Source organism: Erpetoichthys calabaricus, chromosome 6, assembly GCF_900747795.2.
Source record: "Erpetoichthys calabaricus chromosome 6, fErpCal1.3, whole genome shotgun sequence".
In the NCBI taxonomy this organism is placed as follows: domain Eukaryota; kingdom Metazoa; phylum Chordata; class Cladistia; order Polypteriformes; family Polypteridae; genus Erpetoichthys; species Erpetoichthys calabaricus.
This window is the reverse complement of record NC_041399.2, coordinates 109,826,942-109,964,441: the sequence shown is the minus strand read 5'-3', so window position 1 is coordinate 109,964,441 and position 137,500 is coordinate 109,826,942. Positions and strand designations below refer to the sequence as shown.

Here is a 137,500-nt window from a genome sequence, read left to right as displayed (position 1 = left end):
TAATGTTTGACTAAAATCTACAGCGAGTAAAACGACATTACCTCCTATTTTTTTTTTTACGATCTCTGAGATCTTGCTTTTTTTGGTTCAAGGTTTCATAAGCTCTTTTATGTTCTATGGTGTACTTATCCCAAACCATCATCTTTGAATGTTGCAAGACTTTCGCCTTGTATGTAGATCGGGGTAATTACATTCATTGCATTCCTAGTCTGAATCACAATCTGATTGTATGGGTGGTTACCTGGCACTGTAGGGTTGCCTTTAAAATACGGAATCGTCCCGTATTTGAGAATGAAATTGCACGTCCCGTTTTGAATCAATACGGGACGGGATTTATCCCGTATTTTTTTTATCATTTTTTTTAAAGCAGCGTCTCATGCAAATCATCCCACACGCATTTTATGAAGATGCCTCCTTTCGTAGTTTTGATTGGGTAATACTTGACGTCATCGTTAGTTTGATTGGTCTTTTTAACTGTCCAGTGAGGTGGGCGGGTCTTTTAAGTACAGTCTGCAAAGTGTTGGCACTGGGATGTGGCACCCGCTGCAGTATGCGTCCCTTATTTTTTTGTATTAAAAGTGGTAACCCTATGTGGCAGGTAACAGTTATGTTTGGTCATGAAGTCGTATAAAATCCGCCACGTGCCCTCTTTTAAGTGTGAGAAGCAGATATATATAGCCAAATTCTCGCGCTTCGTTGCGGCGAAGTACTGCTTTTAATTTTTTAAGAAAAGAAAACCTTTTTAAACGGATCGAAAATACAGTATACCAATAACAATTTGTTAAGGATCTGTTTTTTTTCTGAACCTCGCTTTTCACAGCTGTCGCGCTACGGCGTGTGTTTCGTTTATTTGACAGTATGTAGATCGTGGTAATTACATTCATGGCATTCGTTTTCTGAATCGCAATCTGACTGTATGGGTGGTTACCTGCCAGGTAACGCTTGTGGTTGGTCAGCAAGTCGCCTTACATCCGCCACGTGCCCTCTTTCTGTTCCCAGAAGCTGATCATAGAATGGTTTTAATAGTTTACTTTCAAATAATGCAAAGAGTATGCGACACGTGTTTCTCCTTAATTCTGGGCTCATCAGGCATACACACTCACTTCATCCCCTCTCAGGAATCGAATCTCTATCGTCAGCGCCAGAGTTGAAGCCCCTAACGTTGCGGTCAGCAAGTCGGCTAACATCCGCCATGTGCCGTCTTTCAGTTGCGAGAAGCAGATCATAGAATGGTTGAAACTGTTGCCCCTAATGTTGCGCTACGGCGTGTGGTTCGTTTATACCTCGTGTCTTCGCATTAAACTTTTATCTCGCGAATATGTTATTGCAATCCGCAGCGGGAGCGTTTCTATAAACTTAATTTAAACTTACGTTTTACACCGTGCTTTGTTTCCCTTATGAACATGCTTGTATGCTTCACTCGCTGGCTTCTTATTGTTTCGCTCCCTTCTCAATTGTTTAATGAATTTTTTGTTCTTCGCTGTTTGCGGCTCTTCCTTCATTTCTCCCTACTGAGTTCTTTTATCTCGCAAATATGTTATTGCAATCCGCAACGGGAGCGTTTCAATAAACTTAATTTAAACTTACGTTTTACACCGTGCTTTGTTTCCCTCATGAAGATGCTTGTATGCTTCACTCGCTCCCTTCTCAATTGTTTAATTAATTTTTTGTTCTTCGCTGTTTGCGGCTCTTCCTTCATTTCTCCTTACTCAGTTCACAGTCTTTTCACGTGATTACGTGGGAGGCGTGATGACGTGACACTCAACTCCGCCTCCCACGGCCATCAAGCTGCCGTCCATTACAGTATATTGTCAAAAATGAGGTTCCAGTTATGACGCGTTGAATTTCGAAATGAAACCTGCCTAACTTTTGTAAGTAAGCTGTAAGGAATCAGACTGCCAAATTTTAGCCTTCCACCTACACGGGAAGTTGGACAATTAGTGATGAGTGAGTCAGTCAGTCAGTGAGTCAGTGAGGGCTTTGCCTTTTATTAATTAGTATAGATTACATTAAGTGTATGCAAAGAGTCAATATTTGCAGTCTTTGCCCTTCTTTTTCAAGACCTCTGAGATGTCGTCCTGGCATGCTGTCCATCAACTTCTGGGCCAAATCCTGACTGATGGCAGCCCATTCTTGCATAATCAATGATTGGAGTTTGTTGTAATTTGTAGGTTTTTGTTTGTCCACCCGGTCTCTTGAGGATTGACCACAAGTTCTCAATGAGATTAAGGTCTGGAGTGTTTCCTGACCATGAACCCAAAATTTCAATGTTTTGCTCCCCGAGCCACTTAGTTATCACTTTTTCCTTATGGCACGGTGCTCCATCATGCTGGAAAAGGCTTTGTTCATCACCAAACTGTTCTCACAGTGCCTGTGTGCTTGTATTTTAACATCTGTTTGTGCATCGCAGTAACATAAGCCGCATACCTGTATGGTTCAGTCACAAATACATGCAATACCAAAACAGTGCTGACTTCTTTGCTCTTGCAGCAAGCGTTAGATTTAAAAGTTTAAAGGCAGATGGGTTTTCCTCAGGGGTTTGTAATTACTGGCCCTCAGTTTTGCAGAAAGGCTCATCTTTCATTGATTTTAATAAAATGAATTGCTTTGCCATTCTGCTTAGTTTACGGACTTGATAATTAGCTGAATGCTTATAATTATCCCCTGGAGTTCTTAGTAGCGGAGTGTAGTATTTGCACATGTCTAGATTCGAACTCAATTTCTTAGAGCTGCAACTGATAATTAATTTATTATATTAAGGGAAAGTAACCCTTTTCCAAGCTTTGTCAGCCTGTGGCCTTCTCAGATGGACAACCAGTTTGGACTAGAAGTAAACTTGGGGGTCACAGATGTGTAGGAACTTACTTGTGAAGAATAAATATGTTCACCTAAGAAATCCAGGGGGCAGTCCTCGACTTTGAGCCAGAAATGATTTTATTTCCCAGATTGGAGTTTTAGCACTACATTCCTCCAAGATAGAAGACATAAACCATATTTTAGCTGGGTGCTATGGAATAAGCCCTCACTTCCCTAAGTAGCTATGCTAGACAGAGCTCACCAGACAAATTAACATACAAAGCCATGCTGATCAATTGCTTGTCACCAAAGCATTCCGAGAGACTTATATTAGTGTAAGTACAAGTTTCATTCCTGTGTGACTGTATTGCAGCACATTACTGTTTTAGAGTTGCATGTCCCTGTATAATGATAAGCTGTAATACACTGTAGATGTCTAGTTATGCAACAATCCATTCTACATATGTATGTTCTTTTATCATTCACCTCTGATACGTGGATATAAACAGTTACATTTACATGCAAAGTTTGAACACCCCCAGTCAATTTACATATTTTATTGACATTTTAAGTTAAAAAATGGTAAATACAACAAACTAAAATAATGTGAATGTAAAGTTGCAATTTATTTGATGAACTAAAAAGAAAGGAAAAAAATGAAAGAATAAATGTGGCATTTGAAAAGGTTTGGCACCCTACTTAGTCAGTAATTAGTAGCAGCGCCTTTGCCAAAAATCACAGCTTGCTATTTGATTTTGCAGCCAGTGTGGAAAAAACTTTCCTTCATTTTCAAAGAAGTCATTCACTGAGAGCAGATGAAAATGCAGAACGATTTTTTATTTGCACAAATGTCTCGGTCCATGGAGTGAGCAATCAATAATGCAATTCATTCTCTTTTATACTTTTCTATTAACATTACCTTATCTGAAACATCACGTCAGGTGACTGTTAACATGCAGAATTCTGTCATCTTAACCAATCGACTACAGCCACCAGTAACTTCTTATACATGTCAATTCTTCCATTAGTCTAAACATCGCTTCATTAATAGGGTTGTCTTATGGGTTTTCCCATTGATCTTATCACTGCTTTATAATAGGGGTGTTTGGGCTTTCTCGCTAGTTTGTTCTCACTTTTTAAGGGAGTGTTTATTACTCATTTACTTCATTTTAACCTTAGTTACTACTTTTTGGCTCGTCTAAGATGAGGCAAAAGCATCACGCGCCCAAGATTTATACCACATTTATTTAACCCTTTAGATACCTTCAGTCCTTTTCCTTATGTTTTAATAATTCATTGTTGCAGCATCATTTAAGTATGTATTTATAATAGATTGTAAAAGATTATGTATTAACTAAAGATTCCATACCAGCAATTAGTCCTTGAATTCTTATTTTGGACATTTTTGCCCATTCCTCCAGTGATCAGATATTCTTGAGCTGCCTTGTGTGTACAGCACTACTGATCAATTTTCAATGATTTTCAGTTCTGGGAATTGTGAGGGCCATTCTGAAACCTTTACTTTTTGTTCTTGAGGTACTTTATAATAGATTTTGAAGTGTCTTTTGGATCGTCTTGATGTGGAAGCCATCTTTTTTCTGCTGCAGTTTTTCTCAAAGATTTGTTGATATTTAGTGGAATCTATTCTTCTCAGGACTTGCACATTGTTTCCTGTGCTACTAACTACCACACAACCCCAAAGCACAGTAGATCCGTTCTTGTACTTAACAGTTGTCAAGGTGTACTTATCTTCACATGAGTCTTTTTTTTCTTCACACAAATCTTTTGTATTGGCCAAAGAGTTTGATTTTAATTTCATCTGTCCAGAGCACTTGGTTCCAAAATGTCTTCATTTTATGCAGATGCTGTTGGGCAAACTTATAAAATTTTTTGCAATGAGATTGAAGGTGAGGTTTCTTTCTGATAGATCTTCCTTGATGGTCATGTCCGTGTAAGTAACACTGCACAGTAGAGTTGTGCCCCACCACTCCTTTCTCAGCTGAACCTGCTTATAGATCCCTGGTAGTCATATGGGTTTTTTTTTGCCTTCCTACTCAGTATATAGGTGATTCTATCTGTCAATTTCTTGGTATTCCAGATCTTGTTTTGACCTCCATTATTTCCCTTAACTGACATTTCAGAATTAAGAAGTTGCAAACCAGATGCACATATTTTTAGTAGCCTTTCTTTGCTTTGTAAGTATTTGTTAATTTATTTTGCTGATCTTCAATAGTCAGTTTCTTAGAAGAGCCCATGGTTGTTGAGTATTGTGCAACATTCGAAGAGTCATTGAATTTATTCGGCACTGGAATTGTCATCAGCTGACAGCTCCTAATGATAATTTTTGACTCCTAACAAGCGATACCAGGACAGACTAGCGACTTAATGAGTTCTTAGATATTCCAGCGGAAAGGCTGCCCAAACTTTATGAATGCCACATGTACTCTTCGACTACTTTTAGATTTTTTTCAATTCATCGGATAGATTGAAAGTGTTCATTAACATTTTCCAAAAAATGCAGCTTTTAAACTTTTTTGCTGTTTAGTTGTTAGTTTAGTTTAGTATTTTTTTATTATTCAACAAAATGTGTAAGGCAGCTAGGTGTGTTCAGACTTTTGCATGGAACTATAGGTTGCCTTCCAGACTCCTAAACTCAAATGTGCCTGTCATGTCTGCACATTTTGTTGGTGTCCACATGAGTTTTGTCTGGGAAATCTACTTTCCAGCCAAAATCCCAGGACATGTTAGGCTACTTGGCAGCAGTACAGTGACCTGGAATGTGTGTGTGGGTGTGTGTGAACATGAGTGTGCTCTCTGATGCTCCTACCTTATGCTTGACGCCGCTGGGATAGGCTCCTCTTTATTTAAATAAGTGACTTTAGAATAACTCTCCTATTGGTATATCAATAGCATGTATTATTTTAACAAAAATGTGTTTAAGTTACCATGATTAGACAGAAAGTTATATTCACTGAAAATAATGAGGAAAATGCCTGGGCCTTACCAACAAGCTGTACCTAAAGGTAAACTTTTACATTATTTGTCTGGGATTTCTTTTTAATTTACACATCTGTATAATTTCTTATCTGAAAATATTTTACCTAAATAGTATAAGGCAACATCTGCACAGTGATACTCTTGCCGTTTCAAAGTTACAAACATAAAGCCTTTAAACAAACACCTCATATTCTGTAATAGGGACAAGCCACAATTTGTTTTGGTCTCAATTTAAGAGAGAAATGGATCATTTTTACTTTCATTGGGGATGTAGATCTATGAAACTGTTACATTTCAGACAGGGTTCCTCCCCTGCTGGGGTTCAATTTCTTGTTTGATGTCTTTTTAAGGCCTTGATTTATGTTAATTTGCTGTATTTCCCATGCCTGGGTTATTTTCCTTGCGTTTTATTCCCCAAGAGGTCGTGCCGCCTGCCCATCTCATTAAGGGATTGCCATCAGAGTTATAAAGGCAGAGACTACCCACAGTGCCTTGTGGTTTTTCTGAATGCGCTTGTGGTGTGGTCAGTTCTCTTGTGATTATTCTTGTGATTTTTTCTGGGTTTTTTGAACCTTTGCTCTGTATTTTTCACTTTGTCTCTTAGAGTCTGTATTATGAATTTCTTCACTATTCATACTGCCTTATTTCTAAGGAAACTCTTAGGCATTTGTGCTCCTCAGAGCTGATTTGTGCGCTTAGGAGCATTTTTGTTTAAATCTTTGATTCTAAGTGTCCGTCTCTGTTACTAGATTGGGTTTTCAAAGGTGTTTCCCCCTCTAGTGGCCATTTTAGAACTGTTCAGGACTTGAGAATATAATAGAAACATTTCTATTTTGATAAGACATCTGTTTGACTCAAAGCAAAAACTTTGGAAATTTGATACAAGGGAAAAGGTGAAAATCATTTCACATTATTTCTTAACTGAAATATGTGGCATGAATAAGCCGGAAGAAATAAATAAATATGGTGCAGCAGCATAATTTTTTTTTGTTTTGACAGGAAGAACCAAACCATATAAAATGTTACCCTGATTCTAAGGGGTCATCAGGTTTGGTCCTGTGGAGGGGATGCAATGGCTGCTGGTTTTTGTTTCAACCCAGTTCTTTAATTAGATGCCAATTCATTCTGTAGAACCTGTTCTTAATCAAGCAATAATTATTTGCTTCTTTTCAGTTACCTTGCTTGTTCAGATTTATTCCTCTTTATTATTTCTTTGAGGTTTAAACAGCTGCATTTGCTCTTTTTATTTCTTTTTTTTCATAACCAGCTGTCAATTAACATGATATGCAAATGTGAAGGGAGGCAGCAGCTCACCATCTAGCTTTGTCCTATCAACACCAGTGGGTGTTCATTATGATTTTTGTTTGTTTGTTAATACAATATTAGGAAATAAATGGAACAGAAATGATCAAAATATTGAGAATTAATAATCTGCTCTTAGCCTCAAACTATCTAAATGGTACTCTTAAAAACATGGAATGAGGACTATAGGAAGAGTAAAAGAACAATCTGGCAAGTTCTGGTATCAACAAAGGCTGGAATAAGATTAAGAATTTGGGTTAAGAGAGAAATCTGCAGCCACTGCTATTCTCTGGGACCAAATCTGTGGACCCCTGGCCTATGAAATGATCTGTAAAAGTTTTCTTCGCCCCCAGGGCCTAATGGAACATGAGCCAGTCCTCACACTAACTTGCTCCAATAGCCAAATACACTCCAAGTGTAAAAAGACATAAGCTAAAGTCATGCAGGAGATTCAAATAAGAAAACAATAATGTTCATGGAAACTCAGAGAAGAACCATCATAAATGTATTTTTCACTATTTAAAGAGCTTCTGTAAAGCCAAAATTCCCTCCAGAGGACAAGTAAAGTTCTATCTAGTCTAATCTAAGCACAGTGTTGTGGAGTATTAAGAAATGTCAAAAATAAAGCTAACATTAATTGCTGTAACTTCACCCCAGAGATGGGACCAAGTCCTACATGCACAAGTCTCAATTAAGGGTCCCTTCAAATTTCTAAGCAAGTCTTAAATTATAAGCATTACGTTAAAGTAAGTCAAATCAAGATTTAATCAAGCAAGTCAAGTCAAAGTTGAGAAGACATGAGTAAAAAAGTGCTTACCGCTATCTGCAGTTATGATAATGTCTGATGTATACCAATGTTCTGGGTGAGAATAGACTTTCTCTGAGAAAATTGTTCTTAAAAAGACGTAACATCCTGAAATAGTCAAGGAACCCACAAGGAGCCAGCAGGGCAACCCCACATAAGGTTAGTACCACAAAAGTATTATTGCTGGCAAGAAAAGAAATGTTGATCAATCCAGTCAATACAAAACAACAAAATTGTTTCTAGCTTCAGGTAGTTCCATCCACTTCTGCATCTTTGGTCAGACTGAGACGTGATACTCTGGGCCCACCCCCTTTTATTTGATCCTAATTGGAAGGTGTGGGTCCTTTTCTGGGCTCCTTGGGCGGCATTAGTACTGCGGTCTGAAGAGAGAGAACAGGTAGCGACAGTGCCTCTTCTCACTTTGGAGTGCCATTGCTTCCCTTACTTGAGTCCTGAAGGTGATCCCCACTCATGCATGTGTGACAAGCAATTGATTTGTAAATGATTAGTTTACTTTAAAGTAATTGGCATTTGTAGTGACAATTTCCCAGTTTCCTCATATGTGCGCTGTGTCAAAAACACACTTTATTGAAAAAAAATACATTTTTGAAAGATTATGCTACTTCCAAGTAATGCAGCTAAACAGTCTACTCTCATTTTAAAATAACATCTTTACATAATTTTGTATATTTATAAATTAAGAAAATATTTTAACAATCCCCTATCATTAACCATACATTGCACTTGAGGAATTAAGTTTGACAGGATTGTCACTTATTTGTGACTGATGTGATCACATTCTCACCCATCCACGACTAAACACCTGCTCAACAAGATAACTGGATGCTGGCAATGCCAGTATTCTCCTAGTGAAGAGGAGTCAGTTAGACTTTTCTGACCATCACAAACATCCAAGCTGAACTTAAGCACTACAACTTTCACCTTTATTTGTGTTTTATATTACAATGCTAACAGTCTTTGCTTAGGTTATATTCTTCATTCAAAGAAGAAGTGGGCTATATTTGCTGTAGGTCTGGTCAACCTGGATTGCCTGCTCTTCGATCATGTCTAGGAGACAAAAATATATAGAAATTTCAATGGTAGTTATAAAAAATGTTAAATAAAACAATACAGTTCCTAATATCTGTCTAGGAACAAGCAACAATTTTCCTATATACCTTTGACAGTGCTTACCTTGTGTAATGTTTGTTTTTAGAAGGCAATAATTTCCCATTTCCCATAATACAAATCAAAGCTGCCACCTTACAAGGGTCAAGAGTGTGAGCTCCCCACACTGGCATGCAGACAACAAGTTAGAATTGAAGCAATCTTAACTCTGATATACAGTATCTTAGTTTATGCATCTAAACATCTTAGCCATCTAAACATCATCTCATATATGTTGTTCATGACTCAGCATACTGTAACATCTCAGGCCTTCTGGAAGAACTTGTGAGCTACAGAAGACTGCTGCAAAGCTGGCCAAAGCAACATCCTTACTTAGACACTTAGACATCATTTACTGTATACTAAAATACTTACAATCCCTCTGCAGTATCCTTTTGTGCATTTTGGTGACATCACAGATCCTCATTTGGATCGACATTACACAGAGGTGGGAAAAACAAGCAGCCTCTGTGCTGCACTTGCACTCTATGTGGTGAGTGGGTGACTTGAATCAGCTCAGGAAAGCGCACATTGGGGTCAGCAAATGTGTGGGGTTGACATGCAGTTGAGGAGATAGGCTGAAGTGGCACATTAATTAGAACAATGACATATCAATTACTGTATTTGAGGCCAATTTTCTAGCAAGCATAACTATCTTTATCAATATTAGAAAAAATAAAATTTAAAAGATGTTGTTGAGATGGTGATTTTTTTACCTGCTGATCCAGCAGACGGCCATTCCTATTTTTGTGGTGAAGCCTGCAGTAAATTGAGAATAGCCAAAATTGATAATCCCCTGTGCTGATCCCTCTATTGCTGCTGCCCTCCACCACACTGATTACTCCTGATAACTTATGTGGGTATGGAGCATGAAAAGTAATTAATGGAATATAAATTAAAGGAATGCAATTTGAAAAATAATAATTGTGGCAATATAACATGAGACTGTGCAAAGTTGTTTATTTTAAGTCCAAGTGAAGTTTCAGATCATCAATAAGCAAGTCTAAGTCAAGTCTTTTTTTAAACATTGTTAACCATACTGGAGTCTCCCACCTCTGCTTCACATGCTAGCACAAGCGTGCAGAGTGTTATGATTTCTGCCTCAAAGAAGCACAAAACGGATGCACTGCAGGCCTCCAAAGATACACAAAAATGTCAAACCAATCCTAGTTCTGCTCTGGGCGAACAAAGAGGCTCCACCCAAGCAGCCTTTGACCTATACAAATCCAACTTTTAAAGTTCAAAAATACCCAGAAATACTATTAAGATTGGTGGATCACCACTGCCATTGACATCCAAAGAAAAATTTGCCTTGGGAGTTGTTGTGGCTCTCTGTGCCTGCACTTGGTGATTAATGCTTAGAACAAAGTAGCTTGTACTGTTGTATTGCATTCATATGGTGGCAATGATAGATTGGCCATTTAGCTCTGTGAAGATGATTACTTGAGTTCTGTTTTGTGTGTTGTACATCCCAAGATTTGTTCCATTTTTTGTCCTACAAGGTGTGAAGATACAAAAGAGCAGAGGAGTCTTCAGTTTAAGTTGAAAGACCACCCTATTTAATATCAAAGTCCAAAAAAGAGAATTGAAAATAGCGCTCAAAAACAGAAAAAAGACATAAACACTCCCTCACTAACCGATATGGCTTCTCAAAAGAGACTGCTCTGTTGAGTAAATCAGGACACTGTTCCTAGTCTGACGTCATTCCTTCCAGGAATGACATTTCTTCCAGGAATTATCATTCCTTCCAGTTGATATTTATAGTGCGTGACCAGAAGGGGTGGGGCTTGGCTTCTGGGCAGGGCTCATTTGTCCTCAATGGGTGGTTTCAGAGGAAGAAAGAGATAATACAGTTAGCGTGGGTGCCCCCTCTCACCTGGGGAGTGGTATTGCAAGCTTCACATGCGTGACAAAGGCTTTTTTGGGAGTTTTTTCTTGTCTTCTTAGAGAGTCAAGGCTGGGAGGCTGTAACAAAACAGGGCCTGTTAAAGCCCATTGAGACATTCCTTGTGTGATTTTGGGCTATACAACAAAGAAATTGTTGCTGTGGATGATTTTAAAGGGCATTCTTTATGGTAAGCATTTCAGTTCATGATATTATATTCCAATATTATTAACCAAGAGTTCATTCTTATGCTCAGGAATATTAGTTAGGTGAACACATCATCCATGTCCAAGTAAATACACAGGTAACATGCTTGTCGTGAGCCAAGTTTTCACATTTTTCATGTATTTTTCACTGTATCATGAACTGTTATAGCAATAAGAGTGGCTCACCAAATACTGTACCAGGAAAATCAGTGTACCTTATCAAGTGCAAGGTTTGACATTTACATGTTATAAAAGGGTCAACTGAAGACTTTAAATTTGCCTGAATTAACTCCTTGATCGTTCAGTGCCCTTGGAAGCCAGGTTCATAAAAATGTCCACTCAAAGCGAAACCCCCATATTATAGTCCTGCATAATATAAAGCATCTAAAACACGAATGACCTACTTGTTTAACACTTCATGGACTCAATGGCGTGTATGTTTAAATGTACAGAAGTAAGCACAACAATTTTACTCACTTTCGAAAACCAGTTACATTTCTGTCTGCAGTGGAATGGGCATGTACTGTGTTAAAACACGTAATGAATAGATATAATGGTTAGCAAAGCAAAATTTTAAAAGAATGTTACTTATCAACTGAAAAAGCATTTTGGTGATGAGAGGAGAGGATGCTCGAGGGGCAGCTATACTCTACTCATCCACTTTCTTTGTAAACATTTTTCATTTAATAAGGGGACAAATAATCAAAAGCTCAAAACTTTTAAACAGCGAGAGCACAAAACACAGCCCTGAGATGCGACACCCCTTAGCGCACTTTTTTCTGGATGGGCGAGCTCAATTTAGTTTTGCCGGTACACACATGCTTTTTTATATATTTTTTTGGAAGTAGATTAAGAATATGAGGTTTTCAATGTGGATAGTGAACTTTGGATGCATAAATAACAGTAATTTTCAGACAGAGAGGTTACAAAAAGCATAGGATTGGTGTACAGTTAACTAGTAAAAGCCCACAATGAAAAGTACAAAAACAGTTGAAAACTCAGTATCATTTATAGTTTTGCCACGATAATTCTACTTCAAATCTATTAATGCAAAGACATCAATACTGATTTAAAAAAAAAAAAATCTCACTTGGTTTTCCTGGGGGCTTGCATCCCCCATTCAGACACCCAGGGCCATTGCTCTAAAAGGCAAGACTTAAAGGTGCACAAACCTAAGAAAATAAATCCAATAACAGAACATTGAATGAAAGTACAGCAAAGACAAAACCCGTAACAAAATATATAAAAGACAACAAAAATATTGTATTTATAAAAGAAAAAACTTTACTTGAACCAGTGACAAAACCCTGGCTAAACCAAAACACAGCACGGTGGAGGACCTGCAAGTGGCTGCTTATAAAATACAACCAAACCTTGTATTGGGAGTTATCCTGGCAAGAATTATGGAGGGGAGCGGGTGTGTGCTGGAACTGGAACCACAGGTAAGAGTACTAAAGCACCTGAGAAATACCTGAAGCTATAAACCTCACAAAGCCCATTACTGCAGTGTATCATTTAGTTGCTTCTGATTTTTCCTTGAGCTACTTAACTGTCTTAGCGGCTGATCAAAGTGTAATGTATGCTTAGTTTCTGCCAGTCAAACTGTAGAACAAGTAGCTGCACAGTCATCAGACTTAAATTACTTTATATTTACAGACTACTTGACTTTACAAGGATATTTAGGACCAACTGTCTGTTAAAAAAATTATTCAGCATTGTAACAAGATGCAACTTTTTCCTGATGTTTAGTGTTTCAGTTCTACTTAAATTATAAATTAGACATTCACATTTTGAAAAGAGCAATTTTGCAGAGGCTCTTAGTGTTCACATCATGTCATCACTCCTACAAATTCTGCCAAAAACATTTAAAGGATATTAACAATGACAACAACAACAACAACATTTATTTATGTAGCACATTTTCATACAAATGATGTAGCTCAAAGTGCTTTACAGGATGAAGAAAGAGAAAAAAGACAAAATATATTAAAAAATAAAATTAGGCAATATTAATTAACATAAAATAAAAGTAAGGTCCGATGGCCAGGAAGGACAGAAAAAACTAAAAAAAAACACTCCAAATGGCTAGAGAGAAAATAAAATCTGCAGGGGTTCCGAGGCCATGAGACCACCCAGCCCCCTCTAGGCATTCTACCTAACATAGATGACCTCAATCAGTCCTCATGGTATTCAGGGTTCACATGGTAGGACTTGATGATGACGGTCATGTGGACGTCTGGTCTTTAATCCATCAATGTGTAGGGACATCACGGTGCTTTGATTAGGTGGTGGTGGCGCAGATCGCCACCACAGAAAACCGGAAAAGGAACAGCAGAGAAAGTAGGGGTTAGTATGGATTATGGAGCCACCATGAATGATAATGATAATTAAATGCATATGAGAACACAAAAGCATGAACTAATTTCTCAGCATCTTGCAAGGTTATAAGAGGTCTAACTTAGTAACTTTTGCTATATTTCATAAGTGAAAAAATGCTGTCTTAGTAATCTGATTAATATGTGATTTAAAATTCAGGTCAGAGTCAATAGTTAACCCTAAATTCTTTACCTCTGTCTTGACTTTTAATCCTAATGGATCAAATGTATTTCTAATACCCTCATTATATCCATTTTTGCCAATCACTAAATTTCCTTTTTCTCTTTATTTAGTTTGAGAACATTGCTACTCATCCATTCAGAAACACAATTAAGACATTGTGTCAGTGAATCAAGAGTGTTGGGGTCGTCCGGCACTATTGATAGATACAGTTGTGTGTCATCAGCATAGCTGTGGTAGCTTACGTTATGCCCCAATAATTCTTCACCAGTAATTGTTCAATTTTATAGAATTTGGGAGAAAGTTAAACCTGAGGTTCTAGGTCTGGGCTCCCTCTATGGAATTGAGGTGGGTTTTCATCAAGGGGTGTTAGTCCCCTATTTTAAAATCCTCTTTTTAGCGGGATCTTGAAACTAAGGTAGAAAAGTGTGAAAGCATCCCTGGTGCCTGTCAATTTAAGGGAATATCAGATTTGAAAAATCATAGGGATGCCCAGGGGTTTTGTGACCAATAGGTGCTAAAGCATTTGGAAGCACTCACAAGAAATGTTCAGAAATAAAACCCTGCGGGGAAAAGTTAACTGAACTTGTCATTGAGTGCAAGTGCAGTCATAGGGCAAGTGGAGCACTGCTAGTAAGTAAACACGTAAGCTCCCTCATCCCTCACAGACAGAAAAGCAAGTATAGTATCAGTATATCTAGGATGAAGAGGGGCCATAGAGTTTTGTTATTTTGTTCATTCATCCATGTTCTCTTTAACTGAGGCCAGTTTATTCCTTAAGTATGTTTTGTATTTACATTTAAAGCCCAGGGCAGCAAGGGGTGCCTGAGCCATCATTTTATAAAATGTTTTTGTTTTGACTAATTACCTGCATGAAGCATAACCTTGAGGAGGCATCTAGCATGTTGACTTCATAGTGTCGTAATGTCAGAACAGTTTGGCAGACAACGCTAGAAAGAGCATATCTGAAGGAAGCACTTGGGTCCCTGCAGCGCCCGCTGAATGGCATTAGCTTGTAACTGCCACCATGTCATGGCAACAGATGGCCATGCAGACTTTTTGGCACAAATAAATGTTTATGCTTTTTTGTTGTATGTAATTATTTTTAATTTAATTCTGCATTTTAGTTAAGAAAAAGGTTTATGTGACAATTAAAGGTAATCAACTGGCACCACTGAAGAATTATAGAGAGAGTTTAATAATCCTGCCAAAATACAAATCATTGATGCCACAGGTTGCTGGTTTTTGTTTGAGTGCGTCACATGGCTGCAATTGGCATATACCTTTTAAACAAACCATTTATTTTAATGTTTTAGTGACTCTTCAAGAGGCAGATTTGCCAGTGTGGTATCAAGGTAGCCTTTTTGTATATAAGCTGCCAAGCTTATATACATAAGAAAGGTTACTAAATTCTCATTCAGTGCTACTTCCTCAAATGTAATATTTTTGTGCTTACCTACAAAATAAGCTATAAAATGTATTAAATTATTCCAAGCTGTTATGTTACAGTCAGGTTCTATGTGTATTTTCCTTTTTATTATTGTCTTTTTTATTTTTGAGGTATTTTCAAGTACCTGTGTAATTTCTGTTATGTTTGTTTCTTATTGAGCATTTATGTATTGTGCCTTTAAGTGTTCTCTTATTCCTTTTGTTGAGTCGGTGGAACTCTAAGAGGCGGGGCCATCCTGATGTCACTGCTGAAGGACCGCCCTTAGCCTTTATATTCTGAGGTTGGTGATTCAGTAGTTCAGTAACATCCAGAGAACGCACAATGTAAGTATTATCTCATTCTGGATTTTTTTGTTGCTGTTTTTTTTTTTTTTTAATCTTGGATTGTGATTTTGGACTTTTTCACTTTCGATTCCCTTTTTAGGTAAATCCTTATTGCCTTATGTTTAGCTTTGCCATTTTTTGTGTTTCTTTACTTTTATATATAAATTCTTGCATTTATAAAGATTTACTTATTGGAATTGTCTTATCAAGACAGAAACATGCCAGGCATTTTGTATATTTTTATGAATATTCCTGTTCACCTTTTGGGCCTGCACAGGCCAAACGTTGCCTATAAAGTTTGCCATCAGCTGCCTGGGTTGAGGCCTCTCTTAGGCAGGCTAATGGAGGACGTTACCTGATGTGGGGAGTCTTTTGGAGGCTTCACACCCCTTTTTGCTAATAACAACATATGTTCTGTCGCCCTACTTACGCAACCCTTTTAAAAGGTAAGAAAAAATCAAATTAAAGTACATACATCACCATATTTTCTTACAATAACACACTGACTTTCATCTGTTTCATAATATAAAGTTTATTCTAAATCTGTTATGGTGTTTGCTTTAAAGTCTGTGCATGCTACAATTGTGATTGACTAAGAAATTCACATCCCCTAGTACTCATTTTTGACAGATGGTCAATTAGAATATTAGAATAACAAAGGATGGACTAAATGTGTAGTCTTTAAACACGAAAAAAGAAAAAAACAGAATATCAAACTAACTGATCACCATAACACAATATGCAAATCAAACTTCACAGTCGAAACACGAATAGCCTTACCTGCTGATTGCCTTAAAGTCCTTTACCTTATCTAACTACCACCGCCTGCAAAGTTTGTTTATTTTTATATATAAAACCTGGAAAAGAGCAGCACTGCGATGACATCTTAAATAGTCACAGAAATGACATTGTCACCATACAGTGCCTCATAAGCATTTCTGATGCCATCACAAAGAGATTTTGTGACTTGTTTAATGTTTGCGACCAGGAGAGAGACATAACAAAGCCACATTTCAGCACTTGGTAAAAAGCCCTACTTGTGTCTGTTACCAAAGCAGTAACAAAAAACAAGTCAAGAAGCAAAGCAAGAGGTCTGACATCAAAATTCTTTTAAACAATCACACACCAACAGACAGAGTTTACTTAGGGCAGCGTTTCTTAATCTGTGGGCCATGGCTGTCCCTGGACAAGACACCACAAAACCAACGCTCCACCCCACCCCGACTCCAGCGACTGCACTTGACTCATAGTAGAAGCATTGCAGAAGAATTGCAGTCGATCCTGGATGACCTCCCCAAGCCCTGCTCTGATGGTTGTGATTGATTCACCAAGGAGGAAAAGCATTGACGATTACACTTGATTCATCTAAATCTTTGCTGATTGCGCAGTACCCTCTCCCTCCCCGCTTTGACGTTCACACTTAGTTTACCTAGAGGGACCACCCCACTCCCTTCACTCAGACGATCGCACTAAATTCATGGAGGTCGTCGTGAACATGTCATGTCACCACAAAGGTTGGGAAACACTGCTATAGGGTATACTATAGAAATTCTAAGAAAGGTGTTCAAATATTCCACCAATAACCCACTGCACATAGCACAAAATAGTTACTCTCAGTGAGGTTTCCAAGCATAAAAACCCTTAAAAATTCCCAAAGTAATGTAAATAAGGCAAAGGAGCGATACAAATGCAAACAAAAAAATAGTAACAGCATCACAAGACTTGTTGCCAGCGACAAGATACAATGGAGAACTCAAAAAAGTAATGTGAAAAATTATTTACAATTCAAGAATGAGGTCCCAAAACTGCAACCTTTAAAAATGACTAATAATTATAAGAACTACATTCATTACTAAGTTAAAGCAATGAACCTTTAGGTAGGGTTTAAATGGAGAGACTGATGGGTTGTCCTGTATAAAAGCTCATTGCTCCACATCTGTGGGGCCTTAGAGCTGAAGGCTCAACCTCCCACTGCAGTTTTTATTATTCTTTCATGTTGCAATCAAAATGTATATTTTTTAATACATTCTGTAAAAGGGAAATTATTTCAAACTTAATGTGAGAAAATCTGAAAATTAATTTTATATTGGACCTAAACTCAACTGGAGGTCATTGTAGAGATGACAGAGAAGGAGTTATATGATCGTATTTCTTAGTTTTAGTAGTGAGCCTTCAAGTTAAACTTATGAATTGAGTAGCCTATGAATTGTAATAGTCAGCTCTAATTGAAATAAAAACATGGATTAAGCTTTTTGTATCCTAGATAGAGAGAAAACTGTTACCCTTATTTCTTATCTGGAAAAGCAAGGTTTGGATAACGCAGTAGTATGTGTGCTAAACAGTAGACAAAGATACAGCATGTCTAAATTGAGCATTTACAGCAAACAGTTAAAATCAACAATCATCAGGGTCACTGTAATTTGTACATTAAATAACTTTGCTGACATATGTTCTATTTTTTTGTTATACTTATGTATGATTAGGCTGGCATTTGCCACTCAGTTCAATGGGATTCATACATTTTTTTAAACAACTGGAGCACTGGCAGATTAAGTGACTTACTTTGGGTCACACAATGAACCAACAGTGGGCTCTGGGACCCTTATGGTTTGAAGTCCAAAGTCTGATTCGCTAGACTATACTGCCCCACTTTTATTTAACAAAATACTCCACCCAGTGCACTTTAATTCGTGTCAAGCCAAAGTGGCTACACCATGCAAAAAAGAGCTATGTTTGTCTTGGAAAATGAAAATACATCGCAATTTTGTTCAGTTTCTTCTTCATTAGGGTTAAATGAATATCAGCTTGAATTTATGAATTCATTCCTACACAACTACTGTATATGAGCTGTAACAAAACGTAGCATTGTTTGGTTAAACAACTCTGTCCTCTGGTGCAGTTTTAAGAATGATTTTTTATATAAAGTGTAAACTTCAGAAAGCCTGGAGCTGTGGTGCAGTGATGTTTGTGTCTTTCAAAGCTGAAAGGTTTCATTTTGTGTGTTTGTTTTTTCTGGCTAATTTTCTTTCAAAGACATGCACATCAGATTACAGGCTTAGATTCCTGTCTTGCTCCCTTTATTGCCAAACAGGATCTTCTCCTGAGCAATTCTCAGTTGAATTAACCACTTTGAAAACAAACAGAATGATGGATAAGTCACATAAATTAATTGGTGTCATGTTTACATTTTTTTGCCTTTTTTTCTAATTTACCATAAAGATTCCATAAGCCGGTCATAACCGTAACCCAGTTAAGCTTGTATGACAACAGTTTAACTTTTCCATATTAAATGTTACATACGTTTAAAACCTCCTACAATATTTTATTAAAAACATTTTGTATCAGTTGCAATGCCATTAGGGGTCACTTGATGGCAACAAAGGCCAATCTTTTCTGTTACAGTATTAAAAATCTGGGTGAAATACTTTGAGCCTCAGTGTGGAGCAGTTCAGTATGAGCAGAACTGCAGTGTGAATGACCTCACAGTGAGCGGATATTACTGACCACTTTGTGTCTTTTAACGTTTGGTAAACCTCCCACTAATATGTGACAAAACTACTTGTTTCTATTTGATTTCCTGAGTGTAGTACTTCCTAATCTTAAGATACATTCAGTTTTACTGTGAAAGGAGCTTTTCTTTCTTTTTTTAAATCTACTTTTGGGGCTTTCCAGTTAACTAAAAGTTTGTTACAGTTGGCCAAATTGTAGTCCATTAACACCAGTGAAGTACAAAGTATTTTCAAAGGATAAGTAAATAATGAAATACAGTGTGTTTAAATGTATCAGATCAATCTTACTATCATTTCCCTAGGAGAGCAAAGTTACCTGGGAATTTTTCAAGTGTGTTGTGGTCATGAGGAATCCCAAGATTCACACCACCTGAAGACGATGATTTATTTTATTTTACGCACACAATCACACACAGACACACTGATAAAGTGCCTCTATGAATCGATAAATAATACAGAAAATAAAGTATATAGGAAGCAAGTAATAAAGGAAAAAAAATTCAACAAACAACGCATGTGCAAAAGCCCTACCCAGGTCTCCTGACAGTGATCTTAATTTACAAACACTACACAAATGTATCCTAGATAGAGAGAAAACTATGATACACTGAGCACAAGGCAAGAAGCAATCAACTCTTACGACACAGTCCAGCGCAACATGGTGAGAATGAATTGAGATGCCAATTGAACAGTTTCCTGAATGTTATGAAAGTTTTGTTCTACAGTGTTCCAGTTGTTGTGTGATGATCTGTAGACATTGGGAGTGCTCGCTGGACGAAGACAATTACCAACTCAAGATGAAATTGCATGAACGAGCAGGCACAGGACAAGCACGGAAATCCCGAATGAGACTGTAATTCAAGGGTAATTGTATTCCAGAGGTGGGGTGAAAAGCATAAAAACGAAAATATCCTGATGATTGTGATTCGTTCGGTGTCTGTTTGGCTCCTTTTTATGGAAACTGCTTAATTATCCTTCTTCCCAGAAACCCCTGAGCAATCTGAATCTACCCAATGGCGTAATACTACCGGCGCTGCTGGGAATTATAGGCAATTTAAGTAGTGCTGCTACAAGCAATATCAATATATATATGTCTTGGAAAGGTATTAAAACAAATAAAAGATCCATTCATGTACACCTACATCATCCTTCTCATTATCCTCACAGATGGTGCAGTGGTAGTGCTGCTGCTTTGCAGTAAGGAGACTGTGGAAGATTGTGGGTTTGCTTCCCGGTTCCTTCCTGTGTGGATAGCACTTTGAGTACTGAGAAAAGCGCTATTTAAATGTAATGAATTATTATTATTATTAGGGTCACTGTGAGAGAAGTCCTGAAGAGTGGAAACACACATTCATGGTTGGAGACTTCAGTGAATAAGCTAAAGCAATGCTGGAGCAGCCCAGAAAGTTTACTGCCAGTTTTTAGATGATCAGTGTGGATGTGATTGGATGAAAATTGAGACCTTCAACATTCAAAGGTCAGTTCATGGTCTTCTAAGCTCTAATATCAAGGAACAAAGCAAAAAAAAAAAAAAACTGCTTATGGCAGCTTGAATCTTTGTTTTCATGGCTAAATGTTATCTCTTCTTTAGATATTACCTTCAGCTGTCATTCCATAAAGCAGAAAAGAAATAAACACTTTTTTAGGGAAAGAAGTCAATGGTGCGATACAATGAATACTGACCCATCCATATATGTTTTACAGTACTGTACTTATAATTGAAGGATGTTTCACCGCTCATGTCAAAAAACAGTATGTTTTTCTTTCCTGGGGCACAGCAGAGCAGACATGGTAACTGTGATCATACAATAGTGTGGTAAGATCTAATGCAGGGGTTCTCAACCTTTTGTCTTGGAGTATCACCTCCAAGAATTTAAAAAAAGTAATATTTTTTTTATAATCTTAAATTTTTAAGTACTGAGCTCTTATTAGGTCTAATTAAAGGTATATTTCTGTGTCCACCTATTTAAAATTTTGTTTGAGGACTTTTAACAAGGCATTACAGATACAGTTTTGTTTGTGTGTGTCTTTACATTTTCCTTACATATGCCTGTTTTCAGCTGTTTACAAGTGCCACTTTGCGTGCCCACTGCTTGTTCTTGTAGCATTGCTGCTGTGTAGTTACTGGAAGCTGCGGTTCTAGCATCACTGCAAGTATTGAAGATGGTGGTGCACTAACCTTGACGTCCAAGTTTCTGGATTGTTCTTTAGAAAAAAAAACAAACTTTGTTAGTCAATTTTCAACCCGATTTTAAGGAATAGGGCTTTTTTTGTTTTTTGATTTTTTGCTCTTCAGATTGGGTTCTGACAATCAGTTGTTCCCCGACTTGTTTTTGACTTAATGAGTATTTTTCATCTTCTGTTTCCGCATTTGGTTGCCTTTTCTATCAAGCAGAACACTAGCAGAAATAAACCTGTTAACCTGAGTTGTACTCTGCTTATTTCCTGATGTAAAGATACATTAAATATTAAAAAGGATACAGTGCCCCACTTTTTATGAGGTTAAAAAAGGACTGGGTAGAGGAGACAAATAGATGGACACTGGTGATAAAAGACTTTTTACCATGGCTACAAAGACATTTTTTGAAAATTAAATATGTTAGGTTGTTTTATTTGGCTTGAATCACTGGAACATTGGAATTCTTATTCGTGATTGCACTCAATATACCAAGCAAGCACAGAGTGCAATATATTTATCAGCCTGTACAACATACAATTCACCTCAGTTTAACAAATACAATTAACATTTGGTAATAAATTAAATGGATTCCTTCAGAATCGGCTTAGATGTTGCTGTAAGGTCAGGTCCAATTGCCAGGTACTTGCTTTAAATGTGGCAGCAGATTTCTCAGAGCTCATCAAATCAAAAAGTCTAAATGTATCCAGCTGTCTTTGCAGATACACAAACATCCTCTTGAAATTATGTATTTTTTTAAGTTGTGATTGGCAAAGCAAGGGAGGGAGGCACAGTTAGACGTACATTTCAACAGAAGGAATTCACAGGAAGATTGCCAAATGTCTAGACTTGATAAAGCTTTTTCAATGAACTTCTTCCCCAGGTTAAATAAACTAATTAAATTTTTAAAGCTTAAATAAATTCTTTAAAACACAATAAAAAGGTTTATCCAGAGATTAAAACCATCTGTTTCACTGCAAATAATGAGAGTGTCCACCCCTACACAGAGTACAGGCAGGTCTCGGGTTACAAATGAGTTCTGTTCTGCTGAGGACCTTCATTACCTGATTCTGTGTGCAGGTTGGAATTTGCAGTGAAAATCCTAGTTAATGAGAAAACAACAAAGATTTTATAGATAAATGGCGTGCACATATCAATAAAATGTTAGTCAAGTAATATTACTGAACTTTAAACCAAAAACATACAAGTAATTTAAACTGACAGTTGGTCTTGGAGATGTCAACATTCAGCTGTTTTTCATAATGATGCAGTATCTTATGGAGGTGGAAAAGAAAAGACATAAAATCAACCACCAACCGACAACTGTGAGACATGTGCCAGCTCTGCTGAGGAATTGCTCAGGGTGTCACCTTCTCCTTTAGTGGCTATACCCCCAGGGATGGCAAGGCTGGGACTCATATTTAGGATCGTGGGAATTACAAGCAGCAGGTTTTACTGCTCAGCTAAATGGCCAGCTGCAAGTTTGTGACAGAGCTTACTGCGCAGCTCCTCGGACCACCAGTTATGATTGAAAGTTGCAATTGGTGACACATCAGAATGAAAGCAGAGAATGATTGGAAATAGTGCAGTGACAAAATACTATGCCTTAGCATTACTGGCGACTACTACTTACTCATCTGGAGCAAAACAAGTTTGCTTCTTTCTAAGTTAAATACGTAAGTCACTAGTTTAAATTTAATTGAAATTCAGTTGTAAATTTAAAATTGTTTGGGGTTTTATGTGTTTGTTTATATCTGCTAAATTGCTGTAAACTGCCTTAACCCGAGACTCACCTGTATATATTGTTTAGTTTGATCATATACTATCTGATAATAACAGTACAAACCAGAAAATGTTTTATGTTTGAAAATGCCATTCATTTATTTTCAAACCTAATTATTCTCATTCAAGGTTATGGTCTGTCAGAGTCTCTCTCAACAGTATTGAGTACACTGCAGAAACCAACCCTATACAGCATGCCAATCAGATGTAGGGTGCCCATATTCATATTTGGCAAGTTGATATTGTCACACATGGGCACTTGGGAAACAATTTAAGGGCTCTGGTGTTTGCTAATGCCTTCTCTCTTCCTCCCTCTGCACAACGGAAGATTGACAGCCATTCCACCTCTGATGTCACTTCCGTTGTCTGACCACCAGGGTCCTCATGCATAACAGCGTGCGTATAATTTACACTAAAGCATGGCATAAGGACAAAAGTGAAAATGTGCGTACGCACAAAAAAATCCAGATTTTTAAATCTGTGCGTTCGCTAACTTCTACGTTCTTCTGCTCCATAAATCCCGGTCAGCATAAAAACTAACACACATGCATGTGCCTGCTGTCCCGCCCCATCTCCTCCCAGATTTACACCTCTTTGAATATGCAAATCAATATAAATAGGCCTTAAGCTCAGCGTTCTGTGAAAAGACAATGGCAAAAACACGGGGAAAATAGAAGAATTTCAGCGAATACCAAGTGGAGGCAAGGAAAAACGTATTATTTGTTGGTTTAAAATGTGTTAAAAACAACAAAATGAAGCTGATCGAGTGACACAGAGTGTCGGAGAAACTCGAAAGCTCAAGGTTCACAAAGTTGCACAGTGCCCGAAATAAAAAAGAAGTTGTCAGATATCAAAGTCGCCGTGAAAAGGTGAGTTGTAGCCCACCGTCTGAGTGTCATATCAAAGCTTATTAGGGTACAGAGAAAAAAAAATAGGCACACAGTGGGAAAAAAGCTCGAAATGTCAACTTTAATCTCGGAATTTCCACTTTAATTGCGTAATTTATTTTGTCATTAAAGTAGAACTACATAAACTTCATCTTTAAATAGTTTAATTTACTACTTTCTCAAATACCATCGTAACTAGAGTAGCACGTTAAATGCTTTGTTTTGTATTTGATCTTCTATGTGCTCTATGTGTGTGAATCACTACATGCTTCTTAAACAGGCTCTCTCTTCCTCCGACTGGACACAGAATCCATTACATTCGTGATATTACAGTTCTTTGAATAATTAAAATACTGAGATGTATACTTGATATCATTTTCATGATGATAGGGGTTAAAGCATGTTATTAAACATGGGAACATGGTGGTGCAGTGATAGTGACGAGCTGGCGCCCTGTCCAGAGACTGCCTCATGTAAGGTGCTTGCTATACCGTGCGCGACCTTCAATTAAATAATTTTTGCAGCAGTACTGTCTCTTTCAAACGCACTATCCCCTAATTCCTGTCCTTACTTTTCTTTCTTCAAATACCCAATCGCCACACAATCAGCTCTGTAATAGACGTTAAGCCATCTGTAAGCTTAGAATGCTGATTCTTCAAAACTTTTAAGGAACATTGAAATATCTTCGTAGTACGTGTTTAATTATTCTATCCATCTATCCTTCCAGTGTCGTGCCAGCCCCAGCAAGAATACAGTGCGAGGCAGGAACAATCCCTGAACGAGGCACCAGATCGTTGCTAGCGCTGCGCCACCTTGTCCTCACATGTTTAATTATTAACAATATAGATTATTTAAATGATGTTAACATTTTATCTGTATAATGCTGCATTTCATCTTAAAAATGATATCATCATCATATGTAAATACGCGCTTTTTAAAGTGGCTCAGGTTGTGCAATATTATAACTGTATCGCAACTTTACAGTGAGGTAATTGTACTAATACATACAAACAGTTCTACAAGGAGCACTTGATGGACTGATTGAGTGCGTTTATAGTTCTTGGGATGAAACTGTTTCTGAATTGTGATGTCTCTACAGGAAAGGCTCTGAAGCGTTTGCTGTTTGAGAGCAGTTCAATAGACTTTGCACATGGCTGAGGCAGCGTGTGCTTGATGCTGTATACCGATAATTCTCTTTCTGATCAGATTGCACACTCAGATACAGTGGGATAAATAATCTGAGTGGTGCAATGAGAGGAACAACGCTAAAGCAGCTATGGTATTTGGAATAGTTTGGTCATTCCGTGGATCATTATATTGTTACAGGTTAATTACAATCAGATGCCTCAAACTAATAAACAATATGCGGTTAATTTTAGTGTATATGATAAAGCCGCGTCAGGGTTGTAGATCTAAAAAAGAAAGGCAAACCACACTGGAACAAAAGCACTGCTTTGACGCTAGGTGCCACCAGTTTGCAAAACTGAGCAGAGAACTTGCGTACGCCAGGGATTTAGCTAACATGAAAATGTGTGTGGCTTTACGGCAAGTTTAGGTTTTATATGTCGTGATCTGAGTGTGGAAATGGGAGTACGCAACATTTTTGTGCGTACGCACAGTTTATACATGAGGCCCCTAGACCCGCCCCTTCTTGCCTGAAAGCTTTACGACCAGCGGTTTGGCCATCTTAGATTTAGTTCTATTCTGAACTCTACATTTATTGAGTATTTTCTTAGTTTATTTTGCAACTAATTATACAGGGTCACCAGGATAGTGCCAAATCTATTCATGTTGTTGTGTCTCCTTTTACAACATATAATAATGATAATCAATTTAAATGTAGTTAAAGTACTTCTAATGTTTTTTCAATATACTTTTAATTGTTTAAACACATGTAATTGTTTAAATTACAACAAATTATGCATTGTTGTAATTACATGTTGTACTTGTTATAATATCTATTTATTTATTGAGCACTGAATTGGCCTGGCGCCAGATAGACTCCAGCAGACCCCCATAACCCTGTTCAGGACTAAGAAGGTTAGAAAATGACTGACTGATTTATTGAGCATCTGTAAAAAGCTACATCTTCCCCTTGAGACAAACAAAATTATATCTATCTATCTATCTATCTATCTATCTATCTATCTATCTATCTATCTATCTATCTATCTATCTATCTATCTATCTATCTATCTATCTATCTATCTATCTATCTATCTATCTATCTATCTATCTATCTATCTATCTATCTATCTATCTATCTATCTATCTATCTACAGTGCATCTGGAAAGTATTCACAGCGCATCACTTTTTCCACATTTTGTTATGTTACAGCCTTATTCCAAAATGGATTAAATTCATTTTTTTCCTCAGAATTCTACACACAACACCCCATAATGACAACATGAAAAAAGTTTACTTGAGATTTTTGCAAATTTATTGAAAATAAAAAAATTGAGAAAGCACATGTACATAAGTATTCACAGCCTTTGCCATGAAGCTCGAAATTGAGCTCAGGTGCATCCTGTTTCCCCTGATCATCCTTGAGATGTTTCTGCAGCTTCATCGGAGTCCACCTGTGGTAAATTCAGTTGATTGGACATGATTTGGAAAGGCACACACCTGTCTATATAAGGTCCCACAGTTGACGGTTCATGTCAGAGCATAAACCAAGCATGAAGTCAAAGGAATTGTCTGTAGACCTCCTAGACAGGATTGTCTCGAGGCACAAATCTGGGGAAGGTCACAGAAAAATTTCTGCTGCTTTGAATGTTCCAATGAGCACAGTGGCCTCCATCATCCGTAAGTGGAAGAAGTTTGAAACCACCAGGACTCTTCCTAGAGCTGGCCGGCCATCTAAACTGAGCGATCGGGGGAGAAGGGCCTTAGTCAGGGAGGTGACCAAGAACCCGATGGTCACTCTGTCAGTGCTCCAGAGGTCCTCTGTGGAGAGAAGAGAAACTTACAGAAAGACAACCATCTCTGCAGCAATCCACCAATCAGGACTCTCGGACCATGAGAAAGAAAATTCTCTGGTCTGATGAGACAAAGATTGAACTCTTTGGTGTGAATGCCAGGCGTCACGTTTGGAGGAAACCTGGCACCATCCCTACAGTGAAGCATGGTGGTGGCAGCATCATGCTGTGGGGATGTTTTTCAGCGGCAGGGACTGGTAGACTAGTCAGGATAAAGGGAAAGATGACTGCAGCAATGTACAGAGACATCCTGGATGAAAACCTGCTCCAGAGCGCTCTTGACCTCAGAGTGAGGTGACAGTTCATCTTTCAGCAGGACAATGACCCTAAGCACACAGCCAAGATATCAAAGGAGTGGCTTCAGGACAACTCTGTGAATGTCCTTGAGTGGCCCAGCCAGAGCCCAGACTTGAATCCGATTGAACATCTCTGGATTGATCTTAAAATGGCTGTGCACCAACGCTTCCCATCGAACCTGATGGAGCTTGAGAGGTGCTGCAAAGAGGAATGTGCGAAACTGGCCAAGGATAGGTGTGCCAAGCTTGTGGCATCATATTCAACAAGACTTCAGGCTGTAACTGCCGCCAAAGGTGCATCGACAAAGTCTTGAGCAAAGACTGTGAATACTTATGTACATGGGATTTCTCAGTTTTTTTATTTTAAATAAATTTGCAAAAACCTCAAGTAAACTTTTTTCATGTTGTTATTATGGGGTGTTGTGTGTAGAATTCTGAGGAAAAAAGTGAATTTAATCCATTTTGGAATAAGGCTGTAACATAACAAAATGTGGAAAAAGTGATGCGCTGTGAATACAGATGCACTCTATCTATCTATCTATCTATCTATCTATCTATCTATCTATCTATCTATCTATCTATCTATCTATCTATCTATCTATCTATCTATCTATCTATCTATCTATCTATCTATCTATCTATCTATCTATTTATCTAAAATGGTGGATACAGCTCCAACATTCCCTATCACTATCCACAAATTCAATCAAAAGCAAAATATCAGCCTGTTGAGTTTCAGAGGTTTGTTTCACTTGATGGCTCTGTGCAGTCAGTGTGAGCGGCTGCCTGTTTTAAACTAACCCCTAATGATTTTAAATAGCAGTGTTGAACAATCTATACAATAAGGCTGTCTGTCTGAAACAATTAGACATTGGAATACCATTAAAACATAAAATCAAACCTGCAAACATCTTAGAAACAGGTGGAAAAATAAGACAAATTCAGAGCAATGTTAGTCAGAAGATGGAGTTTGGCCATAAAAAAAAATCATGATGATATGACAATGCATACACAAAATGGGGTGATGCATGAGGAATATTGGAAATTTAAGCTTTCTCATGGAAAATTTCACATCAATGGAGATAATTTTGTTGCCTAAATATACATATATATATATATATATATATATATATATATATATATTGTGATGAAATAAATGACTCTGGACGTCTCAAAAAAGAATTGGGGAATAACCCCGTATAATTTCCTTTGGGCAGAATGAAAAATAGTGCCAAAAAAATGATAGAAAACAAGAGCATCTGACAAATAAGAAGTGAATACATGGAGTTTTTATAGCAAAATGGTGGCAGGAAATGAGGTATACAGGAAATTACATCATCATGGAGGGCCGGAAGTGACGTCATCATGGTGCGGCAGAAGTGACATCATTGTGGTGGAGCCGGAAGTGGCGTCCTAAATGGGGGCCGGAAGTGACGTCATCGATGGAATACAGTGACAGGATTGTGGGATGGTAGCCATTTTGGGTGACTGGACGTATTGCAGGTAAGTTATGGTTTGTCTTCTGTAATTCTGTTGATGGAGAGAGAGAGGCATTAGTACATACAATCAACCCTTCATCCCTTGTAATATCACTCACCTTAGAGCTTGTTGGCTGCCTCCTAAGCGCACGTGTGTGACAATATATATATAAAATCCAATGTCTGTCTGTCCACATTTCCCGAGTGAACTACTTAACGGATTTAGATCAGGTTTTCTTGTATAATTTGTTTTTAACATTCCGGCTGATTTTGTGATTTCACTCATTGCACTAAATATTATAGTTCGCTTGCAGGAGCGATTTATTTGCGCTAATCCGAGACATAGGCTGCAGGCTGAGGGGAGGGGGAGGCGTGACGTCAGGAATGGGGAGCCGGGTGGGACCCTCCTCACTTATGCTCAAGCCTCCATTCAAATTGCTGTACCTCTGGCCACATTTTGGAGTGGACCTTGACTCCACTTAGCTAGTGATACCTGTTTGTATATTGATTTTTAAAGTTTGTCCTGTTTTAGTACTATGCAGGCAGTATATATGTGTGTATATATATATATATATATATATATATATATATATATATATATATATTGTCACAAACTCAAGACAGAGTCATATAAAGGTTTGGGGCAGCCACCCGTATAATTTGGTATCCTGGCTGCAAAGTTGCTTTCTCAAAATATACAGCACTGATGTGCATACAACCGAGTCCAAAACAAGACTGAGGGAATAGGGAAAAGGTGCAGGCTTTTAAAGGGCGAGACAGGAAGTGAGATCATAAGGATCGGGCTCATGTTCTTCATCCGTTGGTTCGAGCCCCGACGTGACATCACAGGGGCCGGAGCCGGCATGGTCTCCTTCCATTGGCTCGGTCCCGGAAGTGACGTCAAGAGAGCCAGGTGGAGTCTCCCGTGAATGGTCTACAGGAAAAGGAGAAAAAGAGTCAGTGCACTCTGTCACATCCCGGCATGCCTCAGAACTGCCTTTACTCAAACCCTTTAGCTGCCTCCCCCATGCGCACGTGTGTGACAATATATATATATATATATATATTGTGTGCTACAATATATATATTGTAAGGTTTCTAAACTCTTTTGGGACTCTCCCCAAAGGGACGACACTCCGAAAAGTGTCCCGAAGCACGGTCGCCGTGTCTGTGGAGACAGGGCCACCGTGGGCTCCCAATGCTGTAGCAGCTTGCAGCTAAAGCAGATCCGAGCTGATCGCGATCACGGTATAAGCGCTTGCTGTCAATGGGTGATGCAAGGAACATTAAAAATGGAGGGAACAGGATTACTTGGCCACTAACCGGGCCACGACCACACCTGATTGCTGTGACTATATATAGGAGAGAGGTAGATCCCACTACAATAAATAACCGTGTTGTTCATGTTTCAAGCTGAATAAAGCTGGTTTTGGGGTACAACACAGGGACTTACATGTCACTATATATATATATATATATATATATATATATATTAAATAAAGGGCGGCACGGTGGCGCAGTGGGTAGCGCTGCTGCCTCGCAGTTGGGAGATCTGGGGACCTGGGTTCGATTCCCGGGTCCTCCCTGCGTGGAGTTTGCATGTTCTCCCCGTGTCTGCGTGGGTTTCCTCCGGGCGCTCCGGTTTCCTCCCACATTCCAAAGACATGCAGGTTAGGTGGATTGGCGATTCTGAATTGGCCTTAGTGTGTGCTTGGTGTGTGGGTGTGTTTGTGTGTGTCCTGCGGTGGGTTGGCACCCTGCCCAGGATTGGTTCCCTGCCTTGTGCCCTGTGTTGGCTGGGATTGGCTCCAGCAGACCCCCGTGACCCAGTGTTCGGATTCAGCGGGTTGGTAAATGGATGGATGGATATATTAAATAAATTATATAAATATTTATATAGATATATACATATATATATATATATATATATTTATATATATATATATATATATATATATATTATATATATATATATATATATAATATATATATATATATATATATATATATATATATATATATATATAAAATTATATAAATATATATATATATACTACCCATACTGTGGCAGGAGGCTGGGAGCCAGACCCAGCCGGGATGCCTGGAAGGACTGGGAAGCAGTCTGTACATCCCCTGGGCCGCGAGGGGGCAACCGCCCTGGATAAGCAGGGGACTACGGGATGGAGCAAGGAGGCACAAACCTGTGGGGGCCAGTGGCTACCGCCAGGGGGTGCCCCAAGTCTCCTAGAGCCCCGGAGATCTGCACTTCCGCCACACCTGGGAAGGTGGGGGAAGGTCCTTCCAGCGACACCCGGAGTGCTTCCGGGTGCTCATGCGGCACTTCCGCCACACCAGGAAGTGCCGCCAGAAGAATGTCATCAAGCACCTGGAGCACATCCGGGTGAATATAAAAGGGGCCGCCTTCCTACAGTTGGGGAGCTAGAGTCGAAAGCTGGAGGTGGACGAAGCTCCAGTGACGAGCGAAAGAAAGGCGGCCCACGGACATTAAAAGGCCCGAGAAAGGGTGTTGTGGTGCAGGAGCACTGTGTGCGTGCGGGACTTGTGTTTCGGGACACTTGTTTATAAATAGTGTGTGTTTTATGAACTGTCGGTGTCCGTTTGATTGTGGCCGGGCTGAATATCTCACAATACATAAAGTAAAACGTAATAACCAGCTCTGCCAAAAATTACTTTTGACTTGCTCATTTTATGTGAAGTGTCTTTGCATTTCATTGCATTTTACTTTCATGAAACAAATTAAGATAAACTTTAATTGCTTTTTGTTTGAATCAAGTAGTAAATCAAGTAGTAAAGTAGTAGGTTGTGGCGAGCACCCTCTTCTACGCGGTGGTGTGCTGGGGAGGTAGCATTAAGAAGAAAGATGCCTCACGCCTGGACAAACTGGTGAGGAAGGCAGGCTCTTTTGTTGGCATGGAGCTGGACAGTTTGACATCTGTGGCAGAGCGAAGGGTGCTAAGCAGGCTCCTATCAATTATGGAAAATCCACTGCATCCACTAAACAGTGTCATCTCCAGACAGAAGAGCAGCTTCAGCGACAGACTGCTGTCACTGTCCTGCTCCACTGACAGACTGAGGAGATTGTTCCTCCCCCAAACTATGCGACTCTTCAGTTCCACCCGGGGGGGGGGGGGGGGGGGGGGGGGGGGGGGTAAACATTAACATTATACAAAGTTTTTGTCTGTTTTTACCTGCATTATTATCAATCTTTAATTTAATATTGTTTTTTGTATCAGTAAGGTGCTGCTGGAGTATGTGAATTTGCCCTTGGGATTAATAAAGTATCTATCTATCTATCTATCTATCTATCTATCTATCTATCTATCTATCTATCTATCTATCTATCTATCTATCTATCTATCTATCTATCTATCTATCTATCTATCTATCTATCTATCTATCTATCTACCTAAATTTGGTGTACAGCTACACACATTTTCACAGTAACTAAATGCTTGGTGTACACAAGTTCTCCGCTTGGTTTTGCAAACTGGCAGCATCCAGCAGTGCTACTCTTCCAGAGTGGTTTCCCTTTCTTTTTTAGATCCACATCCCTGATGCGGCTTTATAAATACACTGAAATTAACCGCATATTGTTTTTTAGTTTAATGCATCTGATTGTAATTAACCTGTAACAATATAATGATCCACAGAATGGTCAAACTATTCTAAATACCATAGCTGCTTTAGTATTGTTTCTCTCACTACACCTTCTTCTTCTTCTTCTTTCAGCTGCTCCCGTTTGGGGTTGCCACAGCGGATCATCTTTTTCCATATTACTCTCACTGCACCACTTGTTCCAGTAATCCCTCGCTACTTCGTGGTTCACTTTTCGCGGATTCACGACTTCGCGGATTTTATATGTAAGCATATCTAAATATATAACGCGGATTTTTCGCTGCTTCGCGGGTTTCTGCGGACAATGGGTCTTTTTACTTCTGGTACTTGCTTCCTCAGTTGGTTTGCCCAGTTGATTTCATACAAGAGATGCTATTGGCGGATGGCTGAGAAGCTACCTAATCAGAGCACGCAGTTAAGTTCCTGTGTGCTGCTGATTGGCTCAGCGACGGAGTGTTGCATTAACCAGGAAGTCTCATCTCACTCATTCAGCATTAACGTGCTACTGCTTCAGGGGCCGTGTCCAAGCGCCAACAGAAGATGCAAATGATTGCAGAAAAGGTAAAAGTTTTGGATATGTTGAAGGAAGGGAACAGCTACACCGCTGCAGGACACATTACAGCATCAATGAGTCCACGATTCTTTTTATTTAAAAAGGAGGAAAAGCATATAAGTTCTACGGCCGCAGTGTCCTTTAACCAGGACGCAAAACAAATGGCAAGTGGACGTGATAGGGCAGTAGTCTGGATGGAATCTGCTTTAGGAATCTTTGCAACAAGGTCGACGACATCATGACCGCCTACAAGCTGCTACGTGTACTTCGCTATACAGTAAGTGTAAACTTATCTACCAATTTCATATTGCTTAGCAGTTGTCCCTGTTATTAATAGAGTAAAGGGTGGGTTGTAAACAATACAGGGAGGGTTTAAAAACGTCCAAATACACGTTAAATAATTAAATAAATATGGTGTCCCTACTTCGCGGAAATTCAGTTATCGCGGTTGGCCTTGGAACCTATCTCCCGCGATAAGTGAGGGATTACTGTATATTTATATCATTGTATCTGAGTGGGGAATCACAGCCCTACAGCAGCTGTTTGGAAACAGAATTATTGGTATACAGCATCAAGCACATGCTGCCTCAACCATTCGCTATTTGAACTGCTCTCATATGGCAAACGCTTCAGAGCCTTTCCTGTAGGGACATCGCAGTTCAGAAACAGTTTCATCCCAAGAACTATAAATGCACTCAATCAGTCCATGAAGTGCTTCTTGTAGAACTGTTTGTACTTATAAGTACAAATACCTCACTGTAAACTTGCGATACAGTTATAATATTGCACAACCTGTGCCACTTTATAAAGCGCATATTTACATATGATGACAATATCATTTTTAAGATGAAATGCAGCAAAATATGTTTATTATATTATACAGATAAAACTTTAACTTCATTTAAATAATCTATATTGTTAATAATTAAACATGTAAAGACATGGTGCTGCATCGCTAGCAAGGAGCTGGCGCTCTGCTCATGGATTGTTCCTGCCTCACTCTGTATTCTTGCTGGTGCTGGCGCGACACTAGAAGGATAGATGGATAGAAAAATTAAACATGTACTATGAAGATATTTCAATGTTCCTTAAAAGTTTTGAATAATCGGCACTCTAAGCTTACAGATGGCTTAACATCTATTACAGAGCTGATTGTGTGGCAATTGGGTATTTAGAGAAAGAAAAGTAAGGACAGGAATTGGGGTTTAGTACATTTGAAAGAGACAGTACTTCTGCAATAAAGAATTTCATTGAAGGTCGCAAATGGCGCAGCAAGTATCTTGCATGAGGCAGGAACAATCGCTTCGCCACCGTGTTCCCATGTTTAATAACATGTTTTAACTCCTATCATCATGAAAATGATATCAAGTATACATGTCAGTATTTTAATTATTCAGAGAGTTGTAATATCATGCATGTAATGGATTCTGTGTCCTGTTGGAGGAAGAGAAAGCCCGTTTAAGAAGCACGTAGTGATTCACACACATAGAGCACATAGAAGAACACATACAAAACAAAGCATTTAATGTGCTACTTTAGTTACGATGGGATTTGAGAAACTAGTAAATTAAGCGATTTTAAGATGAAGTTTATGATGTTCTTCCTTACTGACAAACTAAATCACGTGATTAAAGTGGAAATTTCGAGATTAAAGTTGACATTTCGTGCATTTTTCACCACTCTCTGTACCTGAATAAGCTTTCATATGAAACTCAGACAGTGGGCTACAACTCGCCTTTTCACGGGGACTTTGATATCTGACAACTTCTTGCTTATTTCGGGAACTGTGCAACTTTGTGAACTTGAGCTTTCAAGTTTCTCCGACACTCTATGTCACTCGATCAACTTCCTTTTGTTGTTTATACCACTGTTTAAACCAATAAATAGTACACTTTTCCTTGCCTCCAATTGGTATTCGCTGAAATTCTTTTATTTCCCCCTGTGCTTTTGCCATTACCTTTTCACAGAACGCTGAGCTTAAGGGCTGTTTATTTGATTTGCATATTCAAAGAGGTGTAATTCCAGAAGGAGTTTGGGGAGTGGCAGCAGGTGTGTGCATGTGCGTTACTTTTCACGTTGACTGGGATTTATGAAGCAGAAGAATGTGGAAGTTGGTGAACGCACAGGTTTATGCTTCTGGATTTTTTTTGTGTGTACGCACATTTCCGCTTTTGTCCTTATGCCATGTTTTAGTGTGCATTCTGCACACGGTGTTATGCACGGGGCCCCTGGTGACTGGGAAGGCCACTGAAGAACAATGAAGTCATTGTCATGTTCACAAAATCAGTTTGAGATGTTTTGTGAAATGGTGCATTAGCATGCTAGAAGAAGCCAATAGAGGATGGGCAAATTGTAGCCATGAAGTGATGTTCATTGTTACCAACAATACTTAAAATAGGTTATGGCATTCAAGTGATGATTGATTGGTGTTCACACACCCAATGTGTGCCAAGAAAATGTTCCCCACACAACACCACCATCACCAGTCTGGGCTGTTGATAGAAGGCAGGTTGGGTACATGGATTCATGCAGTTGTTCTGACAATTTAATTTGTTTTGCCTCAGCAGAAATTGATATTCATCAGACCAGGCTATATTTTTCCAATCTTCTGCTGTCCTGTTTTGGTGTGCCAACTGCAGCCTTAGCTTTTTATTCTTGCCAGCAAGAGTGGAACCTGACATGATCTTCCACTGTCGTAGTCCAACAGCCTCCAGGTTTAATGTGTTGTGCAATCTGAGATACCTTTCTGCTCGCCTCAGCTGTACAGAGTGGTTCGTTTGAGCTACCATAGGCTTTCTGTTAGTTCAAAACACTGTCAATTCTCCTTTGACCTCTCCCATCAACAGGGCATTTCCGTCTACAGGATTTCTGCTTATTGGGCGTTTTCATGTTTTTATCACCATTCTGAGTTACCTCTAGAGACTATTGTGCATTAAAATCCAAGGACATCAGCAATTACATAAACACTTAATCTAGCCCATCTGGTTTGAGTATTCAATCATGCCATGGTTGAAATCACTGATGCCATATTTTTCCCCATTCTAGTGTTTGTTGTGAGCATTAAGTGAAGGTCCTGACCTCTAGCTGCATGATTTTATGCATTGCACTGCTGCCACCTGACTGGCGGATTAGATAATTGTATGAATAAGCAGGTGTACAGGCGTTTCTATTTATTTGCTCAGTGAGTGTATATATATATATATATATATATATATATATATATATATATTGTGAAGGATTGCCGGCTTTTTACTCCGGTCCTCACCTGCAGGCCGCCAGGAGGAGCTCTCCCAGCAGCGTGGACGTGCCCCGAGTTCCAGCAGGACCGCCTGGACTATGTAGTTTTTATACACAGCCCTGCTGGATACCTTGGGGGCCACCGGGAGTCGCTGTAGGGGGGCTCGTGGACTCTTATGCGCCCTATAACCCGGGAGTACGTCACTGTCACGTGACAGGAAGAAACGATGTGCTCCCGGGTTGAAGAAAAGGACTGTTTACCCTGACCCGGAAGGGATAAGGAACTGTGGACGGATTGGACAGGAACACCTCCGGGTCAGGGTGTATAAAAGGACGATGGGAAATTCCAGACATTGAGCTGAGCTGGGTGAAAGGGTGGCAACGCGTCTGGGAGTGTGGAGGATTGATTATTGTGTATTGTTTAGTGATTTATTATTGAGTATTGTGGAGAGGAGGGTGCTTTGTGCACTTTATTATTAAAATAAATATTCATATTTGGACTTTTACCTGGTGTCTGATGTCTAGTCTGAGGGTTCAAGGGGTCACGGAGACCTCTATCTATCACAGTTGACAGTGCAGGTGGAGTAGAGTGTGTCAAAGTAAGTACCAAATATTTGAATTCACTCCCGACTACGCACTCTTGAATGTGATATCATTCTGGCTTGTCTTAAACTTGCCATCCTCTTCAAAAATCTGTTGTTAGATATCCTGAGTACTGATATACAGCACCAAAAGGAGAAATTTTATTTTATACATCACAAATATTTATTGGTAAATATATTAGGTTCCTTCAGCTGATATTTAGTATATGCATCAAATAGCTACATTGTTAAATAAGAACAACAGATTTAAAGTTTTTAACAAACAAAGTTTGAATGCTGCTATTTATTGCAGAAATAAAATTATTGGAGGATTAAATTATTACTTTACCTTACAACAGCACAAATGTTGGATAACAAAAAACATGCAAAATATTCCTTCTTCTCTTTTCTATGTAATCACAAGTTTTACAAATGGCATTAAATTTCAAGTTCATTCAAATCCTTTGTTACGTTTTCTTTGACAGTAATGATTAAATAGGAAACAAAGAGCAGCTATTAAAGTGCTGATTACTGATCCAGGGAGTTTAGATGTGTCATTTATATAGAAAGGCTATGAGAATACAGAACTCATAATTAGCTTTTTATAGGCCACTGATGCCCTTTCAATTCATTTCTCCAGCCTAAAACATTCCCTAAGCAAAAGGATTTCTTACAAAACACGACATTCAGGCATTCTTTCCATGTTTATTTCCACTTTTATCCATTTATATGCTTGTGTGATATTGTGCTTAACTTATTAAAAAACTCAACATATTTGTGTCCAATTCAGAGCAAATGTAGAGTGTGTTTTCTTCCAGAAACAAAAGAAAAGTTTCCATCCTTTATGTTAGCCCAGCTGGCTTTTGATGTCCAATGTCTTGCTTCTTCTTCTTACTCCTGGAATCTCATTTGTTTTTTTTGCTGCAGTTAAATAATAGAATATTGATTTAGTTATTGAAAACAGATATGATCTACAATAAAACTTTACTGGATAGTTTCTAATTTAAAATAACCTGTCTTTGGGAAAAAATAACAGGATATAATTTACAAATTTGTAAATAATGGCGGCAGTTGAGAAGCCATACACTGAGCTACAGCACTGGCACCTTGACATTTATGAAAACTGAAATTTTTCAGTGTTTTTTTTATGTGTCAAGCTATTGAACAGATACATGGAGGAGGAAGAAAACTAACAAAATGGCACAACTATGTAAGACAATTTTCACATGACCAGATAAGAAACAATGAAAATGAAATTTCATATAATTCCTGAATCAGTAGACAACTGGAAAAGCAACAGTTTCAGTTTAAGCTTGCTTCTGTGTATAAATAACGTTGTTTCACAATGTTCAGCTACTAATGTACACTTGTTGCAGATATCCTGATCTTGAAGTTAATATGCAAATGTATTGAACAGCAATGTCAGAAGATTATTACCAATCTATTGTTAATTCAAACCACCTTCTTGCACATGCTTTGTTAGATCACTAACCTTGGAGAAAACTCACTTTTATCTGTTGTTCGTTGTGCAGATGATTATTCATAAACCAACTAGTCTATGTCTGAAATTGTTTAAAAGGTTTAAACTGCAATTTCTTCATAGAAAAACATTCCAAAAACATTCCATTTAAGTCTGTCACTTAATATGTAGAGACATGCATATACAGTATATACTGTGTATATATATACAGTACTGTGCAAACGTTTTAGGCAGATGTGAAAAAATGCTGTAAACAAAGAATGCTTTCAAAAATGGAAGTGTTAATCATTTATTTTCATCAATCAACAAAATGCAGTGAATGAACAAAAGAGAAATGTAAATCAAATCAATATTTGGTGTGACCACCCTTTGCCTTCAAAAGAGCATCGATTCTTTTTGGTACACTTGCGCACAGTTTTTGAAGGAACTCGGCTGGTAGGTTGTTCCAAACATCTTGGAGAACTAACCACAGATCTTCTGTGGATGTAGGCTTCCTCACATCCTTCTGTCTCTTCATGTAATCCCAGACACACTCGATGATGTTGAGATCAGGGCTCTGTGGGGGCCATACCATCACTTCCAGGACTTCTTGTTCTTCTTTACGCTGAAGATAGTTCTTAATGACTTCCTTCTGCTACAGCCAAAATCTTTCAAATTTTGACTCATCAGTCCAGAGCACCTGCTGACATTTTTCTACACCCCAGTTCCTATGTTTTCATACATACTTGAGTCGTTTGGCCTTGTTTCCACGTCAGAGGTATGGCTTTTTGGCTGCAACTCTTCCATGAAGACCACTTCTGGTCAGACTTCTCCGGACAGTAGATGGGTGTACCTGGGTCCCACTGGTTTCTGCCAGTTCTGAGCTGATGGCACAGCTGGACATCTTCCGATTTCGAAGGGTAATAAACTTGATGTGTCTTTCATCTGCTGCACTAAGTTTCCTTGGCCGACCACTGCGTCTACGATCCTCAACATTGCCCGTTTCTTTGTGCTTCTTCAAAAGAGCGTGAACAGCACATCTTGAAACCCCAGTCTGCTTTGAAATCTTTGTCTGGGAGAGACCTTGCTGATGCAGTATAACTTACCTTGTGTCTTGTTGCTGTGCTCAATCTTGCCATGACATGAAACTGTCTTCCACAACCTCACCTTGGTAGCAGAGTTTGGCTGTTCCTCACCCAGTTTTAAGCCTCTTACACAGCTGTTTCTGTCTCTGTTAATGACTGTGTTTCAACCTACGTGTGACATTGATGATCATTACACCTGTTTGGTATAATTGGTTGATCATACACCTGACTAGAATCCTACAAAATCTCTGACTTTGTGCAAGTGTACCTATAAGAATTGATGCTGGTTTGAAGACAAAAGGTAGTAACACCAAATATTGGTTTGATTTAGATTTTTCTTTTGTTCGCTCACTTTGCATTTTGTAAATTGATAACAATAAACAATCATTATTTATATTTCTGAAAGCATTCTTTGTTTACAGCATTTTTTCACACTTGCCTAAAACTTTTGCACAGTACTGCATATATATATATATATATATATATATATATATGAGTTCGATCAGAGGATTACTCGGGCTGTAAAAGTGCTATCAGCGTTATTCTGGGAACGGCTAAGACATGTCTTGCATCAGGCCTGAGTGTTATCCAGGCAAAGGTGCAGATGCATCTTCTCCTAGCCTCATAATGGTGTCTCGTTAGAAACATTTTTCATTAGCCCAGGTGCTTCATGTTCTTGACAGTGATACAAGCAGCAATGATAAAGTAAGTCTGTCTTCAGGCAGTGAAACTGAAATGGACAGTGAAACTGAAAGTGATTCTGATGACTCCAAAAGTGACGCTTGCATCATCTGTACTTGTGCAGTGTGCTATTCAAAAGCTGATCACTGTGGAAAGAGAATCTGGAAGGAATCATGCTACTATTGACCCGACTATGACATTGAATTGTGCATGTTTTACAGTAGAAGGATGAAATTTAATAAAAATGTCATTTTTCAAGCCAAAAAATGCAAAAAAATGTAACACTTAGAAGCTTGAGGAATTAAGGTTTTCAAGTCCAAAAGTATCCAGAATAATAGATTTATGGTTAAATGAGGAAGTATTCTAGGGCAGTGTGCAAGTTTTTAAAATAAAAACAGTGCAGCTCAGGCTTCATGGGTGCAGACGTGTGTAGCTATGGTCGTGTTTGGATATGAGGGCATGATTGGCTCAGCCGGTTTCCTTGTTGATGTTCCGTGGGATGTAATTAAGGCTTAGCACACCTGTGCCCACAGGAGTATAAAGGAGCCCAAAAAAGTCCTAGATGGGAAGAGGAAATTAAAAAAAAAAGAGGACAAAACAAGATATGATGGTTTTGTAGAGTTTACAGTACTGATCTGGTAGAAATAGTTCACCAGTTGGTGGAGGGTGAGGAGAGAGAGCGCTAGACACAAATGGAGGCAAGCACAAGTAGTCAGGAGATTATCAGGCCTAAGATCAGAAGAGTGTCAAAGGAGGCAAGAACAGAGGTGCTGGATGGCTGATCGAGGCAGGAGTCCATGGCCATGAGGAAAGGTAGCTAGGAACCCAGTGTGCTTTAGATTGTTAAAAGCACCAAAGGAGGCAAGCATGGGGGCGCTGGATCACTGACTGAGACAAATGTTCATGACCATGAGGATAGGTGGCCAGCAGCCCAGTGAGCTTTACATTGTTAGAGCACCCAAGTAAGCAAGCATCAATGGCCACAAAGATATAAAAGAGGCTTGATGAATGAACAGATCTCCAACCTTTCTGTGTTTTTACGGACATTGTTGGTTAATTTTGTCCTTCATGATGAACACTCTTTTTATTATGGATTATTTATTGGTTATTTATATAAAGACCTGCTCTGAACTGTGGACACTTTGTTTGAATAAATTGCACAAAGCACTTATGCACCTTGTTGTTGTTGGAATCTTCATTGCAATTGATCACAATTTCATGACAATAACTTGGGCTTAAGGATGGTATTGCCAGCTACAGGCAACCCAGGGATCACAAGAATGGCTGATGGAATAATGCGGAATAGCAGATAAATCAATGCAGGAAAAAGTCATTCATCCAGATCATGAATAAGAATAAGACAATATACCTTACTGTTAGGGATTTACTAGGCTTCATAAACGCCCTTCATAGTGAAATAAACCAAGAAAAATATTTGTTTTGTCCCATAAGAGATTGCTCATTTTGTTCTTCTGAATACAACATACTGTAGTGTTCTTACTAATCTTTCCACAAGACTTTTCTTCTGTGAATTTAAAAAAGGCCAAAAAAGGAGTGGGCAAACTCAGTCCCGGAGTAGCAGCATGGCAGCAGTGTTTCTTCTTTTTGCAGTCAGTCTAACAACCATTCACGTCTTTGTGACTCTGATGGAATTGCTTGGCTAATTATTCACTTTGTTTAACTATTTCTATATTTCGAAGAACTTGACAGGGTTTTTGTCTTTATTCACAGTGATGTGTCAATTTTTTACTGTCTACAAGATCAAAAGTATCAGATTAATTCTACCCAGTTTTAGCTAGATAAAGCTGTATGTGCACTAAAAGGCAGATCACAGCCAATGAGCACACTCAGTGATGAATGACCAGTAGAGTACTAATTAACATGTAAAATACACGATGGTATCAAACTGCCATTCAAACTGATCATATAAAAGGCAAACAAAGAGCTGAACATTATCTAATATCTGCTTAAAGGCTAAAACAAAAATCAAACCTAAATATGAATATGGTTATGTTATGAGTTCATCTCTAGGTGTAACACAGATGCCCTGCTGCCACTGCTATAATGAAAGAAAAGCTTTCTAGCTTTAATGGATGGAATGTTGATTTCAGACTGTTTATACGCTTTATGAGAGCTTTATGAGAGCAGAGTGCAATTGATTGAATTTGCCGTTCATCTCATTAACAATACATGCGTCACTTGTTTCTTTTTATTACAATTAATTTAATATAAATCATAATGTGCTTTGCTTAATATTTATAACTGTTTGAATCTATTGTTTACCATTGCTTGCTGTACGTGTGTTCGTAAAGACACACAATTTTGAGAGTGTAATGAAAATGATTTTATCTAATATCTGATGTTATTTATTTACAATATATCACCAATACTTTTAATATGCTGTATCATTGTCTGTTTTATTTTATGAAATCATGCGCATCATAAACATCTAACTTAGCACAGGCTCCTTTCCTAATGTGTTCAAACAGGCCCTAATAACTCCTCTTCTACAAAGCCCACACTTGACCCATCTCAAGTAGGTAATTACAGAGCAGTGTCTCTCCTATCCTTCTTATTCAAAACATTTGAATGTGGTGTTTCTAACCAAGTCTCTTTCTTCCTCTCACAAAACAAACTATTTGATCCTAATCAGTCAGTCTTCAAGTGGGACCTGTCTACTGAGAAAAATGGAACAATCTCACTGTGTATCCTCAGCGTATGGTGGATAATGAAGTCCAACCCCGGGGTCTCTGGCGATGATTGAACTGAAGTAAATTCGGCGGAATGAAAAACAAACTGGATACAAAAGTGCGATGTGAAAAATAGCAGGTAATGGTGGTTCGTTGTTGTTAATTGAAAACTCTGTCTTTCTCCTTCTTCCTCCCTCTTTTCCCTCCTGATCATTTAAATAGTAAAGAGCTGGATGTAATTGATTGTGAACAGGTGTTTTCCATCTTGAGGCTGTGGTCTCTCTCCCTCATCCGTCCCCTCTCTATTTACTTGGCCAACATTCACTGACGCACACATTATAAACAGCAAACGGGATGATGGAAACAAAACGCACTCAGCACAAACATTGAAAACACTATTACTATGTAGCCCCGCTACACAGTTGCAACAATTCACCCAACTTCTAAAATAAGATGTTACACTTCACAACTAAAATGACATTACACCATGTTAGATTACACTTTGTTCTCTCCCAGTGTCTCAATAAATAAAGACGACTAATAAGACTAATGTATTAAAAGCAAAACAACAAATGAGTCGCCTAAATAATAATTTTTATAAACACACACAGTCGTACTTTGCACAGTATATGTATATGTAAATATAAAGCACCAGCCTTTCCCACCATAACCCAGTTTGTTGAAACATGTATTATAACGCAACAAAGACAAAGTTCTGGTCTCCTTTGTCTTTTTTCATTTTCTGGTTTGAATCATTTAGCATGTTATGTTTATTTATTAAGTAGTCATTATGGCTTATTGTTAGTTTTTGTTCTTCTGATTTTTCTAGACGTATTGACATTTTTGTTCTGTTTAAGGATTTTGAATTTTATTTAACCTGTTGGGACTTTGTTGCTGTGGATTGCCTTTTTAAGCAACTCCTTTTTTGTCTTGTTTGGCTTTTTTGAGCTTTTAATCTGTATTTCCCCTTTTCAGTTATAAAGCCATCCATCCATTATCCAACCCGCTACACCCTAACTACAGGGTCATGGGGGTCTGCTGGAGTCAATCCCAGCCAACACAGGGTGCAAGGCAGGAAACAAACCCCGGACAGGGCGCCAAACCACCGCAGCAGTTAATTAATTTTAAAATATTCATTGTGAGACTCTCTGCTCCAACTGGAGTTCTCTCCCTGGTAAGACACTTTAACGTTTGGGACTATTTGTTATTTTTGTTTTTGTTTGTATTTTAAAGCTTATTTCCATTTGAGGCCTAATTAGGCCTTAAGCCATCCAGCGTGCCTTGGGTAAGATTTGTTCTGTGGGCTTATTTGGAGGTCTGACCTATAGAGTCAGAATCATAACATATATTAATCAGGATGGATATAGATAATGTTAAAGTCTCTGAATATCAACTGTCCATATCTGTAGTTAATGAAAGAGAATGAGAGAGAAGATGACACTATCCCCAGAATTACCAGACTGTAAATGTATACACAAATGTTCCAGAATTAGTTCATAAGACATAAATGGACATTCCAGCACAAAAAGGTAAATGGTGTCCATCACATTTCCTTTCCAATTTACATTTTTATAACAGGCACATTTCTACTCATACATACATTTGTATGTACACAACAACAGCAATAACAATATTTATGAACTGGGGTAATCCTGTATAGCAGCAACCTTCTCTTGGTCTACCTCCACACCAAATGCCTAAATAAGCTGATTTCAGATTGAAGGAAATATCAGTTTGTGTTCAGTATCAGTTGATGTTACTGTATTCTCTAGAAGATTATATCAAAGACCTGGAGATATTGCTATTGACAAGGGGAGGACAATCACATTCTGAATATAAACGCTTGATCACCAGGTATTCTTCAATCCAAGGGAAATGGCCTTGAACTGGAACAAGCCTTCTAGGGTATTCGGAATCCTCCAGTCACTTACTGGGGAGTGTCAACAGGCACTGTGCAAGTAAAGTGTACTGATAATGGTTGCTCCTTTCAGACTTCTTCAGTCCTTGCAGAACTGGTATCATCCATCTTCTTTAATCAATAGCACCACTGCAACAGCTCAACATGATGATGAAATCTCTAAGATCTCTCTAGCAAGGTGTGGTCCTGTATGCTCTATGTTGTAGATCTCATGATTGACCACATGAGTTAGTCCCGACCAGGTGGTCCTCACTGTGAGACATTTGCATTAACCAAGCTCTGTTACCAACATATTCTTCTCTAAGAAAAGCATAAAACTTGCACCTGCTATTATTAGTTAGTATTAAGATGTTCTTTACATGTTTATTTGATACAAGACCCATTTAAAAGGATAACTAAAACTGCACATATGACATTCATATATGAAAAGTAGTCAAGAGATAGTAACATGAGTGTTACTCACATGTCGGCCAATAGCAGAATATGATCCAATAAAGAAAGGGTGCTTTATCTTCCTCCTATGTCTGTCTAAGTCTCTCCTCATCTTTTTGTTCTGTAAATAACAATAAAGAATACATCTAGTAATAAAGGATCTTTTACTATAATGCATGTATATTTTTTGCAGTAATTAATTTTTACATAACATATGGTTAACCCAAGTTATATTTCGAGATACGTCTAAATGAATTTCACATACCATAAAAATGCAGTTTATACAATCTGAAGCTCATTTTCCAGATATCTTGAAATACATTCCTATATATTTCAAAATATCTTGCAATACATTTTTGGTATTTCAAATGGATTTCAAGACATCTGAAATATATTTTCAGATACCACACATTTGACCTCCTTTACATTTTAAGATAAATAAAAATTGATTCTGAGATATTTCGAAATGGCTTAGTTTGTTAATACGACTTCCTGCCTATTTTGAACTACTTAAAATATATCTGAAATGTCCTGAAATAGTGTGGAAGTCTATTTGAGATATCTTGGAAATGGGCACCAGTTGATGACAGGGTTCACTTCTGCACTCACACAGGGCATATCTCCTGTTGCCTATTGGCATAACACCCACGTCTTCATGATGTGGTGGGAAAACTAGAGTACCTGGAATAAAAGCCACACAGACACTTAAAGAACATGCCAGCTCCACACAAATGGTGGCTGAGTGCAAGAGTCAAGGCCAAAATACCTAATGAGGACTTTTAAGTCTTTCAGTAATAAAAATACACCTGGCTCAAATGTTGGAAAATAGTTGCAAAGCATTTTTTTTAATATATAAAAATTGTGTTTCTAGCTAATTTTAATCATTTGATAGTCAGCACAGGCACTTGACCAGCTACATATTTAGGGATCAGTTATTGGTTTTCTGTACAAGCAAGAGTAGATAAAAGCAATTGATTTATGATAGATGTTAATTATAAAAATTATTTTCTTTTGAGAAAAAGTAATAGATAAATAATAAAGGTTATATCATCAAATTAGTTTTTAAACTACAGTTTCAGAAAAATCAAAAAATTGTATCTTTACTAATAAATGCAGAGGGGCTTTGGTACAGTGAAACTGTTCTCTGGGATTAAATACTGCAAAATCTGACAAGGAACATGGCACTCTCGTAAAAATGGACTCTTTTTCAGGATTTTCAGACAAGGACAGACATTAAACTCAACACTACTTCATTAGAGAAACTGGGATACTGATGTTGAAGGGCCAAAAGAGTGTCAAGGTCTCACTGGAAATGTAGGAAAATCAGATTAGTTAATGTATTAATATTAAACTCTAAAATTCAGCATTTACTTCTATAATAAATTGAGGTAACTGGAGTTTTCTTTTCTTTGTTTTTCTGCCATTGTATTTTTATGCATGTTCTCCTATCCAGCACTGCACTGTTTTATCGTACATTATTTTTAAAAGGAGTACACACATTTTTTAAGTCAAAACCTACTCTAAAGCAAAATAAAGTCTTTACACTAAATAAAAAAAAACATATTGTGATGCATTTATTTGTTAAAATAAGATGTTAAATCTACAGTAAATGCACCCTTAACTTAAAGTCTGTGCATTTATTTTAGAAATAAAGCTTGTTGACTTCTGTTGAGTTCATTATATTATCTATAGTAATCTGTCTGTTTCCATAGAAAATTAATTGCAAAAATTGTTTCCAAAAAATCTATTGATGTTAAATTCCATTCATCCATCCATTTTCCAACCCACTGAATCCAAACACAGGGTCACGGGGGTCTGCTGGAGCCAATGCCAGCCAACACAGGGCGCAAGGCAGGGAACCAATCCCGGGCAGGGCTCGGGGTTCCCAGGCGGTCTCCCATCCAAGTACTGGCCGAGCCCGAGCATGTGTAGCTTTCGAGATCAGACGAGATGGGGCGCTTTTACACTGGTGTGGCCGTAAGCTGGTGTTAAATTAAACCTCTCAATTAAAATCATTTAAATTAATTTAATTCTGTTTTTGCATTCTTTATACAGAGTCTACATCTCCAAGATATAGACACTTTCTCCTTCTTCTTTGTCAGTGTTAAAAATAATGCAGATTGCTCATCTTCAGAAATTTTAATCGAAGCGTTACAACAGTGGCGCGTAATAAATGATGAGACCATATCCTGATTTCTCAAGGCAACATTTTACATGAATTAAATTAGTCTTAAAAGTTTAATATATCTTAAAACATATGCATCCCAAAGGAATGCATACCCAAACACTGACTCATTAATATTAATATACATAAATTATAAGATTTAATTTTAGACACTCATGCAAATAATACAATTTTATTTCAAAACAGTGATAAACAAGTGCTTAAAATATTTTGATAGCAAAGGCTTTTTGAATTCAGTAATGCTTAATGTAATTACAATTTAGATAAAATGAGCAATCTTCTAGGATACTAGTTTTAAAGTTCAGAGGTAATGGTGACTAGCACCTCTAAATAAAAATAACCATCTAAAATACAATAAACTGGGTAGGTCGATAAGTCATGTATGTTATAGTGTGGGCGATTTTTTGAAACAAACAAGCAGAAAGGGTTTCAAAATTTTATAGATAGAAAATGTTGTAAAGAAAGCAAGCAGTAAATAAACCTCCTGTGTAGTTTCTGAATTATTCTCTCCTGGTACTTTGAAGCTTGTCCAACGGCATCAAGCACAAGGGAGGACCCAAAACTGTTACACAATGACAATGTACATTCACCTCAGACAATTTGTCTCTCAACAAAACAGCAGACTTCTTGGAGTGCGAGGTGACAAAATTAACCTCAGTGCAGATTAGCGTTCTCTGTTTTCATAAAGTCTGCTGATTTCCAATCTCCAGCACAGCAATTCCAAATGTCTGCCACTTAGCACTCAAGTCAGAGAATGTCATTTAAAATTTTTAAAATGTGTTCATTGGTCATAAAGAGCTGATTGGCATAAGTACATGATTCGTGTAATGATTCAGACAGAAATGTGCTTTTGTTATTTGTGGTTTTATTTTTGTTAATTTTCACAAATTGGTTTTTGGGAGATGATTATATAATTAGGCTGCAGTTTAGGTTTTTGTCAAGGTGATGGTGCCCATCACCAGAGACCATGTCTATGGCCAAGCTACTTATACTTGGCTTTTGACTTTTGCTTGTTTCTGACCTAACCTTAATTTTGTTCTGTTCTTATGGTTGCCAGGCTTTCTGATTCGTGGACATGGACTCTGCTTAGTTCTGAATACTCCCCTAATAAACCTTCATTACCTAATGCTTCACTCAGATATATCTATATGAAGGCATCTTCTGCTTTACAAGGTCAGTCCATTCCTGAAAACTCCTTTGTAAAATAAACTTTTGTAATGTAAAAAGCTAATTTTTAATTTAAATGAAAAATATATGTACTGTACATGTTCTCTATTACATTTTAGGTTCCCTCACCCCAAAAATGCCCTCCATTTATGTTTAAATAATACCAAAATACATGAAAACTAACATTAGTTTAATAATAACATTAATCATCAAAAGAAACATTAAAAATACATTGAAAATTTTTAAATTCTTCTTAGTAAAGCTGTTAACTTACTTTTACTATGTACAATTTCAAATTCTACTGGGCTTTTGATCCTTTTGGAGCTTTTCCACATATTTTACAATCATTTTTAGAGCCGTGATCTTCAGAATAACGGCAGAAGGCATGTGACCAACACACATGATAAGCTGACTGAACCACAGCACATGAACACAGAAGTACACTTACATGCGGCTTGTGGACCTAACTCTGCTGAAATGAAGACATTACTCAAAGAAACATCAACTGTGAAAACGACTGAGACTGTGATTGCACAACATTTGAGCCATGCAGCCGCACTCCATTCCACAGGCTGCAGCGATGTCTACTTGGAATGACTGCAAAGATCATTGAGTGTTAGCTCTAGCAACGATCATCTGAGAATCGTCCCTGACTTGGTCTTCATAACCAAGAAAATATGAGAAAGGGTTTAAAGGACTTTCTATGCATGAATTTTCACAAAGCAACTTTTCTTAATTCAGTAAAAGAATAAGAGAATGACAAAGGACAGCTCACTAAACAAAGACGCTAATTAAAATAAGAATAACACATTGATTATGAAATTCTCTGGAATAAAGCCTACGGTGACAGGACTGAACTTGGGAATTATGGATCTAAAGAGGTTCTTTCTCATTAGGCTGAGTATCTTTTCGTAAGAAAATATTTTTTAGAAGTCACTGGGCACTGGGAAAATTCTGAAGGACTGGAAAATTGGAAATATTATCCTGTTAAATAAAAAGGGTAACCGTGCAGACCCAGACAACTATAGGCCAGTAAGCTTAATGTGCATCATAGTAAAATTAATGGAAGGAATTATTAAGGATAAGATTGAGCAGCACATGGTAAAAACAGGAGTTTTACTGAACAGTCAGCATGAGTTCAGAAGACAGAGGCCATATTTTACCAACATGCAATAATTTTTAGAGGAAGCGACAAAAGGATATAATCAAATTGAAGCTTATGATATTATTTAACTTGACTTTTAGAAAGCATTTGATAAGGTGCGATGTGAGAGGTTGAGCATTAAACTAAAAGAGGTGGGAGTTCAAGGTGATGTTTGTAGATGGGTGCAGAATTGGCTCAGGCACAGGAAGCAGAGGGTGATGGTGCGAGGAATCCTATCTGAATTGGCTGACGTGAAGAGTGGTGTTCCACAAGGGTCCATGCTAGGGCCGCTGCTATTTTTAATATATATGAATGATTTGGATAGGAATTTAAGTGTTAAGCTGTTTAAATTTACAGATGATACCAAGATAGATGGATTGGCAGATATCTGGAATCCATTACATCATTATAGAAGGACTTGGACAGCATACAGGCTTGGGCAGATTTGTTTCAGATGAAATTCAATGTCATTAAATGTAAAGTATTACATGTAGGAAGGTAAAATATTAGGTTTGAATTCTCAATGGGAGGTCTAAAAATTGAAAGTACATCTTATGACAAAGATTTATGAGTCATAGTGGACTTGACAATATTAACTGCCTGGCAGTTTTCAGAAGCCATTAAGAAGGTTAACAGAATATTTGGTTATATTAGGTTATATATCACAATGTGTAGATTACAAATCCAAGGATGTTATTCTCAAGCTTTATAATGCACTGGTGAGGCCTCATCTGGAGTACTGTCTGCAGTTTTGGTTTACAAGCAACAAAAAGGACATAGCAGTGCTAGAAAAGGCCAAGAGAAGAGTGACTAAGCTGATTCCAGGGCTATAGGGGATGAATTAAGAAGAAAGATTAAAAGATCTGAGCCTTTTCAATTTAAGCAAAAGAAGATTTAGAGGAGACATGATTGAAGTATTTAAAATTATGAAGGGAATTAATACAGTGGATCGAGACTGTTATTTTAAAATGAGTTCATCAAGAACATGGGAACAAAATTGGAAACTTGCTAAGGGTAAATTTCACACAAACATTAGGAAGTTTTTCTTTACACAGAGAACCATGGACACATGAATTAAGCTACCAAGTAGTGTGTTAGACAGTAGGACTTTAGGGACTTTTAAAACTAGACTTGATTGTTATTTAGGAGAATTATGTGAATAGGACTGGCGAGCTTTGCTGGGCTGAAAGCCTGTTCTCGTCTAGATTGTTCTAATGTTTTGAGCAATAGACTAAAATCTAATTTTGCCAGTGTCTCTGTAAATTAACAACTGAAACATCAAAGATGTAACAGTAGGAACATGATGACCAAGGTTTTAGTCACAGTGTCGTGATAGCCTGACACTTCATGGTACTGCTTGCCAATGCCCTAATGCACCACTCTGCTTTCCCGCAGGAGCTGCCAAAACTTGGAACTTATTGACTGTACTACCTTTAAAATGAGTACTCATTCTAGTCTTTGCTTTCAAGTTGCATTTGCTTTATTCTGTTAATGATGCGATTGTAAACTGCATTTTGTACTGATGGTATTTCAAAATGACAAGATTAAAAGTATAAATTGGACACTCAATGCCAAAAAAACTGATGCAGTCAGTAACTAAAAATGAACAGCTGACAAAATGGAAATAGTTCAACAGAGGGATATCTTATAGGAGGGAGAAAAATGAACAGGAGAAGGCAGATGACTGTGATTCTCCTCAATTAATGAAGGGTCAGCACCTTTAATACAGGCCTGAAAAATTTTTTTTTTCTTTTTGCGTATAATTTCAATTTCTTAAATATTCTTGCACAATTGTAAAATCTTTTGATTTTTGTAAACTTAATAAATATACTTGCTTTCATACTCACATGATTCTGTCCATAACTTCTGATTTGCCTCTTTTGTTTGACTTTTTCTTCTGAAATCAAGTGTCTCTTGGACTTTTTATTTTCTTTGACCTACAGAAACAAAAATAGAGCTTCTGAAATGATGTACAAGGCTTATAATTTCAAGAACTACAAGATGCACAAGATAAATAACTCAACGAAATACTTCATGGTTTACTTTTAGTGTGTAATATGTCATAAGGTTGACCAAGAATTAACAATTGGAAAAAAGTGTATTAATGTAAATGTCACCTGATACATCATATAAAGATTTCAGATGTAGGCCCATAAGAAGTTGTGGTCCTCCATAGGGTAAACACATACATCTCAGTTTGCACATTTACATTTATGGTAACTGTTGATGGCCAAATACAAATTCACAACTTTGGATTAGAAAGGCTCTCAGAAACCTAAGCTAAAGGATGCTCCTAGTCTTAGCTGAGCAGACAGTGTTTCTGATTACTTTGAGCAGAGTGCTTTATGGTAATATTAGCCAAGTTCTCTGTTTCTCTAAGCCATCACCTTACTGCTCTACTGCCTCCATAGCAATTGATGGCTTGGGAATATTCAATGACATGCTTCATATTAAACCTATTCAATCTGCCTTCTTGGTGGAGCCAAATGATAAATATAAGATGATAATAGTTTATTGGATCTTTACTTTAGAAGGTGAGATAGGTGGTGTGACATTCGGCCCCCACTTTCTTCTTATAATCACTAAACATATTATAGTAGATGCTCTTGCTGATGATTAGTCAATTTATTTAATTTCTTTAAAAAGGACTGAGAATGTTCAAAGTTGCAGTGCCCGTAGATAGCAAATAGTTTCTCCACGTAATTATAAAAATACATCTGATTGAAAATGATCAGAAATGCTGAAAGATTTTCCAACCAAATTTGTATACCTTTAATTTTCTTCAACTATTCATTTAAAATAATTTAGAAAAGGGAACCTTTATTATATTCAGCAAACCAGACTAAACTATATTTTTATATTAATATTTATAAGGTTAAGGACTGTAGTGAAAAAGACTAATTTAAATAGTTCAAAATTCATGGGTCAAATGCACACATACCAGCAGATATCACAGCTCAGACAGTCAAATCATGTACAGAGATACATAAAATATTTACAGACACAGATCTCCTGATGGTAAATTCACAAATCATTACAGTAATATCTTTTGTTCTAAAATTTAATAAAGTGCATAGACAGTTGCAAGCATTTGTAAATATCAACATCCACTCTACCTTCCCACAATGAAACTGATTTCCCCCTTTCAGAAGCTACAGAAAAGTGTTTCTTATGGCCAGGGTAAGTACAGTGCACATATTTCAAATGAGCAATGAGGGATTTGCAAATCCTGTTTTTTTTATTCAATACAAACTACCAGGTCCTTCATCCTGAAAAGAAAATTCTCTTTGACTCACCATGACCTTGGTTATTTCTTTCTATGAACCTGAAGTATATTCCTCTGAACTTCTTTTAATTATCCCAACCCTTTTGTATCTGATTGATCTCAATGCCCACCTGTTACTCCACTTCTTATCCCTACTCGCCTTTTTCTACATCAGGGGCCTCATGTATAATATCTTGCTTGGATTCTAACTAAAATGGAGTATGCCCAAAAAATTGAGTTTTTAAAACCCTTCATATGTATGCCACAGGAAATGTCATGTTCCTTTATACATCTCATATCAACTTTTAATTATGTATTTTAAACTCCCTGTCACCTCCCACATGTAACCATGTATGGCTTAACAAATGTCATTTTTGAATATTCATGACCAATGTACCATATAAATTTGGCCATGTTCCTGAGTGACATCTTTATTTTCAAACCATAGGAGAACACAGAAAATGAAACTTCTGTGAATGTGAACTTGAAGTATTACTGACATTTACTGACAGTTTAAGGAGTGGCCAGGGTGGGCCTAACCATAACCCACCACAGATGCACTATGTACCTAAAAATAAAGTCTCAAATGAAGGATATTTGTTCCTCAATTTTTAATACCTCAGTTAATGTAAATATTTTAATGAACGAATTTGGCTCAGTAGTACTGCTGTCTCATTGTAAGGAGTCTGGGTGTTGCACTCTTGGTGCTCCCTGCATGGAGTTTGCGCAGGATCTGTGTAGGCTTGCTCAGAGTACTCTAGTTTCCTCTCACATTCTAAACACATGCAGGTTAGGTGAACTGGCGATGCTAAATCACACCTTGATGTGTGTTTGTTTTTAATCCGTGATAGGCTGGCACCATGTTCAGAGGTAGTAATTGCCTGTGCACGTTGCTTACTTGCTTGCTTACTGGGTTAGAATATGTACAAATGTACAAATACCATAATCCTTCCTGACAAAAGCAACTCCCAGTTGTACGTCACCAATCTTTAAAACTGAGAAATACTGAGCACAATTTCAATAGCAGGTTAATTCACTGTTTCAGATTTAGCTGGAGAGAGGTTATTTTAACTTGAATATGTTGTATGCAGTATATTCCTCTTTTACAGACCTGAAAGACGCTCCTGGTGACTAAGAGATCCTTGGTAGTCAGCATGAGTGAGTGAAACAGATTGCGTATGGCTGTGGCTTATGCCTGCCTACACCTGGCGTGGCTGTCTGAGCACATGTCCATCTCACATCATACATAATCCTGTTGCAAAATACTTAAAACACAAAAATGTGATGAAGAGGAAATATGCTCCACTTTTCAAATTAGTTAACTCACCTGAATGCGTACATTTTCTAACTTCCTAAAATAAAGTTTACTTTGCCACAGTTGAAATACACAAAGTTAAAAACACATTTTCTGTCAGTTAAATATTTTTAATAGTATTTTTGTCCTTTATCGTGATGATGACTGATTTAAAAGCTGATTTAGACATCCCAGAGGCACCCTCATGGAGTTGTGTGCTGATATAAAGAGACCATCACAAAGAAGTCACATAATCTCTGTTCGATTACAGGTTTTAACAATCAGGTTTAGAAATTAAACATCAGAATGTGATGGACACATCACTAAAATGCACAATGAAACAAGATTTTTTTTTTCACTTCATTGTCCTGCTCTCTGGAGTTGCTAAAATGCCAACATCAAAAATGTCTATGTATTACTTACAAATAGTAAAAACTTTCCATAACTTTAAGTCTATTTCCACACCAAGTTCAGGTTTAATACATTCTAACTTTTGTGTAAGAAATGACTTACACGTATTTTAGATTGTAGGCAAGTTTTATACATGAGGCCCCTAGACTAGAGTGACTACCTATTTTTTGAATCTCTAATCCCAAATCATCTGTTAAAGTTATTCCTCCATTCATCACACACATGATTAATTATCTTAATTAATAATTCTGTTTCTCTTGCTTCACTCCAGTTTGCAAAGATTGTTTTCATTTTCAGGAGGCCAAACATTGACTCTTCTTTTCTAGGATATTATCATCAAAAATCTTGGAACATATTGTATATATTCAACCTAATTAACATCTCTTACAACTGTTTGAATATTTCCACTCAGGATCTTCACTTCACTACAGCGTTAAGGCATCTCATTTTCACTGTAGGTGACTTCCTCCATACTTTTGTCTGCAACACAGTTCCTGAATGTACTTCTAAGGCCATGGATCCATGCAGTGTCTTATGTTTAGAGGCATATCAAACTCTCTACAGCTTTTCTGTGGTGTACAGCAAAGATGAGTGCCTGTCCCACTTAATTTTAATATCTATATATTACCTCTGAGCATTTGATTGACCAGCACTACCTCATGATCCATAATATGCAAAAAATGCCAGGCCTCACAGGTTCAAAACAACTCTTCGTACCACTTAGACATACATCAGTTCACCACTGTCTTCCATGAAATGAATGTATAAATGTCTGCTGTGTTTATAAATGTGAATATAAGCTTATCTGCACTATTTCAGATGAGAACCTCAACTGAAATCAAAAAAGCTTTTCTTGCTTCTTAGAACTTTGTCCCTGCAAATTTTTCCCTGCAGCTACCAGGATGTCTTTCGGCCAACTTAACAACATTTCTAGAGCTTCATCCTTCTTTTCTCCTCCTCTCACATAGATCAATGCAATTCGTTTTTTGTTGGTCTTCCTGCTTAAAGTATTAAGGTATTAAAGCTTGTTAAACAGGCCACTTCTTGAGTTCCTATGTGGATCAATCATAATTAACATCTTACTCTTCAAAACCTTTGGCCATGACTTACAAAGCCAATGATTTCAGTGTTTCCAGTTATCATTATTACTTGTCTTAAACCAAGCTAACAGCCACTTTAAATTCTCTGAGACTGGTCCTTACACCATTCCTTTTTTCCCTTTTTTAGTTTTTATAAAATTACATTACAATAAGTTGGATACAGAGCAGCTGCAAAATACACAGTATATTTTAAATAAAATTTAACACCATCCCCACCCATTGAAGCATCTAAAACAGAGGCACAGCATGCTTATTAAAGGGCAACATTAAACAATTCTTGCCATAGTTAAAGTAGCTTTCTAATTTTTAAAAAGACATTCTTTATTGCCCTGTGATTTTGGGGTGGATTAGGATTTTTCCAATTATATAAAATGTAACTTGGTTTAGTGTTGTGGATTTTAATTTTTATATATATTTTTTTGCCCACAAAAACAAAAATTAACTTAATCTTACAAGGACAGTTAACATCATAGTGCTTTATCTTCCGGAATTGTATCACCTTAAAACAAATATTATGATCAAGATGGACAGGATGAATTTAACACTTAAGGAGGTAATTAACATCAACGCATCTCCTTTTCCTGAAGTGTACCTCACTTTTAAAACATCTGTGCTGCCCCTAGGACAATAATCACAAAATTGGTTTATAGCTTGGGAAAAGAAGGAATTCAGACATACTTAAAAGATCAAAGACTGTAAGCAAAGTTATTCATTATATGGACAGCCAGCCAATCAAATGTGTGTATCATCATATGTTCCAGAGTCCCACATGGAATTTTAAAATAGATATGTCTTGGCTGAGAGTGATGTCAGAAGTGGGCGAGGCAATGTCAGGAGAAGGCGAGAGACGTGTGACCGTTTTCATCTGATCGTCAGCTAAAGCATCTCATGAACGATATCTATTGCTAGATCAAAAGTTGCCCAAGGGCATTCATATTTGGCATCTCTAGCTTCTTTGTGAGCTTTTTCTAAAGAATATATGCTCGTATACTGTATCCAGACTATGGTATTACATTTTCTTTTATACTATCCTCTACTGGTATTATTGTTCTTTAATAAATACTAATTTGCTGTTAACTTTCTATACTTTGTCTGTATATCTGGAGTGATTTAAGTGATAAGGTAAATATTTAGAGCACCTGGAGCAGTAAGGAAATGCCATATGATCCATACTGCTAGGCTTTGTTGGGATGAGGATGAGAGCTCTATCCAATAGTGAACAGTGCATTAAAGTAAGACATCAGTGGTTGATAAATGGCCATAGCCAAGGATGTTGAGACTTTGTATATTTAAATATATTCTTGGAGACCAAAATAATATTTAGGTCTGAGATATATCTAAACCATTGCATGTTGTTTGTGCCAATGATAAGCAAGTCTCTTGGAGTACTAGGTCAGCATTTCTCAACCTTTAAGTATTTGTGACTCGAGTTTTCATAACAGTTTTAATTGCGCCCCCCTAACGTTTTTTTGAAAGGAGCCCACTAATACCAATTTGTTCTTTTTTAATAAATAATATATCGTATATGCATATTTTATTATAAATACTTAACTTTTATCGACATTTATCTAACTCTATATTTATTTTTCTAGTATCAGAATGTAGTTTAAGTTAATTTGTTTTGGTTTCAATAGATGTATTTTTCATATTTTCGATTCTTGTTTTCTTTTTTTCACATCTTCGCGCCCCCCTTTTTGTTACTTCGCACCCCCCCTAGGGGGGCCCGCCCCACAGTTTGACAACCACTGTACTAGGTAATGATGGACTGTGCATGTGTTATTCAAAGATATAAAGTGCGACATCTAGATTGTAATTCTGTTTCAAAATTTATAGATACTTTGAGTAAGTCGAGTGTAATTGTGGAAAACCATTTAGATCAGTTAACATCAAATGTAAACGTGGAAAACAATTTAGATCAGCTAACATCACATTATAATTTGACCTTCAGAGATGCTCTGGACACAGTGGCTCCCCTTAAAACAAAAGTGATCAAAGCATATAGAAACTCTCCCTGGTTTAATGAAAAGACTCAAGCTCTTAAATTAGAGTGTCGAAAACTGGAGCGCAGATGGAGAACAACAAAGCTACATGTCTTTCAAATAGCATGGACAGAGAGTGTTAATAAATATAAAAAAGCTCTCTTTAAAGCTCGCTTAGAATACTATTCTACAATAACAGATATCAATAATAAAAATCCTTGGGTATTATTTAGAACAGTGGCTAAATTAACAAATGGAAATTCAGATCTACATTGCAAAATACCAACTGTTATTAACAGTACAGACTTTATGAACTTCTTCAATGAGAAAATTAAAAATATAAGAACCCATATCTCAGCATCACAGTGCAAACCAAATACTAGCTTAGCAGACCCGGCCTCATATTGCATTCAGCATGTTAGTAATTTTAATCCTGTAACTGAACAAGAAGTCTTAACTTTAATTTCTAAAATGAAGCCCACTACTTGTTCCCTAGATCCAGTGCCAACAAAACTAGTAAAAAGTTCAATGGATGTTCTTGCAGTGCCTATTCTAAACATTATCAGTAGTTCATTATTGCATGGCACAGTACCTGATGCACTAAAAGTGTCAGTCATTAAACCATTACTTAAAAAGTCAGACCTAGACCCACACATACTAAATAATTATAGTCCTATTTCAAATTTACCCTTTCTCTCTAAAATACTAGAAATATTAGTTGCCAGTCAGCTTCAGTCACACCTTATGCATTACAATTTATTTGAGAAATTCCAGTCTGGTTTCCGCACTGGTCATAGTACAGAAACGGCACTAACGCGGGTTGTAAATGGCATTCTGATATCCTCTGATGAAGGAAACTCGACTGTAATTATGTTATATGGTGTCCTGAAGGGCTCAGTACTGGGACCTTTACTATTCTCAATTTACATGCTTCCACTGGGATCTATCATTAGGAAGCATAATGTTAATTTTCACTCGTATGCAGATGACACCCAGTTATACCTTTCATTTAGATCAAATGAAGTTTCTCTGATGTTGTCTTTAATTAGTTGTGTTAGTGAATTAAAGAAGTGGATGGATGAGAACTACTTGTCTTTAAACACAGATAAAACAGAGATGTGAATTGTTGGAGGGAATGACGCTGATCATAACAATATTCTGTCATCATTTAACTCAATTGGAATCACCATTAATTTTACTGAATCAGCCCGCAATCTAGGAGTTATCTTTGACTCTAGCAAGTCATTTAAAGCGCATATTACAAAGCTGTCCAAATCATGTTTCTTCCATCTTAAAAATGTTGGGAAATTAAGGCTCTTTCTAAATAAACAGGATTCTGAGAAATTAATTCATGCATTTATTTCTAGTAGGATTGACTACTGCAATGCAGTGTTCACTGGATGTTCAAACTGTTCTTTATGCAGTCTTCAGTTAATCCAAAATGCTGCTGCAAGAATTATTACAAGAACAAGAAAATACAAGCACATAACTCCAGTTCTTAAATCCTTACACTGGCTCCCGGTTAAGTTTAGAGCAGATTTCAAAATCCTTCTTTTAACATATAAAGCATTAAATGGCCAAGGTCTGGCTTACTTGTCTGAACTTATCATGACGTACAAACCTGAGCACACATTAAGATTTCAAGATGCCGGTCTGCTTATGATTCCAAGAATTAATAAAATAACAGAGGAAGGTCGAGCTTTTAGTTACAGGGCCCCTAAACTGTGGAATGGTCTGCCTGCTACTATAAGAGATGCCCCTTCGGTCTCAACTTTTAAATCCTGGCTGAAGACTCACTACTTCAGTTTAGCATATCCTGACTACAGCTGCTGATTAACTGTACAGACTGCATCTCTGTTGTTAGTCATTAGCACTAAAACATACTGTAAGTAACATGATAGTTATAATTGGATACTAACCCTCACCTATTCTGTTTCTCTTCTCGGTACTCAAATGTGGCACTTGGTGTCACGGCCCACCTGCCAAATTGTTTTGCCTGCCTAAGGTAAAGTCATCCCTGATGGAGGATCGCAGGAATCATGGGAAAGAGGGGTCCTTTCATCAAATTAGTGCTATTTCAGCTATGGAATGGCCAAATGGGGGAGGCAGCTTAATGAATGAGGTCTCCAGTACTCTAAACAAATCCAAATCATATTATGTGATATCATCTACTGTTAAATTCTGCTCCGTACTTCTAAAATTTTTATTTTTATACTGTATTGAGGATTTGTTCTGTTTTGTGTATTGTATTGTATTGACCCCCTTCTTTTTGACTCCCACTGCACGCCCAACCTACCTGGAAAGGGGTCTCTTTTTGAACTGCCTTTCCCAAGGTTTCTTCCATTTTTTCCCTACAAGGGTTTTTTTGGGAGTTTTTTCTTGTCTTCTTAGACAGTCAAGGCTGGGGGGCTGTCAAGAGGCAGGACCTGTTAAAGCCCATTGCGGCACTTCTTGTGTGATTTTTGGCTATACAAAAAATAAATTGTATTGTATTGTATTCATACGGCACTTCTGTGTACTAAAGTCAAATGTCACTAAATGTCACTGTCCTGCTCCACTGACAGACTGAGGAGATCGTTCCTCCCCCACACTATGCAACTCTTCAATTTCACTCGGGGGGGTAAACATTAACATTATACAAAGCTACTGCCTGTTATACCTGCATTTTTATCACTCTTTAATTTAATATTGTTTTTATCAGTATGCTGCTGCTGAAGTATGTGAATTTCCCCTTGGGATTAATAAAGTATCTGTCTAAAGTGGTAGAGAATAATGGGCTGTGTATGCGTCATTCATACAGTACCTTTGTGGTTAGAGTCTGTGTATACAGTATGTGTAGATTAGGTGTGTGTGTGTTAATCTTAAGGTATGAGAGTAGACCAACCCGGTAACGAACCTGGTGAATACACTTATCCCTGAAGAAAATAAGTAAAGGATTACTAGAGAGGAATACCACAATAATACATTTGTGTAAACATTGTAGTATCACAACAGAGTTTTGAGTATGCAATATTTTCCATCTTTTAATGCTCTAAATTTTACATGAAGATGACCAGAAATAACAATGCCTCCAATATTGTTATGACAGCTAGGCAAATATTTATCAACAATATGGTCTGCGTATGGGACAATCTTAAAATATATAAAACAAAGTGAGGTGGGTGTGAGATGACATTGTTTATGATTAGGGTTGTGAGTTTCATTCTTTAACTGAAATTCTGACTGAAAGGTCTCTTTATCCAATTTAACGTTCTAGTTGTAAGATATGTCAGACTTGCTGACCACAGTTGTTGCTGTACCATTTCAGTTTAAATGCCAAAAGTGTGCTTCCTGATGGATTTTGGTGCTAATTAAAGGGTTAACAGGTACGGCTATTTCACTTGCAATCCTTGCCTTTTTTTTCATTCCACATTCTGTCATGGTACATAAAACATAACACATCAGACAGATGTGTTTTTTTCACTTGGTGCATTCCTGTTTTTTCATTGCTGCATTAAATACATTGCACATCTGGGTAATTGCTCAATGCTTCTCAGCTTTCATGTACACACTCCCACCCTTATGACTAAAGGTAAAATTTGATTTTTGAGTGAGACGCAGACTGGTTGCTGGGTACGTCACAAGTTGTAACTGACATCATGGAAGCATGCCACCAACTGCATCATTAAAAGTAGGCAAATAAAGGCTATGGTTAAAAATTGTAGTAAAAGGCACCTAATGTGAAATAGCCTTTTCCCAACAGTGTCTTAAATCATCTGCAGGTGATCTTTTGAAAGTGAGTGATTGAGTGTAGAAATACTGTTGATATCTTCATTATTGTAAAATAGTAATGTTTATACCACTGATACTGCAGACTGATCAGAAAATTCTAAAAGCTATCTTAACAGATTTCTGACGTGCACATCACAGAAAAGAAATAGCTGCTGGAAGATTTTATTTGAGGCATAAATATTTGAAGGATACCACTGTAAAGATCTTCCACATGTTGAATCCTTGCAAGTTAAGGTTCATGTCAAGCACATGAGTTTTTGACTCATGGGTTCCCATGTAGGTAAACACAGGGGGACGACTGAGGGTGTAACAGAGGTACTAACCACTCTACTGTTTCCATCTTTAGAATGGTGCAACATCCACCACACAACTCTTACGTAATTTCCAGGAGAACACTATTGGCTCTGCCTCTTTCACCATCTTGGCCATGTAAGTGACATTTTGACAAAAAGTCAGTGTTCAGTTTAGAACTAGCTGCCTAAGGGGTTGGACTTCACAGCAGCATAACCCTTTGAACTTTGGCTGAAAATTGCACAAATTCTTTGTTCTGGAATAGAATACCTTACTTTTTCATTCTTTAATTTTTGGATATTAAATGGGGCTTCCTTTGGATCCCTAACTCTTTACCTTCTTTTGTTTGATTTCTTTGCTATGGTAAGAATAGATGATTACCATTCATGGGCACAACTGAAATTAGCATCACAGAATTGGAATTTTCAGCAGCGTTGAAAACACTTTAAGTGAATGTTGAATCATTGACATATAAAAAGATACTGTCTGCTTGAACAGGATTTCAATTCTTTAGCTAACCAACCTGGCACAGCTTGATTTCTTTCTGCCTACTTCTGAAGTCTCATAATACATTAATTTGTGACTCAGTAGAAAAACAAAAAAGTTATGAAATGTTATATGCTCCTCTGTTTTAAATCTGTGTAATTTTAATTTCAAAATCTGTGGTGTCTTTGAATTCCAAATGAGTGTAATTACAATTATGTCAACATTGTAAGTGAGTATTTTAAAATGTACACTATACAGAAACATTCTTAAAAAGATACAGAAACTTTAACCTTATATTCACTTTGACAATTTAATTTTCCTGTGAAAGGTATAAAGAAAAGGTGACCATATACAGTCATATGAAAAAGTTTGGGAACCCCTCTCAGCCTGCATAATAATTTAATCTACTTTCAACAAAAAAGATAACCGTGGTATGTCTTTCATTTCCTAGGAACATCTGAGTACTGGGGTGTTTTCCGAACAAAGATTTTTAGTGAAGCAGTATGTAGTTGTATGAAATTAAATCAAATGTGAAAAACTGTCTGTGCACAAATTTGGGCACCCTTGTAATTTTGCTGATTTGAATGCATTTAACTTGCTCAATTCTGATTACTTGCAACACCAGATTGGTTGGATTAGCTTGTTAAGCTTTGAACTTCATAGACAGGTGTGTCCAATCATGAGAAGAGTTATTTAATGTGGTCAATTGCAAGTTGTGCTTCCCTTTGACTCTCCTCTGAAGAGTGACAGCATGGGATCCTCAAAACAACTCTCAAAAGATCTGAAAACAAACATTGTTCAGTATCATGGTTTAGGAGAAGGCTACAAAAAGCTATCTCAGAGGTTTAAACTGTCAGTTTCAACAGTAAGGAATGTAATCAGGAAATGGAAGGCCACAGGCACAGTTGCTGTTAAACCCAGGTGTGGCAGGCCAAGAAAAATACAGGAGCGGTATATGTGCAGGATTATGAGAATGGTTACAGACAACCCACAGATCACCTCCAAAGACCTGCAAGAACATCTTGCTGCAGATGATGTATCTGTACATCATTCTACAATTCAGCACAATTTACACAAAGAATATCTGTATGGCAGGTTGATGAGAAAGAAGCCCTTTTTTCACTCAAGCCACAGAGTTGCTTGTTGTATGCAAATGCTCATTTAGACAAGCCAGATTCATTTTGGAACATAGTGCTTTGGACTGATGAGACAAAAATTGAGTTATTTGGTCATAACAAAAAGCTCTTCGCATGGTGGAAGAAGAACACTGCATTCCAAGAAAAACACCTACTACCTACTGTCAAATTTGGTGGAGGTTCCATCATGCTGTGGGGCTGTGTGGCTAGTTCAGGGACTGGGGCCCTTGTTAAAGTCGAGGGTCAGATGAATTCAATCCAATATCAACAAATTCTTCAGGATAATGTTCAAGCATCAGTCACAATTGAAGTTACGCAGGGGTTGGATTCCAACAAGACAATGACCCAAAACACAGTTCAAAATCTACAAAGGCATTCATGCAGAGGGAGAAATACAATGTTCTGGAATGGCCATCACAGTCCCCTGACTTGAATATCATTGAAAATTTATGGGATGATTGAAGCAGGCTGTCCATGCTCGGCAAGTATCAAATTTAACTGAACTGGAGAGATTTTACATGGAAGAATGGTCAAAAATACCTCCATCCAGAATCCAGACACTCGTCAAAGGCTATATGAGGTGTCTACAGGCTGCTATATTTGCAAAGGAGGTTCAACTAAGTATTGATGTAATATCTCTGTTGTGGTGCCTAAATTTATGCACCTGTCTAATTTTGTTATGATGCATATTGCATATTTTCTGTTAATCCAATAAACTTAATGTCACTGCTGAAATACTACTGTTTCCATAAGGCATGTCATATATTAAAAGGAAGTTGCTACTTTAAAAGCTCAGCCAATGGTAAACAAAAATCCAAAGAATTAAGAGGGGTTCCCAAACAGTTTCATATGACTCTATTAACATCTACTCACTTTCCATCAGGGTCCAGACTTTTAGTATTTAAATGGATCATTACATTTATTGTAATAGTGATTCCTATGTTTTTGAACAGTTGTGAGACAGTTAAAGAAAACTAATGAAATTTAAGCTGATGTACAAAGGCTCAGAATTGGAATAATTTGCTATGAGGGTCAGTCCAATAACGGACTATAGGTATCAGGCCTTCACATGACAATAAACTTGACTTGGCCTTCTCACAATTCCAAAGTCTGATTATGTAGCTCAATTGCAATGCTTTTTGTAGGTGACTCCAGGGGTGAGGTTGACAAAGTAGTGCTTTATGCTCACTTGCAAAGTGGCTACTTAAGAGGGGTTTTGGGAAATGCACAAAAGTACCTTGTACATTGCATATTTGCACCCTAAAGTTGCTGAACAATTGCTACAATTCATTGTTTTCAAGAAATGTAGCATGGTGTGATAGTGCCTTCTTGTCAGCTGTCATTCCCACCCACTTTTTGAAACTCCTGGCCATTCATAAATCACTTTTTTAGAAGCTTGTTCAAAGTATGTTTAAAATTTCACCTCTTATCTTTTGAGTTTTACTGGTTACAAATCTGTTTATATTACCTATTCTAAATGTTCACTCCCAACTATACTGATATGGATTCTTTTATCTTGTATATCTCACTCCACATTCCCAAGCATACATAGTAGCAGAAACATATATAAAAAAAGTGTCAGTTTAGTTTTCATCCACCTAATTGCCATAGGGATTTCGAAACAGTGTGATTGGGTAGTGCAGCAGTCAGTGTTCATACTGCAAATCTCCAGGGACGTCTGGTGGGGATGGGAAAAGTGGATTGTTGTTATTTACTTTACAGCCATGAAGGAATAAATGTATTTATAAAACACAAAAAAACTTGATGAATTCTGCCTGCGTTTCTGGTCAGTTTCATGAAAGTTCATATATGGACTTAGGGTTTAATAACAAATGGTGGTCAGTAAAATGTGTAGTTTTTTATGCAAAAGAAGAAAAGATAACACATTGTGTAATTCATTATATTTTATGCTATGCAGCCTCATAATTTATTTATTCACTTTTTTTTTTGTAAGTAATGAGTAATGTATTTTAGTTACTTTTAAAAGTAATGTTCCCCAACACTGTTTTGGGATGCTGGAATTAAAATGCAATACCTGAAAAAAAAATCCACAGAAATGTGCAAAGAAAGTGCTGACTCATAAAATGCAGTGGTCAGACCATGATTCAAATCCATGAACCCGGAATTGTAAGATATCAGTGGTAGCCCGACAGTTCTTCTCACGCTCGTTCTGTAATGGGCCATGCTTATTTCTGGCCAGTTCACTTATGGGGTTTCATTATGCTGGATACTTTCAATAGATAATTATTTTAGTGGATGTGAAAAGGCATATGATATGGTTGAATATAAAAAAGAAAAATTTTAAATATACTTTGATCTAAAGACTGTACTTACAGGGCGTCCCAAAAGAGAGAGTGATCCACTCCGTGAAGGTTTTGTTTTCTTTTTCTTGTCATTCAGATTTCTCTTACTTCTTTTATCCTGTACATATGGAAATAATTATTAAGGTAACATTCAAAACTTTGTCTTGAATACTGCTCCAAATGTTTAATTAAAGTTTAAATGATTTGTTATTTAGAGATTCCTTTCTACTTTTAACAATTATTGTAAGGTTAATTAGAAGGCATGTGTTTTTCAATCAGTTTTAATAGGGCCAGAAAACAACTTCAGTGTGTGTGATAGGATTTGTTAATTTCTTCCAGAATGATGAATGTTGTTTTCCTAGAACTCCAGCTAGCACAAAAGTTTCTAAGTTCTTCATTCATCTTATTTTAATTAAAAAAAAATGGTTAACTAGGTAAAATGTTGTCTTTCAAACTGCAACAAACAAAAGGCAAGCATGAGAGTGACAATGTAACCCAAACAGGAGTTGCTAATTTAAACCTCACCATCCAATATCAGTTGTAATAAACATTTCCAAAGAAATAAAACCTCAACTGTTTCAGAAAGTAAAACAAGTTTGCCAATTGTCTTATAAAGATAAAATAAATTCTGAATAGAACTTCCTGAACTGACATATTAAGCACAATTCCAAGAAACAGTAACATGTTCATTTAAGCTATTTAATTTTTTCAGCTCGTTCAGCACTTTCTGCACCTTCCAAATGGCTGCCTTGAGCACACAGTGTCAGAAGACACAAAACTCCACTCACCGCATCTTGTTTGGAGGCATAATAATCTCTTTCTGAAATACTTCAAGAGACCGAGCACTAAAGTGGACTGCTGGAGTGATTTATGCTATGTTACCAATTTATTAACACAAGGTCACATTATCTTTACAATATGCATTAGTTTTACCGTTTTCCCTTGTATAATCATTTCTGATTTTTTTTTATCTTTAGGTCCTTTTGCAACGTATTAGAAACAATACCCTTAATCATCCATTAATGACATTGTTTCTACAAACAGTGTGATATATTTCAGATCTGTCATTTAAGATATTTGAATTAATCAAACTTCTTTATGTTGACACATATTTGACTAATAGATTCAGTATCTGTCACCACTTTAGTAAAGCCTGTCATAAACCATCCAGGTTTATTTTATTTAGTCCACTGATTTTTAACATGAAACAAATAATCTGACCCAGTTCCAATAGTGATGAATAAAGCAAACTGAGGCTTTACTGGGGAAACAAAAAAAAAGTATGCCTGCTTTGCTTCTGTGTCCTGCAGAAATCTAGTCAAAGGTCTCTCTGCAAAGGTGAAGCAGCATGTAAAGCATTCTTACTCCCTAAAAGCCTTTATAGTTTCCTCACTGACTACTATTAGATAACATACAATTTGCTTGTTGCATTATTATTGGGGGCAATACAGCGGTCCGGTGACTAGCCGTTGCTCCCGCACAGCTTTAGAAGACTTGATATTCTGTAAATCCAAATATGGTCACAGCCTGTGTAGAACTGAATCATTTTCTTAGTATTTAGTTTTATTCAGATACTGTGTAACACTGACATGTTTTGAAGGCATAAAGTATAATAACAGAGGAAATATTTAACCAAAAATTCACAAAAAAGGAGCTTAAATGTGTTTTGATTGTCAAATGTAAATGTATCCCAGCTCGATCATTTCCCTTTTTCCTTTTGTGGTTCTGTATAAGAATTAAATGAGCATACCATAAAATGTACAACTCAAAAACTATTGCATTATTTAGTTTCTAATTTCAAAGTTTTCTCATTTCTTATTCTTCATTTGAAGTGGTTCAGACAATTAATAGCATAATAAAAACACTAAGTTATTTTACCAATGTGTATGTTTTTCTTTTGTAAGTAATGAGTAATATATCTTAGTTGCTTTTAAAAGTAATGTTCCCCAACACTGTTTTGGGATGCTGGAATTAAAATGCAATACCTGAAAAAAAAATCCACAGAAATGTGCAAAGAAAGTGCTGACTCATAAAATGCAGTGGTCAGGCCATGATTCGAATCCATGACCCTGGAATTGTAAGATACCAGTGGTAGCCTGACAGTTTGTCTGCCTGGGGGGTTGCAAACTGGGAATCCTGAGCTGGTTCGTTGTGAAGTGGGTGCAGCAATGCGCTGTACCAGTGCATGCTCCCCAACTTGACTTGTATATTATTTTGTGCTAGAAAACAGTCACAGTTCAATTCTATAAAAAAAAGTCCACCTTGATAAAAATGGACAACTGCATGTACATTTTTTTCACTTTACTTTTCTTCATTTTGAGAGACAGTTGTCTGATAAACACTGGATTTTAGGTTTGGGTCAGCTTGGACTGCTGTAATTTCAAAACTTGAATTAGACCGTTTTTCTGTCTCCATTCAAAGGTTCATACCCTTGAATCCACATTTTCTAGTAGAGGATTACAAGAAGTTGCAAGGAACTTTCATGGTTTATTTTTCTTGTATTCCATGTTTTATTCTGCATTACCAAATTTAGTGTCCTGTATTCTTTGCATTTCACCTTTGACTGTAGTTTTAGTGATGCCATCAGAATGATTAATGAGTGCAGGAAAACATCAGTGTTGTATTCATGCTACCAAGAACATCTAGCAAATCCTAACTTTATCTCTTGTTGACCTTAGATATCTTCCGCAACAGATTATAATAACTGGTGGTAATTATTGTTAAGTGCATTTAAGACTAAAGCCAGTCATGGGAATCCGGGAAGAAAACACTAAGTTGAAGTTAAAAAATGGATGACATAGTAGGACAACTTAGGTATTAGCTTAGCAAATGGTCTTCAGTGACTGATTTATCTCCACTCGATTCCCAAACAATTCTGGCTACAATAATTGCTATTAAGTTCTTATTTCAGTACATGTTTTAATCATTAATATAAACTGATGCCAAATGTTAAGCTTAAAGGAAAAGAACAGCCATGCCAACAAGTAATCAACAAACAGCAGAGTACAACAGTGGTGTCAAAGCAGGCACAGTGTATTCTTTTCTTTTTTTTTGTATCTTTGCTGTCATTCTCTAACCCCAACCAAATTCTACTCAGATGGTGTTGGTAGCAGTTGGCTGAAGAACACTACAATCTCAAGACTGGACAAACAACCTGATGGAGGGATTCCGGTTCTTTCAGATGCTTGTAGATCAAAGAAGGACATACTAGCTGGCAAAAACTCACAGGTCCATAGATCCATCCTTCCAGGTGTAGACAGGCTTTTTTAACAGATATTTAGATCCCTTAATATGAACAGGAATTTATGAGCTATGCTTTATTTATTGAATACAATGAAAGGACTTACACACTATTTTTCTATATTGTCTCCTGCCACTGTAATACAGTTGTTCCACTGCTCAGGAAGCTTCTTAATCCCCGAAGAGTAGAAGTCTTTTGACTGCATGTTGACCCATTCTTGCACAGCGTCAATAACCTCCTCATTCGGCTTGAATTCCTTTCCTCCTAAAAATTCCTTAAGTGGACCAAAGAGACGATAGTCCCTCTCTGAATGACTTGCACCAATCATACACTCTAGACTGACAGAGACACTCCTCAACAAACTGTTTTTTTAAGTGTCGAACAAATCTGAGATGGAATGACTCCCTCATTTGTCAAAAATTGTATAATAATGCATACCGTAACAGTACTGTGTAGCTCCTTGATTACAACTGACAGGAATAGGGGAAAGAGCAGCTAGCACTACTAATGACAAGTTCATATATGTGCGTGTTTGTCCAATGAGTCAGGTCTACCTTGCACTATTTATAAGAACAGAGCATGAAAATTCCTGTTTATAATTGAACACCCCTCATATATGGAAGCTCCACAATATATTAACTTTAGTTAATGCATTTCTCTTTTTTTAAAATCAGTTTACTCCTTTCTATTTTAACAGGATAAAGTTTCATGACTAAGGTCTGAGGAAGCCTTGGGATTGTTCTGGGATAGTGAATTCAACAATTCATTTGTTTCTTCAGTCATCACATTTTTGTCCAACCAGGCCACTGTAAGATGAAGTGGAATAAGCTGTTCAGAACAGAGATCCACCTCCAGCTAATTTGCAGGAAAAATGAAGCAAACTGGAGTGGACCTGGACAGGCATCCCAGTGTTCTTTTACATGGGCATGCAAAGGGATCTCCAGAGAGGATTTTAACACTGTTCTGTATAAATTATCTTTTAAAAAATCAGATCTGTAGCTATACTTAAGTTTTTTTTTTCAGGTTTTAATGCCACAACGTTTCAGGTGCTGGTAGCATAAATGAAAAATGTTAAGGAAACTGGGGTAAGGGGTACATCAGGAAAGCTTATTTCTGTTCTATATTAAATAGAAAGAAGTTGTGCATTTTAATACATTTTTGTTTACACTGACACCAGGAAGTGCTAACTTGTTTCATGTTGGTTGCATGCATTTAAGGATTTGCACATGTAACACTACTACTTCTTTAGCTACTCCACTTTCAGCTGCTCATTTAGTCCATGTTCTAATAAATTCAAGCTGTTCTAAAGACAAATGTAGAAACATACTGGCTATTAGTTGTTCCTAATAAACTGGCCACTTAGTTATGATGACCTGATAAAACGATTTTGTCAAACTTTGTTTCATAATCTATTTTTCTCACTTTCCTTTTAGCTCCTAAGCAATCTTGGTACTAATTATGACATTAATTTTAGCTGAAATAAATATACTAATTCCTTCAAATGCATACATAAGCATAAAAAAAACATCTTGATGTGACCCTGCATTCACCAATGCACCTGTTTTGTACATCTGCCTTTTATTATTATGTGCTCATGATTAGCTAGAGCCTACACTAAAACACCAAACTGGGCTCTCTTAGTTCTGGTAATAGTCCCCTCATGACGCATCCCACTGGGGCTTCCAGGATGTAAACTCACCTTCTCACCTGTCCACACCATGTGGAGTGTAGAAAAAAATAACAATCTCATAGTCAAACCAAAAGAGAAAAAAATTAGGCCTGTGACTGTGAGGGTGTCTCTTCTTTATAGCAGGCTTGCTCCGTCATGAACTCTGTTACACTGGCACAATGAAGGAACCATCTGAAAGCACACTCTCACATGCAAGTCTGTCTCATGTAGTTAGTCAACCTGATTGTTTGACTTTACTTTGTTGCAGAACTACTGCCAGAGTCTCCAAAGTTAACCAGGCGAACATTGTCCAATATTTTTGTGTAAGAAATTCTTGATTGAAGGCATGGGATTAACATGGAAACTATCACAGAATGCCTTTGTGATCTTTCAGATATAATGTTATTTTCTGTATGTGTATACGTTTGACAGCCGCTCTGTTAACAAAGAACTTTGTCATATATTAGTCAAAATGAATGTATTCTTTGTAAAAAATGTGTTGCTGCACTGTTGCTATCTTCTTTTTATCAAACACTGTCTTGGCATCTGTACTATTGCATACATCTTCTAAACATTTGAAGGCCTTCATTTCAAAACCTTGAAAGGCTGAAGTCTGTCACAAATGAAGTATCAGCATGAAGCACAAAAGTGATATTATAGATTAAATGAATATAGTAATAGTTTATTATTTATTATAGTTTGTTTAACGGAGTCATCAACATGTATGAAATCGCTTTATACAATGGGTTCTACATTTCAAATATGTAAGGTCAGTTCCCATTACTTGTATTACACTTTATACAATAATAATTTATTTATATATTATGGCTATAGGGTAAGCAGCATCCCAATGGGACACTTTCAATGAAGTAGGGTATAGTTATTTTTTAAAATTAGTAGATAGATGGTTGATGAGCTTTTAGCATATTGCTGCACCACTTACAAATTATGGAATGTTGTAATAGAACTTGAAATGTTGGAATCTTTTAATGATTAGTTCTGCATTATGGCAACATATTAAAATTTACGTCACATTTTCTCTGTTTGAATCTTTATAGTTCTGAGGAGGATGCTATACATAAACTGTATACAGCAGTTAAAATTAAAATTAATTCAAAAGAAGTTAATTAGGAGCAAAAACAGGTCACTCATTAAGAAAAGGGTTAGAATGAAAACCTGCAGCCACTGGGGCTCTTTAGGACCGGAGTTGGAGACCTCTGGTATACAGATTGCCACAGATTATATGATTCCCATTACATGATTCCCAATCATAGAATTCTATGTTAATTACTATAAATGAGGTAAATAAATGTTAAACCTGTAATAAAAATGTAATATAAAAATGATCAGAATTACACATATAACACAAGTAAATTGAACATCAACAAGCATAAATAAGAAAGCTAATAAATCAAATATCATATATAGCACAAAGTTTGTGGTGGTAATAGTTCATCTGGTATAGTGGATGAAATAAGCTGTCATTTTATAAATGCAATATGGAGGTGAAATTGGAACAGTCCTAAATAATAGAAAAGCAGTTCAATCAGACCTGTGACATATAAGTGAGTTACAGCTAACCCTGGCAGCTTCTTTTACTCGGCTATTAAAGGTCAAGTATTGTACCATTTCACAGCAGGCCATGTTTCCTTTTCATCTGCAAGTGTCATGAACTGCTTCATAAAGAAATTTTTTATCAACTCTGACATCTTTCTCTGGGTTGAATTGTTTTGTGTTTCAGGATCTTTCCTTCAGTTTCTCTATGCTATTGCTCACCTACGACTAGCTTGTGGTGTGCAGTGGTGACTGAGGACATCCCCTGCAGATACTCTCCAGTGGCCATGAAGTAAGAGAAGGCACATACAGTAAATACTATTTAAGACAGGTATATAAATCACACTGGATCATAGACAGTGCAATGAAATACCTATAAAGGAATATTTTAACACTAAATACTGTAGATACATTTTTGCAGCTATTGTAATATTTATGTCACTTCTGGTTGCAACTTTAGTGAAAATGCAAAATTCTCACATGCTTATTGTAATTTATTCTATGAGTAAATTTACTTTTATGACATCAGTATCATTTTACTCAGTGGTCTTTAACACTGGAGGAACTAAATATACACTTTTTTTTAAAAAAATAAGAGAACACTTAAATCACATATCAGATCTCAATACATGAAATGTTCAAGTGGAGTTTTTTTTTCTGAGTAATACTGTGTAATTTATTGGGAAGAAAATAAAATCACCAACCCATTGAGGGCTGGATTCAACATCACACCAAAAATTAAAGTCAAAAATTGAAATCACAGGCTAAGCCAACTTGCATGAATTTTATCACGGCAACACATAATGTGACTCAGTAGTGTGTATGGCCCAATGTGCCTGTGTGCACTCACAACAAAATCTGGGCATACTCCTGCAGTAGACGGCGGATGATGCCCTGAGGCATCTCCTTCCAGACCTGGATCAGGTCATCAGTGAGCTCCTGGAAAGTCTGTGGCGCTACATGGCAGCATCAGATGCACCAATACATATGTCACAGAGGTTCTTAATTGGATTCAGGTCTGGGGAATGTGTAGGCTAGTCAAAGGCATCAATGCCTTCATGATCTAGGAACTACCTATAAACTCTGGCAAAATGAGGCTTGGCATTGTCCTGCACCAGGAGGAAACTAGGGCACACTGCATCAGTATAAGGTCTGACACTGGCTCTGAAGATTTCATCCTGGTACCTAACAACAGTCAGGATACCGTTGCCTAGCTTGTGGAGGTCTGTGAGACTCGTCAAGGATATACCTCCACAGACCTTCATTGATCCTCCGCCAAACCAGTGATGCTGGATGATGTTGCAGGCTGCATCATGTTCACCACTGTGTCTCCAGACTCTGTCATATCTGTCACATGTGCTCAGTGTGAACCTGCTGTCATCTGTGAAGAGAACAGGGCGCCAATGGTGGAGCTACCAATTGTGGTATTCTCTGGCAAATGCAAATCAATCTGCACTATGATGGCCTGTGAGCACGGGTCCCTCTAGAAGACATCGTGCCCTCATGCCACCCTCATGGAGTCTGTTTCTGACAGGTAAACCAGTAGCCAGCTGGAGGTCATTTTGTTGGGATCTGGCACAAAGGCAAAATTGGCAAAACACCTCACACAAAGGAGCAGATACTGGTTCTGCTGCTAGGTTGAATGCCCTTGTACAGCCCTCGTGTAATGGCCCATCTCCTACATGCTCTTCAGACTGTGCAGGGAGACACAGCAAACCTTCTTGTGTCAGCATGTATGGATGTGCCATCCTGGAGGAGCTGGACTACCTGTGCAACCTGAATCGGCTGCAGGTACTGCCTCATGCTACAAGTAGTGACAAGGACACTATCAAAATGCAAAGCTGGAAAAAAATATGAAGGGAGAAATTATATATACAGTGCATCCGGAAAGTATTCACAGCGCATCACTTTTTCCACATTTTGTTATGTTACAGCCTTATTCCAAAATGGATTAAATTAATTTTTTTCCTCAGAATTCTACACACAACACCCCATAATGACAACGTGAAAAAAGTTTACTTGAGGTTTTTGCAAATTTATTAAAAATAAAAAATCTGAGATATCACATGTACATAAGTATTCGCAGCCTTTGCTCAATACTTTGTCGATGCACCTTTGGCAGCAATTACAGCCTCAAGTCTTTTTGAATATGATGCCACATGCTTGGGACACCTATCCTTGGCCAGTTTCGCCCATTCCTCTTTGCAGCACCTCTCAAGCTCCATCAGGTTGGATGGGAAGTGTCAATGCACAGCCATTTTAAGATCTCTCCAGAGATGTTCAATCGGATTCAAGTCTGGGCTCTGGCTGGGCCACTCAAAGACATTCACAGAGTTGTCCTGAAGCCACTCCTTTGATATGGCTGTGTGCTTAGGGTCGTTGTCCTGCTGAAAGATGAACCGTCGCCCCAGTTTGAGGTCAAGAGCGCTCTGGAGCAGGTTGTCATCCAGGATGTCTCTGTACATTGCTGCAGTCATCTTTCCCTTTATCCTGACTAGTCTCCCAGTTCCTGCTGCTGAAAAACATCCCCACAGCATGATGCTGTCACCACCATGCTTCACTGTAGGGATGGTATTGGCCTGGTGATGAGCGGTGCCTGGTTTCCTCCAAACGTGACGCCTGGCATTCACACCAAAGAGTTCAATCTTTGTCTCATCAGACCAGAGAATTTTCTTTCTCATGGTCTGAGAGTCCTTCAGGTGCCTTTTGGCAAACTCCAGGCAGGCTGCCATGTGCCTTTTACTAAGGAGTGGCTTCCGACTGGCCACTCTACCATACACGCCTGATTGGTGGATTTCTGCAGAGATGGTTGTCCTTCTGGAAGGTTCTCCTTTCTCCACAGAGGACCTCTGGAGCTCTGACAGAGTGACCGTCAGGTTCTTGGTCACCTACCTCCCGATCGCTCAGTTTAGATGGCCGGCCAGCTCTAGGAAGAGCCCTGGTGCTTTCGAACTTCTTCCACTTACGGATGATGGAGGCCACTGTGCTCATTGGGACCTTCACAGCAGCAGGAATTTTTCTGTAACCTTCCCCAGATATGTGCCTTGAGACAATCCTGTCTCGGAGGTCTACAGACAATTCCTTTGACTTCATGCTTGGTTTGTGCTCTGACATGAACTGTCAACTGTGGGACCTTATATAGACAGGTGTGTGCCTTTCCAAATCAAGTCCAATCAACTGAATTTACCACAGGTGGACTCCAGTTAAGCTGCAGAAACATCTCAAGGATGATCAGAGGAAACAGGATGTACCTGAGCTCAATTTTGAGCTTCATGGCAAAGGCTGTGAATACTTATGTACATGTGCTTTCTCAATTTTTTTATCTTTAATAAATTTGCAAAAATCTCAAACTTTTTTCACGTTGTCATTATGGGGTGTTGAGTGTAGAAGTCTGAGAAAAAAAAATGAATTTAATCCATTTTGGAATAAGGCTGTAACATAACAAAATGTGGAAAAAGTGATTAACTGTGAATACTTTCCGGATGCACTGTATATATATATATATATATATATATTTTGTCACGCACGCAGGCGCGAGTTAGGGAGCTGTGGAACGATCCAAAACGTAACGCGACAGCATATGCCAGACGGGAATGGCGGGGTACTAACCTCTCTTTCTTTATCTCTGCAGAAAGAAAGATGCAACACCGCCATGAATCCTCCTGAACATGGTCTATCAACACGACACTTCCGCCTTCCCTCTGTCTCACCCCGATGATGTCAGCAGTCCCAGCATCCATCTCGGTTCTTTCCCATCAGCCTATTCGTCCATTTCCGGTCCCCCTTCATAAATGTTCCCCCCATCCGCCATGATAGTGGAGGGTGTTATGAAACTGTTGTATTTTGCAAGTACTTTTCTGCACTTTTCTACAGTATACGGGGCCGGAAAACTCCAAACCTTTAAGTGCGTTTTGTGCTTTCTTTACAATATATATATATATATATATATATATATATATATATATATATATATATATATATATATATATATATAAATACAGTGGAACCTCGGTTCACGAACGTCTCGGTACACGTACAAATCGGTTTATGACCAAACTGTTGCCTTGGTTCACAACCACACACTCGGTATAAAAACAAGCCAGTTTTCCTTTCGGTTTGTGCGCACCAATGATTTCCGCACGTGTTGCATTGTTCTCGGTCAGACGTGCGTGCTTGCACGTGCGTGCATGCTTTCGCAGAGAACTCTTTGTGCTCTATTTCATTTCCCTTCCAGTTTGTATGCGCCGATTACTGTATTTAAGCACGTGTTCAGCCTCTTCCTGCTCATTGTTCTTAGTCAGACATGCGTGCTTTACCTGTGAACTCTTTGTGCTCTACAGTATTTCGTGTGCTTTTGCAGTTAACCATGGCTTCTAAGCACTGTAACCTCCTCTCCACCCAGTTCCTCCTCACTTCATGCCAGAACTCAACTCATGCAAGGTTAGTTTTCTTGGTGGTTTATGGTTAGTTTTTGTATTATGGATTTTTCAAATGTTCATTTTTCGGTTCATAGCGTGAATTGTTGCAATGTTACTTTTCTTGGTTGTTTATTAAGCTACGGATTTTTCAAATGTTCCTTTTTTCCCTGTGCTTAAAACTCATTAAAAAAAAGTGTTTACAGTGATCGGTTCGTATCGCTATAGCGCGAACTCTTGCAATGTTAGTTTTCTCTGTTATTCAATGTTTTTGCATTTAGTTTACTATTACGATGTGCATTCTATGGTGTAATTAACTATATTTGTGCTTAACAATCTTTAAAAAAATATATTTACATACAGTTTGTACGGTCTGGAACGGATTAATTGTATTTAGATACAATCCTATGGGGGAACTTGCTTCGGTTCATGACCAAATTGGTTTACGACCAGAGTTTTGGAACGAATTATGGTTGTGAACCGAGGTTCCACTGTATATACAGTGTATATTTTTTTTGCATGTGTTTTTTAACCATTGCCATTTTATGGCTCTGTTGTTGTGATGTGACGGCCCATTGGAAGTTGCATGTCATGAAGTCATCAATGTGATAGTTTATAAGCTGGTAGTGCTCTAATGTGCTTTCTTTGTTAAACATTGACTTAGGGGTTTTTCTATTACATCTTTGACTTTTGATAACAATCATGATTTAGTCAGTTTGGTCCTGACAGCTCAATAGGCTTCTGATACTGAATGTTTATTAACTTACATATTCATCTCTTGGCCCCTGACTTTTCAGCCTTCATGGCCTGACATATTTCCACTCTTTGGTAGAACAGTAAAACTCATCAATATCTCTTTTTCATCAGTTTTCTGTTATTTGAAAATATCACTGCGTAACTTTGGAAAAGAAAGTGTTATGTGGAAGCTTATAACCAGTAGATAGTGAGATACAGTATTGAGATTAATGACAATCAATTTGGAAGAGATCAGTTTAATTACTGATTCATCTTGCACCAAAACACACATCAGAAAAAGAAATCTTCTCCTTTCTTTAACTTAATTATCTGCTCCTGATTCTGTGAAAGGCCTTATGTTCAGTTACCATAAGAGTACTGAAAGTATTTGTTTTTATACAGTTCTTTGACTATTTTCTGTAACTTTTATTCTTTGTAGAAATATTATTTCTTTTTCTTAATTGGGGTTTTGCAGACTGTATTCTATTTTTGGCTAAGAATATGTGGGTGTCCACTTGCTGATGTATTGAACAGATTATATAATCAGTATACATATTTTCATTATTTCAGATGATAAACAAGACTAGGCATGATAATATAAGAACATTAAAGACTACTTACTGGGAGGCTCAGAGGAGAGAATGACCCACTGTGAGAAGGAGGCTTTTGTTTTTTCTTTTTTTGGTTATCGACCTGTCTCTTCACCCTTTTGTCCTGAAAGTATATGGGAATGAAAACTGTTATGGAAATGTAACTAATATTTGCAACTGGAAGATTACTTTGACTCTTATTATACTTCTGACTTTAAGGTTAACTGTTGCCTTTGTTGTCTTCCTTTTAATTGGAGTTTCTATTGTTTCCAGAGATCCAAGACGATCACAACATTGTGATGTCGAGACGTGGTCATGTTGTGGTTTGAATATAGTCTGTGGTTTTGGCAGACATGTTTAGATCATCAGCTCTTCTGATGTTTTCTTTTTTGGAAAGCATTTCACAATTTTTTTTTTCTTTCTTTTCTTTTCTTTCTTTCAGTAGATTTTACATTTTTTTTAAGATTTTGCATCTATTTCTTGTGCTCCTGTTTGTTTGTTCAGCTTTTTTTTCAGCTCAGTGGTGTTTATACCCATTATGGGTTACTTTATATAGACAGGTACCCACAATAACTTTGCAGATTCAGGAGTTGGATAAGCTTTTGTGAGCTCAGAATAACATTTTACAAAACTGAACGTTTTTTGTAGAACAACTGCAAGTAATGCTAAACAGAGAAAGACAAATGCAGTTTGACTAAAGAAATTCTGTCAAAACTAACAGGAATAGCAAAATATGTAAGAAAAGCTGTTTACATTTTCAAAGGCCTGAAGTTTCCCCAAAAGGAAATCTCATAAAAGTTACAAGATTGCAGATACTCTTATGTCTAGGTTATCAATTTAAAAAGATCTCATATTTCAAGTTAAGACAGAGATGCTAAACTTTTGGTAAAAAAGGAATTTAATAATTAATAACAAACCATCACAATTATGAAAAACCAGCTGCAATTATATATACATTCAAAACAAGAACAGCAAGGTCAATTTACAAACATGTTTGATTTCATATTTACATTTACAAATTTACAATTACCCAAATTATTTTTTTAAATCATATTTTGTATTAGCACAAGGGCTTCCAACATGTTTTACTTGGGCATAAGAGTTTCCACATAGTAAGAGACTAAGAAACATAAATAGATCAAGTAATTTCCTCTTTGCCTTCATGGTGTTATAAATTAAAATATCCAAAGTCAGTAAATGTATAATATCCATACTAAAGGCTGAAATCTTTGTATTCTTTCTCATTTTCCAACTAGACCACCATGTTTCAGGACTACAGATGTTGCTGTTCTTTTTTTTATCTTTTACTGAATTTATTAAAAGCATATAATGTTCCATGGGGCGGCACGGTGGCGCAGTGGGTAGCGCTGTTGCCTCGCAGTTGGGAGATCTGGGGACCTGGGTTCGATTCCCGGGTCCTCCCTGCGTGGAGTTTGCATGTTCTCCCCGTGTCTGCGTGGGTTTCCTCCGGGCGCTCCGGTTTCCTCCCACATTCCAAAGACATGCTGGTTAGGTGGATTGGCGATTCTAAATTGGCCCTAGTGTGTGCTTGGTGTGTGGGTGTGTTTGTGTGTGTCCTGCGGTGGGTTGGCACCCTGCCCAGGATTGTTTCCTGCCTTGTGCCCTGTGTTGGCTGGGATTGGCTCCGGCAGACCCCCGTGACCCTGTGCTTGGATTCAGCGGGTTGGAAAATGGATGGATGGATGGATAATGTTCCATATAATCAAGTCAAAGTTAACAAAACTAATCCCATATGTTTTCCAAACATTAAAAACTGTGTATGGTGGAAAAAGGTGATTATTATGTAGAGGTGCCACAGATAAAATATTCTCTAACTTGAAGTGCTTCCTACATTGGTTCCATATTCTGAGTGAATGAAAGACAACTGGGTTGTTAGTACATTGACGATACCTTGTATTTATTGGTGTACAAAGCAAGGAATATAAAGAAAAAAAAGATTTGATTTCTATTGCGGACCAAGCTAATTTGTGTTTATCTATGTGTGTCAATGTCCAGGTTCTTACAGCTTGTATATTTGCTGCCCAGTAATAGAACTGAAATTTAGGTAGAGCCTAACTTTGTAGGGTAGCCCTTTGGATGCATGGATGTTTCAAATTCCAAATAAATGAAGTTATGATTGAATCTAGTTTCTTAAAAATGATTTGTTAATGTACAGTATATGGGGATGTTTTGAAATAGAAATAGAAGCTTAGGGAGGATATTCATCTTGATAAGATGGAGGGTAAACCATCTATCCATGTCTTGTTTAAGTTTTTCTAAGCAGACAGCAAAATTTTGTTGAGAAAGAGCTTTATACTGTATTTACTTGTGATGCTTACTCCTAGGAATACGGTATAAACTGATCTACAATGATAAAAGGGAATGTGTCCAATCTAATGTTGTTTGCTAGAGAATTCACTGGAAAAAGCACACTTTTGTTCAAATTAATTTTGAGTCTAGATATCTTTTGAAATTCTACTAGTGCAGTTAAGGCTGCAGGCACTGAATTTTGTGTGTCTGATATATACAGTACCACATCAACTGCATATAGTGATATTTTCTGTTCAAGTTCTTCTCTGAAAATCCCCTTTACCTCTGATGCCTTTTGTAAGTGAACAGCCAATGGCTCAATGGAGATTTGAAATGGCAGTGGTGATAAGGGGCATCCTTGTCTGGTAGCACGGTCTAGTTTGAAGTAGTCTGAAATAATATTGGTAATACAAACTGAAGCTTCTGGACTGGTATACAGTAGTTTGATCCATGCGTATATGTTCGGGACAAACCCAAATTTATGCCATGTGGTGAGCAGGTAGCCCCATTCAACAATATCAAATGTTTTTTCTGAATCCAAAGATAATAAGATCTCCAGAGTGTTAGACTTTATGGGTTGTAGTGCCTCATCAGGATACCTGAATAATGGATGGGCTGGGGGAGATACTGTCTTCAGGGCTTTATCTCCCCCAGGATGATAGAGGGTAGCCCCCCTGGATTGCTACAGCACCACGGATTCCTGCAGGGCATGCTGGGAGCTATGGTTTGTGACAGCACTATTGGGTTCCGTGGGTGCCACCAAAGGTGCTGCAGAGCCTGCACAACCCTACTACATTGAGTTTCCACCAATCCTATAAAAGGAGCCAGCTGCCACTACACTGGGATCCAGAGTCAGGAGGAAGTGGACGAAGCTTGAGGGAGGAGTGAAGGTGGAAGAAAAAGAGAGAAAGAAGAGTGAGAGAAAAGTACTGTGGTGAATTGTGCTTTGTACTGTGCTGTATAAGGTGTGGAGCGAAGGAAAAGAGCTACCCCACTGAAATAAAGCCTCTGTTATGATGGGACTTGTGCCTCTGTCTGTCATGTTGGGTGTTTGGAGAGCTGTACGTCCCCTGGTGTCCACAGGGTGAATGTATTACATTAAATAGGCATCAAAGATTGGAAGCTAAGTGTCTGCCTTTGAGAAATCCAGTTTGGTCTTGTGATATTACCGAAGGCACCACTTTCTCAATCCTTCTAACTAGAACTTTGGAGAGTATCTCGACATCATTATTCAGAAGTGAGATTGATATGTATTTCTTAGGAAAAACATTAATTAGATTAGATTATTTATTTATAAAAGCACATTTAAAACAACAGAGGATGCACCAAAGTACTGTACAAAAAAGCATTAAAATAAACACAATACAAACAATCATGCAAAAACAGATTAATAAAAGAACCAATTATAACATCCACCACAATCCCATCATACACAATGAAAGACAGAAGAAAACAAGTAGGTCTTAAGACAACTTTTAAAAATCTTGATAGAGGATGAAGACCTGATGTGCAGGGGCAAGTCATTCCAAAGCCTAGGAGCAACAACTGAAAAAGCTCGGTCTCCCCTTTACTTCATATCTTGGCACTACAAGGAGCAGTACTTGGTAAAAAGTTTGAGTTAAAAATGTATTGCCTCTGGCTTCTATAAATGTTGCTAATAAAAGGGGAGCTAACTTAATTGAAAATGTTTTATAAGAACCAGCAGGGTAGCCATCAGGACCTGGGGCCTCATGTATAACGCCGTGCGTAGAACTCACACTATAACATGGCGTAAGCACAAAAGCGGGATTGTGCGTACGCACAGAAAAATCCAGATGCAGGAATCTGTGCGCACGCAAAATTTCACGTTCTTCCACTACATAAATCCCGATCCGCGTGAAAAGTAACGCACGTGCACGCGCCTTCTGTCCCTCCCCAACTCCTCCCAGAATTACGCCTCTTTGAATATGCAAATCAATATAAATAGCCTTCTGTGAAAAGACAATGGGAAAAGCACAGGGGAAAATATAAGAATTTCAGCGAATACCAAGTGGAGGCAAAGGAAAAACGTACTATTTGTTGGTGTAAACAGTGGTATAATCAACAAAAGAAAGTTGATCGAGTGACAGAGTGTCGGAAAAACTCGAAAGATCAAATTCACAAAGTCGCACAGTGCCCGAAATAAAAAAGAAATCACATATCAAAGTCGCTGTGAAAAGGCGAGTCGTAGCCCACCGTCTGAGTGTCATATGAAAGCGTATTAGGGTACAAACAAAAAACATAGGCACACAGTGGGAAAAAAGCACGAAATGTCAACTTTAATCTCGAAATTTCCACTTTAATCACATAGTTTATTTTGCCATTAAAGTAGAACATCATAAACTTCATCTTAAAATCGTTTATTTTACTAGTTCCTCAAGTAGCATGTTAAAGTCTTTTTTCTGTATTTGATCTTCTATGTGCTCTGTGTGTGTGAATCACTACATGCTTCCGTTCTTTCTCTTTCTCCGACAGGACACAGAATGCATTACATTCGAGATATTACAGCTCTCTGAATAATTAAAATACTGAGATGTATACGTGATATCATTTTCATGATGATAGGAATGAAAGCATGTTATTAAACATGGGAACACGGTGGCGCAGTGATTGTTCATATCTCACGCAAGAGGCTTGCGGTGCCATGTGCGACTTTCGATGAAATAATTTATTACAGAAGTACTGTCTCTTTCAAACGTACTAACCTCCAATTCCTGTCCATACTTTTCTTTCTCCAATCGCCACACAATCAGCTCTGCAATAGACGTTAAGCCATTTGTAAGCTTAGAACGCCAATTCTTCAAAACTTTTAAGGAACATTGAAATATCTTCGTAGTACATGTTTAATTATTCTATTCGTCTATCCTTCCAGTGTCGCGTCAGCACCAGAAAGAATACAGCGCAAGGCAGGAGCTATCCTTGAACTAACTATACGCTGCGGCACCGTGTCCTCACATGTTTAATTATTAACAATACAGATTATTTAAATGAAGTTAAAGTTTTATCTGTATACTATAAGCAACATATTTTGCTGCATTTCATCTTAAAAATGATACTGTCATCATACGCGCTTTATAAAGTAGCACAGGTTGTGCAATATTATAACTGTAGTGTAAGTTTACAGTGAGGTGATTGTACTTATAAGTACAAACAGTTCTACAAGGAGCACTTGATGGACTGATTGAGTGCGTTTATAGTTATTGGGATGAAACTGTTTCTGAAACGCGAGTGAGAGTACTGTAATATGGAAAAAGATGATCCGCAGTGGCAACCCTTAACGGGAACAGCAAAAAGAAGAACAAGATGCAGTGAGAGTAACAACGCTAAAGCAGTTATGGTATTTGGAATACTATGGCTATTCCCTGGCCCATTATATTGCTACATGTTAATTACGATCAGATGCATTACACTAATAAACAATATGCAGTTAATTTCAGTGTATTTATAAAGCCGCGTCAGGAATGTGGAGCTAAGAAAGAAAGGATGAGCACACAGGAACAGTAGTTTGACCATTCTGTGGACCATTATATTGTTACAGGTTAATTACAATCAGATGCATTAAATTTATGAACGATATGCGGTTAATTTCAGTGTATTTAATAAAGCCGCCTTCGTGGATGTGGATCTAAGAAAGAAAGGGTTATCACACAGGAACAGTAGCACTGCTTTGACGCTGGGTGCCGCCAGTCTGCAAAACCGAGCGGAGAAATTGCGTACGCCAAGGTATGAGTTACCGTGGAAATGTGCGAGGCTTTACGCCAAGTTTAGGTTTTATACATCGCGATTTGAGCGTGGAAAGGTTCGTACGCAACATTTCTGTGCGTACGCACCGTTTATACATGAGGCCCCTGGTGCTTTCCTGCTCTGAAGTGAGTTTATAGCATTGAGGTTTGTAGAGGTTTGTCCAAGTCCTCTCAATGAGAGTATCTAGCTGTGGTAATGTATCTTCTGTTCTTTGTTATACTGATTTTTTATTCTTTGATTGCCTCCATCGCCCTTTCAGTTATAATATAAAGTGATTATATGTAAAAATTTTGTGTACCTTTTATATGCTCTGTTGCATATTTGGGTTCTCATTTATTTAATGGTATTGTACAACTCTCCTCAGGATATTTGGTCTTAAAAAGCTCCAAATAATTTAATTGATAAAGATTATTAGCACATCAGCACTTGACTTTAATTTAGTGATTTTTAGTAAAGTGTTTCAGAATACTGTGACATCTTATATTATTGGTCATTTTTATTTTGAGTACTTCATCCTGTGCATGTATTTATATATTATCTAAAATCTTTAATAGGATGCAAATACTGTAGTTTGTTCATATTTTTAGATCCTAGTTTATACCTGGTTCTGATATAGGGGTAGTAGTCCTCAAAGATGTGATCCTTGATCAATGACAGGATAAATTTAAAAGAATATCAACTTTAGTGTGAATATTATGGCTTTACTGGTTTTGGGCCACTTGATAAGTACCGAGTAAAATATAACACCATGAAGCTAAGGAGAAACTCGCTGATCTGATTTGTTAGACTGTTAATATGTGTAAGCCTTTGTGCACAAGTAACAATTTTGGAAGCCCTTGTTCTCAAATAAATAAAATTCTTTAAAAAGTTGTGGCTGGGTAATTGTTAACTTGTAACATTTAATATGAAATGAGGGCTTTTTGCAAACTGATTTCCCTATTCGTTGTTTTGAAAAAGAAACATGCCTTTTTAAATTTAATATATAAAGTAAACTTCAAAAAATGTTTACAGGACCCTGTAAATTCTACTTCACTAATCCTTATTCAATTTGTTTGTATATAGCAATATAGCAAATATATATTCAAAACTATACATGTGTGCAAATAGTTTAAACAAATGCAAAATAACATGCCACAATGCAGAATAATAAGACAGTATGCAACATGATTCCATACATATGCACATATACACATAAATGTGCATATAAATTGTGCAATGGAAAAACATGAATATTCTTACATAGTATTATCAGAAAGTACTTACACTAGCAGATAATTCTTGATCACTCAAACCAGAAAAAATTCCTGGCCTTGGTTTCTTTTTGGGCTGTCCGTTATCCTGAAGGTTCCTCTTGGCTCTCTGAATCAAAAATTGTTTTTTTAAGCATAACTTTTTCTATGACATTCCATAATCTGATTTTTATTGTATTATGATTTTAAAAGATGACCCATTCTATCTTAAGGAGTTATCTTTGAGTCATTCATAAAGTGTAGTTCTTTCTCTCAGTTACCTTGGTATTTCAGATGGGTAAGGAATTCGTCTTTGATTGTATAGAAGTAAAAATTAATCTTTCAAGCTATTTGTTATTATTTGTTTAAACTTTCACATATTTTTTCTTTAACAGATAAACACCAACATAGGCCTCTATCAAACTCTGACAGTGTAGATTATTCATAAAAAACATTATCCTTGATTTTCTAATTATACATAAGATGAACTAATGCAGAAACATGTTTTATCTTACTTATCAATATGTTTGGAATCCAAGCCAGTTCTGTCCCTGGTTTGAATGTGCCAGCATTTGGCTTTGGTAGATTGTTGGCGAGAATGAGAAATTTCTTGATAATTTTATATTAAAGAATCCAAGATATTAATAAAAACTCATCAGCTGACAAATCAGTTGTCAATCAATATTGTTCTGCTGAGATAAAATTTGGCAAGACCTAAGCCAATCAAAATGACATGCACCAGGAGCTGAGATCGTAAACATAGTCAGAAGCAAGCAGGGAAACAAAGTAACATATCAAAACTGATTTCACAAGCCAAGACTAATTTTAAACAACCTAAACTCACTAACATTTTTTCTTATCCAAATTCAAATATAGGGACTATAATGGCACCTACTTAAAAAGCATTGACACAATGATGCCACTTTCAGTAGCCACATAGTAGCAACAAAGTGTCATTGCCAACAACAATTTGCCATGAAAAAAACAAGGTACAAATAAAATAATGTCACCAAAATAATGTTAAATAAAAAATAAATAAAAATAACTGCAAAACTGAATTGCACAGTTCAAAAATCCTAAATCATGACAAGTATAGATATCAACTTTGCAAATAGGAGGAGAAGTAGCATTCGGATTTTGATACTTTTCTAGCAAAGAGAACATACCTGCTGGTTGCTGAATCTAAAATTTAGGCAAATCATAAAAAATAAATAAATACCCTGCTCTGCCTTCGATGAAAGACATGGCAGATTTTTTAAAAAACAAGCCAAGGATTAGGAAATAAAGTCAAAAATCTTCAAACCATAAGACAGATAAATGTCAAAACCAGAAAAGCCAAAATAGCTGATCCTAATTGCTAACCCAATTCAAAGTCAAAAAGCAGGTGAAAAGATCTGAATCCCAAGTTCTTAAAGTTGCTGGCAACTATGAAGAAAAAATTACAAACATCATTGTATTGAACGGTGGACAGTAAATGATGTAATGTGGAAAACGCATGGTTGCATTGCTGCATCATTGCTACAATGAAAATAACCATGGCAGCTAACATGAAACACATAATTGTGACCAAAAACAAACAACAAAATAGTGATGTGGGAATTTCATAAATAAAATGAAAAATCATTTTCATAATACTAAAATTGTGCTTAAAACACATAAAAAGCTTAAAAAATATTCTAAGTGTTCAAAACATTAAAATAATGACACATTCACATAGATTGTCTTAACAATCTTGAGTCACAAATAAACATTATACTTGGAATTTTCAACTGAACATACATATGGTAAAATACATTTTAGATATTTTATTTATATTTATATTCTATTTCAAATTTTGTAGTCAAATGGAATTTTCCTTAAATACATGTATTTTGTTTTCAGCTCACTTTCAGAGGAAGAACTCGGCTTGATTAAAACCAAATATGGAAATCTAAAGCACTATATAAAAAAGAAAAAAAAACTTCATTACATGTTTACTGTCTGCTGGATTTCACCTTTGTCAAAAATCTGCTCAGAACAATGCTGTTTTCAGGATGTCTTTCCAGGTTATAAAGGTGATATGATATAACAGTATTTCCAAAACATACTTCCTACTTACTGTACTTAAAGGTTTATAGCAGCCTTTACTTGTAATTAACATTCTGTAAAATTCATTCATATCTGCTTGACATGTTAGCACTCTAGATAGCTACAGGCACAATTTGAGAATTAAAATGGAACTGCTTAATAACAGAAACAAACAATTTCTCTTTAGGGACAGAAAACTAAGCCATTAGCTTTCAGCTTTCAAAACTCTTAATTAAATATGGTGTACCTTGAATTCCCTAGGAATCTTCTCTTTGCAGGACAGAAGAATAACATTGTCTTTAAGTTCTGAACCCAATGCGCTGCAGATTGTAGTCACCTGAACAGAAGGAATATATGAAAATGTGTAAGCCTTTTTTGGTAAAGGACATTCATATCTGCCTTTGACTTGCTTAACAATAGTTCATAATAATAATTATAATAAATGATGTTATAACTATTACCTACCATCATTTAGAAGAAGGCAGACTAAAGACTTTCTTTATGTGTAAATTAAGTAATCAATTAGCAAATACACCTTCATAAAGTGTAAAAAGCTAGATCTATCCATCCATCCATCCATTCTCCAACCCGCTGAATCCAAACACAGGGTCACGGGGGTCTACTGGAGCCAATCCCAGCCAACACAGGGCACAAGGCAGGAACCAATCCTGGGCAGGGTGCCAACCCACCGCAGCTAGATCCTCAAATGTTAAATATATTATCATCATCATCATCATTATTGTTTTTCCTGTTTCAGATATCAAGAGGACAGAAAAGAGATATACGCTTATATAATCCCTTCTGCATAGCACTGGTCTGGTTACACATGATGTGCTTGAAAGGTAAGGCATTAAATAAAATATTGTACAGTATATGAACATGTAGAAATGTAATCTTTTTAATCAAAAGCATTCCTTATATCCAGCAGCATTTATAATAACCAATAAGCGAAGCAAAGCGTTACAAGGATTAAACAGGCAAGATTTAATTAAGTTATGGGAGATATGAAAAATGTTATTATGTTATGTTATTATGGTTTTGAATTATGAATAACATTTTTTTTGCAACACTGTTTTATTTTATGCTCCTTTTTATTACAGTCTCTCTTTTTCATGGTCATGGATATTACGTTTAGAGTAACAATGCCCATTGCTGGTCATATGGATGTGGAATGTGCTGTCACCACATCTCCATTATAAGACATGGGAATGTACAGCAGCTTTGCAAGAATTTGCATAAAAATAAATGCACACTTCCATTAGTTGATTTTCAGGTTTTCAGGTCTTCAGGTTTTATCTTACGATTGTGTTCAGTTGTTAGGTGCTCTTATCTTTTTTGGATATGAATTCTGGTCCGTGTACTCGACTATTTTTGTATTTTACCTTTCATCAATGGAAAAACCTGCATAAGAAAAAAATTCCCTCAAACACTGAAAGGACCATGAAAACAATATTCTAAAAGAAGGTGTTAGAGTACTCAACTTCAATCTCTGTTTGGTTCCCCTTTTATCACAGCACTCAACCCAACAATTTATATATTATAAAAACAAGAAAATGAACAAAGCCAGCTAAAAATTAATATGTATTTTAAAAAAACAGCACAAATACCTATCAGAAGTAATAAAAAAAAAACAAAAAACAAAACAAAACAGTAACATACAGTATACAAGTATACATGAGGTGAGAACTATACAGAACACACAAATTGCCTCTCTATATCTAACTAAAAAGATTTAACTTTTGCCAATGACCTCATATAACTTTCCGTCCTCATATCACAATACCAAATGAAACAAATATAAATTGTGTACAACGAACAGTTTTATATTGAAAACACTGTTATGATGGTGGGATTAGAAGATCTTACCACTTTAGATAGTTGGTATCTTTGAGCTTGTCATGGCAATTCCTTCCATCAGACGAAATCTATTAAAAGGATCTTTGACTTGGCCTGATGAAACACTGTTTCTAGTTTCCTTCTTTTACCATCCACTTGTGATATCACACTGACATTCAATGATAATGAATTACTGTGATATCAGAAAGTTCTCCTTTCCTTATAAATCAAAGATGGACCATGCAAACAGAAATTTTCTCTTAATTTTAAATAAACCATTACATACACCTCACACCAGGAAACAATGAAGAACCTAAAAGCCAACACAATGCTTGTCACTTGTACTTTAAAAGCTGGAACACTTAATTTCACCTTTAGTGGTGGTATGCTCATGTGGATAAAAGAGTATTGGTGCCAGAAATACAAACTGTATAGAATAATTTTTATATATACTACTAATTACACCCCACTCCATTTCTAAGACAAGCCTTTTTGTCACCAAAAGTACAACTTGATTCACATGAGGTGAAAAGACAATTTTCTCTTGGGGATTAATAATGTACATCAAATCAAAAATCAAAAAAATGAGGCCTGAGATGTTTTATGGGAACAAAAGTCTAAAGGAGAATTGTTTGGCCTCAATTAAAAATATTATATTTGGAGAAATAATGCACTCTGACATAAAGGTTCATTACCTTTATGATGTGATTATATCTGGACCAAAATAGCCTTACAAAACTCAGGCAACTTTGTATTATGCCAGAAGATTCTACAGAAGAATATTTGGTCATCCAATTCATATTTGAGGCTAAATGAAAAATTTAATATGAAGCAAGGCACTGATTGTAAGAATACAAAGATCCACAAACAAAATGAAATATTTTAATAAATATAGCTGTTCTGTTTAATAACATCATAGGTAGTGCAAAAAAACAAAGTCTTTTTTAATTACTGAAATTTGATTTAATGATACAGAAATCACTTCTTTAATAAAGCCCATGCAAGGCTGTTGCACTTTTTGAACAAATAAAAAAATATTGGTCACAAAGAATGACATAGAAAGATATTTAATAGTGAACTACAAATTAGTCAAAAAAGATTTTAGACTTTTGTGGATCAAATATTAAAACAGAACTGAGCACAATTTTGTTACTGAACTACAGTATAGTACAGTACAGGCAGGCTCTATTGTTGGCATGGAGCTAGACGGGCGCTCAGCAGGCTCCTATCAATTATGGAGAATCCACTGCATCCACTGAACATTGTCATCTCCAGACAGAGGAGCAGCTTCAGCGACAGACTGCTGTCACTGTCCTGCTCCACTGACAGACTGAGGAGATCGTTCCTCCCCCAAACTATGCGACTCTTCAATTCCACCCGGGGGGGGTTGTTAAACATTAACATTATATAAAGTTATTGTCTGTTTTTACCTACATTATTATCAATCTTTAATTTAATATTGTTTTTTGTATCAGTAAGGTGCTGCTGGAGTATGTGAATTTCCCCTTGAGATTAATAAAGTATCTATCTATCTATCTATCTATCTATCTACAGACTTCCTGTCTTGATTCTAAAATCTGTGGTTACAGACAATTCAATTTTGCACTTATTTTTTGTCTACATGTTCATTTTGTACATTTTGGAATAGGTGTGCCCATGCCATTGTTAGTGACAACATACCGTTGCCACTGAGTGACAACCAGAACTTTTGAAAAGTGATATCATCAGAATGGACCCATTTAAGATGGCAGCACGCTGTTCCTGACTTTCAAGTTTCTGGTTAGTGTGAACTTTATTTAACTTAGAATTTGTGTGTGTTTTGGACCGTGTCTTTGGGCTTTGTTATTTTGATATGCAACCTGTTTTGGTTCTTGACCACCCAAAAAAAAAATCTTTTACCCAATTGTAGCAGAATACCATCTGTGGGGGGACCTGAGCCTATGTCAGCAGTGCTGGGTGCAAGGTAGCTCTGGACAGTTTACCAGTCCACTGCAAGGCACACTCATGCACACACATATAATTGTGGGTGTCCAATTAATCAAACATGTACAGTTAAGGGAGGAGATCCACACAAGTACAGGGAGAACATTCAAACTGCATGCAGACAATGACTGGCCATGGGATTCAAACTCAGGAAGGACAGGACAGCACTATCCATTGCACTACTTATTCCAATTAAACTTTGGTGGGGGCTGAAGCCAGTAGTAGTATCAGGCTCAATGTATGAACCAATCCTGAACAAGCCACAAGCCATGGCTGGATCTACCATCAGGGTGACTTGGGTGTACACCCCAGGGCCCTGCTCACAAAAGTGCCTTAGCACATCAGAGAAAAAACAGGAAAAGACCATGTTTTCACTAACACTTACAGCAATCCACTATCCAGCACATGCTCCTCATGATTCTAAAACTCTCCACTCAGACCTCAATAAAAAAACTAGTTTAATTAAAAAATATATATACAGTCCTGGTTGCTTCATATGGGCATCGTCTGCTGTGTAATATGTCACTTCAATGATGGGCCCTAAAAAATAAAAGGGCCACATGGATGGCCATTCAATACAAGAACCCAGTGTTGTAGGCTAAAGACATTTTTAACAAAAAAGATAAAAGCAAAATACACTGTATTGGCGAAGACTATACCTGACAGTTTCAAAAAGAAGTCTAAAATAATGACTTGAGAAAACATTTTGGACAGGCCATAAATATAGCAGTTGAGACTAATGAGAGTGACCTTATAACAGTCTGGACAGGAATATCACCAATTTTAGAAGCAATGTGCCGGCCAACACAGAAGTAAGCAAAAATCTGGAGGACAACAAGGTCAATGCAGGAAATAAAATGTACCAAACAATGCCAAACTAGGCCAGATGGTCTTTTATTTGGCAAACCAAAAACAGTCAGTTACAGACAAAGTGGCATAGGATTTTTAAAAATGATCATCAATTAAACATTTTTAATTTTGCTCTAAGAATAAAGATAATTTCCCACAGATGTGATGTTGCACTCATCATTCATTGTAACAGACTAATTAACAAAAAAGGATGGTGATTTTGACCTGATGTAAAACTTTGGATTTTTTTCTACTTTAATTGCTGTATTTGATTTATTACTGACAATCCATATGAGATGTTGATAGTGTGTGATTATACTTGGATGCCTAGTGTGGTAGTCAAGTGAGGGGATTCTTCCATGATGCACCAGGGTTGGGCCGGTTGTGATATTTTCGTTGTATAAACTTTCCCCCAAAACAGTCACTTGTATCTGAGATTGGACCAAATCTAACAACTCACTTTCCTTGATATTTTGATTACCGGTTATTGAAACAAAGATCTGTCTTTTGATTTTTGTTTTACAATTTGGTTCTGATGTTCTCTCTTTTTGACTCTCAGTTTTAACCCTTGCTTTGCCTTGACTCTGTACTTTGTTCTGTGGCACACTCCTATTTTTCATACTGACTGCCCTTTTAGCAGTCAACACACATGAAGATTAGGGGTAAGAAGCATTCCAATCACATTACATTCTATAAAAAAGTAAATATTGTAATTGGCACTGAGGTGGAAGAGATGCAGCGACATTATGCGGGTGAAGCAGTTTGAGCCCTTAGACAAACAGACATATTTATATTGTTACTCAAAACAAGAAAATTCCTTTCATCATCCCAGAGGACACCCTCAGTCAGCCTCTCCATCTCACCTGCTGCCACTGGAAATACAAGACCACGTGGTAACTGCGGCACTGCTATTTAAATAACTTGCTCAGCTGGGTGCCTGGCCCCTGGACAGTGCTCTGTGGAAAGCTGTAGAACAAATGGAATGCTTTTAGAGAATGCTAGTGGTGGAGCTACTTCCTTAGCTGCTGAGGTACCCTTATTAGCCTGCTGTAACTTCAGAACACCCAGGGCATGCCTAAGTAAGTCAACAAATTCATTTAGGACTGTTTTTTTCTTTCAGTATATGTCAAACTAGCCGTCCCCGTGGCTCTGCCCATGTAGTAATGAAACAGGACATTAAGGAGGGTCCCGCCTGGCTCCCTACTCCTGAGGTCACGCCTCCTCCTCGTATTAGTGCGAATATATTGCTCCTGCAGAGCAAACTATGATTCTTAGCACAATGAGACATGTCGCAAAAACAAAAAGAATGTTCAAGCAAATTCTAGAAAAACCCCCAATCTAAATTTGTTGAGTAGTTCTATAGTTCACTAGCTAAGCGGTGGTAAGGTACACACCCTGAGGCTGGTGCATGAGTGAGGAGGTATCCCGTCCCCCCTCCCATTGGCTCGCTGCATGTCTCTCGGATTCGCACAAATAAATCAGTACTGCAAGCGAACTATGATACATACCACAATGAGAAAAGTCACAAAATCAACCAGAATGTTCAAGCAAATTATAGAAATAACCCCGATCTAAATCAGTTAAGTAGCTCTCTTGTAAAAAGTGAACAGACAGTCAGATAGACAGACGTTGGATTTTATATATGTAGAGATATGCATCAAAGTACAAAGTAAGAAAAAAAAATAGAGAATATAATATCTGGTAATCACAAGGGGTGAGAATAAAAAAAAAGATTTGAAAAACACTAAGCACAGTGATTACATTAATGCCGACAAATATTTATTAATGTCAAATACTCATCCCTTGAAAATATAACCTTACTAACAAATGGCAACATAAAGTAAGACTATATTTCTTTCAGTAAGAATAAAAAAAGACCTCTCACCAATTTGTTAAATCATGTCAGAAACACATTTGTAGCAGTGACTATGGCAGATCATAGTAATAATTTGAATGCCTTCTTGTTCCTACTGTTGATGGCTCCTGCCACACCTCTTCATGTAGAGAGGCCATTTGATTTCATTTTGTTTGGCACAATTAACATGTAGTTGTGGAAAGAAATGCAATGCACTCCTAGCAGTCACTGAGTGAAATGTTTGCTTTAGTCTTAGGTATGTTCCGTACTCAATAGAATGGACATGAGCTAAAATCAAATATGCTTTTGCATGAATAATTGAAATAAGTATTGCTTGTTGTATTAAAATGCAAGGAATCATTTGATTAACTTCTTTTTATTTATGAAATGAAAACAATTGTGCCAAAAGTAATGTATTTTATATGTTGGATTGCATTTACAGTAACTTTGGCATGGGAAGTTTTTCATATAAGTCACTGAACACCAGAACACTAAATGCATTTCTGGCATTGTAGAAATTTGATTGAGTCTGAGAAAGCTGGAATGCAGTCAGGATTATGTTGAAGTGAATCATATATAGTATGTGTCAAAATCACAGGGAATAGAAGAGCATGCATACTGGAAACCTGAGGTGACAGAAACTTTGCATCCAAGTTCATGAAAGTTGAAAGAGCTGCCTTGAATCCTGATTGCATTGACATATGTAATATAGAGCTCATGTTTCTCTTCAGAGCAAATTAAGCTGAGATATTTGTTGGATAGTGTATACTTCAAGCAATGATAACTACTAAAATAGCTTACTTTTAAAGATCGTTTTTCCATAGTAAAACAAGGAACATTGTCAACACAACAGAGCTATATTTTGAAGGGTACCAAAAGCTGCTCATTTTTAATGAAATTCACGTTATATTTGACCACAAGAACCTATGCTGTATATATTTGCATTTGGTTATTTCTGATTATTGAAGGTGTTGATATTGCTATACTTTATATCCTTATTCCTGCAGAAGCTCTTTTTGTATGGCTTTGCTCTAACAAACACATGTAATGGGGTCTGGAGTATCCTTTTTCTCACATTTTAGTCATATATCAGTCCGCAATGCTATTTTAAATGATGAAAGAAAGTTTTTGTGATTCTTTAGTTAACAGCTTTAAAAGTGAGGAATGCTCAATACATAATACCTGCCATTTCATCCTGCAGCCAAACTGTTTTGTGATTATAATAATACTTACACTACTCTATTTCTTTACTTCTTTTCCAGCATATCATTTTTTTGCAATCAACATGCTTAATTCCTCTTTAAGTGCTTCCCAAAGGACCCTTTTAACACAATCTGGACATGGAAGCCAGACACCTGAGGGACAGTAAATAAATGGATCGGGATCTGGAAATAAGGTAGTACCCCAGAGTGTAGAATCAAGACTCGGCATGCTGTTACAACAGAACATTTATTTTGGTCCAAGTGCTAGCAATGAGAATTTTGTGCCCCTGGGGAATGAGCTCTCTAACTGTGAGAGGTGATATACAAAATTGGAACACTTTTGACAACATTTCATGAGCCAAGACACCAGCAAAAGCAAGGCATTGAATAGCTATGTGCTTTTTAGGATTTCAATTTAACTGCATGAATTTCACTTACTGTGATCTCTTAAAGGAGAATCGGATTTTAAGAGAAAGATGTGTACAAGATAAATTATAACATGTTCTTTAAGAAAAAATGAAGCAACAACTAGAAGAGATGGCAATTAAGGAAAGGAAGAATGAGCTGTACTCAGATTGGTTCCTAAATGCAACTACAGTACAATTGTTGCACCTCCTAGCCTTCAGTTTGAGATTTGTCTCAAGATGGCTTCTGTCTCTCCAATTGTCAAATCGAGTTTACGTAATTTGGGGTTTTTTTTATCAGTTGTTAAGTCTGGATTCACATGTAAGGTCTGTTAGCCACTCTTGTTTCTTTCATTTAAGAAATCTTTCTAAACTGAGGACTGTAGTCGCAAGATCAGAATTGGAGATGCTTGTACATGCTTTCATCTCCTCACATCTTTGACTACTGTAATGCCTTGTATACTGGTCTGAATAAATCCTCCCTTTCTTGGCTACAGTTACTTCAAAATGCAGCTGCTAGGCAATTAACTTGATCTAGTTGGAGGGTGCATATTATTCCCATCTTGTACGCTTTGCACTGGCTTCTGGTTTATTTTAGAATTAGTTTTAAAATGTTGGTGCTTACTTATAGAGCTCTCTGCAGAGAAACCCCTGAGTATATCACTGACCTCCTGCACTGCCATATAGCCTGTCGGGCACTTAGGTCTGGGCAACAGGGCCTCTTAGTCATCCCTCATACCTGGCTCAAGCACACGGCTAAGTCAGTTGATTCTTTTAGTAAGCAACTTAAGATGTTTTTGATTAAGCAGGCTTTTGAACACAGCCGAATAGTCTCTTCTTAGACTGTCAGTTTATTCTTAGTTTTGTACTTGTTATTCTATTTTATTGTTTCTCTTTATTTTTTTCTTATTTTGTTATATTTGGTTTGCATTTTTATGTGTTTTATTGTTGTACAGCACTTTGTGATGTGATGTCTGTGAAAGGCACTTTATAAATAAATTTTAATTACTTACTTATTTACGTACTATGGGAGTTCATAGTACACTAACATGATTGTGGTAACTTTATCCAGCTAGACGGACTGACCATCTCACGAGTGGACAGAGACACCTCTTTGTCTGGTAAGATCCACAGGGGGAGGACGACTGTGTGAACAGAGAGTGGTGTACGAACGCTGCTGCAATCGAGCGACACTGTTCCCCGCTGATAGAGGTTTTATTGGTTACCTGCTGAGGGAATACAGCTGCGTGCTGGTGGTTGCCGTCTACCTCCCGCCTAGCGCAAATGCTAACCAGGTGCTAGCGGAACTCTACGAGACCATCAGCAAACTGCAAACGACACACCCCAAGGCATATTTCATTATTGCTGGAGACTTCAATCATGCCAACTTGAAGTCAGTTCTCCCAAAATTCTTCCAGAATGTGAACTTTGCTACTAGAGGGGGAAGCTGTCTGGACAATGTTTACACAAGCGCTCCTGACGCCTACAAGGCCCTACCCCACCCCCACCTCGGCTACTCAGACCATATCAGTGTGTTTATGGTTCCTGCATACAAGTCCCTGCTGAAGCGCACTAAACCAGCACGCAAAACATCAGAGTGCGGCAGGTTGGTGCTGTTTCAGCTCTCCAAGACTGCTTCGAATTGACAGACTGGGACATTTTCAGGGAGGCAGCCATGGATGGTAACTCCATTAATCTGGAGGAGTACACAGACTCTGTGACTGGTTACATCTCCAAATGCATAGAGGATGTTACTGTTACCAAGGATGTTACCACAAGAGCCAACCAAAAGCCCTGGATGACGTGAGAAGTGCGCACGCTGCTCAAGATCAGCTTTCAGATCTGGAGACAAGGCCGCCCTCAGGGTGGCCAGAGCCAACCTGTCTCACGCTATGAGGAGAGCTAAGCGGGCTTACGTGCAGAGGATTAACAAACACTTCAACAGCACCAGAGACACACGTCATATGTGGCAGGGCATTCAGACAATTAAAAACTACAAGCCCAACCCACACAGCAGTGATGGTGATGCTTCCCTACTGGATGAGATGAACAACTTCTTCACACGGTTTGAGGCACAGAACAAAGAGCCTGCGAGAAAAGCAACACCTCCCTCCTCTGACCAGGTACTCTGTCTCTCCACAACTGACATGAGGAGGACTCTGTCCAGAGTCAATCCACACAAGGCTGCAGGACCTGACAACATACCTGGTCGTGTGCTCAAAGAATGCGCCAGTCAACTGGCTGGTGTCCTCACAGACATCTTCAACACATCTCTGAGCCAGTCGTCAGTCCCAGCATGCTTCAAGTCGACCATCATCATACCAGTGCCAAAGAAGTCATCAGTGACATGCTTGAATGACTACCGACCAGTTACACTCATGCCAATCATCATGAAGTGCTTCGAAAAGTTAGTCATGTCACACATAAATACTAATCTACCTGCCTCCCTTGACCCTTTTCAGTTTGCATACCACTTAAACAGGTCAACTGAGGATGTCATATGCTGTGCCCTTCACCTCTCCCTGACACATCTGGATAAAAAAGACACATATGGCAAGATGCTATTCATTGACTTTAGCTCCGCCTTCAACACAATCATCTCTCAAAAACTGGTTTTAAAACTGAGCAGATTGGGCCTGAACACCACCCTCTGCAATTGGATCCTGGACTTCTTGACAGAGAGGCCCCAGACAGTTTGGATGGGCTGCAACACTTCCAGCATCATCACACTGAGCACTGGAGCACCAGAGGGCTGCATGCTTAGTCCACTGCTCTTCACCCTGCTGACTCACGACTGCACAGCCACACACAACACCAACCACATCATCAAGTTTGCGGATGATATGACAGTGCTGGGACTGATAAGCAGGGATGATGAAACAGCATACAAAGATGAGGTGGAACAGCTGTTCTCATGGTGTGAAGACAACAATCTATCTCTCAATGTCGACAAGACAAAAATAATTGTGGACTTCAGAAAATCACATCCTGCCCACATCCCACTCAGCATCAACGGTTTAGATGTGGAGACTGTTAGGAGTACCAAGTTCCTCGGTGTGCACATAACTGAGGAACTTACGTGGACGCATAACACCTCATCACTAATCAAGAAAGCCCATCAGAGACTACACTTCCTGAGGCGGCTGAAGCGAGCAAGTCTTCCCCTTCCATCCTCACCATGTTCTACAGAGGCACCATTGAGAGTGTTCTGACCAGCTGCATCACTGTCTGGTATGGCAACTGCAACATATCCGAACGCAAGCATGTGGAAAGGATAGTGAAGACAGCAGAGAACATTATTGGGGTGCCTTTCCCTTCACTACAGGACATATTTTACAAATGCAGTGTCCGCAAAGCCTGCAGCATTGAGCAGGACCCCTTACACCCCTCACATGGACTTTTCACACTTCCACCATCCCAGAGAAGATACTGCAGCATCAGAGCCAGATCTGCCAGGCTGCAGGATAGTTTTTACCCCCAAGCTGTCAGACTCCTTAACCCATGCTGCCTCCTGGGATCTTCCACACTGCCTCAACCACCTCTAAAAACAGAACTTTTATACATGCGAGACACTTTCCTGTAAAGACGAGTGTGCATGTAGAAAAGAACTGAAAATCTCATACTGACGTTTAAGTATTTTGCACACTGCACTTTGACATTCTTTGAAACATTCTGATCTGTCAGTCATTGTTTACACGTTATCATTTAACTATGAACTATTATCATACACTCATAATTTCTGTATTATCTATATCTATTATTTATTATTATATTACATATTTATTGACTATATTTATGTATCTAGATTGCATAATACCATACATTGCATCAATCTTGTCTTTGCACAATGTCTTGTCTTGTTTGTGTTTTAATTTTAAATTTAAATTTTAAATTTAAATTTAAATTTTAATTATATTTTTAATTTAATATTAATTTTTTACTTGCACTTCATGTTGTTACACTGTGGACCCTGAGCTTCTCAATTTCGTCTATCTGTATACTTGTATATGGTTGAGATGACAATAAAGTTCACTTTGACTTTGACTTATGCTAAAATGAAAATGAGTGTCAAAACAGCTATTTCTGTGTAATATACATCAAGTAGGTTGACGATTTACTTATATAAAGATTTAATTCCTGGTTTAAGATGTCATAAACAATAAATCAAAAACTGCAAACTTCTTTCAATACACCTATGTTTGACATTTTTTTCCATATGTGTGACATTAACATTGTGGCTGGTCAAGTCCACGATATTCATGGCAATGATAACATGTTGCCATTCAACATATTTGTGCTGGTTGGTGACACTCGTACTTGGGCCACCAAATAAAGGTTCTTTGTGTGCCTCTACTTTACAGATGAGAACTTCTATCTCACATTCTTCAAGGTTTAGCTTTTTGCCTTTCTTCTCTTGTTACCATCATCTCTCTCTAGAGGTAAATCTGCTCATTATAAATGTATGAGGTTTATTGGCATAGATCATATATGGAATTAATAAATAAAAAAAAACAACTCCACAGTGGGTTAATAAAGAGTTAAAAAAAGTCTAATAGCTAGTCTAATAACTCCAAAGTGAATTGTAGGGCATAAGAGAACATGAGGGCAACCATTAAGAAAAATATTAGGGAGGCTAAAACACAGCTGGAGAGGAATATAGCAGATAAGGCAAAAAAAGACCCTAAGAGATTCTTTCAATATTTTAGTAGTAAAAGAACAGTCAAGGAGGAGGTGAAATGCATCAGAAATAGTAAAGGGGAATTAAAAGATACAGACAGTGAAATAGCGGATGATCTAAACTTGCATTTTTCTGAGGTCTTCACAAGTTAGGAAGCTGAAATCAAACAAATCACCAGGACCAGATAATATTTACCCTCGAATTCTTAAGTAGGCTAGTGAGTACATACTGTATATAAACCCATGATGTATATTTTTAGGAAGTCACTTTGCACTGGGGAGATTCCAAAGGACTGGAAAATGGTAAATATTATCCCATTAAATAAAAAGGGTGACTGCCAAGCAACTATAGGCCATTAAGCTCAACATGCTTCACAGGAAAATTAATGGAAGGAATTATTAAGGATAAGATTGAGCAACACCTGGCAAGTACAGGAGTTTTTCTGAACAGTCAGCATGGGTTCAGAAGAGGGAGGTCATGTTTTACCAACATGCTGGAATTCTATGAGGAAGTAACAAAAGGATCTGATCAAAGTGGAGCATATGATATTATTTATGTTGACTTTCAGAAAGCATTTGATAAGGTGCCACATGAGAGGTTGGGCATCAAACTAGAAGAAACTGGAGTTCAGGGTGATGTTTTTAGATGAGTTCAGAATTGGCTCAGACACAGGAAGCAGAGGGTGATGGTGTGAGGAACTTTATCAGAATTGACGTTAAGAATTGATGTTAAGAGTGGTGCTCCACAGGGGTCAGTGCTAGGGCCACTGCTATTTTTAATATATATTTAAATGATTTAGGGGTGGCATGGTGGTGCAATGGGTAGTGCTGCTGCCTCACAGTTATGAGACCCGGGTTCGCTTCCCAGGTCCTCCCTGTGTGGAGTTTGCATGTTCTCCCCATGTTTGCATGGGTTTCCTCGGGGTATTCCGGTTTCCTCCCACAGTCCAAAGACATGCAGGTTAGGTACATTGGCGATTCTAAATTCTCCCTAGTGTGTGCTTGGTGTGTGTGTGTGTGTGTGTGCGCGCGCTCTGCGGTGGGCTGGCGCCCTGCCCGAGGTTTGTTTCCTGCCTTGCGCCTTGTGTTGGCTGGGATTGGCTCCAGCAGACCCCCGTGACCCTGTGTTGGGATATAGCCGGTTGGATAATGGATGGATAAATGATTTAGATAGGAATATAAGTAACAAGATGGTTAGGTTTGCAGATGATACTAAGATAGGCAAATTGGCAGATAATTTGGAATCCATTAAATCATTACAGAAGGGCTTGGACAGCATACAGGCTTTTGCAGATTTGTGGCAGAAGAAAATTAATAGAAGTAAATGTAAAGTATTACACATAGAAAGTTTGAATACACAATGGGAGGTCTGAAAATGAAAAGTGTACATCTTATGAGAAGAATTTAGGAGTCATAGTGGACTCTACACTATCAACTTCCTGACAGTGTTCTGAAACCATTAATAAGGCAAACAGAATGTTAGGTTATATAGCATGATGTGTAGAGTACAAGTCCAAGGAGGTTATGCTCAAGTTTTATAATGCACTAGTGAGGCCTCGTCTGCAGTACTGTGTGCAGTTTTGGTCTCCAGGCATAAATAAGGACATAGTAGTGCTAGAAAAGGTCCAGAGAAGAGCAACTAGACTCATTCTAGGGCTACAGGGGATGAATTATGAAGAAAGATTGATGTTAATGTTCTACTGGTTGTTATGGTGGCAATTAGGTGATGTTCGAGGAGCATTCATGTATGTTCATTTACAAGATGATTGTGATTTGTAATGGGTGAATTACATAGGAATGTGCGTACAACAGGTTTCAAAATTCTTTTCTTTTTTTATCATATGCATTTTCTTGTTTTTTGATGTACAAATGTTTTTATGCTTGAACCCATGCAAAGTTTTATATTTATAGGTGGGGAACAGGAAAACCAAGATGGTATCAGAAAAAGATATAAAAAAAACTGTAAATTGATTGTATAACTTAAAAACCTATATAAAATATAAATTTTTGAGGACAGAGGTCAGGAAAACCTGTAAAAAATTTATATCAAATACAGTGCATAACAGTACTGAGTATCTCCTGAGGATATAAAAAAAGTTGCTTGAGCACACAGGAAATGTAGGGTAGCTTTTCTACATTTAACAATTTAATTTAAGTTGATGTTAAATGTGAAAATATGTATACAAAACAATAATTGTTATGACTTAAGGTTCTAAACCCAAAATCTTGCTTAAAACAAGCTTTGATCCAAGAAATCAAAACAGGTTTTTCTCTCAAATTACAAGTAGGCTTCAGCCTACACACACAAGCGGAGAAAACTCCAGTAATATTCAAAAACAGTCAAATAATCCTTAAGATACAAAAAATTCTGAGAAAGGGGTAGATGCACGAAAACCACTAGCTCTAAGAAATAAAAAACAAATGTTTCTTATAATGAAAGCATTTATTATCACAAATTTCAAAAGAAAAGGAATACAGAAAAAGGGGAAAAGAAAATGTCGAACACCAGTCACAAATCCTGAAATCTTAGTGAGGATCAAAACATTTAAAACCATCAAAATCCAAGCAGCACTTATAGAGAAAGCAACCAAGAAAGCCAAAGCCAAGGTGCTTATAAAGACCTCCTTCAGTTCCACGGTAGTACACAAGGTACATACACAAAAGGACAATTAGATACAGTGGTGTGAAAAACTATTTGCCCCCTTCCTGAGTTCTTATTCTTTTGCATGTTTGTCACACAAAATGTTTCTGATCATCAAACACATTTAACCATTAGTCAAATATAACACAAGTAAACACAAAATGCAGTTTTTAAATGATGGTGTTTATTATTTAGGGAGAAAAAAAATCCAAACCTACATGGCCCTGTGTGAAAAAGTAATTGCCCCCTTGTTAAAAAATAACCTAACTGTGGTGTATCACACATGAGTTCAATTTCCGTAGCCACCCCCCGCCTGATTACTGCCACACCTGTTTCAATCAAGAAATCACTTAAATAGGAGCTGCCTGACACAGAGAAGTAGACCAAAAGCACCTCAAAAGCTAGACATCATGCCAAGATCCAAAGAAATTCAGGAACAAATGAGAACAGAAGTAATTGAGATCTATCAGTCTGGTAAAGGTTATAAAGCCATTTCTAAAGCTTTAGGACTCCAGCGAACCACAGTGAGAGCCATTATCCACAAATGGCAAAAACATGGAACAGTGGTGAACTTCCCAGGAGTGGCCGGCCGACCAAAATTACCCCAAGAGCGCAGAGACGACTCATCCGAGAGGTCACAAAAGACCCCAGGACAACGTCTAAAGACTGCAGGCCTCACTTGCCTCAATTAAGGTCAGTGTTCACGACTCCACCATAAGAAAGAGACTGGGCAAAAACGGCCTGCAGGGCAGATTTCCAAGACGCAAACCACTGTTAAGCAAAAAGAACATTAGGGCTCGTCTCAATTTTGCTAAGAAACATCTCAATGATTGCCAAGACTTTTGGGAAAATACCTTGTGGACTGATGAGTCAAAAGTTGAACTTTTTGGAAGGCAAATGTCCCGTTACATCTGGCGTAAAAGGAACAAAGCATTTCAGAAAAAGAACATCATACCAACAGTAAAATATGGTGGTGGTAGTGTGATGGTCTGGGGTTGTTTTGCTGCTTCAGGACCTGGAAGGCTTGCTGTGATAGATGGAACCATGAATTCTACTGTCTACCAAAAAATCCTGAAGGAGAATGTCCGGCCATCTGTTCGTCAACTCAAGCTGAAGCGATCTTGGGTGCTGCAACAGGACAATGACCCAAAACACACCAGCAAATCCACCTCTGAATGGCTGAAGAAAAACAAAATGAAGACTTTGGAGTGGCCTAGTCAAAGTCCTGACCTGAATCCAATTGAGATGCTATGGCATGACCTTAAAAAGGTGGTTCATGCTAGAAACCCTCAAATAAAGCTGAATTACAACAATTTTGCAAAGATGAGTGGGCCAAAATTCCTCCAAAGCTCTGTAAAAGACTCATTGCAAGTTATCGCAAATGCTTGATTGCAGTTATTGCTGCTAAGGGTGGCCCAACCAGTTATTAGGTTCAGGGGGCAATTACTTTTTCACACAGGGCCATGTAGGTTTGGATTTTTTTTTCTCCCTAAATAATAAAAACCACCATTTACAAACTGCATTTTGTGTTTACTTGTGTTATATTTGACTAATGGTTAAATGTGTTTGATGATCAGAAACATTTTGTGTGACAAACATGCAAAAGAATAAGAAATCAGGAAGGGGGGCAAATAGTTTTTCACACCACTGTATAATTATCATAGTACAAAAACACTAAATTAGATAAAACAGTGTTCAATAAATAAAATACAGAAGGATCAATAACAATTATTTGAAATAATTATTTCAAAGATAGCAAAAAGGTTACATTCACATACACACTTGAGAGCGATAAGGGAAAATATTTTAATATTTATTATACTATTATTTAAAAAGTATATAATAGATATCTACTGATTATTTTAGGCATGTAGGAACACACTCCATACATGTGATAACATTTCTACTTCTGTTATGTTGATCATCAATAAATTCCAGAACAACAAAGTGGTGAGCAAGAAATGGCAAGTGTACCTGTTTAAAAAACATGGAAACTGCCAGCTCCTATGTCGTGTCCCACAATGAGAAATCAGTGTCACATCCTGAAACCTGCTATTATTTTCATTAGATAAGCTTTATGGAAAGGATCAACCTGCCAAAATGAGCCAGAAGACATACATTGACAGAATGGAGGAGCATAAAATTCAGCTCATTTTTATCGTACAATTACTAAAACTTGTTATATTTGATGGCTAGTAGTATATTTTCACCTACTTGTGATTCTTTGTATTGCCCCTCGGTGCACCAGTAATACTAACACTCTGAGGTAATGTGTGTTTTGGTGGGTAAAGTTTAAGTTTATTATTATATGTACACTGTGCAATGTGATTCTTACTTGCAGATCTCCTACAGACTAGTGATAGTAATATAGCATCATCAGCAGGTAATCAATACAATACACAGATTAAAAAGAACATTTCAATCCACCATAGCTCGAAATATTCTACACATTGAAAAATAGTGTCCAAATTGATGTGCCACATTTCTCCCACACTTTATAATCACACCTGATGAACTGTTTATTTTAAAATACCTGAGTAACTTATCATTTTCCTATGTAATTTGCCTGCAAAAGTCACAACTGTCGCCTTCACTAATATTGCACAGGCAATATGGGAGATCTGAGTGCAAACTTGAAAATCTTTTGTGCTGAATTTTGATGATTAATATTGGGAACTAGGCTTACTGAGAAAGGAAAGCTAGGGCAGGCAGCCATGATAAGGACTGTAATAGAAGTTGAATATAAATATGTTTACAAATAGTGAAAGAGCAGCTTGATAAATATCCGGCAGATGGCCACAGAGTACCCATGGGTGAGCCTACCAAATGGATCAAAATATGTCTAAAATCCTGACAAGCTAAGGACTTCTAATTATTTTAAAATTTCCAACTCAGGCTCTATGAAGATTGTATTACATGCTGTGTACACTTAAAGATAAGCTGAAAGTCACACATACAGTGTGAGCTACATGATGATAGCAGCTGTTTCAGTATTTTTTGGACCCCACTGTGTGAAGAAATTGGGTTTGGATTTTTATTGGCACCAAGTACTCATCAGACAAAGCACAAGAGTTTCTGGGCATTCTTAACAGTGTTAGATGACAATCCTCAGTGTATGATTTTTGTGATTCTCATGAGAAGCCAGGTCAAGTGTCTTGTTTTCATTATACTCTGTGTACTAGTGGAATTTCAAGTCAATGTAAAAAATGCTGAAAATTAATTTAATTAACCTTTGCTTGAGAATATTCTGTCTGCTCGCAGCCTTACGGTAGACCTATAGAAGACATGGATGGTAATGGAAGTGCTAGCACCATGCAGTTTTAAAACAGTACAATGCCTTGTTGATCTTAACATACCTAGAAAAATTTCTAGTGAAGCTATCAAAGGTAGACGAGTCATGGATAAGGCTGATCTTCGGCTTCTGAAATATCAAAAAGTGGTGTAGGAAATGGGGAATCTTGTGACATCCATCCTTGTCATGCAGCTACTGTATAATCTGTCCAATCCGATCATCTTTAAATGTGTTTCTAGACATCATCGACTTAGATGATATCTATTACCAGGTGGGAAATCAGTGTTCATTGAGTTAAATTTTTCCCAAACTAAGGAAGACTATTTTGGCATTGTATCTGCACTTTAATGCATTCTTTATTATCCACTACTAGCTGTCCCCCGCAGCTCTGTCCGCGTAGTAGTGAAACAGGACAAACTTTAAAAAAATCAATAAAAAAAAAATGATATACAATAGTTTTGATTTTGCTATCAGGGCGAGAACGTAGCTGTGCCAAAAATGTAAAAAGTTGGCAAGGTATCTCTGGCCAAGCTGAAGGTAGATATGTTCCAACGTCAAACGTTGCCACTGTATCTGATCGTGTTCAGCTCTGATGGAAGAGCATCCTGCGCATGGGGAGAAGAGCACGTGACCGTGATATCTCTGCCAATGAGCAGGTACCCTCTAAAACACACGTAGGTTCTAATCTCCCTCAAAAACGTCAAACGTTACTCTTTAACAATTTCTAGATGATAATGTCTGCTGAACAAACAGTATCAAAGCTAAGTGGAGGCAAGGTACGCGCCCCAACATGTGGCGAGAGGTAGAACAAACTCTAATGGAGGCTGGCAACTGAGTGAGGATGCCCCCCCCCCCCCCCCCCCGACTCCCCTTCCGAGGTCCCACCTCCCCCTCCCCTTGGACTGCAGCCTGTCTCTTGGATTCCTAGATATAAATCGGTGCAACAGCCATAACTGTAATACTATAGCACAATGAGAGAAGTCAACCGGAATGTTCAAGTAAATTATAGAAAAAAAACCCGATCTAAATCCGTTAAGTAGTTCTCTCGTGATAAAGAGGACCGACAGACAGACAGATGTTGGAATGTATATATAGAGAATGTAGCACTGAAGAGACTGATCACAATAACCATTTTTACCACCTTACAAAAGCCTCTTCAGAACCCTTATATGAGCATATTCATTCCTTTATAGTGGTATAAATTAAAGATTGTAAAAAACACAGCCATAAATGTACTGTACCCTTGATGTATGACACTAAGTAAGGCTACATCATCAGGGTCCACCTTCAAAGTCCATCTGCACGGGCAACACACTATATAGAGCACTACACAAAACAGTCAGAATCCAGCTAAGTATGTTAATGTTACTGACCAATTCAGTTTAAAATTAAGATGCCAATTGGCTGCTTTGCATAAGTGGAGGGAGACAAGTGTGCCTTTAAGTGGTCAGTAGGCTAGAAGTGCATTTAAGACTAAAGCCAGGAAGTACATCCTTATGTTGTAGGAATCTGGAACAAACTGCCGAGGAATTTAGTTAAAGCAGAAACCTTGACAATCTTTAAGAAGAATTTAGATGAGATACTGGGACAGCTTAGCTGTGAGCTAAAACAACAAGCTTGAGAGGACTGAATGGGTCTCATCTCCTTTTGTTCAAAAATATGTTTTTTTCTGTATTCCAAAGATCAGTTGTTCTCATGTTCAGTCATGAAATGTGCCATGTGGCTGCTTCTCCTTTTAATTGAACTCTTATACTAATTAAGCAAGCTATTTGTTCTGATTTTGTGTTTTTTGTAACAAATTAGATTTATTCAAATTTTTTATTGAACAAAGTAAAAAATTAGATGCATAATTCTTTTTTCTGCTTTTTGGTATTTGTTTTTAACGTTGTGGTTATTTATGCTATTGATTGCTAATAAGCACACAATGTGGGTAACACAAAAATAGGCCACTCTTTAGCAGTCAACGTCGCTTGCATGGGGGTGTGCTATTCTAATCATTAATTGCCAGAATTTGGAGACAATTAAGAGGACATACTCTACAGAAGAAGTGAATTTAAAAGAAAGTTAAGCATCGAAAAATATGGCAAATATATTCTTGTAAATTTAAATTTAACATAAATGTACTTTTCTGAATGTAAAAGAAGATTTTTAAAACAAGACAGTTAATTAAAGAATAAGGTCAATGAAAGGGTAAAATCAACTCATGGATTGGTGAAACCAGTTGAAGAACAAACCAAGGCCCTGCAGGGACTGACTTTGAGAACCACCACTCTGTATTGCTTTGTATTTAAACAACTACTAGCTAGCGGTCAGTAGATATCCATGTACTACTTAGCTTCAACTAAGAAAGAGCTTATAAACCTAATAAGTATTTTAAAATAGGTATTGTGTGTTTAAATTCACTTAGTCAGTTTAGTCAAAGAGAAGTACTCTCCTTTTGATAATTTATCGAAGGGGTAAAAAAGGGGATGAAAAACATAGCAATACATCTGAAAGAATAAACGGCCATGAACAACTTACCAAATGAATACATTTTCATGACAATATCCTTGAACTACAGAAAATGCCTCTAAGCATCTTTTTGTCAAAAGAGCCTTTGAACAATGATGACTTCAGCATCAACCTTATAGCTGGTCATTCTATTGTTGACAAACTCCTGCCATATCTTTGGGGCTATGAGATAAATTGGTGTCTCAGAAAAAGAAAAAAAAAACAGACATTAGAAGACATTAAAAACCAGAGGTCTCCAACTCCAGTCATGGAGTGCTACTGTTGCTGCAGGTTTTTATTCTAACACTTTTTTAATTATTGATCAGTTTTTTGCTGCTAATTAACTATTTTGCCATAATTTAATTGTTTTATTGTTATTTAAAACTCAGACACTTTAATCGTTTCTTTTTTTCCTTAATTAGCAGTCAAACAATAATGAGCAACACATGACCGGTAACCTGTGTCCATCATACAATATCTGAAAATAAACACAGGTGAAGGTCTCAGTAATGTTGATCTGCTCAGGTCCACAAAACATTTTGACAGTTTTCTTAGAAAAAAGAACATTTTGGAAATGTCTGCTGTGGCAGAACGAAAGCAGCGAGCCATGGAATTAAATAATGGGTTTAATTAACAACAAGAACTGGTGTCTAATTATGATATTGGTTGGAGTCTAAGGCCCCAACTTAGGGGATCATCTGTTGGCTCACTTCATGTCTCATTTCTATTTGGATGCAGTTTAAAGAAAAAAATTAAACACTTCAGAGGATTGAATCTTTTAAAACAAGTGAATTAAAATAACAGCAAAAGACATTAAGAAAAGAGTTAGAATAAAAACTGCAGCCAAAGTAGTGCTTCAGGACCAGAGTGGGAGATCCTTCCATTATAACAGCTTTAACAGGATCATGTATGTGTATTAAAAAGAGCAATGGCCCAAACACGGATTCTTGAGGAAGACCACATTTAGCTAATTCTGATTCCTTACACCGTATCCCTTTGCTTCCTGTGTTCAAGTGACAATTTGCACTAATCTATACATTGCACATTATCAATAGCTATTTGGAAATCAAGAAAAATATCATATGCACCCCTCTGATAATATTGATTCATCATGGAAGTGCTGACTGTTCACCAGTACACCTATTCTTGACATATGATGCTCAATAATAATTGCTTCCATTAATGTACACATGTTAAGCTTACTGTACTATAGTTATTTGGATTACAATTTTTGTATAACATGACCACATTTTTCTACAGAAGTTTCCCAGTGTGTGGTGATTTAAAAAAATACACATGAATGGTTTGTTAGCAGGCACAACACAGAAAGACATCATACCTGGAAATTTAACAGCTTAAAATGTGAGATGGCAATGTGGATAACTGTGCCACCACGTCAGTCTTACACTGTGTAGTATTGTTATGTAATATACAAATTGTCTCATGTAATAAATACATTACATGTGTTGAACCATGAAGAAACAATCTTTAGAAGGAACAGTAATTGATAGTAAAGCAAAATGAGGTAATCTTTAAATTCAGTCATACTAGAATACTTTATGTAATGTATATCTATATATATAATTCACTAAGCCAGGAGACAAGTAGCCGACCATGGAAAGCACGCCGGAAGGGGCGTGGAGACAAGTAGCCGACCATGGAAAGCACGCCGGTAGGGGCATGGATTATATAATTCACTAAGCCAGGAGACAAGTAGCCGACCATGGAAAGCACGCCGGAAGGGGCGTGGATTCACTAAACCGCCGACAAGTAAGACGCCAATGGCGCACGCAGGAAGGAGCCATGCCCACCAACTCTTAGACCATTGGATACGATGAAAAAATCACAGTCACGCCCACCAACTCGGACGCGACGCCTCGAAAAACATGCCGTCATTTCTGTTTGTCTGTGCCACATTCCACTTGCAGCTCTGAGCTACGTTGACTTTTCATTAGTCAACCTCAGTGGAATCTTGGTTCACACAGAGGCAGCGCGAGAGACAGAGCTGCGTGCACACACACACACACACACAGAGGCAACGCCAGAGAGAGACAGAAGCATACACAGGCAGTGCGTGAGAGAGAGCCACGCACACACACAGAGGCAGCGCCACAGAGAGACAGAGGCACACACAGGCAGTGCAAGAGAGAGCCGCGCAATCCTTTAAAACTGAAGTTAAAACACAATGAAGGAAGCAGTCTTTAAAAATCAATAAGCCCTGTGCCTCTTTTTCATTAGCGTCTCACCTGCTTCAGGCCCTGCAACAGTCGAGACGCTGTCTCTGCAGCTGAACTTCTCTGTGCCTGACTCCACTACTGTCAGTCGCCTGATTAAAAATGGCCTTTTCAATGTGAGCTATGGACCCGCTATACCACAGGAACACATTGCCTTCGAGCCTGCTCTCGCTCACTCTAACGTACCGGCTTTCTCTCTCTCTCCTCACTCACTCACTCACACACTGCACAGGGGAGAAATGCCCGAAGCACGAGTCTACACTGTGAGTGCGATGATTATTTATTTAAAAATGGGCTTTTGAAGGGGAGCTGTGGACCCGCTATACCACAGGATCACCTGTGACATTGCCTTCACATTGTTTTCCTTTTATTTATAATCCTGTTGAGCAGATCAGACACCCTGGCAAACAACACTGAATAATCAATAGCTCCAACTACTTTGCCCGCCCCCACTCCTCACCTGAGTCGGTTTCGTCTCTGTTCAGCAGTGTTTGCCAAACTCGGTCCTGGTGAACCCCTGTGGCTGCAGGGTTTTGTTCCAACCAGATTCCTAATCATTAATGCCGGTGAAACTCATCCGGGATAAGTCGGTTTTTCAAACGCAGCCGTGTAGCAGATTAGTCTAGCAAGATGTAATAATCCGAGATGAATGCGCACCCTCGCGCTGAGTGAAAAGCCATATATATTGAGTCTACAAAACATGATCACCAAGTCTTTGATAGGCTGCAACAAAATGATAAAAGAACGGGCGCATTTTTTTCACACAAGCTGAGTGAGTGGGTGTTAGTTAGTTAATTAGCAACTCGAAGGATTAAAAAACATTGAAAAAGCGGCGCAGATTGGTTTGCAGCGTGTAAAACAGTTTGTTTGTCGCGGATAATTTGCTATCCACACAGGGACGAACCGGGAAGTGAACCCACAATCTTCCACTGTCTCCTTACTGCAAAGCAGCCGTACTACTACACCGCCACAAGGCAGTTAAAGAATGCACCGGGCCACATGTTCATTTTTCCCCTGTGCTTAAAAGACATTAAAAAACTGTTTCTCAACTGTGACTCCCGAACAACTCAGTACGCGAAAAGCGGCCAGAATCACAAACAACAATCAAAACTCTACGTGACTCACAGGTAGTGATGGGCCATTCTATACTAAGGTTTCAACACTGTGTCGAGCTTTCGAAGCACTGCAGATTTTAATACTTGATCGAATAATGACATCTGTGATTTAAGGATTTCACATTTTCTTTCTCAAATGTGCTTACCTATATCATGGCAAAGTAAAGGGATAAACCTTTATTTTCTGTCTACTCCGTTTTAATTAAGACAGACCAAACAAAACATTTAAGGCTATTAAATGTGATTTCAAGAAAAGATCAGGGTTAATTATAATACTAATAACAGGAGCGATTATAATGATACAGTGCAAAAGTAAATACTAATTGAAAGAGCCGGGAATGCATGAGGTGAGGCGTCTTATTTTGTTTAACTCTTGCTATCGTATAGTGCATTCTTCCTGTCGGCATTAGTTATATTTATATTTTTTAGACATCAGACACTAGAAGCTACTGACGAACCCTTCTCTTCGTTGTCAGTCTGTAGCTACGAAAAAATAAAAGCAATACGACTTTTAACAGATGTCATTGAAGTGTATCATAAGTTTCTGTAACGTTAATGAAAATGGCCAGAAGGTGTCACGTGACAGGTGAGTGTCAAATGCTTCGAAGCTTCTATACGATTTCCGACACAATTGCTTCAAACGTGTTGATGCTTCTCAAGGCTTCACCCCGCCCATCACTACTCACAAGTTACTGAACAAGAAATCAGCAGACTAGCATGACGAATGGGGCGTAATGGGCGTCCTTCCCCTCTCCTCCGGATTTTTCAAATGTTAATTTTTTCCCATTATAAAAGCGGCCTGATTATGTGGCGTATGGTACGCCGCGGGTTGGCTAGTACTGTATATATCTTCAAAAAGAGCATGACTACTAGACAATATATAAAATCAGCCCAATATAGAAGATGCTCAGGTTTCATGCCGCAACATGATTTGCACTGTGTTGTACAACTAACAGCTGTTGCATAGTTACGGTTTAATCTTTGCTTAATTTTTTCTTAATACTTAAAGATTTTATAACATTGAAATTGCATTTTTGTGCTTTTTGGGTACATCTCATTTTTCACCTTATCACCATTTTCTTTTTCATGGGTGCTGCCTTTTGTGACTCCTTTTTTGCTGGGAACACTCTTGGCTGCTACAACGTGGCAACCAAAAAAATGCAGCAAATGATAATATCATCGTGACAATATAAAGGTTGGTGTTTATCCAAAAGTGATAAACTGCAAACATTTGCTCTTTATGGTACTAGTAATTTTTGCAACAAATTTTTGACTTTGGGTTTTTCTAGACCTCTCTGGTTGTTTGGTTTTGTTTTCATCTTCTGGTCCTTTTTTCTCTTTTGAGCAACCAGAGGAAAAAAAAATCATATGAACATGATTAGATCTTGCAAAATCAAAAAGGCAGCGTTTCAGATTTCACCTGGAGCCTTGTGATTTCAACATTTCAACATCTACCATTGTGCTATCTTATTAAAATATGCATAGTTAAAACAAGAATTGCCAATGAATGTATTTAGTACATTTTGGGATGGAACAGGAAAATCCAAAGAAACTCTATGGAGAATCACTTTAGAGATGGTGAAAACCTATGAGTCTCTAACTGTGAGGCAGGCACTGAAACACGTGGGCTACAGTGTCACCCCACGATGAGGCAAGCTCTGATTATCATTACTCATTCCAAGTAGTTCAATTACTTTTCGAACTCTACCATGATAATCAACAATATCAACTTAAGAAGACTTCCTAGCGGAATTATTTACAAACCATGAAATTGATAAAAATTTAGTGGTTGATATTCCTGTTTTCATAAATAATTGCAATTTTTTATGTATTCATAATCATTTTATATATAGTTTATAAACACCTTCTTCAAAATAGTTGAATAAAATAAAACTAAGATTACATTTTTTAAAACATACCTCATTTTGGCCTTTCTGAAGGAAACATTTCTCTTTCTTCAACTGGGTCTTATTACATAGAGTCTCTCCAATTTGAAACTTAAAGTAATAGGTTCTGTCAGAATAGGACTGTAAAACAAAATTGAAACATAAACTCGTTATTAAATACATGAAGTGAAATGCAGCTCTAACTACATCTGAAACATCAGTAAAAAAAAAAAAAAACACTGTGATTAAGTTTGAAAGAAAAATGGATGCCTAGTAAAAACATAATAAACATATTGTCCATCCATTATCTAACCTGCTATATCCTACCTACAAGGTCATGGTAGTCTGCTGGAGCCAATCCCAGCCAACACAGGAAACAAACCCCGGGCAGGGCGTGCACACATACACACACCAAGCACAATTTAGAATCGCCAATGCACCTAACCTGCATGTCTTTGGACTGTGGGAGGAAACCGGAGAGCCCGGAGGAAACCCACACAGAAACGGGGAGAACATGCAAACTCCATGCAGGGAGGACCCGGGAAGCGAACCCAGGTCCCCAGGTCTCCCAACTGCGAGGCAGCAGCGCTACCACTGTGCCACCATGCCGCCCATAAACATATTGTGAAATTTTGAATTGTTCGATTTTTTTAATATCAGAATATATAATAAGTCAAAGGCAAACTAAGATGAGCTACTGTGATTAGCATTAATGATTCTGTTAAAGAGAGATAATACGTATGGTAGATTTCTACATTTGCCATCATTGAACATGATGATTTAATTAGTTCCTTCTGGCTTATCAGAAACCCAGTGCTCCATGAAGGAATACAGTATACAAGCAGGGCTGAGGCAAGAAGCATAAAACATATTCATAACTGCCCCATCTTGGGTATATACTCAGACCTAGTCTTGGTACTAAAATTGAGGCTAATATTCACTGGTGCTCCAGTCTTCTTTACAGCCCAAAAAAGAGAAATTGTTATGACTACACATATGATAAGGCCTCCATGCTTCTGATAGAATGCCAACAAAAAACATTTACAGCATACCTGAAATTACAAGATTAAAAATATTGATTTCACCTATAGTAACGCTTTAGAAAAAGAGTGCTTTCAGTTCACTAGCTTGATGAATTGAGTGCTTGTCTTTGAAGCCAAAGTTTTACTGTCAAAGGCTTATTTCACACTATTTTTTACTGAAAAATCTAATCTTTGTGACGTAAATCACATGCTGTCCTCAGGGAGAACCTCTTGGCACATCAGGCGCTTGTTTATTTCTGGCTGCATTAAAATGGTAATTAATCTGCGTCAGTTGGTGAAGCTAGAAATACTGTAACATTTTTGACAAGAACAGTAGGTAAGATAAACATTAGCCATACCAAGCCTCAAAAAAAAACAAAAAAAAAACAAATCTGCATTAAACTACTGTGTTACATTTACAGAAAAAGATTAAACTGGTTGAATTATATTTAACAGAAAATAATAACATGCATTAAATTATTGACATATTGCGATTACAACAATGGATGACCTGAGATATATTTTTATACAAAAAACAGATTAAAAATAATCGCACTAGGTAAACCAGGTTTCAGTCCATGTCTGTCTATCCATCCATCCATCCATCCATCCATCCATCCATCCATCCATTTTATAATCTGATTACTTTGACACAACTGGGGGAGTCAGTACATCAAAGAACAAACAGACTCTGGAATATTTATCTTAATCAATAACCTTACTTCCACATCTTTAGCATTTGTGTGGAAAATCTATGAGACTTCTGGCTTTGCACATGAAACTCTTGGTCTGTTAAGCAGCAGCTTTAACCACTGAAAAGCAGACTGGTTGGACGGCTAGCCAAAATTTTTTAACAGCTATGACAACAAATTAATAAAAATTACATTCATCTGCGTATCCATTTTTTAATTTATTGTATTACTGTTAAGACATCTTGGCAATGGGAAGCTTTCTTGACAACAAAATAGGAACTAACCTGTGGCAAAAACATCATCAAAGGGGCTAATTTAGAAATGCAAATCTATTTGACTTCTTTGGTTTAGACTCTAGCAATAAATGTCCATCTTTAAAATAAAGCTGTGTAAACATTGGACTTTCTTGATAAAATTGTTAAAAGTGCAATAGTGTTATAACTATGCAAGTGCCCAGTTCCTCCAGTGTCTGTTCCAGAAGCACTGGTCAAAAGTCAGCAACGAAATCTTAATAGATGCCAGCTTATTAGAGGACACACTCCTACTAAGGACCTGCTAACACTAGGAACTGGAGCAAAGGTGAAGGCCCTGGTCAAGAATGCAAAAGAACAAGTTATTTGTACATCAATAGCATCACACATAAGGGTCACATACTTGGTCACTGAGGAAAAAAGAAATTACAGCAAGAGCAATTCTTTTTTTTTCACTTTTCTTTCTTCTTCCTAAATGTTTTTCTTGACTTCTTTAATATTCTTTTAAGTTACTTTTCAGATGGAAGTCTTCACGTTTCTTCAAGAGTATCAAAACCATGTGTACTTCATTTACTGTCAAAGACACGCTTAAAGGAATACACCTTTTGTTTAAATGTTGACAGCTGAGTACAATTTTTAATCTCATGTTTTCATGTAGAAGAAGAGAAACCATTTATGATATAAAAAATATTAATGATGACAAGTTCTATATCAAGTCAAACAATGTGAAAACATCCATGGAAGTTTTTTTTTTTTAATTCTCACGCAACTCATGTCAAATAATTCTGCACGTCTGTCATGCATTCATATGGTCAAAATGTGCAAAATGTGTGCATTTTTTTTCTAAAATATTAATAACAGTTAAATTCCTGAAAAAGACAGTATTGAATGTCAGCAGGACAGACATAATTCCCACAATACACTGTATCTGAACATCTGCATTGAAGACAGGACTATTGACCAATAAATGAGGGAAGGAGGTGTATTTTCCAAGATTTTTTTTTTCAGTAGTATGCAATTGAATTTCCCCTATGGGGTCAATGATGTTTATTTCATCTAATTTAGTCTTCAATCTCTTGCCTATAAACTGTGACATAAGACATAACAGGAAAACTCCAGAAAAACTGTGAATAAAATGCAATTATAAACTAATTAGCATTAGTTCCTTGTTCTAGTTGGTTGTGTGAGGAGAGAGTAGTGGCAAGGAAAACAAACCCAGATGAGAATGAAAAGAAGGTACAAACTTTCTGCAGTCTACTAAAACCAGTGCAGGGAAGATTACATCAAACAATAATCAATAAATCCAATCAGTACCAGCTTTATTTTTGTCAATGCGAGCAATTAATGAGACCTTTGTATTCCTCCCCTTTCTCTGTAGATGGGGCTCCTGGCTGTTAAACTTACATTAAGGTAGCTGAAGCACAGACAAACAAACATATAACACAACAAATTAGACTGTCCTTAGTTTGTTTTGAATTTCTCTGGAGTTTTCAGATTTTGCAAGATTGTCCACTTATCATTTCACTTAGTTTGTCATTGCTCTAATGCAAAGCCATGTGTGAGGGTAGGGTTTGTTGTCTCCAGAACAGCTTACAGCTTGTAAACCATTCTCTACATTTACCTGACAAAGGTAATCAAAGATTGCTACACAGTATCAAAAACACATGAAATAGTAGGGGCCTCACTTTATAAAAATATGCATAGACTAATAATCCTAAATGTGAATATACTTTTACAAACAATTTATAAAATGTCTGTATTCACAGATAAATTTTCCTAAATCTTCTTACTCATTGCTTGTCCATAAATCACAAGTCATCTTAAATGTATGTGCATCTGAATGAGCATGTTGTCTAATACTGTATTTAGTGAGTGACAATTCTAAACTGGTGATGTAAATGTCACATTCAAAGTAGTGATATTTGAAATAATGAGACACAAATGGAGTGTTTCATTACAATCCACAACAAAATCATCAGAACACATTTTAGTTCTCCGTGTAATTTAATTTAAATTTAATTAAGCAGTCTTTCTTTTTCTTGCCCTTGTTTTTCTGCACTGCTCCTCTGATAATCTACATTAATATGTTATTGCATTCCCATTTTGGTTGCTGTTGGCTTTAGCTGAACTATTTTCATATAAATCTCATATCATTATGAATATGTCTCCCAACTGAAAAAAGTGAGCTAGCAGTAGTCTACCATTGCATGCATATGAAGTCCATAAGCATGTTTTTCAATCTGCATACATATAAGAACATTTTCACTACATGTACTATTAAATCTATGGAATTTAAGACAGTTTTATAAATAAGGCCCAAGGTCTTTAAGTATCTAGTTAATAGCCAACTACAGTTCTAACATATCTTAGGTAAAACAGGTTTATGACAACAAGCCTTTAAAGGACTTTTCTGATGTTGTGCAGTTTTATGAAGCTGTGTTCAAGGTTCACTGGAAGAACTTTACTTAAATAGAATGCATTCATTGTCTTTGCCATGTAGTCCTTTACCCATGTCAGTGATGTGATGATGTCTTCCTCATCTCACTCTGCAAATTATTCTCTTGCCATGTTCTTTTAAAACTTTGTAAGGGAAAAGCATGACTATTCCTTGCACAAGAATTCAGGGACTGAGATCACCTTCTCTGAGTAAAGCCTCTTCTCCCAGACTTGGCACAGTAACTGGCACAAAATTTAAAAATAGAGGAATGCGTCTTAAGACTAATAATCCTCCCAGGGTGCTTACATAAATTGCTCTAAGGAAAATAGCTTCCATGCATGCAAAGAGTGCTTTTAATCTCCAGAGAAAACAAGTGAACTCAATGGCTTCAAAGAGAATGAAAAGATGCATGGGAAAATGTAGCTGGTTGGATTGGGATCCACTTCCAATTATTGGTTTATTTCTTCTTATAGTTTCAAGAATATGTCCATCTGAGTAAACAACATTTTGACTTGTGTTTGCAAGCTTTAGATGAAGGCCATTTTAGGCAACCATTTGGCTTCCAGCCACCTCATCTCCTCTTTGATTAATACCAGTAGTTATGAAATGAAATTTTAAAAAGCAACGTGAAATATTGGTTAACAGTAAAACTTGAGAGAAGCAAGTGTCCTTGAAATGCAGGTGAGGGAAAGGAAGTTGCCATTCTGTGAAGTCTATTCATCCTCTGCCAAGTCCTACATTGGCAGTCAGGTCAGGTCAGGTTGGGGAGCATGCACTGGTACAGCACATTGCTGCACCCACCACACAATGAAACAGGTCGGGATCCTGGTTAACAACCCCTGAACAGACACGTGGCCCAGTCCCACCCTCCATAAATGACCATGTATCTGCCACAGCCAAGTGTTATGTGGGCGTCCAATAGGCCTGGTCCAGCCACTCAGCTCCTCAACAATTAAGATCCTGCAAGCCAGCTCACCCTCAAGGAAACGTGCTGCATGACCGTAATGCTGTAACTGACTCTCCCTCACAATGCAGGGAATGTACCTCATTCAGGACTCCACGAGCAACTCATTTGACACAAAATCAAACCAGTGGTACACAAGGATTCTCAGAAGAGACACAGTACTGAAGGAGTCCAGTCTTTGTCTCAGGTCACTGGATAGCATCCATGTCTCGCAACCATATAGCAAAACAGGAAGCACTAGGACTCTTTAAAGATTTGGACCTTTGTCCTTTTGCAAAGATATCCACACACCCCTTTTCAGCGACCTCATGACCCCCCATGCTCTTTCAATCCGTTTACTGACTTCGTAGATAGAGTCACCACAGGCGTGAACGTTGCTGCCAAGGTAAGTAAACCTCTTGACAACAGGCATACTACTGATGGCTGTTCCCAAGAGGTCATTAAAACCCTTTGATCTTGGTTTTTATACAGGTCACTCGCTCAGTCTCTTGAGATCCCCAATCAGAGTCTCAGCTGACTCTGCAAAGTTCACAGCATCATCAGCAAAGTCACGTTCAGTGAATCTTTCTTCACCAACAGATGCCGCACATTCACTGGATCCTACAACCCTGCCCGACACCTAGTCCATGCAAGCATTGAACAGAATAGGAGCAAGAACACATCTCTATTGAACCCCAGAATCAAATGGAAAAAACACAGAGGTTCTGCCTCCACTCTGTACAGAACTCACAGTAACAGTATACAGGCCAGTCATGATATCCAGCAACTTTGAAGGGATCCCATGAAGTCTCAAGATATCCCGCAGGGCAGCTCGATCAACTGAGTCCAATGCTTTACGAAAATTAACAAAGGCTGCAAAGAAACTCTGCTGATATTTGCATTCGTGCTCCATGAGAACCCTCAGTGCCACAATGCGGTCAATGGTAGACATCTTAGGCATAAAACCAGAATGCTCTGGTCAGTGGTAGTTGATCAGGTGATCACGGATCCTATTGAGGATGACCCTAGTAAGGAACTTACCCGGCACTGACAGCAGTGCTATCCCCCTGTAGTTGTGGCAATCCAGGGGATCACCCTTCCCTTTCCAGATAGGGACAAAAATGTCCTTTTCCAGTCAGTTGGGATGATGCCTGTCTCCCAAATGGAAGCAAAGATTGCTTGCAATGCCAGGAGGACAGCCTGGTGAAATTCACCCCATATACTACAGCCTTTCTTTCTCTAAGCTGGTGCATTGGCCAAGCACTGTATTTGCTCCTTACAATTTGAATTGCAATACAACTTATAAGTGCCAGTCCATTTAACATTTCATCACACTGTCACTGTCCTGAATAAGCATTTGTCAAATTTTTTAACCCACTGGCTGCAGCTGGCATCACTCCCTTGAAACCAGGGCATCAATAGTCATAGACTTAGGATGGACTTAGCAACAAGGATACATAATAGTAGAAATGGTGCAAATGTGCAAAAATGTTTTTTATTAAGCTTCAAAATGTTCAAAAATGCAGTGCAAAATTCTTCAATAATAAATAAGTCAATAAATATGTCAATAAATAATTCCAATAATAAAAGTGAAGTTAAAATCTCTGGCAGGATCTGTCCATTAAAAATGATCACAAGCCACGGTGCTTCTTTCTCAACCACGTCTCTGCTGCTCACCTAAAAAGGTCTGCTCAGCCTTGACTGCACACCTATCAACAAGTGCAGTCAACCCTTACATCTGCCTTATGTCCCTTACCACCATCCCTTGGCCTTTAGAGAACACCCCACAAGTCCTGCTCCCACAACCATTTCTCAGCCTTTGACAAGGAGCCCACTAGTAGAGGTTAGTTGCTCTTGGAAGCTGTTTACTCCCTATGGGGCGTCATTGCTGACAGCTTGCCTTGTCTCTGCTGCATCAGCTCAGCCCCATTCCTGCCTCTCTTTTTTCTTCTCTTTCACTTTAAACTCTGATCTCTATCTTTTATCCATTTGTTTGCTTTTCTTTTTTCTTTCCTCTGTTTCTCCCTCTTTTCCTACTCAGGCTCCTTTTATTCTTAAAGAAGCGCAGCTGCCTAATTGCAAACCCCAAAGCACTAACATGTAATGCATCTAATTATACGACTGCACATCAATTTTTTTCTAATTTTAAGATTTTAGTTTTTGTTTAGTTTTTCACCATTTTCTAAATTTTGTTTTTTCCATTTTTTTGTTTTTATTTAGTTTGTTAAAATTGAATTTTTATTACATTTTAGATGTGTTTTACTCACCAAAAATGTCTACATGAATATTGTTTTGCATGTGTAAAACACAGTTTTCTATATAGTTGTCAAATTGTACTGTATTTGATTCATGTTTTACCTGTCAACCTAATACAGACAATTTTGCGGTCTCTGACAGAACTCAATTTTCTTCTGATATTGTGCCAGTTCAAGGCTTCCAGAAGAATCATAAAATGCAAGAATCATGCAAAAAATACACACCGATGAAATTTGTTACCTTAACCTGCAGCAAGTTTACACAAATGGTTATTTAATTACAAAAATACTTTATATTTTTGAGATTCCCTTTATGAGCTATAAGATCACTGTACACATATATTCTTCTTTTATACTTATTTTTGATATCTACTGGTGGAAACTGTTAATAGCATCTACCTTTTTAAAACTTTGAGAGTATTTTTTTCTGGGAATCCTTACTTTGCTCATTTTTTTAAAATATCGTTGAAGACACTACTTGAACTATGTTAGTAACAATAATAGCAGAAATAGAGATGTATGTTTCCATGTACAGTATATACTAAAATTTCTACAAGCAAACCAGTTACATTAAATATTAAACATCCATTATAGCAGATGCTATATATAACTATAATGAGGTATTTCACTTAATAAGCAACAAGCAAAACCTGGAGAGCTCCCTGTGAGCCTAAACTGGAAGGGTGTCATTTAACAACACATGTAGGAATACACAGATTTTGGCAATTAAAAGTGGCTAATGACACACTTCTAATATCCAGCTATAAAGCAATACCTGATGTTTTACACACTCAATACACATATATATGGCAAGAACATCAGTGACCATGTTAACAATCAAACCTAAGTTTGTGGTGCTGTGCAATTCTAATAAAAAGGCTTTCAGATTGCAACTTTCTATTACTCAAAGCACTTTACAAACAGTCAAAGGAATACAGTAGAAATAAAAGTAAAGATGACATTAAAAACACAGTATACAAATGAATATCAAATATTAATTAAAATTTTAAAGTCAAGGTTTTAGGTTAGATTAAGAAATTAGCAGGAAAAAGAAGAAAGCAATGAGCAAATAGCAACATTTTTGTACACTTACTAGGAATATAAACATTGATGTTACAATAACCCATGACGATATGGATATGGAACAGCAAATAAGAGTGAATTTTCATTATTAGTTTTACAGCCATATGCTGAACAGAAACTGACAATGTAATGACAATTTGTTTGCTACACCACCATGCTGATGCAAAGTGAACAGTTAAACAGAGGCCCCCTTTGCAAAACAGCATCCTTTCAAATATATCAATATTATTGCACTCTATTTGCCATTGATGAAGTATTGTACATATCGGAGATAGGAAGCTTCAAAATGCAAATGTTGAACTTCAAGATTACTTTACCTTGGTTTTAAACCAGAGAAGTTCATTATTACTTCTCTGTGACGAAATACATTCTGCAACACCAGACTGCCCAAATTAAAACATCAGTACTAATAACCTTGTCACTACCTGATCTGTGTTGCCTGCCCGATCTGCACACTCATGTGTCTTGAAAGTCTATATTCTAGAATACGAGGCAAAGCCAAGTGTCAGATCCATATGCACAGGCTTGAGGCGATTAACTAAGTTTGTCTGCTATTTGCCACCTATGTCAAGCATGAATGTCCTGCTTCCATGTTACAGGACTTGGAAAGGGTCATCATAAGGTGGATTCAGTGGGCCTTGTGCTGGACAGACACATAGTTTGTTGACTGAATGTGGTATGCAAACCAGGCACAGTCCTGCTTGAATGTAGCTGCTGTATCCAAGATCAGAAAGTTTTGTCGTAATGCAGTCAAGGAGGAAGAACTCTTGAAGGATTAAATCTCTGGGTACTTAGAGTGGCTGACTATATACTAGTTCAGCAGACAAGACTGGGAAACTGTGTTGAAGAGCAGTTTGCCTGCATGATCAGATGAGATAGTGTTTACGTTAGACGGGCTGAATTTACAAGGTGGAAGGAATTTATTTGCATTCTCACCAAATTTGGCATATAAAAACTGTCAGGTATGAGGCTGGAGGAGGGAAGGGCAGGACGAGTTGTGGGCCTACTAATAATACTGATGAGGGAGGGTTGCAGGAGACAAATAGCTCTGCGAAGCCAAGTGTTGGTTGTCAGCCATTTATGACAGTGTGGTGTTGCCAGTATCTGTGGCAGAAACAGTCCTCTAAATATAAAACAGGACTTCTGGTTGCCTAGCAAAGTTAAGGTATGGTCCATCAGCATGGAGGGTTTTTGAGGGTGCACTGAACTCCAGTGCACTTGTAGACATGTCTAGCGTAACTCTGGAATCGTACAAGAGTGTCGGGTCACCGCTGTTGTGCTTTGTGAGAGAAGGAAGCATGCCAGGCAATATTTTCATGAAGGTGGAAAATGCTTTTTTCAACACAATACAGTTTTATCACCCTTGACCATCACCCTGTTCTCTCCCACATGGCAGTACTTCTGAATTGTGTCCTTGCAGTGGTGCAGCATCTCCTGCTGCTACAATTAATCTCCCACTGTGAAGATACCATCAGTAAACAAGCAATATCAATGGAAAGTAAGGCTAAGGCTGAAATTCTTACATTCTTTGGCGTGTAAAGATAACATTTTTCCAGTCTAAATGCTGACTGAATTTGAAGCATTGAGTGGCTATTCGAATGTCACAAAATCCTCCATGACTCTTAACTTTCAAACTATGTAGCTGTATCCTCCAAAGTAACGTATAGCATGTGTTAATTTAGGCGTCTTTTTAATGATGTTTAGTGAAAGTTGCCTGCCATTCACTGTCAGTGAGGCTTCTGTGCCTGATGGTTAGCTAAGGCCTATTAAATTCAAGTGATGAAGCTTTGGTTTTTGCTCTCAGTTTTAGGAGGGAAAGCTGACCGATAGATAAAAAGTCCAGTGAAAACTATAGGTTCAGACGCCAGCACTGAGAGATACACATGCACACGAATCAATGCTCATTCCTAACCAAATTTATGACTGTACAGTTCTAAATCAATACACCTGCAACAGTTTCGGTTTTATTTTTCAATTTTCGTTTAGTTCTAGTTTTCATACAAGTTTTTTCTTATTGTAGTTAACAAATTAATTGATTTTTCATTAATAACATATTTTTAGTTAACAGGAAAATCACTCCTGGCAGGTTACATATGAGTGCAGGTGCAAACCGACACTTTTGATAAGCTTTATGCAGTTCCAAGTGGGACCCCAATACCGGCACATTCCAAAACTGGTTACGTATTATCAGCATGCCCAGATCTCCAAGAGGGCACCCCTTCCCAACTCTCAGAAGAAATCGTATGCAGTACATATAGTACCACGAAGAGGGTGAAGAAGTCCAGTCACTGTGGCAGACAATATCACATCACTTAAAAAGCTACTTGCTTATGTGGTGCTGAGTGCTTTTTAGATTAATGAAAACGGTGTCCTCACACTTGGAGGGTGCAGGGTGTACATGCAGGCATTAATTAACGATTTCATGCAGCAATCAGGAGGCACCAGTACCCACAAGATGGAAGTATAATGGGAGCCAGAGCAGGGTAGGAAAGGGGAAGGAAACAGGAAGGCCAGAATCAGGGTGTTTGGACCAGTGCAGTGGTGAGGAAGCAGACGGTCAGTGGCCCTGTGGAGGTACTCCAGGGGTGATGTCCCTGTTGAGCATTTATCAGGGAGTGGAAAAAGGCGGCCACTCAGGGCTTCAGCAGACAGCAGGAATACAAAACACAGACGGTCATCTCTGAGTGTCGCAGCTAATGCAGGTGGAGGCAGTTGTGAGTAGAGCCAGGTGATGGGATTGCAGCTGCTGGCGTCTCTGCTGACTGACAAAACCATTTAGGTGAGATAAAGGCTGGAAGACACATGGGCTTGGGACAGCAAGAGGGATGTTTTATTCAGGGATTTATATTGTTGTAATGATTGTGGTTTTTAACCTTTATGTGGGAATACCTGTTTTTATGGATTATTTATGTGGACAGCTGCACTATTTATTGCTGGAATAAAAGCACTTTTGCATCCAATAATAAACAAGTAATAAAAAGTGAGACAGTTTGTATATTTTTGTGACAGGCTGAGCTGTTCAAATAACAATATTTTCTAAATGTTTCTTGCTAGTTCCTTATCCACTACACTCACTGATATTCACAGAGAAGCAGTGTGGGGGGGTCATGCACAAAATAATGTGCAAAGATATCTTGTAGTTCTATGAAAGTTATCAGCAGTTTTTTTTTCAGAATTATTACTACTGTAATAGAAAACATTTTTACAGCTTGAAACTTTTTGGGGCCTCTCCATTGCAATACCCTTTGTAGCTGGTACAACAATTCAGTGTTTAACTGCCTACCTATTCATCCGAACAAGTTCTGTAGATCACATTGATGTATAATCATTATAGACATGTCTTTAATGTTCCATTCCTCAGATCTTTAAGAGAAAATATCCCTCATATGACCAAACACTGTTTTTCCTTGTGTTCTTTATTAGACCACAGTATTTTGTCTGTTTTAATATGTTTAATAAATTATGGGCATATTAATGCTGATTTATGTTATTGTTTAGACAGAAATGTATTCACTGCAGTATTTGTGTATATCTGCATGCTGTTAATATGTGACAGGTTCTGTAAAACTGAAGTAAACATGATGTCAGAAATACCCAATGGTGTGATTAACACAGAGAGAAACACAAACAGAGCAATCTGAGCTGATTCCATCAGTCTGCATATACTGTATGTCCCTGTCTGCTATGTACTTTTTATGTTTATTTGCTTCACAGACGTTTTTATACAAAGCAACCTGCAAAAGAGATCAACTTAAGGGAGTGACATAAGGCTGGGAGGACTGTTTGGGGAAGCAAGTATTACAGAATAAGATTACAAAATTGATCATCACAAGTAGAGATGCTCAGAACAAAATTGAAACTAGTTACAATTCTCAGGTTACAAAAACTAACAGCAATTAGACTGAAATTCACAAAAAGGGAGAGTCTTCAGATGCTTCTTAAACACATGGAGGGAGTCAGAATCTTGAATGGAAGTGGGTAGCACCTTCCACCCGCTACGACATACACACAAAAAGAGTCTGTGTTGAGATTTCATGCCAAGAAGCGGTGGCATCAGTAGAGACCTGAGTGGTTGAGAAAGAGCATAGAACAATTTTATACTTTATATAAGTGCTGACCCATTGACTACTCTGTAGGCAGCTATCCGGAATTTGAACTTAATTTGTTCTGCTATAAGAAGCCAATGTAGTGATCTGAAGAGAGGAGTGGCATGTGTTTAGCTCAGCTGGTTGAACACCAGGTATGCAGCTGTGTTTTGAGTCATCTGCAGTAGCTTGGTGACACATACTAATACTCCAGCTGTCATGCCTCAATCAGTATTTCTTCCACTGACTGCAGTTCAAATTTATGTTTTATGCCTCTTCATTCATTTTTGATCCTTTGATTTATGTTGATTATGTACATCATTCTTTATTTTTGGTTTTATCTTTGCTCTGTTCATTTGCTATGTTCCATGTTTTTTGCAATTGGTCCTCAAGAAGTGGGGCCAACTGCCAATCACTGCCAGGAACTGTACACCACCCTCTAAATCTGTTATCCCTCCACAGTTCCTGGCGGTTCATTTTGAATGGGCTGAGGAGTGGTGAGTTCTTGTGCTTTTGTGATTCTTTGAATTTTTTACCTTTTCTCATTTTTTTGTCTATTCATTGATTGCCTTATTGCTTTAAGTAATTTCTTTGCCTTTTGTGCTGTACAGAACTTGCCTTTGTTTCAGAGCATTTTTGTGAAAGTAATTTTTGTATTTTTATAAAGACCCTGTGTTTGCCCTCATTTCTTGCCCTCCCAGTTCATGACACCTGATAACAGAGAGTTGCATTGGTCCAGATGTGACAAAGGAGACTTGTCTACTTGTCTGCTCTCCGGTACCATATTAAAGGACCCCTGTATTACAATTTCCTCCGGTATCTCTGTCTCTTCTTCATTTTCTCTCTATACTGCTCAGTCTTGCATTTCTCCCTCCTATCTGCCTGACTTGATCCTGACTCAGCACTCAAAGGAAATGGCCTTTTAATGTCATAGTTCAGCAAGGGTTTTAATATCTTTTTTCATTTTAACATTTTTATTGTCTTTTAAATATTATTTTGAAAATATAATTACATTTATCTTTGTTTTTTCTTGTATGATTTGATTATTTTATTTATTGATAATTTTGTGTTATAAGTAATTAAAGTTTTTTGGTGACTAGCTATTTAAGTTATATTACTTGTAGTTTTTATGTTAACCATAGGGAGATGGGCCACCTGATGCTAAAGCTGCTGAAGTTCCTCTACTGGTATTTAAGATGAAACAGCACATGAAATGGCGCTATGGCACTGTTTCTATTCCTGACTTTTAGTTCAAGGTTTTTGCTTTTTTGCATTACCTAATTTTGACCCCTTCTATTTTTAAAAAGTACTGTTTCCAGTTTGTGTTTTCTTGTTTTGTTTGCTTTTAGGATTGTGTTTTAGGCACACCTGTTTTTCTTGATTTTGCTCAGGCCTTTGTTTTTGATTTCAACCTTTTAAAATTCTTTTAATACTGTATATACTGTACTCACAGATAAGTTCTCCCGCAGATAAGTCAGGACTTGATTTTACAGTATAATTTCTGGTATTTTATAATGTCGGTCATATAAGTTGAATGCGTAAATATCACGCTGTTGGTACAAGGGATTATGATATCTAATGCCCACCTGAGAGAGTAACCACGGCGCACACTGCCTTTTTTTCCTAAATGGGTTTGGCAATGCACTATATCAGCGCGTGCTCCTAACCACTCTCTCTCACTCTCTCTATTGTGCCTACATGACCACACGGTAATACTCAAACTATTCCGAAGCAACGTTTGCACCAATTTGTGTTTTTTGTATTTCGCACCCTCATACACCTTTATCGTAAGTGCATCACTTATCTATGAAGCGTTTGATCAGAAGAAAATATGAAGCTGGTTTTAAATTAAACGTCGTTGAAGTAGCAAAAGAAATTGGTAACTGCGCTGCTGGAACAAAATTCAACATGTCTAAGAAACTGATGCGAGATTGGAGGAGGCAAGAAGATGTAAAAAAAAAAAATTAAGTGTCGCATTTTTGAACAGGCATATGAGTCGGGGTCTGATTTTGTGATCGATTTTTCAGGTTTCAAAACCAGACTTATACGTGAATATATACAGTAAATTAATTTATTATAAAAGAAAACATGTCTTGTTTTTGGAACAGAGGTTTTCCCAATTTTTCTCTCTTTCCTTTTTGTGGACTTTTTGAAATTTTGTCTCATTTTTGAGCCCCTGTAGGCTGCCAGCCTGCCATTTGAATTGGACGTAGGCTATCTCAAGTTGTAAGACCAGCCCTCTTGTTGTAGACTTGAGGTGTGGACAAGGCTGACATATGTTTGTTGAGGACTACATGTCTTTCTTGAGACTTTGAATTGGCAAGATCACTCTATTTTAGGCCAATCCTGAGGTCATTTCCATAATAACTTCCCAGATCAATTCTAGGCTCAAGAATCCCCACAGAATCTCTTTGGGCTTTCCTCATAGGAAATGGTCTACTGGCACAAGGTGTCAATACAGTCCTGATCCCCATGTTTATATTTTAAGGACAAGGAAATACCCAGGATTCCTATTCAGAATAATAAATAGATGGAATCCATCCATAGCATAACGGGCCTCAGTACTGCCACCAGTCAGACTGGAATCTTCCATTTTATTGCATGATCCCAAATTCTTTTCCTTCTCTAAGGTGACCCAGGAAGGTTTTGTGACCAAAAAACAAACAAACAAAAAAAAAATACCAATCTGTTGTCAACCCTAAATGCTATCCAAACATCTAAGTCTAGAAACAAAGTTGAGATTTTGACTAACCAGAAAAACACCAAAAATAGTTAAACTGGGTCTGTAAACAATGGTTAAAGTACCATAGCTCTGATGACTTCAGAGGCCACAAACTTCCAGTTGATCATATGCTTCTATAGCAACAATGCATGCCAAAATGCCAAAACTGAAATATGGCTGCTCCCACAAATAAAAAAAGCAATTGCATAATAACAAGAAACAGAGATAAGATGACATGAAAATGAATTCTTTATTGTAGAAAAACCCAAAAATGGACATCACTAAAATTTTGACAAAAACAGTCAATCATGACAGAATTCAGCTTTTAATACACTACTTCTAAGGCAACAACTCTCTCAACATACAGGTTTTACAGTCCGCTGGCTGATTAGTTAATGTTCTGAATTTTTTTACTGCTGTTTTAATGTTGTTAATTAAAAGAAAGACATTTGAGAATGTTCTCATTCATTTTAGCAAATTGCTATTTTGGTTGTTATAAATTTTTACTTTCACAAAATTATTGCAACACCATTTTGTTTAAAATTTTTATGGCAGGTGCCAGCATTTTGTGCATTTTTATGGGTGCTAATAAAACATTTATTTTATATTTTTATTTAGTATTCAGGTTCAATAATGAAATCTATATTAAGAATTCATCTTTCATCTACTGTACTACAAATGCAATATAGTTTCATTGTTTAATTATTAAGTTACTCTAAGCCTACTACAGTACTTCTTCCCTTTTTAAGAATAATGCATAATTTTATCATGCACTACAGTTATATTTGCTTACATTGTACCATAATTGTGTCCAATATGAACAGCACTATTAAAAATGAGCTGCGTGCACGGATAAAGCACCAAAAAGACATCATGAACAGCTGCGTTTTGGCGTTCACAGAGACGTGGTTGGAGCCCAGCGTACCTGACTGTGCAGTCACACCAGACGGGTTCACAGTTTATCGGGGAGACAGAACGAAGGACTCAGGCAATTCAAGGGGAGGGGGTGTGTGTGTCTTAAAAACACACTGCTCACCGGTTCTCGAGCTGCTGGCCATTAAAGTTAGACCCTTTTACCTCCCGAGGGAGTTCAGTTCAGTTCTCCTTTCAGTTCTTTACATCCCCCCACAAGCTGATAAAGCTTCGGTTATGGATGAACTGTATGATGTTATCAGTGGACTAGAGAACGCTAACTCAGAAGCAGCATTTATTGTGTTGGGAGACTTTAACAGAGCAAACATGAAGAAAGTTCTCCCTAAATACTATCAGCACATCTCTCCCCCCACAAGAGGTGATCAAACACTGGATCATTGTTACACCTTATTCAAGGACTCCTACAAACCTCTCCCTCGACCAGCTTTTGGAAAAACAGACCATTGCTCTATATTGCTGCTGCCTGCATATAAACAAAGACTTAAACAGGAAAAACCGGTTTACATGGACATCTACAAATGGGACAGTAGATGGTGGGGGGGGGGGGGGGGGGGGGGGGGGGGGGGGGGGGGGGGGGGGGGGGGGGGGGGGGGGGGGGGGGGGGGGGGGGGGGGGGGGGGGGGTCTTACAGGACTGCTTTGAAACAAATGATTGGCAGATGTTTGAGGATGCAGCTGATGGCAACATCAATTAATTCACAGACTCTGTCACAGGATATATCAGCAAGTGCATTGACGATGTTGTCACTAAACCTCCATTTGCAGATATCCTAACCAGAAACCCTGGGTAAATAGGAGATTTGGGCTAAGCTCAAGACGCGGACCTCTGCCTTTGGCTCAGGGGACTCTGATCATACAAAAGCAGCCAGATACGACCTCCGGAGGTCCATCAAGAAGGCCAAACGGACTACAGGACAAAGTGGAGTCAAGCTACCACAGCTCTGACACCAAGCACCTGTGGAATGGACTGTGCTGCATCACTGACTATAAAAAGAAAACACAGTCAGTGGTCAGCCCACTGCATGTCTTGCAGACGAGCTCAACACTTTCTATGCTCGTTTTGATGCAGCCAACAAAGAACAGTGCTATATCCTCAAGGGGGCAGTGAGTCTGTCTCTCTGATCCTTGAAACGTCTGATGTGAGAAGGTCCTTCAAAAAGGTCATCCTCGCAAAGCTCTGGACCAGATGGCATCCCAGGCCGTGCCCTCAGGGCGTGTGCTGACCAGCTAGCAGGTTGTTCACCAACATCTTCTTCATCTCCCCTGAGGCAGTCAGTAGTCCCCACTTCCTTCAAGGCATCCACCATCATTCCTGTCCCAAAGAAACCGGTGGTCTCCTGTCTAAATGACTATCGCCCGGTTGCACTGTTATCGGTCATTATGAAGTGCTTCGAGCAACTGGTCAAAGGTTACATCTGCTCCTCCCTCCCCGACACGCTGGATCCTCTCCAGTTTGCTTACAGAGCAAACAGATCAACAGAGGATGCCATTGCGCTAACAATAAACACTGCCCTCACCCACCTGGAAAGAGGAAATACATATGTAAGAATGCTGTTCATAGATTACAGCTCGGCATTCAACACCATCATCCCCTCAAAACTAGTCTTGAAGCTTGACGACCTTGGGTTGGGGACGACCATCTGCAGATGGATTTTCTCTTTCCTCACAAACAGGCCCCAGGTGGTGAGAGTCGGCAAACACACATCCTCATCACTCATTTTAAACAAAGGAGCGCCGCAGGGCTGTGTGCTTAGCCCCCTCTTGTATTCCTTGTTCACCCATGACTGTGTTGCAAAACACGGCACAAACACCATCATCAAGTTTGCAGACAACACAACCATCATAGGCCTTATCACTGACAACGATGAGATGGCCTACAGAGAGAAGGTGCTGGCATTGAGTAATTGGTGCCTGGATAACAACTTGTCTCTTAATGTCAGCAAAACCAAGGAGATGATCGTGGACTATCGGAAACAACAAGGCAGAGAACACCAGGCCATCTACATCAGCGGCATAGAAGTTGAAAGGGTTAACAGCTTCAAGTTCCTCAGAGTAAACATCACAGAGGATCTCTTGTGGACCCTTCACATAGACACTGTGGTTAAGAAAGCTCGCCAGCGGCTCTACTTCCTGAGGAGGCTGAGGAAGTTTGGCATGAATGCCAACATCACCTCAAACATTTACAGGAGTGTGGTCGAGAGTCTGCTGATGGGCTGCATTACCGTCTGGTATGGGAGCTGCTCTGCCAGCAGCTGGAAATCACTACAGAGAGTGGTGAAGGCAGCAGAGCACATCACGGGCAAGAGTCTTCCTGCCATTGAAGACATTTACCTCCATCGGTTCTTGCGTAAGACAAGCAGCATCATAAAGGACCACAGCCATCCATCACACCAGCTGTTCTCCTTGTTACCATCTGGAAGATGATACAGGAGTCTGGCTGCTCAGACTACAAGACTTAAGAACAGCTTTTACCACCAGGCCATTCGACTCCTCAACAGCAACACCTGAACACTTACATACACTTACAATTACATCTACATTGCAATACTCACATACAAACTGTACCTGCACACACTCTGAATACTGACTGGAACATGCATCTGCACTTTATGGAATATGCATCTGTACTTATAAAGCATTATCTGTGCAATAACTGTCATTTGTACTTGCTGCTCATTCAACTCATATTGCTCTATAACTTCTTTTAAAATGTACACATTTTATTTTATATGGCTTGTCTATTTTTAACTTGTAATTTTTTTTTTTTTAATTATTTTTTAGCTTTATTGGATCTAGGCTGAGTGACTTGTTTTTCTCGTCATACACATTTCATTGTATGTTGACCCTGTGTTAACCTATATATGACAAATAAACCTAAACCTAAACCTAAAAATTCATATTGAGTAAAATTTTATTAATAGCATGGTGATGAAAGTCATGCTCTTGGCCAAGTTTTTCCTAAATATGATTATGTGAGCCCACAGATGGTCTGGGTTCCCATTTGTGCTGTAATTATTCACTGCTGCTGCAAAAGCTTGTGAATTTTTGAAAAATGTATAAAATCTTGTACAATTGATTAACTAAGTCATCATTCAAAAGATTGTGTAAATGCAATTGTAATTGTAATTTCTTTAATCAGGTCTGAGATGTCGTTAATCCTATTCTTGGTCAAAATTCCAGTTGCAGATTGGTAACTTGAAGTGAGTATTAAAGAGATTTGAATGTTTATCAGTTTACAACATACAGCCCAGATGTGACAACAGCCTAAAGAGAATATTTTTAATTACTGTATAAAATATTAAACTAGCAAGCAGAAACAAGCCACTTGTGTCTGCCAAGACGATCAGAAATCATTAAAAAAAATTATGTTGTTCATACTATATAAAATGTGGTGAAAATCCATACGTGTATTAACACTGATAATATATAAGCCATCCCAAACAACATCTAAAAGTATATCCATATGTATGTACATGTCATTAAAAAAACATGTTCATCAAGTACTATATGCATTATACAGAACTTGTGTGATGAGTAAATGAGAAGGGTGAAGTGTTTAATAAGAATGACGAATTTGTCAAGACTCAGATATGCTAAATAAACAAAAGCTTATAGATAAACTAATGATTAACTATTATCATATCACAAATTTTAACCACAGCTAAACAAAATAATCTCAGTAAAGGCTAACAGGTATATTACAAGCAGAGGAAAAAATCCAGTCTAAGTTTAGAAAACAAAAGTATGACTGTAAACAAGAAATAAAGTAATAAAATGCATTCTTACCACTGGTTTTATGATTTTAACCTTTACACAGTCAAACCACTGCTGATGTGTATGCTCCTTATTATATTTCTCTACAGCAGAAACAATCAGTTTATCTGAGCAGCGTAAGGCTACTGCAAAAAGACAGCCCTGTAAACAGAATAGCAGTCCTAGAGCCCTCTCCATGTTGAACTGCTACTGAAAAGTGGCTTTGGTTGGTGATTTTATACTAGAGATAATCAAACCCAGATGTGACAAAAGCTGTGTGAGCCACTAGAATTCTGCTCCAGTGCAAATAAACATGGCCTTATTAGGCAAGGCTATTACGTTACAAAAGCTTAGTGTTTATCTGAGAAACTTTCCAGAAGCTGACTTGCTGCGAATGCCATAGGTAGTGAGAGTGCAAAACATTTGGCAAAATGCTTTGTTTTCGTTAAGACATAAAGGAGCAGGTTTTACTTTGAGCCCAGCAACACGCCAATTGGCCATTTTTGCATGTGTAAACAAAAAAAAAAGGTGTTAAATATCCCACATGTTTAGCTTCTTCTTAAGAAGAAGCACAAAGTAAAATAAAATGAGTTCAACATTTAGATTTTTGTATTAAATAAAACTTTAAAAGATTTTCCCCTCAATATACGAAAACACTGGCTTCTTCTCCAGAATAGATTACTGCCTTGTGCTTAATGCTCCTGGGATAAACTACATCCCCCATTTTGATCCTGAATTTAACTTAATATTAATGGATGGATGAATGGAAAAGTGAAAATGAAGAAAGTGACACAACAGAATAGAGAAATTCTGTCATTTGTGTAACTTCAGTGCCTAAGTTGGGTTCCTACAGATTAGTGTCCCACATCTGCTGTGTTGCTATTTACGTTGTTATTAGCATTGTTTTTCTTTCCTTAATTTTTTATGGTATTGTTATTTTTTTATGTGTCATTGGTAAAGTTGTTTGACTGTTTGCACCATACAATACCAATTATAGTGTTCAACACACAAATTGTGTCTGTTTTTGTTGCTGTTTTGAACTTTGTGCTCTACAATGGTGTAAACTTCTTGACCTACTCACTTACATAATGTAACTTTGAAACTCCTCTAATATAGTGTAATATTGTGAACTACCACCTTACACAGTGTATCTGTCAAAGTTTACCCCCTCTTACATAATATATCTTGTTATAATTTGACAGTTCCAAGTCTTCTAGTGATTGATTGTGTGATGCTGGGCATTCCTAATATATGCATCTGTTGCAGATGACATTGTCAGAAAACTACAATCACTAAATATGTTTAAAAATATCATTATGAACAACAGTTACTTGATTTTTTTTATTAAACTTATCACACACATTCTGTGTTTAGTTCCATAATAAGTGATATTATGAATCTTCAAATGGATAATATGCTGTAATAATAGCTGTGTTATGAGTAATTACATTTTTTGGTCTTTCAATTATGATTTGCACAGCAGGTTGCTACACAGTACCACACTATTTGCTGTTTCTGGTCTTGCACTCATTCAGATATTTTGTCCAAAAAACTTTAAAATTCATGTGAAATCAATTATCAAGGTTTCTAAAGGTGTCATTAGTGACATCACAGTGTCCAGATATAGTTGTTGGGTCTGAAGCCACAAAACAGCCATTTATGATAGAAGTCCTGGGAGAATCACATGGTAGGGCGTATGAAAGGAAGTATGCTAAGAAACATTATCTTCTTGTGCCAGGGACAAAGATGGTGAGTTTGCTGCTTGCCTGTGAAAGTGAGTTGCAGGGGCTTTTCTGGCTTCTCACTTTGTAGAGCATTTACTCTGCTTGGCATCACAATGGGTCTCAAAGAGACAAACCATTAACTGTATCATGAAAGCTGTAGAAAGAGCCTCCAGATGACTCTGGTCCTCAGCTACTGGTAAGCTGGGAAATGATCATCCCTGGCTGTGTTGAATGGGCAAAGGTGTCTAATGATGTGAGACCCAAAACACACCCAAAGACCCTAGGATGCATCAGTGATATTTCCCTGTGCATTTTTCAGATATATTGATACATCACTCACAGCTGTGCTATAATTTACAAAAGTTGGAAAATGTTATTCTTTTGTTGGAGGTTAATCAGTCCATTTTAGCGGGCTGTATTTTTCACTGGAAATGATCTTTTGCAGAGTACATCTGTAACCAAAGTAATCTATCTGAATATCCAGTGCGTTAACAATTTACCAGTTCTTCACATGATATGAAAATTGAATACATCCTGAGCAGCTATCCAAAGGCCCTAGGGAAGGGTTGCTACTGGTGATGCCAAGACAAGGTGCTGAAGGCAGTTGCTTAGAACATCTCCTCAGTCATAACAATAAGCAGGCCCCAATGTCCCCCCAGGAAGAAAATAACATTCGTCAAGGCAGGACAACAGCTGAAACCACAGCCTAGAGCTGCTGCAGGTCTAATTTCCACCACAAAGGACTAGCAGATGATAGTAAATCTGGGCAAGCAACTTAAGTTTCCAGCAGATATCATGGTAACATCATTGCGACCAAATATTGTCATACTGTCAGAGGCCTCAAAACAGCTTGCCCTGATAGAATTGACTGTGCCTTGGGAAGATCGTATAGAAGAGGTTTTTGAGTGTGAGCTGGCCAAGTACCAGGGTCTTCTGGAGGATTGCCGGAGACAGGGGTGGCAAGCACACTGCCATCCAGTGGATGTAGGCTGCCGAGGCTTTGCTGGCCTCTCTCTCTACAGAGTCTACACCCTGTCAGGCATAAGTGGGTCACTCAGAAAGACAGCCATCATGACTACAACAGAGGCAGAGAGCCGTGGCTTAATGCTGCTGAGACACAAGTGTGGGCTTGATCAAACCCAACTGGGTCACCTGGGTGAGGGTGTATGATGTTGTGAGACCCGAAACACCCTATGAACCCAGGAAACATCACTGATGATGCATCACAGCACATACGTAGGGTGTATCTTTTACCTGACTAAATAAAGTGTGCTGCTGTACCATGTAACAGTGTTCAGAATGCAATGTCAGCATAATTTGCTTCATTGAAAAAATTAAAGTTTAGAATATAAGACAATTCAATTTTTTAAGAATAAAATTACAGTTTTTTTGAGAATAAGATGGGACAACTACATTTGTATTAATATATAGAATTGGACAAGAAAAGTATTGTAACCCTGTCCAGTAAATATCTATATACAAGTCAATTTCTTTCTGTCCAGCAGTAACACTCTGTTGAGTGTATTCAGCATTAACATTTGAGAGGCATCATCTATTGGAATGTAATTTGTAATCCATGTAATAGTAAAGTCCATTTTATTTTTAATTTCAATAGATGGTGCATCATAAACATTAGCATTGCTATTAAGAATTCGATACCAAATGCTACATAATTGAGGCAAAAGATAAACCTGACACTAAAACGTTATAAAGGAAAATTTAAATTGAAATAAAAAAGCATCATAGAATACTAATCTCACTTAAATCCTTTAAACATTCCTTGAATCTGCAATGTAGCAAAATGATAGTAGGAATAAATTGTGTAAATAATTAACAATTCCATTAATGGCTATAAAGTAAACACATTGGCCTGCCAAAAACAGATTTTGAGAGCACTGTGGTTAGACCATCAACTCCTTTCCTCTGTGTGACAGTCAGTAGACTCCTATGGTATTTCTTCCTCTAGAAAATCTTAGTGATTAGCAAAAATGAATATAATGAGGGTATTAGAAATAAACTTGATCCATTAGGTTTAAAAGTCAAGACAGAGGTAAAGAATTTATGGGTAATTATTGACTCTGACCTAAATTTTAAATCATATATTAATCATATTACTAGCACAGCATTTTATCACTTAAGTAATACAGCAAAAGTTTGATCCCTTATA

General features: G+C 37.7%; 1 protein-coding gene across 1 annotated transcript; it reads right to left on the bottom strand.

The window, feature by feature from the left end:
- Nucleotides 1-36,883: 36,883 nt before the first annotated feature.
- Nucleotides 36,884-133,837, bottom strand: LOC114653489 (uncharacterized). Its single transcript, XM_028803844.2, has 9 exons — nt 133,643-133,837; nt 113,468-113,575; nt 87,218-87,307; nt 84,938-85,033; nt 77,634-77,726; nt 65,430-65,516; nt 51,210-51,299; nt 44,898-44,987; nt 36,884-37,522 (listed from the first exon to the last, which is right to left on the bottom strand). The coding sequence occupies exons 1-9, from the start codon at nt 133,805-133,807 to the stop codon at nt 37,493-37,495; spliced, it is 849 nt and encodes a 282-aa protein (XP_028659677.2). The 5' UTR covers nt 133,808-133,837; the 3' UTR covers nt 36,884-37,492.
- Between the last annotated feature and the right edge of the window lie 3,663 nt (nt 133,838-137,500).

What these genes read in the sequence shown, in the direction of transcription:
- LOC114653489 (XM_028803844.2), bottom strand. Translation starts at nt 133,807, where the DNA reads ATGGAGAGGGCTCTAGGACTGCTATTCTGTTTACAGGGCTGTCTTTTT. An exon ending in AGATTCCTAGGGAATTCAAG is followed by an intron (nt 85,034 to 87,217) that starts GTACACCATATT and finishes TTTTTGATTCAG; the next exon opens with AGAGCCAAGAGGAACCTTCA. An exon ending in ATCAAGAATTATCTGCTAGT is followed by an intron (nt 77,727 to 84,937) that starts GTAAGTACTTTC and finishes ATATACTTTCAG; the next exon opens with GACAAAAGGGTGAAGAGACA.